At 39.2% G+C, this 124,610-nt stretch overlaps 8 protein-coding genes across 18 annotated transcripts; 4 read left to right on the top strand and 4 right to left on the bottom strand.

Annotated features, from left to right (window-relative positions):
* The first annotated feature begins 8,588 nt into the window (after positions 1 to 8,588).
* LOC120570505 (rho GTPase-activating protein 6-like) lies at positions 8,589 to 30,951 on the top strand. 2 transcript variants are annotated; one of them, XM_039818893.1, is made up of 13 exons: positions 8,589 to 8,879; positions 20,859 to 21,018; positions 21,635 to 21,706; positions 22,570 to 22,832; positions 23,040 to 23,235; positions 23,455 to 23,510; positions 23,622 to 23,772; positions 23,915 to 24,063; positions 25,571 to 25,750; positions 28,858 to 28,955; positions 29,064 to 29,335; positions 29,604 to 29,678; positions 29,762 to 30,951. In XM_039818893.1, exons 1-13 carry the CDS (start codon positions 8,733 to 8,735, stop codon positions 30,325 to 30,327), a joined length of 2,385 nt encoding a protein of 794 aa, XP_039674827.1. In that variant the 5' UTR covers positions 8,589 to 8,732; the 3' UTR covers positions 30,328 to 30,951. The 2 variants fall into 2 exon arrangements, with proteins under 2 accessions (XP_039674827.1, XP_039674828.1); XM_039818894.1 differs by lacking the exon at positions 8,589 to 8,879 and adding an exon at positions 17,771 to 18,024.
* Positions 30,952 to 37,750: 6,799 nt separating this feature from the next.
* mid1 (midline 1) lies at positions 37,751 to 64,566 on the top strand. 6 transcript variants are annotated; one of them, XM_039818241.1, is made up of 11 exons: positions 37,751 to 37,889; positions 52,379 to 53,100; positions 55,635 to 55,697; positions 58,887 to 58,982; positions 59,476 to 59,583; positions 60,668 to 60,816; positions 60,908 to 61,035; positions 61,661 to 61,804; positions 62,415 to 62,576; positions 62,667 to 62,874; positions 63,479 to 64,566. In XM_039818241.1, exons 2-11 carry the CDS (start codon positions 52,435 to 52,437, stop codon positions 63,825 to 63,827), a joined length of 2,073 nt encoding a protein of 690 aa, XP_039674175.1. In that variant the 5' UTR covers positions 37,751 to 37,889; positions 52,379 to 52,434; the 3' UTR covers positions 63,828 to 64,566. The 6 variants fall into 6 exon arrangements, with proteins under 6 accessions (XP_039674175.1, XP_039674176.1, XP_039674177.1 ...); XM_039818242.1 differs by lacking the exon at positions 37,751 to 37,889 and adding an exon at positions 42,105 to 42,185; XM_039818243.1 differs by lacking the exon at positions 37,751 to 37,889 and adding an exon at positions 44,794 to 44,813.
* A 2,204-nt stretch (positions 64,567 to 66,770) lies between these two features.
* cog3 (component of oligomeric golgi complex 3) lies at positions 66,771 to 79,489 on the top strand. The gene is made up of 23 exons (XM_039818436.1): positions 66,771 to 66,971; positions 67,245 to 67,391; positions 67,492 to 67,553; positions 68,341 to 68,506; positions 69,101 to 69,175; positions 69,630 to 69,722; positions 69,998 to 70,123; positions 70,240 to 70,320; positions 70,410 to 70,453; positions 70,827 to 70,953; positions 71,535 to 71,626; positions 71,982 to 72,121; positions 72,628 to 72,788; positions 74,215 to 74,323; positions 74,417 to 74,535; positions 75,077 to 75,166; positions 75,817 to 75,937; positions 76,225 to 76,313; positions 76,448 to 76,582; positions 77,091 to 77,166; positions 77,294 to 77,421; positions 78,117 to 78,215; positions 78,357 to 79,489. Exons 1-23 carry the CDS (start codon positions 66,804 to 66,806, stop codon positions 78,384 to 78,386), a joined length of 2,478 nt encoding a protein of 825 aa, XP_039674370.1. The 5' UTR covers positions 66,771 to 66,803; the 3' UTR covers positions 78,387 to 79,489.
* Positions 79,490 to 79,603: 114 nt separating this feature from the next.
* LOC120570209 (glutamate-rich protein 6B-like) lies at positions 79,604 to 85,085 on the bottom strand. 5 transcript variants are annotated; one of them, XM_039818439.1, is made up of 12 exons: positions 84,934 to 85,085; positions 84,449 to 84,579; positions 84,279 to 84,346; positions 83,664 to 83,801; positions 83,274 to 83,411; positions 81,150 to 81,262; positions 81,042 to 81,049; positions 80,794 to 80,936; positions 80,630 to 80,709; positions 80,382 to 80,540; positions 79,955 to 80,183; positions 79,604 to 79,824 (listed from the first exon to the last, which is right to left on the bottom strand). In XM_039818439.1, the coding sequence occupies exons 1-12, from the start codon at positions 84,972 to 84,974 to the stop codon at positions 79,612 to 79,614; spliced, it is 1,461 nt and encodes a 486-aa protein (XP_039674373.1). In that variant the 5' UTR covers positions 84,975 to 85,085; the 3' UTR covers positions 79,604 to 79,611. The 5 variants fall into 5 exon arrangements, with proteins under 5 accessions (XP_039674373.1, XP_039674372.1, XP_039674371.1 ...); XM_039818438.1 differs by having other exon boundaries at positions 80,382 to 80,525; positions 80,618 to 80,709; positions 80,794 to 81,049; XM_039818437.1 differs by having other exon boundaries at positions 80,794 to 81,049.
* A 3,011-nt stretch (positions 85,086 to 88,096) lies between these two features.
* On the bottom strand, positions 88,097 to 93,859 carry LOC120570212 (glutamate-rich protein 6-like). The gene is made up of 13 exons (XM_039818442.1): positions 93,598 to 93,859; positions 93,439 to 93,490; positions 92,275 to 92,396; positions 92,087 to 92,163; positions 91,002 to 91,112; positions 90,730 to 90,846; positions 90,400 to 90,560; positions 90,083 to 90,141; positions 89,812 to 89,957; positions 89,627 to 89,691; positions 89,359 to 89,514; positions 88,539 to 88,767; positions 88,097 to 88,344 (listed from the first exon to the last, which is right to left on the bottom strand). Exons 1-13 carry the CDS (start codon positions 93,857 to 93,859, stop codon positions 88,111 to 88,113), a joined length of 1,791 nt encoding a protein of 596 aa, XP_039674376.1. The 3' UTR covers positions 88,097 to 88,110.
* An 843-nt stretch (positions 93,860 to 94,702) lies between these two features.
* On the top strand, positions 94,703 to 98,427 carry ednrbb (endothelin receptor type Bb). The gene is made up of 7 exons (XM_039818435.1): positions 94,703 to 95,148; positions 95,300 to 95,412; positions 95,594 to 95,798; positions 96,089 to 96,229; positions 96,326 to 96,459; positions 96,555 to 96,663; positions 97,498 to 98,427. Exons 1-7 carry the CDS (start codon positions 94,732 to 94,734, stop codon positions 97,591 to 97,593), a joined length of 1,215 nt encoding a protein of 404 aa, XP_039674369.1. The 5' UTR covers positions 94,703 to 94,731; the 3' UTR covers positions 97,594 to 98,427.
* Positions 98,428 to 105,829: 7,402 nt separating this feature from the next.
* cnmd (chondromodulin) lies at positions 105,830 to 110,358 on the bottom strand. Its single transcript, XM_039818300.1, has 8 exons — positions 110,350 to 110,358; positions 109,096 to 109,209; positions 108,793 to 108,930; positions 108,076 to 108,216; positions 107,845 to 107,958; positions 107,560 to 107,713; positions 106,934 to 107,124; positions 105,830 to 106,456 (listed from the first exon to the last, which is right to left on the bottom strand). The coding sequence occupies exons 1-8, from the start codon at positions 110,356 to 110,358 to the stop codon at positions 106,229 to 106,231; spliced, it is 1,089 nt and encodes a 362-aa protein (XP_039674234.1). The 3' UTR covers positions 105,830 to 106,228.
* On the bottom strand, positions 110,304 to 114,235 carry si:ch211-199f5.1 (protocadherin-8). Its single transcript, XM_039817056.1, has 3 exons — positions 111,636 to 114,235; positions 111,337 to 111,535; positions 110,304 to 110,989 (listed from the first exon to the last, which is right to left on the bottom strand). Exons 1-3 carry the CDS (start codon positions 114,099 to 114,101, stop codon positions 110,676 to 110,678), a joined length of 2,979 nt encoding a protein of 992 aa, XP_039672990.1. The 5' UTR covers positions 114,102 to 114,235; the 3' UTR covers positions 110,304 to 110,675.
* Between the last annotated feature and the right edge of the window lie 10,375 nt (positions 114,236 to 124,610).

The raw sequence follows: 124,610 nt of genomic DNA, 5'->3' as shown, positions 1-124,610 counted from the left end.
TAAAATTAAGCTTCAACCATAAGCCACACTCTATCACTATCTGCCTGCCAACTGTCATCCTTAACAGAGCCAAACCTAAATCCTATATAAACCACAGAATTAGACCTTAACCTAAATGTTATACAGTAGCATCAGGTAATTTTATCATTCATATTTTCAATGTATTTTGCACACATCTATTGTCATATAATGCAGCTTGTCATACTGTGATGTTTAATCTAATAAATACAGTACATTTCATATTTATTAATTCTTTGTTTTTTAGGGCATTCTCCCATAAAGCCATGGAATCTGAACATCATGATAGTTCATGCTAGATTATACCATGCAGACTCTGTGATGCATGAATGGCATACACAGTCTTCCATTAGTTATGAACCGAGGCACGTGTCTTTGCCTCTGCAAGCAAATAGAACTGCTTGCATAACACATCCCATGCCATGTACACACAGCAGCCTATGAGAAATGAAAGTTCAGCTTCCTATATAACAACAAAGACAGTGTTTTTCATCACAGCATTTCTTGCTATATATGTACTGAAACATGCTATTGTTGCAGTCATTTGTACACTGTGCAAATTGCGCACACTGTTTCTCTGTATGCATATACAGTAGCTGTGCATGGCCATATGGCCACAATAGAGCGCTGTGTGAGGTTTAAGCAGACAAAAGCAGACCTTTCTACGAGATAAGTACTGTGCATCCATCCAATCATGTGGCCTATCATTCGCCCCTGGGTCACAGTGCGCTGCATCAGTGGCCTGTTTTTTCCGTGACACACAGGTCGCACCACTTGGCGTGGGGACAGGGGATGTTCACAGTGCAAAACCCCTGCACAGTGTACACTACTGAGAATCACATTTAGCATGTTGTCTTGGTGTCAAGACAGCGATGATTTAAGATGATTATGATTGGCAGTGTTTTTTCTAAGACTCATGTGATATAATTTGCTGTTCACTGTGCGTGGGTGGATGGCTCATTTGTTTCCTTAGAACAATGTGACGCTGCATGCTTCTTTGCAAAATTGCTTTGACAGCTTATACGATGCAACATTCAGTTCTGAATTTCTAGAAAAAATAGGGAATTTTGATACTTTTCAAACTGGACCCTATTTCCACATGCATTTTTGCCTATGTAACTAATGTGAACAAAAATATTTGAAATTGGTCCAGTATTGAGTGAGAACGCTATTAGCGGCAGCTGCGAACCGGGCTGCAATGGAATTCTATGGGGTCATTGCGCACTTTCAATTTCCATCCACTCAAAGTGCTGTTTTTTTCCACTGACAGACTAAGATTATTATAAGTGTCTGACTACATTATGGGAATATGGTGAAGTCTTCTTCTGAAATCTTGTGAGGTGACTTGTTGCCGGAAGACAGTGGTGTGAAACAGGAGTGGGGAGACAGGAGTTCCTGGGAGTTTGTTGTTTTAGAGTACAGACAGCGTAGCTTTGCGATGTCTTTACGCAGCTAGACAGTACTTTTGGATATGAACGGCTGAAGTTGTGGCTAGTTGTGCTATACAGCTACAAATGGATCCTAACACTCAGGTCCATACACTGCACCTTTTAGAACATTGGGTCTGCAGAGAGCAATTTGAACGGGAGGTCACTGCCAGCCAAAGAGGAAAAGAAATCTTATACCAAAGCACATTTTCCTAGAAAAATGCTGTTCCATGAGTGGAGCGCTGCAGACAGAGCTGAGGTAAGCTAATGCTATAAGCTAAAGTTACTGTGTTGACCTGACATCAGTTACACACAAGCATTGCAGGATAACAGCAACTTCTCCATCTTTCCATAACATAGTCAGACACTTATGATAACAATCTGAGCCTGTCAGTAGTAAAAACCAACCACTGTTAGTGGATGGAAATTGACAGCGAACATTTGCCCTATAGGGTTACATTGCACCCTGGTTCGTGGCTGCCGGTTACAGCGTTCTCACTTAATACTAGACCAATTTCAAAGATTTTTGATCACACAAATATATGGGAAAGTACTGAAATCCCTTTTAGGGGCAAATGTAACAAAAACATCCCAATGCTCTGAAATAACTAATAAATAATGGCTGAAACAAAGAAGCAAAAGCAAAATATGCAGTTATTTCCACATGCAAAAGGTACAAGTTAATTTTTTGTCCATCAAAGCAAATATGTGCATTACATAATAACAGGAAGGAAGTGACTTTTTCATTACTTTATGGAGCAGAACAAACACTAGATGCAGTCATTTGCATAAAATGAGGAGAGTCGCTCCATGCAGAACAGGAAAACTCATATTAATATAATAAGAGCTACTGCTTGGCCCTCAGTAAAGGTTACGGAAGTATTTGTAATGCTGTCGACTGCATTCATTCCAATAATGTGATTTAAACTATTTGGCTACAAATCTGAATAGGGATAATTATCTTTTTTTCTATCACAGAAGAATGCCAAATAGGTCATTAATCATAATTAATTAAGGAAGTTGAAAAGCCATTAAAGGACTTGGACAAAGCCATTGCTCTCATTGAAGTCTGAAATGTGTTCTTGCTGTTTGAATCAAACATTAAGATGAAAGTCCACTATTTAATTCAACTTTTTTTTCAGAATATCATTAATCATTATATTTTCTGGGTCACAATTAACTGTCAGGAGAACAGAACACTAACAACCCCAACAGGCATGAAAAAAACTCTTCTTCAGGATTTTTTTGCCTTTATAGTACCTTTTATCAAATGTCTTAAATGTTATACTGTTATGTATATGCGTAATTTTATATTCTTTTAGGGTGACTTTTTACCATCTGTCTAGAGACTGCAGATGAAAAATAGTCTTCTGGCTAACTCTGGCATATTGACAGAAATGTTTATTAATATGCACTGTCTCTGTAATAAACTAAATAAATAAAAAAAATGATAAGCTGTTAAATCTACTCATACCATAGACAGGAAGTACACAGAAGTCAATCACAGTCAATGAGATTGCAGGATATCACATTCCTCAAATCAGATAGCTACTCTCGTGTCATCACACTGCAGAAGCTCCTCCCTGCTGGCCAGGGAGGATAGATTTCACAGCATCTAGCAATTATCTGTAATGTGGGAGAAAAATCAATGTGCCCATGGAAAGCTGCTAAGGTCACCAAGCCGATGTTGTCACTTGAATCAGAAGCACTGTGTTCCCGCAGGCTGGGCTCCAAGCCTATCAGCCAGCATCTGTGAGAACACGCATCATTGTAATGCCATGGATTACGATAATTATTAGCCTGACGATATGGAAGATAATTTGGTTTTTGCATGTGACCATGGTAGAATGGAAAATCACTACAGATTTCAGTCAATTATTTTTTTTTAGAGAAGTTAGTTCATTTTATTAGTTTTTATACCCCTGTCCTAAAAAACCCAACAGTATTTCTTTTTAACTGTATTATATTTGATATAGTTATAGTTTAGTTTTAGTTACATTGTTATACCTAAACAGACTAAATATATTTTCAAATGAACTTAAAGGAAAAACTTTCAGTTCACAATCTATACTAGTGCCGTCATAGATTAGATATGTTACACCAATTCCTGTAAAATATAATACAAATGTTTTAATCCAAATTTCGTAAATTGCCCCATACTGAACATCTCTGTTGTCAATCAGTTTGACATTCGTGGGAAAATAAAGAAGTGAAACAGCCTCAGACTCACCTGTGCTGCTCTTGGTTTTTGTCCAAACTGCTGCTAACGCAAATTATATTGTTGCCTGTATTGTCGATTTCCATGTCTTCTCTCTCAGGTAGATACTCAAAACTGGAGGTAATGGAGGGCAAGCATCGAGTGTGCCCTCTTTGTGGGTTAGAAGATCCTGGCAGTACTGTAAGGGGAGAGGAGGCCTCCTTGATACATTGATAGTCTGGGGTAAATTCTATTAACGGCAAGGGGATATTGAGAAGAATGAAAAATCAATACCTCGTGGCCAGTAATGTTTGAAGGATCAGGCTGAGTGGAAATGTGAGATGGCATGGCCTTGCCCTGACGCAGAGACTGTTTCTGTAAGTGGTTAATCAAGTGCTTGTCTGACACCTAGATTGCATTTTCCTCTCACCATTACTCCCATTTTTCCCCTTCAGTCTAGAGAAGATGTGCTATCAAATGTGAAGATGGTAATCGGAGTAATAATAACAGTGACCAATCTGATATAGTTGCACTCTACTAAAGGAATTGGAAATTGTGTTTTTGTCTTAACATCTCATATTTCAAGAGACAAATGTTTTTCACTTCTGCACCGAATGCATCTACACCAGGGAGGCATAAACATGAGCTCCTCACGTGTTTGAATCTCAGACTATACAATCTCCTGAAAATGATGGGATGTCTGTGATGACTCACTGAGTAAACATTTTGCATCTCTGCTGTGTTAAAGTGAAGCCGACCATTTTGTCGAGATCTTAAATAAAGAAAAGGAACCATACAGCACAATGATGCAATCAAATTGTATCTCCCACCTACGGCCCTTTAAAATAATCCTCCGATAGCTATAGCTTGAGTCAGAACTCAGCCATTAATTTTTTAACTTATCAGGGTTTTTTCTCAATATCTCCACACTAATGGAAAAGAAATAGGTGTCATGAAAAGAATGGAAAATGCAACATTTCCGAAGGCGTCGTTTTGCTCTCTTTTGGTGGCCTACTATATCTTTATACATTAAAGGCTCATAAAACCATGATGCCATGGGCTGCTTGCACTAAACAGTGTCCACATGGTTACAGTGCACTAGCACAGACAAGTGACAGGAAGAATGCACTGCATTGGTTTATGGCTAAGCTACGTTAGGCTAATATTGCAATGTTCCTTCATTTAAAAAGTTTTTTAGCGTAGTTTAAGGATATTATGTAGAGAGGTCATCATACAGGCACTTTCAGCAGAGCTTGCTTATGGCATGTTGTATAGGAGTTTTACCTCAATAGTGTATTTGATTTTAAAATAGTTGCAGACTGACTCGAAACAAAGAAAGATCTTTGAAAGACAAAAAAGTCCAGGGTGCACAGGAAGTTCAGTCAAATGTTTGAAGGTGCTCTTTGGGGTCGAGAATTCAATTAAGTGTAGAAAAAAAGGAAATTCCAAGGCACTTGTCTTCAAAATTATTTAAAAAGCCTTTATTTTACTGGCTATTTCATAATGGAAAATGTAAAAGACATAGGGAGAAGCAACCCACGTGTAACAGCATAGACAGCCTTCTTCAGGGTGTGCTTCCCAGACAATTTCCCCAGTGACTATACATAGTACATATCCACATACAGAGAGAGTCCACTAGGTAACTACATTGCAAGTTAAGCCCAAACAAATATATACAGAGAGATCTTTGTTTGGATGGCATTTCAGCTTTTTAACTTACAGGGTTACCTATACTAAAATCTAATCCAATATAATGCCTGTTAAAAAAAGTACTGTTCAGTTTTTGTTCAGTGTTGATTTAACTACACATTTGCAGCATTATTTATTAATTTGAATACTTTATATTTTAACGGTGCTTTGGATTTATTTATTTTTTTCATGTTATGTTCATGTTTTGCCCACAAAATGCAACAACATCATAAACCAGGGCCTGGAACATGTGTTGACTTGGTGCATCTGTCACAGTAAGTAAGTTGAACACAAGTGAAGATAATATAAGCCTCATAAAGGTAGAATCTGCTGCTATTGTATTGGATTACATTGTATTGTACAGGTATTGCTTTCATTTTGTGTAAATCCTGTATCAGGCCCCCAGATCCTCAGGCGCCCAAAAAGCTGCAGGTTCATAATTGGTTTGTGACAATATGGGACTATCATATGCACCACTAAACTTCAATATTCACTCACATGAGAAGGGCCTTAAGGTGGATCCTGCTATATTAGCTGATTTGGAGGCCACGTCAAAATCTTACATTTTATGACACATTTACTTGCCACATATTAGTTCATTTTTGTAAATCAAATTACCACACAGAAAACCTGGGGCTGTAATATTCTTGCATCCTACACAGTGCACAGGGTTGAACGAGGGATTATTAGTTGCCCAGCAACTCAGTTTTGCTGCAGGGCCCCAAGCAGCTTCATTTGGTCATGGCAACAACCCAAGTGAAGTCTCCAAATCAGTCATTAGTGCTACATATCTGACTCAGTTTATGCTTAAGAAACAATGCATGTGTACTACCGCCATCTGGTGGCCTGTTGTCTCGTTGTCGTTTCAGTATTTTTGTTGTTTTGTTTTTTTTACAAAGGGAGGATACTTTCAATCAATAGTTTCAACAGTCATTTACAGCCTGTCCACTACACATAAAAACTGAGTAAGTGCTTCAAAAACCGCAATTTAAAAATGAAGATTTTAAATATGTAATACATTAATCCTGATGTAAAGCACTTTGGATACCTGCTGGTTGCTGTAAAGTGCTATATAAATACATTTTGATTGAATGATTGATTATGTCTCCAAAAAATACATTTTCACCTGATGGCACTGCTGTTGACACTGTGGTCATTCGCATCAGGTCTTAGCCTCACATAAAGAAGTATTAAAGGTCCCGTGGCATGAAAATTTCACTTTATGAGGTTTTTTAACATTAATATGAGTTCCCCCAGCCTGCCTATGGTCCCCCAGTGGCTAGGAATGGCGATAGGTGTAAACCGAGCCCTGGGTATCCTGCTCTGCCTTTGAGAAAATGAAAGCTCAGATGGGCCAATCTGGAAGGTTACCTCCCCTTTCTCTGCTTTGACCTCCAAGAGAATTTGGCCTGCCCATGAGAAAGAGAGACATCATGGCTTTCAAACGAGCAAAGTGGCAGTTGGTCAAGGCCACACCCCCACCCTCCACCTTGCCCCCCTCCCTCCTCCTCAATAGCTACAGACACAGAAATGGCACATACCTAGGAAAGCTCATTGTGGGACTGGCTCGAGTAGCTGTAATTCTGCACCAAGGCTGAATTATGGGAAAGATACTTCAGATACAGTATTAGGGGACCACTGAGGCCTATATAAAAGCATCCAAAGAGCACCATGTGGGACATGGGACCTTTAAAGAGAATACAAATGCTGCAACAGATGCTGTTTTGTTTTCATGTAAATATCTCCCTCAAACTCTAATGGCCCAGAGTATTGAGCTAATAAATCACTAGCAAAAATGACCTCCCACATATATCCCCAGAAACCTATATGGTTCCAGGTAGACAGCATCTTAACAGGATCCCTCCTAGCAGGCTGCACATTGTACTGCTCATTATGTTCCTACCGCAAAACTCTGCACAGTGGAGTGCCTCTTAAAAAGCTGTTCAGGTGATCAAGGGGGCGATGATCATTTACGTTCAGAAATATGAATTACATTCATCAAAAGTTCATTATATTAACTTTACATTAGAAGTATGAATGCAAGTATCTGAAACCAAACCAACCACTGCGTTGTGAGGTATTCCAAAAGCCCACATACATGACCTTTGTGGGCCAAATGTTTATTCTGACATCTGTTACATGGTTAGTGGATGTAAGCTCCCAAGGCTGCACTAATACCACTGAGAAATGACATAACCGTAAGTCTGATGAGAATCTGCTTGTCTTTCTCAAAACCTCGCCACCACCAAATAAGTGGATCAAACGCACAGCCGCCCTCTTATCACCACTTCCCCTGTCTGTTTGGTAGACTCTGGTATCTGATGAATCCTTATCGTGGTCATACAGTGCTGGTTCACATGTCATGTTATCTCAAAGGTCCCTTCCCCAGGGCTCCCACAGGAAGAGTCTGTTCCCAGGGCAATACATGCCAAGCATCTCAACTGCCTTACGGTGAGGAAAAAATGTGGTGTGGTCAAAAGATGACTGTGAATTTGGGCAGGGTCTGTTCAATGTTTCTGTCACTATGAGGGTCTCGTTAGACTCAACACAAGTGAGAACCAAATTAGAAGAATTGAAAGGTTAATTTTAATAGTTCTAGTTTAAGTTTGTTTGATGTATTCTGGTTCTGAAAGTGTTCCTTTAGAAATTCAAATGCTGTCAATCCTTGCAAATCAAGATTACAAAAGCAGCCACATTATACGGTGTCCTAGAAACAGTGCATCTTTGTCAAAATATGAATTTTTCAGTTTGTTTAATTCTTATTTTTTATGAAAAACATTTATGAAATTGTTTGTTCATGACTGGAATATACAGTAGCCTATACTGGCTAAATATGGAAAATGATATGTAATATTCTGGCATAAATTCTAGTTTGTTATGTCCTGTTTTGAGTAGCCTATGAAACATTTTTGAGTGGCTAGATTTCAATTAATAAATAAATAAATACGAGCCTAATGCTGTGAAAGTGTTTTTTTTAAGTGGGTCATTAACTACATGAGTCATATTTTGAAGCTTAATTATCTTTTCGTTTCTACTGCCATGGTGTGCATAAAGATTCGCCTTTTAAATGTAATAGCAGGACTAAACACGCGCACACTGTGCCACACCCACAGATATGCTTTGCTGTTTGTTTTGATGTTTTGGCGGAATTAACATATATTTTGTCGCTATTAAAATCATGAAAGGAGGAGGTACGGAGTCAGAGTACGTGGGAGGTGGATGGGGGGGGGGGACCAGGGACTCCAGGCGCGGATTTCATAATCTCCAGCATGGTGACGCGCTGGGGACCTGCTGCCGCTGATGTGAAACGGTGCTGCTCCTTCGTTTCACTTGGACTTGTAGCAGAGATGTGACTGTTTCTTTACTTTTCTTTAATCACAAGTTGACCGGCTAAAGGAGATATGTCCGCTCAAGGATTGTTAAGCAGTGTTTTCTCGTGCTCGCTAAGCCCCAGAACTATTTCCAAGGGGAGACTGAGGCAGACCAAGAGCTTGGACCCGGCGTTGATGAGACATTATGGTAGCGAATCTGAGGAAACATCGTATAAGGTCAGTGACCCGATAGCTTCACGGTGCAGGTGATTGTAGCTGTCCTTATATTTGATTGGCTGAAATGTCAGACAGCATCCATAAACCCAGTGTAAAAGATGTCTGGATTTGTCAACCTCCTGTTTGGTACAAATATAGCCTATTACACCGGGTTGCAGGCAGTAATGATAAGAGTTATAAATGGTATTGGTGTTAAATGATTGATATGACTGTAATGACTGTGTTTCCATAAACTGAAGGGGTCGCGAGTGTCCTATAAAACTTGGCTTAAGATGTGATTCAGAATTTGTACTAGTATCACTTTTTAAAGGGTGCTTATTTTTCAATTGCATACACATGAGGTACTTAGAAGAATAAAAGCTCAAGAGAGAACAGAACTTGAGCTCTGCGTTGTTAGCCTGCTTCCAGATTCCGGAAGGGGCTGGAATTCCCTCAAGGATGATGTTGCCAAGTAATATCGGTATTTCCCTTTGATCTTAAATGAACACATATTTTATATTACATGTTATACATGCAATTGTTATTTTATTTTCTTAAACGGGAAAGAAATCAAAAGGAACTCGTTTTCTCCCACTATTGCAACATCACCCTCACTCAAGTCGGTGACTAGTGTATGACAAACAAATGAACTCTTTTATGTATGTACCGTATGATGCACTATAGTTTTGTGGCTGCGTCAGTGACTGGACACCAGGAATGATTCAACTCATTCCTTTTGTTAAATGATGTCAGCAGCAGAAGCATTTGCTTGTGCCAACTTGCTAATGTCGAAAGAGGTGTGAATGGAAAGTTGTCACATTTGGCAAGTGTCAGACTTAGCTCAAAAAAGATTATTTTCTCAAATACAGACTTTAGGGTGGAGTTCTGGGAAAAGTGTGGGAGAGGCTGTGTCTGTTTCACAATTTCCTGCAGAGAAGCTTCCAGCCTAACAATAGTAGCCTAAAAACATGACAAAGACCAATATGATGAAAGTGTCCCAAATTATCAAATGTGTGCATTTTGAATGGGTGCGCAGCTCTTAGAACAGGACCATTACTCTTATATAACTCCCAATGAGTCTAAACACACATTTTAATGGTCATTATGCCTTGGTAAAAAGTGTTTTCTCTTTAATTCTGTTTCCATTACAATGGCCATTTGTATCTCTTCTTTTGTTAAATATAAATCTATTTTAGATGTATAGTACTTGCAGTATTACATGTTCTTGTTGGGCCAATCTGTATTGCTGTGCTTAAGTTGGTCTTCATGGTAACACTGTTTGTTTAAGGGAAATGTATTACAGACTTGGCATTATAATAGGCTTGTAATGAGTACCAGGTATCTGGTCTGTCTTACAGTCATTAACAAGAACCCAGATCCAACAGCCAGAGCCCTTAACAATGTAATCACAGTAAATCTGAATGAAGCTGATTCATATTGGAGACAGCTCTGTGTCAGAGAGGATATTTAATGTGATTTATGACTTTGGAAAGTGCTTACGTGCCACCATTATGAGCTGCACTATACAGCCTAGTTTTTGCCAAGCATTGTAAAGATGGAATATGTTACCTCCACTGCAGATTACCTTTTGGGGTATTTGTCGACAGTACAGCTCTACTACTGTATTTCTTAAGCTCCAACATGCCAGTGAGAAGAACTCCAGACAGTTTAGCTGAGGCCTAAGGTGTGAGATCCTTCTTGGAGACTCACATCACATGACCACGCTGTCGGCTTAAACTGACAGCAAGTGCCTTACTGTATGCAAACCTCACTCCAAGTCCGTAATGAAAGCCACATTTTCTGGTGTGCAAATTGCCAACCAGCAGTTCATTCAGGGACATTAGTATCTAGGATACCATCACAACAACATTGGTGAAGTCAGTCTGAAAATGTTTCCCCCTTTGCACAAAACACTGCACCTCCACCCAATAACAGCCCCAGCTCTGCAAGACTCTACTTTTTATGAGACATACTATATGTCTTGCAACTCAAACTGTCCTGGCCTCTCTTAAAAAGAAAATAAAATACTGTATTTAGTTTCTCTAATGCCATCCAGTGTATATTTATTGTGGTTAGCAAAGAGTAAATTACAGGTTGTGTACAAGACATACCTGGTGCCAGAGCGTGCGAAAGATGAGTCTATAATCAATGGAAATCCATTATTGCAATGTGTTCGGTCAGGTGCACTCACTCTGGGTCTGAGTAGTCTGAGCTGAGATGGAAAGCAGAGACATCTGGTTTACTTAAAGAAAGCCTCAACTTTTATTTCTCACAGTAGAGTAGCATGACTTGATCCTTGGCTATGGTCCCTGAGGCACATATTTCTTCCCACAAGAGACTGTCCGTTTGCATGGCATAGAACTAAACCTGCTGGCTTGAAACTGCAGCACCATAGCATCCAGTTTGTGTCCGATAAGAGGACAAATAAACAGTGGGTTAGATGTAAACATAGGTGGTGTATCACATCACTTCAATCAAATAATGACATATTTGATCAGCTTCTTGTAAGTCAAAGGGTATTCCCAGCCTCAATGGGTACAGTAGATACATGCACTGAAAAACCACATTCAGTTCACATGAGATTGGACAGGACAATAGTGTCTCTCCACTCCAGTCAGAAAATTTGGCATCATTTAGTTTAAAGTTATTACATAGGCAAAGTGTCTTTACTCATCCCCAGTTCATCAGTGTATCAAACTCAGCAATGTAAGTGGCCATCTAATACGATCAATATGTTTACCTTGTTTTAGGCACAAGATTCAATGGACACACTGAATTGTGGGAGAGGGGACAGACCAACAAGTAGTTTTGTAATATAGATTAAATCATTGTGGATTACTTTGTCAGGACAGTTACAGAAACATGCATACATGCTTCAAACATGCTATTAAGGCAGCATTAACAATATGTATATTAGTTAATTAATTAAGTTAATTTTAGGCATTTACCTAGCAACCAGCAATGCATTTGATCTGCATTGATCTCCTGTGTACATCTGCCCTGCACATTGCACTATAGAACTGATCTGTTGGACACCGTTAAATATCATGACAGTAGGCGTGACTGGTGAATCCCTTCTCTGATCCACATAAGTGCCTGCCATTGGTTACAGTCATGTTAAGGATTCATTTTGAGCTGTTATTAGACAAGATTCTGAATATGAAGACCTTGTAAGATATTGGAAAATATTGCCTTTTGATGAAATCCCTTCTTTAAAAAACCTATTAAATGTCGTTCTTTCCACATTAAATCTTGTCGATGGTAGCATGGTGATATTGAAAGGACCCCAAGCAATGTGTGATGTGATCTTCATTCATTTGATGACATACCCATTATAAGTCACTTTAAACAGACAGATCAGATATGCAACATCAATATCACCATTCGCTCAGGTTTCTCTTGTAAATTGCAGGAACTTATAAAGCCTTTAGAGGGAGACATTTATTATTCTTTTGCAGTAATGTAGTGACCAAATGAGGACATTAATCAAGAAGATTTAGTTTTAAGTGTACATTCTAATTGTGAATGCTAGTAAGCAAAGTTGCAAGTTAAATTTCAAACTGAAAAACCATGATGTGTCCCATTGCTCCTTTAATATATTGGTGGAATAATTTGTTGATGCAGAGGAAGAAAAATGTGAGAGTGTTTAGAATGAATGTCATCTGCATTCCTTTGAGCATCACGGAGGAGAGACGGCCTGCAGGAAAAGAGCTCGGAGGAAACTGACAACTTCTCTCCGTTACAAAGCCAGTTACATCTCACAAAAAGACAATTAACTGAGTAAACATTTCAATTAAAATCCAGCTTCTTTCCAGAAAATTTTAGATTTGGAGACAGTACTGAAAGTAGGTCTCCAATTAAAGTTTTAAAGGCAGATACTAATACAAATATGTTCGACTGAAGTAATTCGCCAAAATCTATTCTGTAAGTGTGCTCTCAAGCATTGTACTTTCAGTACCATAGGGAAGCACTGGAAACCATTTAGACCATACTACACTTAACCACACTAAACCTTTCAATTGAAACCCATGTGAACTCATCAATGCTACTAGGGAAATCTTTTAAAGGAATCCTAGGTGATTTCCCAAAAATTGGACATGTAGAACGTGATTGCTGTTTTGACTACTAATTGTGAAGCAATCGTAGTCAATGATATTTAATCTCTTCTGCAGGCTGATGCAGCTGCTAGTTCGCTCGCCATATTATATTATATGATAATATGATATTAGAACCCAGGCAGCACCTGCCCCAGCTGCTGTGCAAGACAGTTCTGATATGCTCTTGATATTTATTCAAACTAATTTAATAACATTAATGATAGATCATATCTGTTGTATATTGATTTATGTGTCTTGTTCAATCCCTGATCTGTATACCCTGTATTAAGACCATGTAAACTCATTATTTGGCATGTACAGTATGTGAACTAGACTTTAATGTTTCACTGAGAGCATGATGCAATGTGCATACGCTATCTGTGTTTAAATGTCTTAAACACTGAGCTATTAGTATAATAAATTAGGTTGTAGCTTAAATTCTTAACTATAAAACTGTTATTGAGACTTCATTACTGAAATCTCCAGTTTCAAGTATTACAAAAGACATTGTTCAGCCTAAAGAGCTCTTAAAGTGAATGAGGATTTCTCCACCCAACATCACCTTCCAAATGGTTTGTTTCTGTTGGACATGCTGCTTCCTGTTTATCATCTGCCTTCACAGCAACATCAACAACCTCATTCCAGCACTCCAGGGTGCAAAGCTACTCCAGAATAGAAGAGAAATGCCCAACTAGAATTGTACAATTGGCTTAAGTCAATCAATCAATAATAGTCATCTGATTTTTTTTGTTCAAGTAATTCACTACAATGGAAGATAGAAGATTGAGGTCTTTTTTTCCCCAGGCTACAGGTGTTCTAAACATCAACCAAAGGGAGGCAACTGAACCTCCTTGTGGAGAGAGGTGACTGCCATTATAAATTAGTTTCAGCCTCCTATGTGAGCTACATATCAATAACTCTGCTGCCATTGCTCTCTGACTATGAAAGATCTTACACACCCACGGTCCACCTGCACAGGTGTTTGCACTTATTTTGCCTGATTAGACCGCTTTTCAGGAGTGTGTGGGTGGTAGACTGTGCTTAATTGACATCTCCCTCACTGACATGTAGCACCTGTCAATGCATTAACCCATGAAAGTGTTACAGTGAGCCAACATGAACAATGGACCTTTTTCACAGCAGACATTTTGACTCGTCATAGCAGGAAAAACACAGCTGAAATTGATAACCTTAACGATGGCTCAATTCCATCAAGTGTCCCAGTAAGCTGTTTCAGTGAGTCAGCATGCACAATACCAGGGCCTCTCCTAAGTGGAATGCAGCCATCAGTAATGGTTTTGAATACACCTATGCTTTTCCTACTATGACATGTCTGCCGTGAAAAGGGTCTATACCAGGACCCTGAAACTGAAACACCTAAATGGAATTTCAGTCATTAATTTAATTTCTGCACCCGTCACATCCTACTGGGACATGTCAAAATGTCTTCCATGACAAAGGCCTATTGGTACTTTTTGGTAATTGTTTTACATAAAAGACATTTTGACATGTCACAGTAGGAAGAACTCAGTTGTAAATAGGGCTGGGCGATTTGCAGAAAGTCAAATATCACAATTATTTTTGACCAAATACCTCGATATCGATACTGCAACGATATTGTAGTGTTGACTATTGGTGCTTTCACAAAATATTTACACAATGAGATTTTTGATAAATAATCCATCAGTAATGTGGATATAATGACTAAGTGGCTAAAGGCAAATAATAGAACAGTTACAACAGTCTGGTAAGTTCAGAAAATGACATAACTTTATGGAATGCAGCCTTTAAAACCAGGAAAAGACAACACTTATGCCACATTACGATATTACGATATCCAAAATCTAAGACGATATCTAGTCTCATATCACGATATTGATATAATATCGATATATTGCCCAGCTCTGGTTGTAAATAATACAAATTAATGATGGCTAAACTCTATTTAGCTGCTTCAGATTCAGGGTCCTGATATTGCGAATGCTGGCTCATTGTCACACTGTCATGACTTACTTAGACACTTGAATTAAACAGAGCGTAGGAAAAAAAGCGACCGATTCTACTCTGGCTCAGAAGGCCAGAGTCTTTTAAGAACCACCGGTCACTTCTCAAAGTTTCCCCTTTACTTATTGTGTTCGTTGAAAGGCAGACCAGGAAATGAATACTCAGGATTCGTTCAGTTAATCGTTAATGTTATTTCAATCAGGAGAGACTTTGTTGCAGATATGCAAAGATTTATTGTACATAAGCATAATATGAAATGTACAGAGTCTTTGGGGATTAGACTCTATTGTTAAAAATATTTTAAAGGGGTAGAGAATCCAGACATATTACCCCCGATGGAGCCTAGACACTGGTGATGGTGGAGAAGGAACCCAGAGACCGAACGAAGGAGCTGTCTGCCAGAAAGGGACTCAGGTTGCCGTGGTTGACGGTGACCAGAGGTGGAAGGGGAGGAGGAGGGTTGCACGTTTGCCTGAAAAGACAGCTCATAGCAAGGAGAGAAGACATTTAAATCAGGATGTCATGCTGTAATTGGATCATGAATTTCGTGGCCAATTTTGGTTGGTTTACTGAAAAGTGAACGCGTCTTAACAGCTGAATAGTTTTAGGAAGAGATTGTGGTTAATAGAATAGAAGTTATTTCGAAGTCTTCCTGAAAGAATTTGCGCTGAGCTCCATTAGTAATAATGCCACAGATTTTCTTTACAGTCTGGTGGCTTAACTAACGTTATAAAACTTAAACATATATTTGACAGTTATTTACTGACATTCCTTTTTAGTAATTAGGCCTACAGCATATGTAGATAATGTTACAGATATAAAGTTAGGCCTATCTGCAATAAGCAAAACTATCACCAATAGGCATCAGCCTGGTGGATTTAGGTGTCTAGCTAGGGACCGTTCGGTATTTATGGAATGGACCACCGGAGGAAAATAGGGGAGGGTCATGTCTTTTTTTTATAGGGGAGGGTAATTTTTTAGTCTGTGGGGGTCACTCAACTTTGGTATTCATGAAAACAGCAACATTTCAAAGTGGCTTGTTTGGTGCATATTTTTCTCAACAGACTGTAGGTCGAACACTGATTGTTCACTGTTACATGTTAGTTGAATTTAAGTGTCGGGGCATTCCGCCACCGTCTGTCTATTGCGTTCCAAGACAGCCGTGCCGCGATTGGATTTCATAAGGGCGAATTGTTAAATTGTTACAATGTAATTTAAAATCTGCTAAAATAAATAAACATATATGTTTTGGAATATAATGTTCAACTTCGGCAGCTTTACCTATGTGCTAAAATATACAATGACTGAGGAAGCCTAGTGACGAGTCCATAGCAACCAGTGTTGAATTTTATATTTCACAGTGTCCTTTGCTGAATAATCTCAATGTTTTATTGTTTTATTTCATGTGGATACTAGTTTACTAGAGGAGTAACTTAGTATTTGAAGTAATGCAGTAATGCAGGAAGTGTGCATTTAGTTTCCATGCTTATTGTGTTTCCACAACGTTAGTGAGTAAATCTACTGAAATGGCCACCACACCATAACAGAGGAGTGTGATGTGTAAGATGAGAATGCAGAGGTTAACTCATGTATATCATTGCTGTAAAAAATCAAATCACCTCTGCACATCTTTATTAAGTGCAAACTAGCACATAAGGGGAGGGTCATGCCTCTTTTTCAAATCATTTTGGAGGGTCATAGAAAAATTATTACAGGTGAGGGGATGGTCAAGTCTTTTTAGCCTAAAGGTCCCAAAACTCCTCCGGTGGCCCCTTAAATAAATAACGAACAGTCCCCTAACTCTAATTTTTTCCAGCTGTTCTAACTCTGTGAGCTGTGCTTCAAAAACAGCTGGATATTAAAAAAATAACTTTACTCCTTACCAGACATATAAAGAATAATACAGTAGGACATTCATTATTAGATTTAAACAGCAGTGTTCTTTTCTTTTTTAAAATGTTTTAAGTTAACGTTATGCTGCTATCATTTGTTCTTACATCTGTGTTTAAGAGGTTTGACACCTGACCAACTGTTACATTAGCGAGCCAGTTTCCCTAAATCCAGGGCTCAAAATTAGCACCATTCACCATCCACATGCTGGTAAAATAAGCAATTAGTTGGTAGATTTTCTTTACTCACCAGCCCCAAAAAATAATGGTAACGTTAATCTATTGAGTGGCTGGTAAATTTTGAACATTTAGCTAGCATTACTAGCTAGCTATTTGGCTGGTGGACAAAAAAGTTCATTTTGAACCCTGCCTAGAGTTATTGTTATACAGATATCTTTCCTATATATTTCCTGTATCATATGTATAATATAGCCTATTTATATATACACCAATATAATAATATAATAATATTTCCTATATATTTCCTGTGTATGTATATAGGATATTGTTTTTCTGCTACAGCCATGGATGTAGACCCTGCAAAAACGCTTCCAAAGTGAGGTAAGGTCGCCCGCATTGACATATATAAAAGGTCGCCCGCCGATATTGATATTGGCTAACAGCTCAGCTACAGTACCTACCCATAGACTGTATAACAGTCTATGTACCTACCTCTGTAATTCGCGCGTTTGACTTGTTTCCCATGGCAACAGTAGTTCAGGCCAATGGGTATTGTAGTATTTAGAGCGATCTAATGTGTGTTGTTAACCATAGACTCAATATGAATAGTCTATGGTGTTAACAGTTTTCTTAATACATCCATGGTGTTAACTAACTACAGGTAAGAATGTCCTGTTTACCTCCTCAGAGGGGTTTCGTTTGTTAGCTCAGAGCCCTGACCCGTCCCGTCAACCCCTCCCAATCCATTTATGAGCGGTAGTGTTATTCAGTGGGAATGCGTCTGCCACCGTGAGGTAAATCAGTCGCTGGACTTGTTCCACTTCTAACTGCACGTTGTCTGGGTGTGAGCATGTGGACTGTATTAATGTGGGGTGTTTAGTCTGAAGTCCAATGGCGTCGGTTAATTTGGTGTTCTACGAGGGGTGACGAGCTTCTCCGTGGCGACCTGTCTGTGTAATGGGGGATCCCTTTCTCGACCAAAACGTCACCTATCTTGTGAGTAGCTGCTATTTTAGGTCTGTCTCAGTAACTAGCTAGCTAGTGTGAACGATTGATTTGTGGGCTTCCTGAAGGTTTCCCAGTATGACAAATAGTTAACAAAAGCGGATGGAATAGTGAGCTAACTTACAGGTAAGTATAACATTAACACAGGTATGCGAGTTTTCAAAGTATTGAAACGTCCTAAAAAGCGTGGATGAATCAAACGTTAACCCCTTAACTTTACATTTAAGTGTTGTGTTATGAATGAATATTTGTTTTATATTTATAATATTGAAACCCCTTCCTGATCTTTGATCAACTACATTGACAAAGCTTTTCTCCACACTACTCATGCTTCTTCCCACTCCTCATTAGTTCAGTCCTACAAGGACATATTGTTAATACCTTTGTTTGAATTGTTGTATGATATTACCTTTAAAACGCTAAGAAAACATAGTAGACTACCTTTGCATTTGATACAGTCTGGAGAGTACTCTGTACATTAGAGCACATTTATGTATTTTAAGAATAGCAAGATGTGAGTAGGCTAATTGAATGAGTTTCCAAGCTTTCAAGGAGACCACATGGTTATTTTGGTTTTGTCAACACTGTTACACACACAGAAAGAAAAAGAAAGAAAGAGAGAGAAAACAAAAAGAGACTATGGGTCAAATGTCTGCAACGGAGTGCAGTTTCTAAACATGTGATCTAATGCAGAATTGAATGTAGAAATGAAAAGTGTAGGGGCTCTTGTGTGAAACCCTTCCCCCTAGGCCTCCAGTGAATGCTTCCTGAGTACTGAGGAATATTCATCATCTCACTGGATCTAGTTCAAGTGTGGTTATTTAGTGTAATCTGAGTTTTCAATCTTGCTATAAACTAACTTGCACATTTCCTCTAATTGTATTCCAGTGAATGGTAACAAAAGTGTTGTGTTTCTACGAGGCCTTGAATTAAAGTTAGGATACTGCACAGCCACGGAAAATGCATCCTTGCATCCTATATTCACTGACACAGGAGAGGGTTGAGATAAAATATTAGTTGATACATTTCAATATGTATGCTTACTTTATTGCTGGCTTTGTTGTAACAGTATATAAATGATGAATACAAACAAAAGCGGAACATTAGGAACAAAGGAACAAACACCGTTAGGCTTCTTTCTGCGCAGATAGCTCATGACATTGAAAAGAGGCAGCTGGGGAAAGTCTGGTATTTTCTTTTTAAGATTATAAGTAGTCTAGTGGCTTCATCAGTGACCGTTGTAATCGTGAGCTCAGTGCGATACTGTTCTTCCACTGTGACAAATGTGAAAAATGTGGATAAATAGTGGATTAATGAGTTTCAATATTGTACCGAAGTGATGGTGCACTCAAACATCATGTCTGGACATGATACACTTAAACTTATGATTATGGAATAGGTTATTGCATCATGCACAATACTTATGAATACAATGAATTCTACAAAAAAGTAGCCCATATTAGCTTTCGTTTGAGAGTGTCACTTTACTGACCGAGTGAAACTGTGGGAACCCAGCTCACCCATCATCAGATAGGCACAAAGTTTCCACTCCCATATAGTCACCCAAGAGGAATGTCTGAACAAAATGGGCAGATAACTGTAAACATATCTGATTACACTTGCACAACATATTTTGTGGTCTCTTATTTCACAGTATTGCACCACAAAGAGTGGCAGACAGACACTCCTGTTACATCTTTATATTCTTGGGTGTAGATGGTGCTTACTTTTGCTTTTGTGTCCTGATCATCTGTTGCAATGCTTATGCTAAATGATGTACCTGAGGTAAAAAAAAAAAAAAACAGAATACAGTTGTGACAGATGTATGTTGTGTGCCCTGCCATCCAGTGCCCCACCAGGCCTGGGTTGATTTCTGTCACTGTTTCCTTTTTTAAAAGTTGTAATAAGAAGCTGTAGAAACTGAAATAATTTCCTAATGTCAAAAGTAAGGCTATAAATTAGCATGGGAATTATTATGTCTTTAGTATGAAGGGAGTATTTTTTTGAATGATGAACAAACTGTTATGAATATATGATGCACATAAAAAGTTAAAAGTAAGCAGAGAGGATGAAACATTTTGTATACTAATTATGGGAGCTATTATTTGTCCAATAAAGGACATCAGAGGGTATAGTATAGTTTCTACTGCTGAAAAATATGTCATATTATGTTCTCTGTGCATATTTATACTGTACTTTGTCATACTGTATGTATACTTGAAAATAGTATGCTACTGTAACACAGTCCTAATTCTCATTTAATGGGAGTGAGCCACTTTAGTATAAGCCTTATCCTGATAATGAGTTACTAAGCCTCTTTGGAACATGGCTCATATGATTGGCTTGACCGTACTGGATCAAAGCACTGTAATCTCCATCATGGAGATGCTCAAAGGTGGAGGATTTAACTTCAGATTATTTGCTCCGTCATTACCACAGTACTAAATCTTCATTACAGAAGATAGAATTAAGATAAGAGATTTCACTTTTAAGAGCTAATGGTAAAGTGTGTTTGCATTACTTATAAACATGTTTTGCTACTTGTAAAATAAGGTAATCTACATAACAGTACAAACAGTATATCATTTTTCTGCTTTCCCTGATAAGACAACTGGCCCAATTCTGGGACGCAGAAGTCCTGCCAGATAGTTTAACTAATGCCAACAACTCACAATTCTCGATTCTGCAATTAGAAAAACATGTTGGTGTTAGATTACATTAAAAAAAATGTGTGTGTGTGTGTGTGTGTGTGTGTGTGTGTGTGTGTGTGTGTGTGTGTGTGTGTGTGTGTGTGTGTATGTGTGTGTGTGTGTGTGTGTCCTCAGGGTGACTTCACCTGGAACAGCGTGTCTGGACGTACCGTTGGCCTGAAGCCCGTACCTCTGCAAAGCTTGTCAGAGTTAGAGAGGGTTCGTCTCCAGCATGTGGCCTTCAGGAGATTGTTTCGGGATCGCTATCTGGGCTGCCACATCACCATTCCTAAATGTATTAAAACACATACACACACTCACACTAAAAGTCCTCTTCCTTATTCAACAAGTTGCTATTCTGTCCCAGGCAAAAGCGTGTCACAGCGTGTCTTCTGAAATGTAGCAAAATGGCTGAATGTTTTTTTTTTTTTTCTTTCTGTTCACATGCAAGGAATAATTTGCCTTTTTGGGTAAGGGTGTCATGCACATGATTGATTGCAATTAACTCTTCCGGCTTATTTGATTTCATGGTGTGAGATTTTCAACCTTAGACATACTGTAATGGGCTGTATAATCGCAGTTTATTTTAGTATTTTTTTTATTCTGGTTTTGTAGTCTTTTTGTAATATAAAATGTGTTCACATCTAACACAAACTGCATTCTCAAATGAAATAAATATATGAAATATATGATCTCACTGTCTAAGACAATGAAAGAACAGTTGTAAATCTGTATAGGAGTTAGGAATTAAGATTCAAACTCTATGTCTTTGTCATTTATGAGCAGTCTGTTTGCATTTGTTAGCTATTTTGAACTGTAACGTAAGAATAACAAGTGGAGCAGGGACATATTAACCTGGGTTCTAACTTCTTTATTTACCTGTTTATTTTAACACCTCTGCCTCTTTTCAGATGGCCACAAGCACAAAACGTCCCTTATGCGGAAGTTGGATTCATTATCGAAAGAAAAGAGTAAAGACAAAGGTAATGTGGGATGTACTGGATACGCTTCACACTGTAGGGGGGATGTTATTGCTCCACCTTACAAATTGTCTTCCAATAAGAATTTCTAACACACTCAGCTATATTATTGTTAGTCTTTCGAAACCAGTGAAGATAAACAGTTCTTTTTTAGGTCTGTGGGAGAGCCGCTGAGTCCTGTCAGTCAGTATTCCCCTCCAGTTTCTAATCTAGTCAGCCTTTGACACTTGAAAAGATACTCTGTGATCCTTTTGGCTGAAGCTGTATAGACTTACTGAAGCAAACATTCTTAGCTGTTTATACCCGTTAAGAACTGAGTGATCAGAATCTACAGAAAAGAAGTCTCCGAGGGAGCTGTGATCTTCATCCGCCGCGCTGCCCCACCCGCTGCAACAATCTGGCAGCAAAGTGATGTTCACTGTCAGCCACACGGTCGCAGTCGAGGGAAATAACAAAAACAATCTTAAGTGGTGGCTCATTCATTACAGCCCATCCTTTGGCACGACCAGCCCCCTCTTTCCTCTTTTCCCCTTTTGTTTACAAAGCCACTTCAGAAAGTATGTGCTGTCTGACTCTGAATATTGAGTGTGCACTGCAGAACTGTTGTAGGCATTAATCTCGTTGTTCCAGGCATTTTCTTGTCATATTTATTTTGAGCAACATCTTTTTAAAGATCGCATTTGAATGTAAAGAATGAATGCAAACACAAGACAGTTCTAGGCGGTTTGTTCAGCAAATATAAGCTCAACATACTGTATATGATATGCTGACATGACTGACACATCCTAAATCTAATTCTCCCAGTTGACTTGTAGCCAACGAGATGAACTTTAAGATTCCCTGTCTTGCCCTTCCCCCTCACACAGAGACTACGCCCCAGGCGTTTGGCATACCGCTGTCGCAGGTCATATCCAATGACCGCACACACAGGCAGCGGAACGATTCTCCGCGGGAGGAGCACAGTGACCCCACTGAATTGATGCTATCCTTCCTCCACCACAACTCCAGCTTCAAAAGGGGCAACAAGGAGTTCTCCAGCAGCAACTCGTCCCTCAGCTCCACTTCTGAGACCCTGAATGAATCACCTCTGCTCATCACACCAGACGCAGCCCCACGGACACGCAGGAGGGTAGGCTGTTCTGTCAATAAACTTAACACGCTGTTGTAGAGCAACAGGAAATCTGTCTGATTACACTTGCACACTAGATTTCTCTGTGAAGTAATGAGTAGTGAGTAGTGACCTTTTTGGATATTCACTCAGTGGGTAGCCATTTAATAACCGCTCCACATTTGATCACAACAGTCACTGTGTGGTTGTCGCCCATCTCCTCGACAGGGCGGAGTATCTGTGGATTGCATCACTGATCTTGATGATAACCAGTCTCGGCTCTTGGAGGCCCTTCAGCTCTCCCTGCCCGTAGAGGCAGTTGGCAACAGGAAGAAGCACCATGACAAAAAGCTCAGCCTTAACCCTATCTACAGGCAGGTGCCCAGGGTAGTGGATCTCTGCTGCCAGCACCTGGAAAAACACGGTACACAATAAGTTGAAAAGTAACACTATACAGTATAAGAATATTGCAAATAGTGTGTAGTATAGAAATATCCAGCTCATCTCTTTGAAAACTTATGAGTTAGTAACAAAGGTAGTTTGATCATTCATAACCCTGTGAATCATACAATTTGAATGTCTTTGAGGCAGAATATTAGCCACGATATCAGCATTAAGAGAGCATATTCATCTTTGCCCACAGGCCTACAGACGGTTGGAATTTTCCGTGTTGGTAGTTCCAAAAAGAGAGTTCGACAGGTATAATGCCAGCTGGTTAGCTTTATCACACCTCTGCATTTAAATAAATCGCATGAACTACAGGTATGAGCAACATTTTTGCTGTAATAATTGTCACAATATTTCATCCAGCTTCGCATGGAGTTTGACCAGGGATGGGAGGTACAATTGGATGAGGAGCACAGTGTCCACGATGTAGCTGCATTGCTAAAAGAGTTCCTCAGAGACATGCCTGATCCACTGCTAACAAGAGAACTCTACACGGCCTTCATCAACACAATGTGTAAGGAGCACACTCACATACACACAACCAAAAAATAAGTCACCATGCTTTTGGTTAGGGTGGTCGGTAAAACTTGCAGTTGTTAGTGTTGACTTTATTTATTTTTAAATTGACGTCAATGTGGTGGCCTTTTTTTCTGCAGTGCTGGATTATTCAGACCAAGAGAGCGCCATCCAGCTCCTGATATTTCTGCTTCCTCCCTGTAACAGCGACACGCTGCAACGCCTCCTTTGCTTGTTGTCCACAGTGGCTGCACATGCGAAAGATGGCCTGGGCAATGACGGACAGGCGGTAAAGAAACTGTACATTCCCTGTTTTGTTTGTTGACCGTGTAAAAGCTTTTTTCATACACATGAGGTTGCACAAGACAGGGTGTTGAAATCTTGGCAATGCATTGTAGTTAAATACCCATGGACCAGCTTTGTTGACAGTATGTGACACATTTTGACACATGTTGATTCCACTAGCAAGTACAACAAAAATATGTTAAAGTGCTCATATTATGCTTTTTGGCTTTTCCCCCTTTCCTTTATTGTGTTATATATCTTTTTTGTGCATGTAATAGGTTTACAAAATTAAAAAGCCCAAAGTCCAAGCCAAAGTCACTTACCATATCCAACAGAAAACACAGTTCACAAACTGCTCCAAACAGCTCTATTGTAGTCCAGCCTTTACTTGTCACTTTATAACACACATTATAATGCTCGCCTAGCTGCTAACGTGGCACGCCCTCATACTCTGCAACTGACAAGCTAGCAGAGCTAACAGAGAGCTCAACACACAGGGTGAAAAGAGGAGCTGCAGCAATGTGCACTTCAACAAAAATATGGTGTTTTTTGAAAATTAAACCATGTAAACCTATTCTGATACAACCTCTAAATACAATTATGAACCTGAAAATGAGCATAATATGAGCACTTTAAGGAAGTGAGCAGCTATCATTGAAAACCAACTGTTTACAAGTTTAATGTGATTGTGATGAATCCCAGCAGCCATCTGAAGGCAGTAAGACAGCTGTTTGTTACACCTGTAGCCTCTAATTTGAAGAAAACGATGTGCCAAAGCGCAGCACATTATGCATGATCATCCATTGTGGGTATCTTAATTAAATGATGCACAACCAACACTAACCACATTACACTAACGCTATGCCTCCCTATAATCATACTGTTCAGTCATTATTTATTTAGTTTAGTTTATGAGTTGTAAACAACTAGAAGTGTAAGTAAATTGCAACATAGTGAGAAACAACAGTTCATATCAACAGCTACGTATTTGCACCTACAGAAACCAGTATTTCTTTCCTACTCCATAAAGCCAGTCGGGGCACAAAGTCCCTTTTGTTGTAATGATCATCTTTTCATATTACTTTTTGACTACTAATTGTCACAAAAGAGATTAATTGTTTCCCAGGGATATGAAACAAGTTTATTCTTGGCCTTGGTCCGAGTGCATACATACTGTAACAGTGGACAAGTGGTCTGCTTGGTCTCTTTGAACAAATGAAGGATTTCTTGTAATTTCAGGTTTCAAATATGGGTAATCACATATAATAATTTGGCCGTGATGTGAGAGGTTTACTAGCAAAGCTTTTACTTTAACCTGAAGATTATTGGTTAAAAATTGAAGAAATTTGAATGAAAGAATTCTTACTCATATTTTCCCATAAGGGTTGCTAGATTTCTTTACAGTACTGTAGCTGAAGAACTGTTGTCCACCTTATCCAAATATCCAGTGGAAGTGTCTAAACGTGTATTTTCTATCCAGACAAATAAATTCTGTCCTCTGTTTTGTTTAGATCACAGGAAACAAGATGACATCACTCAATTTAGCAACCATCTTTGGACCCAACCTCTTACACAAGCAAAAAAACTCCGACAAAGAGTTTTCAGTCCAGAGTTTTGCCCGTGCAGAGGAGAGCACAGCCATCATCAGCGTCCTCCAAACGATGATCAATATATATGATACACTATTTATGGTAAGCCATCCTTACTGCAAACCAGGCATTTAAACAGTTAGAGACTGTCATGTATTAAGTCCCTGACACACCAAGCCGACGGCCGGGGACTAGTGGCAACGACGGCCACCTGTGGCATCGCCTCTTGTCGGGGCAAAAAATTAGCACTGGAACACAGTGCAGAGACTACAGCCCGGGGCCAAGTTCCATGTACGTTATGCGCCTGCTTGAGAGGAAATAACTCCCCATACCAGCAGGGGGCAGTAATCTAGTTGGTATCGCTAGATGGCTAACCAGACTGCCCCTCTCCCGGTCTGTCATTCGTTCTCTCTGCAAAGAAGTCTCCCTTCAAGAGCATGTGAATTAGTTGCTAGGGGGGTAATTGTAATTGTTTAGCGGTGCAGAGAGAGCGAGAGAGAGGTCTATTTGGTCTTTAGCTGTAATAAATATCACGCTATAGGATGTTAGTTTATTAACGTTAGTTTATTTTGTAATGTGTAGATATATAGATCTTTTAAAGGTGCCCTGCCACACGTATTTCATTACTTTGTGGTAATGTCTGAAGCTCTACCATGGACTCTGTAAATGCCTTGGTTACCTTGTTTCAAGCCATTCTAGTTTGGTATAGAAAGCCTACAGGAAGACTCAGCTCGATTTCTGCCAGTTGTCATTAATATTCAACAAGCTAAGCTGTTTGAATCTGATTGGCTAACAGTTAGCCAATGAGAGCCTGGCTGTCAGAATCCTTTACACAGCGCAACTGGGCAAGCTAATGAATAGTAATGAGCTCAGGCAATATGATGTCAGACTGACCAGCTTTTGTAATTAGCCTGATTTCTCTGCTTATTTCTTTTCAGTGGCTAGAGCTGACAGAGGAGGTAGCAGTTCATTTTCACATTCACTACATAACACAAACACATATGGACCTAACATTTCAAAAAATGCAAGTAAAAACGGTTTTGTATGGCAGGGCACCTTTAAAAGACGTTATTGTTGCAATAAATATAAATACACAAGTAGTTAAGTATATCTTGTTGTACGTTTGCTATCTTATGGACATAATGTGCAAAAATTGTTATTACAATAGTTCGAACCTGTGTTTTTAGAAGGAACATTTGAACGTCATTTTTGACCAGTTTTGACAGCTCTTATGTGTATTGGATTGATCAGATGAGATCACAAATGAAAGGAGCCTTGTGTGTGCCTCTCACAGTAGATGGTTTGCCTCACTCTCGGTCGACGACCGCTGACGCCGATTCAACATATGAAATCGGCGAAAAAAGGGCCAGCAGCAATGATTGACGCTTGGCGACGGTGCGGGACACACTTCACAAACTAGGACCGACGCCCCTCGTTCGGCTTTGTGTGTCAGGGCCTTTAGTCAGATCTTCTTTTGGGGGCAATTCGTAAGCTTAATAGAGTTGAGCCACCTTGTGAAATGTAAACATTAACTTTATAGGTTCTGAGAAGGACTGAACTTTAACAGTCACCTATAAAGCAAAGTAGTGTCACAATAAAACAGAATATCATGCAATTCTTTTTTTCTCTCCTGAACCTTGTGGAATTAAGTTGAGTGAATACTCTTTTTAGTCTATGGCAATTGAGAAGCCTCACTGGAGAAGTTAATAAGTGTCATTGCAGCCACTGTTTTGTAGATGATTGGGAGTGAGGGCAAGATCCTCATCTGCATTATGTTTTCTGCTTTTCACCAGAAACATAAGTGCAGATGCACTTAATTGGGGTATCTGAAAATGATCTGTTAAGGAAGCCAGAGGGCAAAAAAATCCCATCAGACATTTGGTCTGCGTCATTAGTTCTGCTTTTCTAAACTGCTGTTAATTATTTTTGCCTCATACCATACAAACAACATCTTTTATCTGTAGCTTATTGCATCAGAGACACTATGTAAATGCTGGCAACATAAAATAGTTGGTGTAAAAGAGCAATTCCTTGAATAGGGTAAACTTTATATTAAAAAAAACATCTGCTCTGTGGATTATGCTGTTATTTGTATGCAGTACAGAGACATTCAAAGTCATTCAGAGTTTATTAGTCTCCCTAAGGAGAAATTTGTTTTGAACACTGGGCAAAATTGTGGCAATAGTTAGAACAGAGACACACAACAAGCACAAGGTTAAAACAGTTAAGAGACAAATGTACAGTAAACATATGGGCTACTCAAAGAGCTATGCAAATTGCAAATTACCATTTTCTATACTTGTGCAAAAAAGCCATCATTCCTACATTCTTCTGTTCTCCCATACATGCCTTACAAACTACTTCCATAAGCATTCATGCATTCAGTCATAAAAAAATTAATTTATCCATTCAAAAATATCCATACATTCAGTTAAAAAATGTGCATTCATCCCTCCATTCATATCCATGAATACATTGTATACACTTCTCCATGATTAATATGGAAATGTCATTGTATATGTTCATTTCAAGTGTAATTAATTAATAAGGCACAATAAAATGAATGTAACTAGGCAGTGCACGTTTGGAGAGCGTGCCTGTTCGGAATGGGACGATTGCTTGGCTCACAACTTTATCTAACTATAAGCACAGGTTCAATCACGCGCGACTCAGCTGTGGCTCATCTAGAGATTCGGCGCGTCCCCTTTTTTAGTCTAGCCGTCACCTATCCAGGTAGCGATGTGGCACGGGCATGGGAAGCAGGGAGCCCGGCTCAGCCTGCTGGGGAAGCCACTGCAGTGCGCAGAACGGCTGGAGAAATGTGCTCAACCGCGGGCAACAAAACATTGCGCTGGAGAGCCCAAGAAAAGAGCCTGGGTGTTCATCTAACATGTTTGTGTACAATTATTTTCATCATTTGCATGTAGGGTAGATAGCAATCACTTTTTGGCAGATGAGCACTTTATGGCATGACACCGGTAGCCTACTGCAAAGACAGCTTTGGCTCTCCGTTGGTAGCAGAGCCAATGAACCACAATCAATGAGCTGTCCAGGGATGTAGCAACTCCCCGCCCCTGTTGCTGTACTGTGCATGCGGGAGACACACACACACATGCACAGAGGTTCCTCGATTTATAGTTCGATATACTTAAAAAAATGTTTCATCCTTTGTTATGAGCTTGAGTTAAATTGGGTTTTGAATCTTCCAGGTTCCTGCTGACCTGCAGCATGAGGTGCTGATGAGTGTGCAAGAAACTGATCCTGATGTTGTGGATTACTTACTGCGGAGGAAGGCCTCTCAGTACTCGTGAGTCTCGTGTGTGTGTGTTGTCCCTGTGCCCAGGCCTCCAAATGATTATGTACTTCCTGTTCATATTTTTTTTTTATATTTATAATCTATATTGTGTTTTCTTAGTTCCTGCAGCGAGCCAGGCCTTCTTAGAGCAGGAGAGTCCTTCTCTCTGACTAAGAGATGCTTATCCAATGACTCCATCAAAGCCTCTAGTGGAGAGGTGTCTCCCTATGACAACAACTCTCCCGTCCTGTCAGATGGACTGCTGTCTAATTACCCAGAAGACAGCAGTCCCCTCTCAGACAGGGTGCCTAGACTTTCTGGGCAGTACAAACTCAGCAGCCATTGTCAAGACGAATCTGGCAGCACTTCTCCTACACTTTCTACAGATAAAGGTGAAATAAATGCTTGGCAACATATGCTTTAGTATTATAAAGTTTAATTAAAAGGAATAGTTTGACATTTTGGGATGGCTGCTGAGGGGTATTGATTTTCTCATCTCAAAAGTGAGTCAATAATGGTCTTAAAGACAATAAAAATGAAAGGGCAGGGCCTCTTGTATATTGTATAATGGTATTTTAAAAAGATACTAGAGACTTATTATTTTTGTTAGCTTTCAGAAACCAAAGTAAGTAATCCTCTTGACGGTTTTGTTCCTTTTAGAGGCCTCAACTGATAATTTCTGGGACACCTGGCATGAACTGCTCAGCAAGGAGATTACTGGCCATCGTATCACTGGTAATAAATCCTCTGTATGTGTTGCTGCAGATGGTCTTGAGATATATAATGAAAGCTGCATATTAATGATTGGTGTCTCCCAGGCTCCCTCGGAGACGTGTCGGAATGTGAGTCGTATGGATCTTCGGAGGGGCAAAGCAGTCACCAAGGTAACGACAAGCTGCCCGTCAGATCGACACAAACCTCATTGGGCGTGCTGGAAATCAGGCCACACCTCCCGGTAACTCGTAGCAGCAGTGTTCCTCATGCCCAGAAAGGACAGAGACAACCTCAAACATCATTACATCAGGGAGTGAGCAGCCAATCAGGAGACCTCAGCTCGGACAATTTAGCAGAAAGGACAGGACACCCTGCATGTTCATTACTTAAGGTCGGGATGGATGGTTTGTCTCCCCTTCAGTACTCTGGACAGCTGAGGGAGACCCATATTTCTTGCTCCACACCCTCCCTCTTCACGTATCAGCCTGACCCTCAAACCCCACAGCAGGCCCAACAAAGCCCTGCCCCCCAGACTGTAGATACTGCAAATGCCTCTGGGCCTGGACAAGAAAATGTCCCTGGTACACCGAACTGGCAGACAGAGAGGTGGCATATATGGCATATACTGTCAAAAGAAAATGCAGACGCCCTGCCTGAAACCTTGGTTTGATGCACCCTTTGACTATGTTGAACTATACTGAAGATAACTTTATGAGAAAAGGGGGCCATTCTCCTGTCACATTTCTAGTCAAGTCATTTCAAGTTAATGTTTCTCATTGATAGACTGATGGAACTTTACATCAACCACCATCTTAGATGTGTTGTTTTTTTTGTAGGGGTGTTCAATGTATAGATATGAATTGTGTATGTAAACATGATATAACATGTAGTTTTGTACATTCTTTTTTGTAGTTTATTTTAATGTGTTGTAGTTATTAACACATATAGATTATTTGCAACACAACCATCAGAAACCTATAGACCTGAATGATATTAATTCTTAATTTGAAGCCATGAATGTTCTTTTAATGGTGAATATAAAAAATATAGATGTTTGTGCTGTAATATTGCTTCAAATGTGTAGTACCTTGATATGTACTGTAGCTTCAATGTTACAGGCTCCAATTATAATCTACTTACTGGGTAGAAATGCTGCAGACAATGTCCATATTACCACCCATGTTGTGTATGTACTGTCCCATTACATACATATTCATATTTGCACCTTTAGGTGGCCATTGTGTAAATGTTTGAGAAATTGAGATTCATTAAACAGGATTTGTTGTTGCATTTACTTGTAATTTTAGCCCATTTTTTAGCTTTATGTAATGACCTATATTGTAGATTAGTATCCATACTCTATGGCCACAGCTTACAAATTATAGTATATTATCACAAATGTAGAAAATTAACATAAAAGTAAGTAGGGTGCGTATTGGACTCCTATAGGGAGCCATGTTTTCTAGTGCCAGGTAACAATCTAACTTCTCCTCATTTAGGAACCATCATAAAGTTAAAATCAAAGGGTGACTTCATTTTTAGTATGTCTGAACTGTAGTTCAGATGACAATGAAACCATTACCTGAACTCTCCACAAGAGGGAATCATAAGACCATGAATTGGTTTTCTGTTTAATTTCCTCCTCAAACCAGTAATCCTTGTGCATTGTGGGTATACAGTGGGTTTTTAACGACTCATTACGCATTGAACAGCAATTAGTTCAGTTTAATTCCTATTAGACACCTTTTCCCACCATGATGGTGATGGTGATTTTGTGTGTTATGGACGGTGACTATAAATTACACTTTGTTTTTAGGATCTCATTTTACACTATTATCTTGTATTGCTACCATTGAAGAGTACATTTTCTTTTACCAACAGTAATCTTGCTTTCTGTGGATGAAAATAAGAGATCTGAGCTGAGACAATAACAGTAACATTTACCACTAAAAAACTTCCAGAGTACTAGAATTGCAAGAAGTACCCACAATAAGTATGCAATTATGCAGGAAATGGCTACCATTGAAGTCTGGTAAAGATTACGGATCTGGGAATGCATATTTGAAGATACGAAAGTATGTTAAGTTGCCTTAAAGTGATGGAAATTACTGAGATTACTAAAATTGTGTAATTTATTAGATTGTATAAATTTGTGTTTGAAAGTAACTAATCTCATTATGTTTTGACAATAAACGTCCTCGCCCTGATAATAAGTTGTCCTTTGTTAACCAAAACCTGTGGATTTCCTCAACACCAAGATTTGTGGTTAAACTTTCTGGGCCGTATCTGTCTCCACAGCTGTGTGAGCCGAGCTGCATTTGGCCACCACACAATCCCATTCTGACGAGACCAAAGAGACAGAACAGGATGTCTGGATGTGTTTTACAGAGAATCACTGCCGTAAGCATACACTTTTGCATATGCACTGCATTGTACCATCTGCCTTAACGCTATCCAATACAATGTCCTAACCACTAAAAGGCCATGCACTGGAAAAAACAAAAACAAAACAGATATGCTTTTATATATATTTGTGACCTGCCTCCCCAAACTAAACAAGATCAAATATTTAATTTCACATCTTATCTTTGCAGCACTGATGAATATAAGTTGATCCTTTGGCAGAGAGCTGCAACTGTTCCCAACAGGGGGTCCATCCTGTCAGAGTCGGCTCACTGGCATCAGGAACAGCTGCAGGGAGGACAGAGGAAGGTCACAACCAAAATGAGACTGAATGTCCAGAAACAAGAGAGCACTGGCCTGGGTGTTTCAAGGTCGAGATTAATACACACATCTCTACAAAGGAAAAATAGAGCTCAGTGGAGCTCATTAAGGTGTTGAGTATGGCACAAAACCCTTTGAAATCAAATGCTACAAAGCCTCAGTCCATTTTCTTTCATTTTAGATACCAACTGTGGGCTACTTGATATGCTGCTGTATACTGACATCTTGGTGACCTTAAGGATTTACTCCGCGGCCTGATTGTTTATGTGTATTCAACTTTATATCAAAATCGGAGGGTACCTTTGAGCCAAATACAATCCTTATCATCAATAACCGTTGCATTAATGTTGCATTAATGTGATGTATTTACATTTTCAAAAGTTGAAACAAGAAGCTATTTTGTGCTGATTTTTGATTCAACTAGTCCTCCATTATATCCGAAAATGTACTTCCAATGCCTTTTTTAGTGAGGGACAGCACACGACAATGACATTATACGGTAATAATGAGTGAATACAATGCACAGCATTTCACTAATAAAAAAAAAAGTGCAATACAATAGTCAGTCGACCATTAATGAATGCGAGTGAGTGACACAGGGCCCAATTATCAATAGCTGTGGCTTAATAGTCATGGTCATGACTGGGTAATGAAGTTTATTTCAAGAAAAATAAATGTTTAAGATTAAAGGATTAGCAGTGATTGCATTTAGCCTCTCGGCTTAGTCCGGTTCAACACTTTATGAACAAAATGGGAAGTTTTAGATACAAACTGTTTCACTGATAAGACAAGTTTAAGCAAGTTGAATGCTTTTTTGACTGGATTTCGATTCTGAGTAACACTTCCTCTCTCTTCTTTGGATGAATGGTGTTTGAAGTAGTGCTTGATTGTTCGATTTCTTTCATTTTTTATTTAATTTCAAGGCTTTCCAAATCGATTTATTTATATCTGTTTGCAGATTATCCGGCCAGTATACTGAAACATTTGTTCATCTCAGTTGTTTTTTATCTCAGTGAAACAACACCAGAGCTGTGTATATGCAGCCTCCAAAGTCTCATTTCATTCACCCAATCTGCTCTGCTTCGTGCTCCAATTGGGATAAATTTGATAAATATTTGTACCTAAAAAAATTTTAGAAAACATGTTGAATTTGTTCATTGTGTATTTGTGTTCAAATGATCAGATGAAACACAGTATTTTAGTGGGCGCACATGTGGTTGTGCTCTCCCAAATACATCATGGCTTGTATGACTTTTAGAGCGCATATTGCCAGCAATGTTTTCCCCTTATACAGGGGATCAACTTGGGTCAATTTCAAATTGTCAGTTCTTTGGCAGGCTGGGCAATAAATGATTCACTGTTTAAATTGTGTTAGCAGCACACTTTAGGACAGCCATGCAAAGTTTTCAACAGGCAGTTTGGTTCAGCTTTCAAACTTGCGCAACAAACAGAGAATTATGTGGCTGAAGCAATGACTCCCATGGAACATCTGAATTAGACCATCCAGATGTTTTCCTCCAAAGCTCGTTGTTATCAAGCTTGTTTTATAGGACAGCTATGAACACATACCGATTCTATCTGATATTATTATTATTATTATTTTATCTTCTTTATTTAGCAGCCATAAGGTAATGTAATCTATATTACATATGACATATTATGTCAGACAAAAGGGTGGAGGCTAATACTGTAAATATAAATGCTTGTGCAACTCTGTTCTGTTTATATACTGTGTTTTGCAACAAACTTCAAGTGATCATTACCAGAAAATATTCAAGTTGTTCATTTCTTGGAGAGAAACTTGGTATGCTGCAGGCTAGATTTGTTAAATTTCCATGTCATTCCCCTATGCACGCTGATTGAAAGAGAAGCTGCTGCTTAGACACTGTAGAAGACAAGCCTCAAACAGATAATCATGTTTTTTTGTGCTTCAAAGACCTTGTCAGCAGTTAATAATTTAGCAGAGGATCGACCCAGGTAATTATCATAGTGTGACTTAAAAAATGAAACAGTTCTGAGACTTAAAATGCAAACACACAAACACTTTGGCAATCGGGCTGTGTTCCCATGAGAGAAGAAAGGCTTTAATCAATACCTGTACAATTTCACACTATTGTCCCGAGGAAGAAAGTGAGCAGCAGAAGTTCTCCCTGAACATTTATTTCATTTGGTTTACATATTTAGACATGTTTCCAGAATCATGCTGATTTTGCAGATTCCCATAATGTGCTGTGCCATACTTGTCATTCTTCTCCTACTGTAGGTTTTTTGTCCTGCTACTTACCCCACAGTTTCCACACTACAAACACATTTCATACAGACATACAGTGCACTGATATGTAGGTTATTGAGGAGAAATATGTTATTAATTTGGTAGTGATCTGTATACTGTAGCAACCACCCTAAGCACCCTGGCAACCACCAATAATAAGCAAAGCTACCAACCACTTAAACACAATAGAAACCATCCAATCCAAATTTTAACTTTGTAAGCACGTATGTAAGTTTAAAGTACGCTGCTCTATATCCCTCCCTATGTAAGTCTCCGAGAACACATTGAAAACACAAAAAACATGTTGTAGTTGTAGTGTAGTTGTAAAAATAAATAATAAAAAAACAGATAAATAAAATATATGAAGAGCAATCAAACTAGCAGTTACAGGTACTTAAACAGTAGCTTAGCAGTTTAAAATGTAAAACAAAGACAGGAAAAACCAAGCATTTAAAAAGTTCCTGTCTAACAATCAACCATCCATTTTTTTTTTTTATTATCTTTAGAAGTTCATTCCATGTTAAAGGAGCATAGGACTCTCTTTCCTTTGTTGAGTGTAAGCTGTTATTGAGTAGCCATTAATGAAGATTGACTTTCCAGTCTAACATACAGTTTAAGGATGAAGGCAACTTATTAACAGTTTACAGAGAAGTTTTACAGAAAAGGTCAAACCTGAGAGCAAAATATTAAACACTACTGTACAGCATCAACGGGTTTGCATAAATAACCAAGAAGTGTTTGGGTTTATTGATTTCATCGTTATTTGAATTTAAATTAATATCCTCATTGCCTTTTTCGCACCAAAAACATGAAATTAGTTTTAACAGAATTGAGCGCATGCTTCTGGTTTATAACTGACTTGTGAATGGTGCCGTGGCCATCTGGGATCTTTCTGAAGCTTTTCTTTCTGCCTTTTGTTTTCAGAAGGCCAAAGTTCTGACAATCTTCTCTGTAGTCCCAGTAGAACATTTGTTGTTGATCATCAAAGCAAATTATGGGAAAATGTTTCATTGTTTCATCAATGCAGCAGCGACGCCCTCAATTCTGGATAAAATAAAATGTCGTGCGCAAAGTAGAGACACACAATACTTGTTTGTATCAGCCATATCATTCTCATCGGTCTAACATTGTTTTTACTAGGAAGTCATGACACTAATACTAATTCTCTTGAGCACATACCTATTACACTCTTTGCCCTTTATGGCACAGGAATGCTGCAGATTCACAGTAAATCATTTGCAAACCCAAACATTTCAGTCATCTGACTGATCAGATGTCTGCTGAGGTTGATGTTGGGGGTTAGCTTTGCTGGAAATGTGTTGAAGTCATCAAACTGCATATACTGAAATGAATCATACTGTAAAGGTGTAATCATCCCACCATAACAGGTGTGTAAAAAGTCCCTCTAATCCCAAAGTTTTTTTTCCTTCCTGATATGTAGACAGAGCATCTTGAAACTCTCTGAACAGGCTGTATGCTGTGGATGCCACCTTTTCCCTTGAATAATTTAGACTAAGTGAAAAATCCAAATACTGCCCAAACTCCTCCTAAACTAGATGAATGAAACATGTAAATGGGAATGGGAGAAAGGGGTGGTATGACGTGAAAAGTCATTTGGAATTAAAAAGAGGCCATTGTGGTAATGTAGTACACACACTTTAACCATTCAGAACTACTCCAACACTGAGGTAATGTTAAACAAAACTCTTCATAGGTTTGGTTTCTAGATGAACGGTCTTCAGACTGGGATTTAGCTGCCCCTTATAGTGGCAATGGGCACAATTGCTACCAGCATGGTTCACTCTGCTTTGTTATATTCTGGCACAGAAACACAGCAAAACAATAACCACATTTAGAAGGATTCCTGTGCTGCGACTGTGGCGAATAAGGTGAGAAGTACCTGAATCTGTGTCTGAGTCTGTGATATGTTTACCTCATGACGAACTCCTCATGAAGTACCTTTGTATTTGGGGCAAAAGGTTCCTTCAGCTCATAATGTTGGACTCAGCTTACCTGCACACCTTTAGCAGCCTTTTTCCTGGATCCACACACTAGACACACACTCAAGTGATGCTCTGGGACATTACAAAATTAACACATGAGACCACATTGTTTTGAAGTTCAATAAAAGGTTGCTGAGTTCACCTTTGAGGTTCACTAGTTCTGTTACCTGCTCTCACATAATATAAAATCAAGGGTATAGAGGACGTCTGGCATTGTAGAGAAGGTGTTTATTCAGTGTTAGTGGCAACATCATTTGTCGTGAGTTATGCAAAATTCTCTCTATATTTTTATCCATGCAATCTTTCTGATGTGGTGACCATTACACCCTTATAGTAACTTTTTTTGACAGATAGACACAATGGATGTTTATATTCAGTAATTTTGTTTTATTAGGAGTTGAAAAACAAGGGAAATTCCTTACTTTAAGGTTAGACCTCACTGAAATTCTTGGTAACCTTGACTGTTTCTACACTTGAGGGATGTACACCCAATTCCTCAAATATGATCTCATTATTGCAAGTATGGAATTGTGTTTTCAGACTGAGTCATCTATCTCACAGGAAGAATTCTCATTAGGGTGGAGAAAACCAATTCTCTCTTGCTTAATAGCAAGTGTTTTTTTTCTTTGCTGCTTTCTGCCTGCTGGCTTCTGTGGGTCCTTAAGCTTGATCCTTATTTCTCTCCGCTGGAACTCAATGGAGCCGCCTGCGGTGACGAAGAAAATCCCTTTATCCCTGTTATCTGACGCTGACTTACAGTATATCAGTACCAGGCCCAGACACACATTTTCACTCATTTTTCTTTCTCTTAGCTACACGTAATGTGGAAAGTTACAACAGTACCATTGGCAGTGCTAGTGATACTGGTGCAAGTCAAGATTTCACAACTTTCTGTCTGATATTTATGGTAATACATGGAGATAATGAATTGTCTTCCTTTATTATTCCATTCAATGTCAGCCTGCGCAAGGGTTAAGTACTCTTCTCAGGAGATTTCCATGCTCCTGTGTGAACCTGTAGAGCAGACGAGAAGCAAAGTGTGTGTCAGTGAGGTATGTGTGTGTACACACCCCAATGAAGGGGAGTGTATGTGCAGACAGAACACCTTCAACCTCCTGTCTCCTGTCTGTTTTACCTCAGGGGAAGTACCAGCTGCCTAAAAGTCATACTCTGTATTAGCCTAGTATTTATTCACAAGGAGAGACACATACCACCGCAGCCATGGGGAAGCAGGTAAGATCTGATAAAGAAACAGTTAACGGCATTGGGTTAAGGGAGATTCATGAGGGCTAGGTTATATCTTTGTTTCTATTCCCCAGAGTAGCAACGCTAACTGTCTCAGACTGAGCAGTGGGACACTTGAGGGAATACTATCACTTTTGTGTTGAGTCAGAAAAAGAGTAAATGTGACTGTGATGGCCTTAATACTTACCCATAAAGTTTCTGCTAAAGTAGAAGTCTTGAAATAGATTTAAATAATTTTATAGCGTTACACATCAATCACTGCATGCCATCTATAATACTTGAATGCTGATTCCTACATGTGAATCAACAACTGCAGTCTGCACAGTCAGGAATATATTATAGACACACTTGGATGCACATGAGTAAACAACCAGGTTGGTACGAGACGGCTACACTGCACTTTATGTGCTTCTCAGTGAGAAATTATATTTTAGAGGTGAGCCGGATGAACAAGTTCAGTCCTGTGTGCACATGCATCACATCTGCTGACTGTTGAATATACTCATATCAGCTTCCTTATAAAAAAAAACTGCTGGCAAATTATTGAACTGGCAAAAAAGTAACATTTCCTATCCACAGGGAACAATTTATTGTTATGCTTTTGTTGTCCAAGATTTTCGGTTTTATGTATTTTTACAAGAAATCTTATGATTGTCAATGAGCGGCATTATTCTCCCCCTAACTTTTCTTTTGGTGAGAGCTAAAGCAATGCCATGTTGTTCTAAGAGAGAACAGAATGCGTAATTGTGCCAAATAACTGTGGATAGGGAACTCTGGTGAATACATTTTGGCTTTCAGTACTTTCATTTTGCAAGCATCTGGTTCTGCTATTGCTCTGAAACGCCCTCCTTCCCTCTGTTTTAAGGGACTCGAAGTAAAGCATTCGTTCTTGATATTAATCTTTTGTGCCTTTGGAATTGAATTATTTTTTCTTCAACCACCCTTTTTCACATTCTGAACTGGACAGAGAAGACTATTATTACTGTTTTTCAAAACTCACTCAAGCTCTGTTTCTTCAATCTGCATGCCAAATGATAAACAAAACTGTCACCATCAGGTCAGCGGTGCCAGCTCCACCAGCAGCTGTGACTTCTCTAGGTCTGCTTGTTGTGACAGGGAGAGAGCCAATGCTGGTTCAGTCTCATTGTCAGAGCCAATGAGTGTGGATAGAAATGGGGTACTTGTATATTGATGTGTGTGTGGAGTGGACTAACCACACTGTGCGGCTGAAGAATATTATTTTATCAACGATACCTCTGCAGGAAAAGTAAATGTTTAATCCATTTCAAACTCCAGAGAATGTATGTCACAGGCCAAAACTGAGGAATGTGTCCTAGACTTGTCTTGAAGGAATGCTTTGTTGACATGTAGATGAAGTGAGGATATTTTAGTAGGGCCACACTGAGCCAAGGCTCACAGCAAAAGCAGAAAACTGATCAGTTTGACTGCCTCTTAACCTTAATAGCATCTGTAACACAGCAGAGACTGGACTTTTTTTATTTTATTTTTTTAATCTATGTGCTTAAAAGTGATTGCTCCAACTGCAACAGTGACCACACTGTCAAAAGTGTCTTATCCTGAGCAGAGTGTTTCAAACACATTCTTTGGCCCGGATGCTGCCGACCCAGATCCTAACAGCTGGGCTTCTGCCTTTGGCTCTGACAGTCTCCTCGGACACATGAACGCAGCACAACACAGCAGATGTTCAGACCTCCTCCAACATTTCTTGGTATAGGACTGTAGTGTGTAGTGACTCTATGACTGCAGGATGGAGGAACAGCATGGAGTTAAAGTAAAGCTTTATACGTCCTAGATAAGATTAGTAGTGTCTTTAAATGCTAGTGCTACTTAAAAAAAAAAAGACTATATTTGGGATTTGGGGGTTGGGTTTTAGGTGGAGTTAGCAGATGGAAGAGTGATTGAGTGCTTCACTTGCATCATCTCTGATAAGATAAGTTCAGTATTGTCGAGGGGAGATTCTTGATAAAGATGTGACACTTGTTTTCTGCACTAGATCCCTCAGAAGCTGGAAGCAATTACAGACTTCTCCAAGCAGCAAAGAATGTAGCAGGCGTTCACCGCACCCTTTTCAGAAGGATTCATTTTTTCAGGAAAAAATAAAAGCCAAGACTTTCAGGCAACGGAGCTGTGGTGTGGACCAAACATAACACATGACCTTACATTCCCAAAAATCCCTTCACTGTTTGATTTCAATGAGAAAACGCCAGACAGTGCAGCATTTCATTGTGTTGCTTTCAGCCACAAAGTATAACTGTTTTTCTCGGTAAATGATGTTTCCTTTGGACTTCATTTCTTTCTTTTCATATTTTGTCAGAATTTTTATACTGTAACTTTCCATGAAAGCAGATAGTAAACCATAACTACAATTTCAAATGTAAAGTATAATGGTATATCAATTTGAATGTTAATCAAGTGTCTTTAAGGCAGGGCTCTTCAACAGGGGGTCTGGGACCCCTAGGGGGTCCTCAGAGTCAATACAAGGGGGCCTCCAAATTATTAAGTTGTTTTTCAAAAATTAAAAGGTCTTAACATGAAAATAACATATTATTAGCAAATATAAATCTCCACTGATGATAGGCGTACTGGCCTATAGTTAAGGTAGTCACTAAGATAGCCATCCACAGATACAGTTCATCCTGAGTATTCACTGTGCCACATGTATGTTTAACATTAAAACATGATTTATAAAATCAGGCAAGCAATTATTAGGCTAATTTAATAGCTTAGTATTCTATGCAAAAAATGTATCTATAAAGGCTTTAGGCTGCCCTCCATGTTATTTTAGGCCCAGTTTAATATGCAACTTCATTTGATACAATATATGTAGTAGGGGGTCCCTGATCTGTCTCTCTTTCAGTTAAGGTTCCTTGGCTTAAAAAATGTTGAATGCCCCTGCTTTAAGGCATTGCTCCTTAAGAAGACTTAAGTAGCTTTCTTTCATCCCTGAACTATCAAAATGTAAATCTACATTTACATTTTTTTATGGTAAAATATATTTCACACTAAATTCAGTCACACCAGTTACGTTCAGAGCTTTTAATTCTTTGCTACATCATATTACACATTACTACATTGACAAATGATTCGGTTGTTGGCAAAACCATAAACACAGCACCAATAAAACAGCAGCATATATACTCAGAGGAAAAGAATCAATTCCAGGTCAATGCTCACAACAGTCCTATATGTTCTGCCAGCTAATCATAACCCACACTAAATACATGTAGACATCGACTGAAGTGATGTGCACAGCAGATATTATATGAGCTTCAACATGCCTTTGTTATACATAGCTTTATTAATTGAAAGGGGGGACTTTTCTCTTGAATAGCACCTCAATGTTAAAGATAAATTGCAGTAAGTGTTAATTGGCTTGGCACTAACGTGCTCATTTATTTGCTTGATGTTTGGATTGATTGTGTGTTGCTCAGTTATGGGCAGGATGCCTTGGGGATGAAAGCAATTAAAATCTTGAACCTTTGCCATGGTGAGGACAGACTACGTTTCATCTTATTGTTTACTGGCAAAATGAGGAGTAGCTGTTTTGGACTATACTAGGAAAACAATCATTGCTGCTTAGATCTGTGTTCAAAAAGACAATCTTGATGCCAAAGCATGTGCTAAATCAAACTGGCACGTGCTTTAATTGCAGTAATATGTTAGGGCTTAAGAAAACACAACATGATAAAGATATTCTGTTTGTGTTGCCTTGTTTGTGGTCTGTGATCTGATGAGTGCCATTTAGTGAGCAGCAGAATAAAACATTTATTGTGAGGATGTATGGAGCTGTGTATTAAATGCAACCATGCAGCAGGGCCCTGGAGACTGATCCCATCTGTTCAGAGCCTGGTTGTGTAGTCAGAAACTCATCAAAAATGTGCTCCCCAAGGTTCATGCACCCCCCCTTTGTCTCTCCATTTGCTACATCTTTGTCTTTTTGCTGAAAGGGTGGGGAGCCAAGGGCAAGAGCTCAACCCCACAGAGGAGGGGGGGTTGATGGACCCGGACATTAATGGAGACAATATCCATGAAATGACCCAGTGGAAGTGACGCTTCCTGGGCATGTTTTATGCTCGCGTGAGCAAACGGCTGGGGCTGGGGCAGGGATCTCTAGCAATAAGGGAGGGAGAGTGGAAAGAGACTAGCCAGGATGCTACTGCATGTTTTGTTTAGTCTCTCATCCATGTGCTACTGAATGCTGAGCCGTCAGTGGGAGTTGCATCTTCTCGCTGTGTTTTAGAGGATCACACTGGACAATAGCACGTGAGTCAGGCTAGCTGCCTTTTGTTTAGCTGCTGAATTTAATGGAAAAGTTATGATGATTTGCTTTAGTGAACAATTCTGGTGAAGTGGTTTTGACCATATCCACTGTGTCCTCCTGCTGATTAAATATGATTCTTGTCCAATATGAAGATGTCTTCTTATATTTCCATTTCTGTACAAAGTAGATTTGGACATCCTGAGATTACATACAGATTTCAGGATTTCTTTGTTCAGTACAAAATGAGTTTGCACTTGCTTGTGGCTGAGCACCAAGGTGAAGCACAACCTTCTATGATGATGTTAGCCTTCTCCCTGAGAGAAATCCTGTTTCTTTTTCACCCATCAAAGTTTATCTAACATAACATTTCACAGCCTTTTTTTCTTCCAACTTCTTATCTGCTCCTTCTGGAAGGCTTTTCTGGCCCTTTTCAGGTCTTTGTCCAATTAATACAGCTCGATGTGCCAACCGCCACAGAGAGAGCTGCTTTAGGCAGCAAATGGCCTTATTTAGTGGGGATGAATATTCATTTGTTTTGAATAATTATTCTGACAGTGCTGTTACTTATTGATAAGGGAATATATATATATATATATATATATATATATATATATATATATATATATATATATATATATTAACAGTATAATTCGACATGTTTTCTGGAAGTAATTTTAACTTAAAGAACTTTAACATATTGATTGCCACTTTTACAAAAACATAAACAAGAAATATAATTGTTATTGTCTGCTTCCCAACCTCTGGACTGAATTAAATTGTGGCTTAGAGTCCTTGAGCTATGATGGAACAGTCAGTTTCTCTTTTGTCAAAGTTGATACATCATGACTCAGTAGATGTCACATATTTGGATTGGAACAATACATTATATTTCTTTTGATTAGTGGAAGTTAAATTGACAATGAATAAATACACAAAAATAAATGTTTTGGGTCCATTTTCCAGGCTGAAAGCCACAGAAACTGTGTGTGTTAGCCTGGATCAAGGATCAGGTTGCATTTCCAGTGGGTGAAGTAGGAACAGTTGCTTAAACCGCATCCCAGACAAGTTTTCTTTTTTGGAATGGTTAAAACAGAAACAGCCTTTTTTTTCCACTTAATGTTTATTGCAGTTCAGAAAAGAAGGCGTGACTTTGGATTGACCCGTGAGTGGGGAAAACCATTTTCACCTTTAGAAAGCACTGGCCTCAAATGTCAGTTTGACTCCACAATCCATGTAAATGTTATGAGATTTATGGCATTTTATTGCACTGAAATGAATCTTAGTGTGAGAGAGTGAAGAGGCAAAGTCATGATTTCACAGGCAATTTTTGGATATACAGCAATGTGCAGCCTTGAGCGGTAGCAGTAACACTGTCATGTAGATTTTCTTGCTGTTGTAAATTACTGGTGTCGGCATACATCTGAGGAGTGGGAATAATGTAACATTGCTATGTGTGTTTTACATTGGAAATGGATGTGTGTTATTCTGTTTACAAATCCATTAGTGTGTGGGTAATGTGTGCAGAACAAGTGGAAGTCATGCTTAATTTGTCTATTGTCTCTCCTTACTTGTCCGCTTAAGAGTTTAGTCGTGGTCACTGGAAGCAGAGTGACCTGTCTCAGCTATTGTTTCACCGCTTACAGTGTCTTTACACATTTCTTTTCCTTACAAAATGCAACAGACTTCGGACTGGCATGGGATGTTGGAAGGAACTGGAGAGTGACAGACAGCAGTAGGCTTGACTGAGAAAAAAACAAGCTGTGAAGAGAGAGCTGAAAAGTTTGCCAATGAAAAGATTAGAGTGGTATTTGGCTCGAGTGCCAAGATGCATCGTTGCTCTTGCCACACCGCCATGGCAACAGAAGCTTTATGCTTTCCTCCCAGTCCCCCCACTGAGTGTCCAGACTGTACCAAAGAGTCATTTAAAGAGCTTCATGTCAACCCTAACGTTTAGCTATTTAGCTGTGTACATTGTAAATTACATTTTCATGAATTCAGCTGTTTAAAATAGACATTTGCTGTGTCAGCTTTGATTACTCATTTCCAAATAGCTTAATTTTCTTTTTGAATAACATGGTAATGACTGAGCTGCATAAAAGTCTATTATAAATGTGGACGTAACCTCAGCTGAGAGTCTCTCCAAGGCCTATCCATCCCAGTGCTCCCATTTGTCATGCAGGGCACCTCTGTTCCCCGGTGACCAATCAGGAGTGCCTCCTTGGCTGCTAAAAGCGCCCCCCTCACCACCTCATCATCAGTTGTGATTGACAGCCTCCCACAGGAAGGAGGGGGGTTATTTACCTCCTTATGTTCTCATGGGACTAATTTAATGATCCCAGCCAACAAAATAATACAAAGAGGCGAAAAGCCTGAGAAGTCGGCGCCTGGTTGAACCATTCGGAGCAGTTTCAGCTTCCTTTAGAGAGGATTAGAGAAGAAGAGGTTGTGTGAGGAGAATTTCAGAGATAGCGGTGAGGCAGACGAAGCAGAGCCTAGACAGAAAGTAGGAGCTAAAGGGAGGCTTCTGAGGAAAGCCAATGTTTTTAGAAAAATCTTCCTGTGCTTTATTTCTGTAATCATCTGTCACCCGGACTATCGGCTGTCTGGTTGACTGACTAACAGACTGCGAGGTAAGGGATCATCTTTATTTCCAATGGGAGACTTCCAAAGTCCCCTTTAGGTCTCTTTAGTTTTGAAAAAGTTTTTGTGTGCTAAAGTAAACATGCTTTGCAGTATTCCGCATGCTTTGTTTGAAATTTAGCAAATTATTCTTGGATTTATAGAAAATTGAAGATCGCAATGAAAACAAAATATCAATTATAATGCTTCAGCTAGGGTCTGTTATTTATTCTTCAATGAATTTCCTCTGCAACTGAATTAAACTGAATTTGTAGGCTTTATTGCACATTATGTACTGTACATTCTGGCGTAAGCATTGCATTTGCATTGGGTCTCATGCAATAACCAAGATGGTAATAGGTTTATGTTACGTCAAGTCATTATGTGCCTTAACATACCTTCAAATCTGAAGTTGTTTTTGTTGCTGTCACATCGCTTTTCATACTTTATTGAACCCTGCAGGCTAACCTGAAACACAATAGGTCCTGGCAGGGGTTTTGGGTTACTACTAATCCAAATAAATCCATGCCTTATATGCTGGGGTTTTACCACATAACATAAACATTTGCTTTACACAGAGATACCATATCAAACACACTGACTTGATGTCGCTGACAAGGGCGTTTGAGGTAATGGCCTCTAACTAAATACCTTAAACCTCATATTTAAACAGTGAATGTGGGCTGATCAAACTTAATGTGATTTTGGATGCCCATCGTGTCAGCCAGCACATGTTGGTGTTGGAAACGTATTCCACGTAGCCAAAGAGTGGTGAACAGATGCAAGCAATCTGAGACAACTTTCAACACTATAAGTCAACTGTCACAAACCACAATACATTCCTGCGTGTTTTCATTTCAGTAAATGTATTCACATGGAAAAACAAAAGGGGTCGCTTTTAGCAATAGTGTTGCTGAATGTAGGTTCCCAACTAAATGTGGTTTGCTTGATCACCATCTGTGCTAATGAGCATGACAACTGCCAGCAGAATACGGTCGTGTGAGAAAAACAGTGGATTGTCTGTTGTTATATCTGTGTTCATCCAACGTTAGCATGTGCACTGGGACATTGATTCAGACACAAAGCGTCACTGTCCTTCCTGTAGAAAATAATCATCATTGATTTCTGTGTTTACTTATGCACTATTTCATTTTGCTGTATCAAATCTCATATTAAGCATGAAACACATTTACAGATAGCAGATTTTGCACATCACACCGAGCATGCACAAATCAAGAGAGAACTTTTTTTTATTATTTGCACTGAATGTTGTTTTGTTTTGTGTGCAGCTTCAGCTTTTTGGATGATGTTAAGTTGGGGATGACAAAAAAAGCTTTGTTGAGAGTTATGGCAACACTCCATGCACTGGTAGCCTCCAGTGATAGACCAAACCAGCAGAAGTCCTGCCCCTTTCATGTGATTGGCCAGTGCAACAATTTGCAGCCCACTGTGTGTAGATGGGATAGGTACAGTCTCTACAGTAAGAGCAGAGAAGAGGGTGGAAAGTTTCAATCCTCCTACTGGTTTTCAGTGGGCTTGGTGAACAGGGTTAAGGTCAGAAACTTACAGAGAGTAGGAGAGACGAGTCATTCAATTCAAAGTTCAGACCACTGCACTGGATCATCTTTGGCAGAGCCCAAATATCAACACTGACTGATATTAAAGGTGGCTCTTTCCTCGCTTGGATGTAATCATGTGGCGGGTAAGTCAGAGGGTCATTCTTATCTCACTCTGTGTTATATGTTACTGTGCATACCAAAACATAGAGTCATCATATGTTTCCAAGCCTTCGGGCAGAGTTTTCTGAGGATGTTTGGCCTTGTGTTCACAGATTCCTTCATGTTTTGAACTGTGAATAATTGTTGAGGGATAAAATGACTAAGTGAGAAGGCCGAGGGGAATTTTGTTATTCAAAAACATCAAAGAGAGTGGGAGTAACTGGAGTAGTTTTCCAATGTCAAAGCAGCTATTCTGTGTACACTTTGTAGAATTTCTTCAAATATATGCGTCTGTGCAGGCTCTATCTAAAAGGATATAATATAATGTGTTGAGCAATCACTTGAGTGGACCTTGAATATTATTTCTGGGTTTCGTTTTCCTTTTCCCAGTCATCATAAACGTTTTTTATTACCTTTACTCAAACAGAGAGATCTTCTGCAGCACAGGGGAAGATAAACCCAGCCTTTCATTCATAATCTGGTAGCCTCATGACCTACAGAATACCATTTTTTTCCACTGATAAGATAAAAGATACTGACTTTTCTCCCCTCCTACATCCATATATGCTTTGGCAATAAATCTGAACACAGTTTGTGACAGGCCTACATGCATAGGAGTCATTTTACATGAAGCTAATGAAGAGTAAAACTGGGGCATTGCTGTTGGGTCTATGGTTTCGCTTATTAATTAGTAACTTATCTTGTTCCAGTGAGGAGGAATGTTAGACATCTTCCGAGAGTGCGCTGCCTTTGATCACTAGTGTGACAAATAGATATCAAGCTGTCACCATGGCAACACATGTGGAGGTATTTATAAAGAACAGTTGAATTGGTTTTAAGTCTAAGTTAAGATAAGATTTATGAGAGGGCAATTTTTTGTTATTATTATTATTTTTGTTGTAATCAGTTTTCTTGTAGACTTAGCATACATATAAAATGAGTACAATTAGACATAACTGAATTAGCAATTTTTCAATTGTAGTTATTTTTTTAAATATAACTGCAAAAATGTCATCATGTAATTTTGACAGGAGTAAGGACAGATACGTGTTTGCTGTAAATTATAAATCAGCCACACGATGTCGCTCTTTGCATGTCTTCCCTGGCAATAGACCATCATTCTTGTTGTGTGACGTTTACAAATCGCTTATCCACACACGAGGTAAGACAGATAAATATGCTATGAACTGGTTTGTGCGTTTTGATGTTAACGAACTACCTCCGCACGATAGTTTTGGGCTTAGTAAGGCATTTCTTTTATGCGGACTAATGAGCAGCAGGCTGCAGCCGCATGCTTGGAAAGTCACATTCTGTAAAGTTCCTGTGGTTGTGGGAAGGATGTGGTGTTTTCCCGCCGATCCCACCTGCCAAGTCTCGGAGAGGAAATGAGAGTTTGGTGCAGCTTGTGATGCTATAACCAGGATGACCTGTACAGCACGGACAGAGAAACAAAAGAAAGAGGAAGAAACTTGTTCAGCTGACCTTTAAACCTCTATATCAAGTTATCAGTCTGTATGAAACTCATTAGCTACAAACATTGTGCATTATAGATTTTTAGTGGCATGCATTTCCTCATTTGGAGCTTCATTATAAAACATCCTGCTCACTCAAGCTGGAGCCTCTTAATGGGAAGTTGATTTGAGCCATCTTTCACTTTCATAACAATTTTATGTCTTCTAACATCAGTTTGCCATGAGTGCACACATGGCAGTCATACTTCTCATTCCTGTTTGCCAGATGAGTTATAAATACAGTAGCCTAAATGTTTCTGTAATTAACTTGCCCTTCACAAGCCACCTTTAATAATCAGTAATAATGGCTGTTGGTCAGGGCAAGGCTTCATGCAGCTAATCTCGGTAATGTGTGCAGCTGCAGATCAGGTAGATTTGTCAGTCCAATCAGCTGGCTTGTGCTGCCACAGCTGTAAATCACATTAGGCCTGAGTGGGCTGCTGCTGAGCTGGCTGCTTTAGGGAGCAGCAACAGGCTGCACATTGGTCACAGCCATGCTGTGAAGACAGGATTACAGATAAATATGTTAGGTGTCTGCCCCAGGAAAGAAGACAAAGAGCAATCACTCTCTCAGCTGCTGAATACATGGCTCAGAGCCATCATTAAAGGTGATAAAACACCATAACCAAAAGGATTAGAAAGTGCTTGAGCAGGAAATTGTCTTCCTATCTGAGACAATGTAATTGTTTCATCTCTAAATTAGCCATTACTTCCTAATCAAATAAAACTCCAAATGTTAAGTTGGTGCTCAAGTTCATCAAAGAGCCACACAGTTAGGAGCATATGTCTCACACCTGTCATATCTGCTAGTGTTGAACGTTAAGCATCTTGAAGCATAATTCTGCTGTGTAACACAATGGCCTAAGCTGTAAATGCAATTTTTACTCCAAAAGGAAGACATGTACACATTCCACGCATTATTCATCAAACTATAGCAAACTTGGTTGTCATATTGGTATGTGTTTTGTGATTGTTTTTTTTTGAGAAATAGATTTCATATGATATTCTGGGTATTATATACTTTTGTATATTTTGTGATTCTTCTGTCTTAAAGGGTGTATTGCAGTTGTGAGGAAACCTGATTCATGCCTCTGAGTGCAAGGGAAGTCATATTGCAAAAGCATATCAATTCCCTGTCTATCTATATTGAGGTATTCTGAAAGCAGTCTTCCTTATACATTGATCGTGTGAGTGAATTGTGTTTGAACGTTGAAACGGGAGCAATCAGAAGAGAGGAAAAATAAGAAGTTCAGAGTTTTTTTTTTTTTAAACAAACTTCTTTATTTCAGATTCCCCTCAAATGTGAGTGCTCAGTTTCAAGTCCTTTTGCTGAACTCATGGTACAAAAATCCATCCCAGTTGGAGACCGTATAAAGAGAAACCTTGGGAATGCTTGTCACATTCCCATGTGCATATCCCCAGCAATGCAGCTCACACCCACCGCTTTGTCGAAACTTTAGCGTCTCTTTAATATTTACAGTGTGTATCTGTCTGTCAGAGAAGATAGCCACTCTGGGGACTCTCTTTGAATGACAGGAGAATTGAAATGCAGCACAGCGGGGGTGGGGGGGGGAAATAGTGCCACATGGTAAGCAGATGGTACATCGGTGATTCCCACATGAGGGCCAACTGGGACAGAGGTGTACTTAGCAGATGATGTTTCGTGGTGTCTTTCTTCATTTGCAGTCCTATTTGTGAGTATATGCTTAGCGACTTTCAGTTGTTGCTGTCAGCAGGTTGAGAGATAGACATAGTTTTGGATATGTTGTTTTGAATTGTGGCACTACTGAGCCGTATTACACATACTACATACTACAACACAGACTGGAGACAGATGTAATTCGCTTCTTCCACGTCACCTTGTTTTTTTAATACTGAGGGAGTCGCAGTCCTTTGTCCCATGTTATAGAGGAGTCCTGCAGCCTCTCAGGCTGGCCTTCAGCTGTGTTTGTGTCTTCAGTGTTTCTCTTTGAATCCCTGGTGGCATAGCCAAGAAAAGTTCTAATCAACAGCATTGTGCTGCTAGAAGCTAGAGGGGTGGTCACACAAGGAAACCTGAAACTGATCCTGACACTTTGAATTTCTGAATGGGCAGAGCTGAGAGGACACTAACCTGCCTGTGAGGGCAGGGGCTAGGGCTCTGCTTTCCTGATTTTGCCTCTCTCTCTCTCTCTCTCTCTCTCTCTCTCTCTCTCTCTCTCTCTCTCTCTCTCTCTCTCTCACTGTTGTCTCCTCTCTCTCTCTCTCTCTCTTTCAACTTCCAGTACTGGCTAGCGCTCCAGCTGTAGGTGGAGCTGGCTTTCCTGGAATTGTCGGGCAACTTTTCCTGTTGTGCTTTCTACCTCTTGCTCAATCTCTTCCTAATGACAGCTCTGCTGCAGGATTACTGGGGCTGTGGAGACTTGTGCCAACTGGATGCCAATATCTACAGCATGCTGGGGTTTATAGCTGGTGCATTTGTTGACGTTAATATGTATTCATGATTTAGGTCAGAAGTTTTCCTTCAGCAGAAATGTCTCGGCATTGCAAAGTGGGGCGGAATCCATCGGTGGGTATAGTAAACTGTGTATGAATGGAGAGAGCTTTCAGGAGTGCCTAATGTACTTGAGGGCTGTAATCCAGTTTGCAGTGGCTCTTTGCCACAGTGTTGTTTTACAAGCTTTCTGGGTATTTTATACCACAGGCGATGACATCAGAGTATTAGCGTCTTTGCATTGTGTTTGTCATACAAAGCTCTTTATTCATTTTTGTATTGAGGACAGCCTGGTTGAAGCAACAACTTAACCTGTTTGACGAGACCTGTGCTAGTTGAGTAGCCGCTATATTGTAGCTGATAGCTTTGCTGTGATGTTGTCTCGTGTCAAGTAACAACATGTCAAACAAATGGCTAAAAAGTAAGTTATGCAATTTTGTAGTTTCATGTGCCACAGTTTGGTTATTCTGTAGCAATTTGTTTGGTTTAAGGCTAATTATAGATGCATGAATTAATTAATAATCATTCACTGCAAACTATCTGAAATTTAAAAAGAACATGTTAATGATAAAATACCAACTTTCAAACAAAATCTGTGCCAACAAGCATTAAGGGGTTTGCATAGTGAAGAGGTTGTTTTTCTCTCTCTGTAAAAACTTGCATTCGCCGCTTTGTCTTTAAAGAACAAAATAGCAAAGAAACAAAGGCCCACAGATGCATCACAGTCAGATAAGACAAGTGCAACAATCGCCTCCTTTACAGTGCAGTGGGATAGCTGCCTGTCTGTGAAGATTTGAATAGAATGGAAAGAACAAACCCAGGTCTGTAGCTCAGAGGTAATTGCTGTATCCTCACAACTTCAAAAGGCTACTTGTGCCCGACTGTCCTGATAATGAGCTTTTGCCTTCTTCACACATAATGAGTGGAGGTAGAGAGTTCACATAGAGAGACGCTGTGAGCACAGTGTGTCCACTCGCAGCTGGGGTGTCTGACTGGCCCTGAACAAAGGCTTAGTGTCTGTATGATAGCGTGGAGCCCCAGCCATCAGCAAGAAGGCCAATACACTTCTGCTTGGCTGAGCTGTCAGTCCTCACTGGCCTGCTTGCCTACCGACTACAGTGTAGAGAGGAACACATGGGGATAGGCTAGACTATTCCTCTGCCAAATTAAAATGAGCTGCATTCTTGAAGTTGTTAGTTCACACCATCCAGAAGTCTGAAATATGTATAATAATCAGACAGTATCTTTGATTTGCGTATTCTCCTCCTTGCTGGATTAACTTCCCAATTTGCTTTTTTTCCATAATCAGATATCTCTTACAAATATTTACATAGTGTAATATTTATTTTCATGTTTTCATATAATCAGGGGAAATTAAATGAAACTCAAGACAGGGCTGGATAAATTTGGTTTTATTATCATAAGTACTTATGATAATAAAATGAAATATGCATGATCTTTTTTATTTAAAAATGTTTTCAAGTAAATTATTATTTTCATTAATCTTTCTATTTTTTTTCTTGATGAATCATTTGATCTATAGAATCTTAGAAAATAGTAACAATAGTTACAATTTCCTAAAGCCAAAGGTGATGCCTTTGAATACCTTGTTTTGTCTGACCAGCAGTCCAAAATCCAAATATATTCAATTGACTATTATATTAGATAAAGTAAAGCTGAAAATCCTTCCAGTTTACAAGCTGAAACAAAGAAGTGTTTGGTATTTTTGCTTGAAAAATAAGTGATCATGATAATAGTTGCAGATTAAAGGCAACTCATTACCTTCTATTGAAGGAGTCTTTACAAACTCCCACAGTTTAACTGTTTTCATAGCTATCACCAATTTCTAATTAATTGCTCTGTCACCCTTACAGATAGCTGATCAGCTTCCCTGGATTTCGCTGACGACCTCACTTTGTTTTGCCTGAAGATGGAAACGCTGGAGTCGGAACTGACCTGCCCAATCTGTCTGGAGCTCTTTGAGGACCCGCTGCTCTTGCCCTGTGCTCATAGCCTTTGTTTCAACTGTGCCCATCGCATCCTGGTCTCACACTGCACGCCCAGCGAGCCAATTCAGTCCATCAGCGCATTTCAGTGTCCAACCTGTCGCTATGTCATCACCCTCAACCAGAAGGGTCTAGACGGACTCAAACGCAACGTTACATTACAGAACATCATTGACCGCTACCAGAAGGCTTCTCTAAGTGGACCTAATTCTCCTAACGAGACTCGGCGCGAGCGAGCCGCCCCCGACAGCAAAGCCATGACTTCCCCCGGGGACCGGGTGCAGTGTCAGTTTTGTGAGCAGGACCCTCCGCAGGACGCTGTGAAGACCTGCGTCACCTGTGAGGTGTCATACTGCGATGAGTGTCTCAAGGCCACCCACCCCAACAAGAAGCCGTTCACGGGCCACCGTCTAATCGAGCCCTTGCTGGACTCCCATCTGCGAGGGCTTATGTGTCTGGAGCATGAGGATGAGAAGGTCAACATGTACTGTGTGACAGATGAACAGTTGATCTGTGCATTGTGTAAGCTGGTTGGCCGACACCGGGACCACCACGTGGCAGCCCTCGGTGACCGATTTGACAAACTCAAGGTATGAAATGATCTGTAGTTAGAGGAATGCTTGGAGATTTAGAATGCACTACAGAAAAATTTCCCACAGAATTCAAAGCTAATATTATCTGTATATATATATTTTTTAAACCCCTTAACATCTTATACAGTGTCACAGTATGACAGGTACGCAAGCTATTAATAATTCAAACTTTCAAAGTGAGCTTTTGAGAGGTTTGAGTTTAGTGATGTAGAAACGTGCGCAGGCACTATAAACTATAAACCAGTTCATCAGGAAATTATAAAAAGTTGCGATGATAATGTTTTTGTTCTTAACTTTATACATTTTAAAATACATTTTAATACAGACATTTTTATTGGAAACCAGTCTCATGTACTGTAACATTGGTCAGTAGTTGCTTTTCAGTGTGACTTAGCTGAACCATTATTTTTTAGGGTTGGTTTTCAACTGCTGGTTCCATTTTGGATCTGGTTCCTGGTCCAAGTGAATTTGATACTGGATTTGGATTTGATAAAATACTTTCGAACCCCTACCTCTACTATTTTGTTAGAAATGTAATAAATCAGACTCCTCTAAATCAGAAGCAAGCATTATCTTTAAAGGTCCTATGACATGCTGCTTTTTGGATGCTTTTATATAGGCCTCAGTGGTCCCCTAATACTGTATCTGAAGTCTCTTTCCCGAAATTCAGCCATGGTTCAGAATTACAGCCACTAGAGCCAGTCCCACAATGAGCTTTCCTTAGTATGCGCCATTTCTGTGTCTGTAGCTTTAAATGGTATTAAGGAGGAGAGAGGGGGGGCAAGGTGGCGGGTGGGGGTGTGGCCTTGCCACTCTGATTGTTTGCAAACCATGATGTCTCTCTCTTTTTCATGGGCGGGCAAAGCAGAGAAAGGGGAGGTAACCTTTCCCCTTATGACGTCATAAAGGGAAGATTCCAGATCGGCCCATCTGAGCTTTCATTTTCTCAAAGGCAGAGCAGGATACCCAGGGCTTGGTTTACACCTATCGCCATTTCTAGCCACTGGGGGACCATAGGCTGGCTGGGGGAACTCATATTAATGTTAAAAAACCTCATAAAGTGAAACTTTCATGCCATGGGACCTTTAAGGAAATCTACAGTGGCACTTAACACACAGTATACTGTAAACTTCCTATGATAAACAATATGAAATAACTAACGCTATAAAATTACTTCCTAAACTAGATTTTACAATAATGTGTGGTAAAATTCTATATTTTTCTCATTGTCAACAAATACCATGACGAAAAAATAACCATTACTTGATCCTTCTAACGAGTCTTTGCCTGATATAGCTTATTTAGCTGTGCCATATACCTCCATTGTTGTTCAAAAACACATAAATGAGCCACACCATTGCATAGATTGCATTACATGGCCACTGTAGTTTATTTTGAGTCAATCCCACAGTCAAACCCTCCTCCTGCTGTGAATACTCGCTAGTGTAACAGATCCACGGCTGAAAATAGTCCCTGCCAAAGACATTATTTTCTTCTGTTTGAGTAACATTTGCTAAAAATGACAGTGCCCAGTTGTTTAAGGGAGGAATCTTGACTTAAAAAAAAAAAATGAAACTATATATTCATGACTTGTTATTAAAGATAAACATATTTAACATGGGCTTGGGGCTTGATTTTGGGATTTGTTTACAATAAGAAATTGAATATTGCCAGCCTTTTACTTTAAGACCAGATGTATCATAAACCTTAGACAAATAGTATAAATGAAGTGAGTTGGAGTGGTTGTTTTTCTCTTGACAAGTCTCAAGTGTAATAACACCCAATGCGAGAGACTGCTTTCACAGTTTTTAGGTTAAGTGGAAGTGCTCACTTTCAGCAGATGGGCCGATATCAATTAGGCATGAGAAGATGCTGTTAGCTGGAGCATAATAGGTGGCATAGCATAAAGGTGGCTCTTTCATTATAGACATCAATCTGCTTCTATCATAAGATTGAGAATTTGGCTTAACGGGTCAGTGCTTTGTAAACACACAATGTTGGTCTCTATCATGTCTCCAGCAACCTCAGGGGATCATTTTATAGTCCACAACAAGGCAATCGTACAGCAAAGAACTTTATTGTGAACCTTTGACATGGAAATAACAATTTAGCTTTGAGCTACTATATGTAACTGAATGTAAGCAAACTCTCTGAAATAATTAAAAATATTTACTATTTTAGTTCAGGACTATGTCTTTAGCTCAATTGTAGTATTGACCTTTTTAGTTCTGTAAAAGTTCATCCGAAAGTGTATCCTGAGAACTGCATGGCATCCACTGCATGAAATAAAAATGAGGATCTGCTTTGTTTTCACAAACACTCACAGTGTCCATGCATTACTCACAAAAGGGGTGGTTTACTGTTTCAGAAGTAACACTCGAAACCCTTTTGTGTGCCCGTTCCTGTTTTTCACAATGCTTGGTCACAGTGGAACTGGGATGTAAGCTATCTTTTGCAACATGTTTGGCAAGATAGGTCAGAGGACCAGCCTTAACCTGTCTCCTTTGTTTGATCATGCTGTCATTGTGCAGAAATCCCCTGGCCGTTATCTCTATGTGGTGGGGCGTGGTCATTCACACCAGGAGGCAGACCAGGTGATCAGCATCATTTCTTTAATTCCACATTCAGGGACAGATTTGGAAAAACCTAGGCACATATGTTGCTTTTCAAGGGCTCTATCCTTTGAAAACCAACAGAATTGCTGGTCAGACACAGTAATGAGACTTGGTAGTGTAGCCATGCTGGTTATTAATGTGACAATTGTAGTATACTGCTTTGTGTTTTTATTCTTTATTCTTCAGTGTAGTTGTATTGTTCTTTATCTTTCAATATGCAGATTCTTCAAGTGGTTAAAGACAATAGGGTGTTGGATTTAGAGTAGAGTCCTTTATCCTTTATCTTCTTAAAGACTTACTAGCTATGATCTGTTTTCTCTCCTTTATAATCTCAGTTGATTGATGCAATTTTATGATGCGATATATTCTACCACTTCATGCTTTTATTTGTCTGTGTATCCTGTTGACTCATATAACGTGCACTTAGCTGCATTGTTAGAAGCCTCAAGTGACAGAAGAAAAACAGCAATTCCCATCTCAGAGAGAAATTGTTCTTTTCTTGTGGCACGCAGGACAGGACCCAGGAGGTGTGCAGCTGAGCTTGTTCATAGTTGCCGGTTTTTCCAAACACATGTTTACAGCCACAATGCCTCACATTTCTCAGAAATTCCCACAGAAGGGGATGTTATGACATTAGCGTGAGTGTGTGTGTACATGTGTGTGCAAGCAGGCATGTATAATGCAGTAATTCCTTCAGTCTGGATTTGGTCGACATGATCCTGGTCTGGTAGTTTATCTGTTATTGTCTATCTATCATAAATGGTTTATGTCAATTTATTCCTATTTAGGGTCAGAGGAGTGGTTGGAGTATAATCCCAACATGCAATGGGGTAAAGGTAGAAGAACCTTTTGGCCATGTTCAGGAACAAAAAAATGGGGTAAAGGTAGAAGAACCTTTTGGCCATGTTCAGGAACATGCTGAAAGGCAGATTATGTAAAATAAAACGTATATATAATAAATCTAATTATATAATAATAATAATAATAATAATAATAATAATAATAATAATAAAAATAATAAATTATACGTTTCATAGCATTGTGTATTACACTTTATAAAGAGGTATTGAAAAACATACAGTATGAGTTATATATAATACATAACTGACAAGTCTTTTAATAACAGGCCAGACATTTTTACTTGTTATACTGTAGTAGGTAAAGCATAGGTGTTACTTATAACATTAACAATGTCTCTGTTGTATTTAAGTATGTCAGTAAGGCATGTCAGTCTGACACAATACCAGGAGCTTGAAACTAAAGCAGCTAAATGGAATTCAGCTATTGTTAATTTTATTACATGTGGGGTTTTTTTCTACTGTGACATGTGAACATGTTCTACATAGCCTAACAATAGAGAATATACACTAAAAATGATTTTTGATTAGTAATATTTGTAAAACAGACCCATATTTGAAATTACAATCAGAAGAGAAAACGCAGCAGGTCAAACTGTGAATATACCCATAATATACTGTTCATAAAAAATACTAATTGGGCCTGTAATGAAGTGCATATAGAGTGTTGAGTTCACAGATACTAGATAATAGTGTATATTTGTACATTAGAATACCTCACGATGATATGTTTCTGATTCAATGAAAGCTAACAGCCTTCAAACTAAGTTAAAACCACGCATGTGTAACTGGGCTTGTGGTGTTCACAGGATAAAGTGCCAGACTCTGGATACAACTTCTAATGTTGACACAGGATAAAACTCCCAAGTCCTGTCAGTGTTCTCTCAGGACTGTGAAAGGAAGGAAGAGAGACTGGCCAAAGCAAAGGTGTGGGACCAGAAGCATTCACATGCAAAAGGAAGCTGCTATTCTTTCCTCTCATCAGCTTGAAATGACTCTCGGAAAGAGACCTCCATTAGAAAGAGCTGTCTAAACACACAGAGAGTATTAATGTTGCAGGAGGAGCTGTATTTTAGGCGCATCGAGAAATACAGTACACTAAAATGTCTCTCAGGCTTTTCCGCCTTTTCCATTTGCTCTCCCTTTCTCTGTTTGGCTTCATGTGATACTTTTCATATTCAAACAACAAAATTGTCGGGGGAGAATTTAAACCGTATACATTTGGCTATATTCAACATCGGTTTGGTTAATATGTTATGTTTCATGTGTCCAGTTTAAAAGTTTGAACTCACCTCACCTGTACCTTCAACATCGGCATCTGAAAAGGCTTTCATCACCTTCTCTTTCATATAAATAAATCATATTTGTGAGCGGTAAAATAAAGCCTCTGCTATTTTAGTACACAGTGAGGCTCCCACCTTATGAAATCATAATGTGAGACGTCTAAGCTGAAGGTCTACCCACTACAGGCCTCTCTTAACAGATTGTTCTTTTCTTTTGACTCTTTTTGAAGGGAAAAGTTTTGTGTTTGTGCTTCAACATATGGAGATAAATTGAATATTGAACCCATCTTGTATACCATTTACAATGTGAACCTCTCAGACATCATTAATATCAACTTTAATAATAGGTTAAAACAAGCATTCTTTTGTTTTTATCTGATTCAGTTGAAAACCTGGGCTTCTTACAGTGTTCTACAAGACTAATAATTTAGATTTTGCCTTTGACCAGTGTTAGTGTGTGTAATTAAAACACCTGTCTATAAATGTTTGATTTGCAGCATTTTTCCACACCTCTGTTTTTGGTGGGACTACACTTTTGTTGCCATTGAAATCATTTATAGCGCAATGTAATTAATCAATCATTCATCTTCTATTTAAGAACAATAATATTTTACAATCAGAAGATGTTTTGTACTACCACAGCACACAGTCATTATGCTACCCAGTTACAGTAAGAGATTAAGCTTGAAACATAAGCCTTTGATCTGAGTCAGTGATTAACACAGCCGGGGTTTAGTTGTCCAAATCACTGGCAGATGCTCGGCTTAGCTCCGTAGCCTCAGCAGGCAGTATGATGAGATCTCTGGCACACGGGGAGGACTGCGGGCTCCACGCTGATCGAAACCCAAATGTGGCCAGCCATATCCAGTGGCAGCCTTGTGTGTCATCTCCTGTGCCCATTACACTCCAGCCACACAGTCCTTATGTTCCCATTCACCTAACTCTCCTCCAAGATTTATTCAGCTGTTTACAGTTTGATGAGGGTGGCAGCTTGTAATGAAATACTCATTTTCAATTTTGTTTTACAGCAAGCTTTGGATTCCAACCTCAGTAGTCTAATCAAGAGAACCAGTGAGTTGGAAAGTCTGATGGGCAAACTCATCCAAACCTGCCAACATGTGGAGGTGAGGTTTGTTTATCTTTTCTCTTTCAGGTGTGGGCTTCTTGCTACTGTGGCATAGCATGGGCAACTCATTTAATGATTAACACAGTGATGAATTACTGTATCTGAGAGGGGCTTTTCAACACGTCAACAAGATTAAGGGCTCATTAGTCTATAGATCAATAATTTCTGCAATATGCATACAGTTTGCTGCAAATTGAGTATTTTCAGAGCCAGTGTTTTGGCCACATATGTATATATATACGTGTATGTATGTAGATATTATGTTTCCTCAAAAAGCATATCAAATAAAGCAATCGAATATTGTGTACATGTTCATTGCAATGGCTGTGATCATGCATTTGTTTGGGATAAAAAGACACACTGTGCACAAGGTCGACTGTCCTGTTAATAATGTATTTAAAAGAGGATTTAATCAAGTGGACCTGCAGTTGTGCAGCAAAACATTTTGTCAAAGCAAATGATTTACTTATCTATGCATCTGTCCTGTCTAGGTTAACGCATCGCGACAAGAAAACAAGCTGCTGGAGGAGTGTGACCAGCTGATTAATATCATACAGCAGCGGAGACAAATCATAGCTACCAAGATAAAGGAGGGCAAGGTACTGTTTATCACCTTTTGTGTCTTGATAACCTTTGTTGTGTTTATCACCTTGTGCGTGTTGATAACCTTGCTTTCCAACCCAGCTGATAAGCTAGCCTACAACACCCGAGCATGTTGTTCTTTATCGGAATACAGCAGTAACACATTCACTGTTGTTGGATGAAAAAACTCTTCAAAATGTGACTCTTTGAGATGAGACTATGTCACCTTTGAAAACATCAATAAGACAATTTTCTTCTTACAAATAAAACCACAATAAAACAGGCTTTTACTAGTTCAGTAGGCCTAGGTTCAGTAGGTTCAAACATAGGCCTACAATGCATTGATGGTTGGGAGAAAGCTTTCTGACATCTCAGCTGATTTAAAATCACTCATCCTCTTTTTCTGACCTTAAAGGTCAGACTGGGGGCTGGTGACAACATGTCCTCAGATCTGTTTTGATGAATTCTTTTATGTGATTTTGTACACTCGTTAAAGCTACTTGCACTGAAATACTCACCGTACTGCAGAGTTTATTGCTGTGTTTTGTCTTCAGTATCAGGAGAACTTCTGGCACAGAATCCATACAATAAATGTGCGTATTCTGTGCCTCTTGAATCGTTTCCCTTTCTTTTCCCATGTTAGACGCCATTAGAGAGGCGGTGGCATGCTGTGCCCTGCTCAGTGTCAAAGTAAGATCAGCCCTGCTTCCTGTGATGGTGCTCTCTGGAGGAAGACTCTTTCCTTCCTCACCCCGTGCCTCGTGTCAGGTTCTGAGGTTGCTTTCAATCACTAAGCCAATAAGGCACAGATGCGGGACAGGAGGGTCTGGTTACTATGGCAGTGTTATGAGGAGTGTTTCATAAATACACAACTCGTGCCAGGACAGCTTTTAAAACTCACCGTGTTGTGGATATTACACAACTGAAAAATCTAATTGTCAAAGGTGTAAATCTGATTTTCTCCAGTAGGATTTTTGTAATTGGCGAGGTAAAATCAAATCTAGCATCTGGCAGGTTGGTGCCTCATACAGTAAGTAGTACATTGGTTGGTTATTTACCAAGCTTTTCATCCATCAACATCCGTCCTTTTGTTCTGCCCAGTCTGTGCGGCTGAGGAAACTAGCCCAGCAGATAGCCAGCTGCAAGCAGTGCATCGAGAGGTCCTCCTCCCTCATCACTCAGGCCAACCAAACTCTCAAGGAGACGGACCACACTCGCTTCCTCCAAACGGCTAAAAGCACCTGTGAGAGGTGAGGGAACAACAAAAGCCAACACTATCAACAAACAACAGATATGGTGTATAAAACCGTCATCATCGAATAATATACCTCTTAATTACAGAGTTTCTATGGCAACAGCTTCCTCTCAAATCCTGTTACCAGAAATGAACCTGAATGATACCTTTGATACTTTTGCGTTGGACTTCACACGGGAGAAGAAAATGCTTGAAAGCTTGGATTACCTCACAGGTGAGCAGGGTATTGCAATTTAAGCCCAATATTATTTATGTTTTGGCACGAAGCCTATCTGTTAATTAATATAATCTAGTGCTTGCTCAGCGTATACTGCCAGATGAGTTAAGTTACTCTACAGCTTTTGGGCAGTTTTTTACTCGCACTCTATAGTTCTTCAAACTAGATAATTTACGTTCCTTTTATCCAAACAGGGCATTTTAAACTATCCTCAACTTATTCTTCAATTATAGATTCATACAATTTAAAGGCTGTGGCATGGACAGAAGCAGAGACTTTGTATTTCAACGATGTGCCTGTTAGTGACAGAAAACAAAAAAGTGTAAGGATAGCTTTATTTTCGGCTGAATACAGGTTTGATTGTTTATGCTCAGCGCCTATTGTGCAGGGTGAATTTAACTCTGCATGGGGTCTGTAGCTATGATAGCTGGGGGAACTGCAACCAAGCTTAATTACACATAGATACAAAGAATAAAAAGACACAAATGGATGGTGCTATTTACCACTCTATTTACGTCTCTGCAACATATTGTGATTTTTTTTATGTTGTGTGCATATTAGAATCCACTCAGCTTTCATTAACGTCTCAGAAAAACGTTTGTCTTTTGTTTTCTGATTGCAGCACCAAATCCACCAGTAATCCGTGAGGAATTATGTACAGCTTCATACGACACGATCACAGTTCACTGGACATCAGATGACGAATTCTCTGTTGTATCATATGAACTTCAGTATGCCATCTTTACCAGCCAATCTAATGTTGTCAGTAAGTCTATATGCAGGTCTCTGGTGGGAGTGCAGTGTAATGTTTGTGGTGGGAAACATGACAATAATGGAGGGATTTGAAAGGGGTTTCACTCTAGGACTTTAAATTATTTGGGGGCTATGTTACACTATCCAAACATAATATTGTATTGTATTAGCAGGAGTGGAGAGCTCTGTCCTGGCTCTTATAGGTAATGAGATGTTACCAAAATGCACTGCAATTTTTGCAGTCTCTACCAAGGGATGTGGGGACAAAATAACAGCTCAGTCAGACAGGATTTACATCTAGATGAACATCATGAGTTTGATATTATCTCGGGGTTGAAATGAGCAGCTGACTCATTGAATTGATTGCTCTAACAAGGTCACAACATGCTCAATCAAGCAATTTATTCTCATCTGCCTCCATGCTCAAGCACACTCGGATGAATGGTAACGCGACTATATTTGAAGATTCAAAAATTGCAGCTATAGATTTAAATGCTGGATAGAATTATTTATTGTCCCACTTCTTAATTTCCAACATTGAATGAGGGGCTAGTTGAACATAATTTTTCATGATCAATTGGTTTGTACTTTGTCAGTGACTCTCTTGTCTGTCTGGGCTGCAGGTTTGTGCAACTCTGCTGACAGCTGGATGATTGTACCAAACATCAAGCAAAATCACTACACTGTGCACGGGCTTCAGTGTGGCACCAAGTACATTTTCATACTGAAGGCCATAAACCAGGCTGGAAACCGCAGCAGTGAACCAGGGAAACTCAAGACCAACAGTTTGTCAAGAATTTATTCTATAATTCATTTCCAATGAGAATTGTAATGTATCTTATATAAACCAGCATTTATCATGCTCTTTCTTTAAGGTCAACCATTCAAGTTGGACCCAAAGTCAGCTCACCGGAAGCTGAGGTTGTCCCATGACAACCTGACTGTGGAGAGGGACGAGACGTCATCCAAGAAGAGCCACAGTCAGGACCGCTTCTCCAGCCACAGCAGCTACGGTGTCGCAGGAAATGTCTACATCGACAGCGGCCGCCATTACTGGGAAGCTCTGATAGGAGGGAGCACATGGTAAACATTTACTTGTCTCTCTCTTGGGATGGCACTGTGTATCCATGGTTTGGTTCACCACTTTGGTCCAGACTGAAATATGTCAAGGGGTTATTGTATTATTGGAGAATTGGAACAATTGCCGTGAAATTTGCAAACTGTTCTTTGGTCCATTAATGTTTTTTTTTATTTATTTTCTGTTGCCGTGCAACGTTTTGATCAGTCAGATCTAACAGTAGGCAGCGTTTCCCATCAAGTCTCCTGTTTGGTCCAAGAAAGAATTTTTTTTTTTGGATGTGCATGCTTTTTTAAAACTTAATATTCATAGTCCTCAGAGGATGAATCCTAGTAACTTTGGTAACCCCCAGAATTTTACTATAGTGCCATCATGAGTTTGATATTTGTTGTTTTGAGTAAAATATCTTGACAACTATTGGATGTATTTCCATGAAATCTGGTGCACACATTCATGTTCCCCACAGAATGAATTGTAATAACTTAGTTGATCCCTTAACTTCAGGTCAAAAAGTTGTTCATTTATTTAATATTTCAGCTTTAGAATGCTATAAATGTACTTGTATTTATAAAATCTCACCGTTTTTTTTTCTTCCATTTGGGCATGCAGGTTTGCAGTGGGCATTGCATACAAGTCAGCACCGAAACAAGAGTGGGTTGGCAAAAACTCTGCGTCCTGGGTACTGTCTCGATGCAACAACTCGTGGGTGGTGCGTCACAACAGTAAGGAGATGCCCATCGAGCCTTCCCCCCACCTGCGTCGTCTCGGAGTGCTGTTGGACTATGACTCTGGATCTCTGTCTTTCTACGACGCTGTCGGCTCTCAGCACTTGCATACATTTGATGTTGACTTTGCTCAGCCAGTCTGCCCCGTGTTCAACGTCTGGAACAGGTGTTTAACAGTCCTCACTGGACTGCCCATCCCAGATCACTTAGAGGGGACAGACTACAACAACTGACAAAACCTGTCATGCTGGATTTTCTTTGTGTACCCAAAAAGAGACCAGACTGCCTGCACCACATTGACTGTGATGTCCACATACTGTTGACAAAATAAAAACAGTAACCGAACGAGATGCAAATATTGGCCCAGGTGTACATTCCTAATCAAGCCTATGTTGAAATTCATTAGAATTATTTAAGAAATGATTTACAAGCTTCTGTAGATGTATTTCTTTGCTTTGCACATATGGTATATGTACATTACACTGCTGAATGGTTCTAAGGGTTTGCTTACAGTTTGAAATTAATTTTCAAATAGGCACCATATTTTTTTATTATGTCTAAGTCATATTACACATTTTCCCATTCATGTGTGAAGGTGTATGACAGGGTGACGAGCAGACTCTCTGACTCTGATGTTTATCGAAGGTTGTATTATTGTTTATTTTAAATGCAATGTTTTTGAAAGATTTTTTTAAATCATAGCACTTTGAGAAGTATAAGTCACTATAAAATGTATTTCAAAGCCACGTAATTAAAATGTTTCCTTGTCATTGTTTTGTTAGGAAAAAAACACTTAAATAAATCACATAACAAAAATGAACAAGTTTCACATGTGAAATCAGTCAATTCAGCCATTGTGACATATTTATTATCTGTAAATATGAGTGCAGTTCAGCATTATGAGATCATTCATCACAATTTTCACATTTAAGTTTCTCTCTGACATCATTTAATAAAAGTGACTTAATTTGATTACCTGTGAGATTTGTCCTTTTTTAAAGACGTACGGCGTGCTTAAAATGTGTCTCAGTAGGATAATAATTTAATACACTGTACACTTGTTGTTTACACTCATTTATACTTGATCTCTTACTATAACTTGAACGAGCTCTCACAACACAACAGTGAAAAGAAAACGAGGCCAACACCATCATAGAGAAAAGTGGCAGTCTTGCTTTACAGGACTCACTCTGACCCACACAGCCAAAATACAACTGTTGACAAGATTTGCTCTGACATCTCTTTTTGTTCTGGAGTAACGTGGCTTGAATTCTGCAGCATCCCCTTTCAACCAAAGTAGACAAGTGATAAAAAGAAAGAAAAAATCTGAACTCTGTGTGACCTCCCCATGAGACACCCTGCAGACAGAGCTGCGAACACTACCACCTCATGCCACCAGGATTTTGTTGGATTGAGATGTGTAAAGAAATACTGGAAGCCATTTTTGTAATCACAATTGATTGCTTGTTCTGGTTTTGACTACAATGTTAGCTCTTTAAGTGAAAAAAACATTTTAAAAATGAATTATACAACAAAAAAAACTAAAAATGCCAGTAACAAAGTAAATATTTTGCAAAAGACATTTTAATTTTATTGAAGTAATGAAATGTTGGTGTGCATAAGTTAATATTACATCTGTTGATAAAAATTGCCTTAAGGCCACAGCATCATACTGCAAAACTAAATTACATACACTGTTTTCCATCATTGTATCACATAAGAGCATGTTGTAGAAAAGATGTAAAATACAAATGTTTTCTCAAGACAGTGGGTTGTCTTTGCTATGGCTTTATCACTGTCAGTATATTGAAACAAACAGAAAAATACTGTAGCCAATGTATATTGTCCAGTGTCTGCTTTCCATTATGAAAAATCCTTGGGGGTTAAGAACACATCTAAAGAAAGACACTATCTTTTGTTCTTCTGTGCTTTATCTTCTATACATGCCTATAAAGACAGGTATCGTTAAGTTGGAACGCATTAAAGTTAAGGCTATGCTGGGGGAAAAGAAAAATCTTTTTATGTGTGACTGCAATACAATAAGTCTGATCAAGTATTTTACTCTGAATGAGTACTTAGAGAAAAGAAACCAATTTGTAGACATAATGAACAAGAACTGAAAATTTTAATAGAAGTATTAAAAACGTGCCCTGGGGCACCACCTGCTGGATTTGTATTTTCTGTGATAAATGATTGTGCTGGTAGAGGCCATATCTGTCCCACCCAGAAACTACTACATCTATCATGTTGGTGTATTTGTCTTGTGGTGTTAGCTTTGTAAAAATGATTTAGTGGGCTTCAGATAAGATAAGAGACAAGACAGACTTTATTGTCAACCATCTGTATACAGTGTGGTGCAGTACATTGAGAACCGTGATTGTGTTTACCTGGTCCCCATTGCAAATCCAAAAAAATTAATAATGCAATGATGCAATTATATAATAATTATACTGTTTATTGATCCCAAGTGGGGAAATTACAATTTACACTCTGTTTGTTAGAAATCACTACACACAGGCCTGAAATACACACAGACATGCTCAGGACCTATTCATGCACAGATGGAGAGCTGCCAGTGCTGGACCAGCGCCCTGAGCGGTTGGGGGGTACGGTGCCTTGCTCAAATATTGAATAAATAGTGACTAGGTCAGGAACAATCAAATGCGAAGTGAATAACTTATCAAGATATTGCTATATGTCATGATAAATACAAATTATAAAACATTACAATACAATTTTGTTCCAACATGTATCTACTGTTTATTTATTTTATTTAATTTAAACCTGTTCAATGTAATTATGCATGGGCAGTTTATTATAATGTGAATGTGTAACCACCAACCACATAATAACTTTTTATAATAAAAAAAGAAGAAAAGAAAAGACACAACAAAACACAAAAATTCAATCCAACATGAGACTTGGACATATAAAAACAAAAAAATAAAACAAACTATAAATAGCATGAAAAGCAAACACGTTATATATAAACTTAAAGAAAAGACACAAGAAACACTTAACCTTAACCCACATAGAGTTGCTTAGGTTAGCATGATTTGTAATAATGTCAAAATATTAAACTATTTGAGAAGTGATTAAATTCACTGTAGCAGCTATATCTGTCATCTCACCAAGCCCCGCCCACGCTCCCGGAACAGGAAGTGCCTGCGCGTTGGTTGCTGCTGACGTTGGTGCTGTATAAAGTGACGATGGCGTCCACAGATCAGTCGCTCCTGGACATAACAGATAAAGAAACCCGGGAGAAACTGTCGTTATGGGATCGTCGCACCGATGCCATGGCTCCCCTCACGGAGAAACAAATGGACGCTGTCCTGGAGATCCGAGCCGCAACTGAAACGCTCTCTATCCCGTCAGAGGTGAGATGTGACTCCGGAGCCAGCTAGCTTGCTAACAGGGTTGCTAACTTACTTTCTTAACACGTCAGTGAGGTTAACTTTAACTCTGAAGCTGCCTTTGTATGCACTTAGCTCAAATTTCTCCTGCCGTGTAAACATGATATTGAAGTTCCTATAAATGTTAGCTTGTTGGCTATCTAGCGGGTTTGCACTCCGCCACGTCAAGCTGTCCAGCTAGCTTTATACGAAGGCTTGTGGGTGTGTTGAACCAGAGAGCCCTGCTTTGTTTTGCAGTTGCCCATTGAGGACTTGTGCAGTCTTTCGTCGCGGTCCTTGCAGTCCCCCTTCACAGCGACTGTGCCGGCGTCAACGGAGGACGTCCTACTCAAGGGTTTCCAGATGCTTGATATGGAGAATGACAGGATAGAAACTGCACAACAGGTGACTGTCTTTGCCAGCAGTAAGCTTTGCTGTAGCCAGTCAGACATGTTATATCACAATGAGATGCATGATTTTAATACAGTGCAAATTTGTGTTGCAGTTTTTTGCCTGGTTTGCCAAGTTAGAGGCCAACATGGACCAGGATGAGAGCGCAAAATACAGGTGCATACATGCTAAGTGCTGTTAAGTGCTTTACACTACACTGTGCTAAGTGTATTAGCTTGTTTGGAGGAGGGTAAGCTTAGAGTAAAGTTTTTCAATAATAGCAATGTACTTTGTTTGTCCCCTTAGGGAAATTCATGTTTTCATTGTGTTGTTGTCTTTCCTTATTTACACACACATGTACGTGCATCAAATGTGGAGAGATGTCAGAATGATGGGTCGCTGTACCTCTCCAGCAACCAGTCCACACTTCCTACCTGGTCTGTCCAGGACTTGAACTAGCTACCCTCCTGTTCCAAAGCAAAGTCCCTACAGACTGAGCTGCTGCTGCCACCCGCAAATCAGTGTTGTTTATTTACAGTATATAGCAATGTTTCATGACTAGTACACTCAACATGCTTTACATTGAAATGCTTGTTTATCACTCACCCCACATCAGTCATAAAACTAGCCTGGTTTCAGACCTCTGAATCGCTGCTGATATTTCAGATTTGTTCTGCGATTCAAATGGATTAAGTTGAAGGAAACAGCAATTCAGTCTGATTATCAGCCTACCTAGACATAACTCACAGACAAACAGTAACTAATCATAAGCCAACAAAGAAGTTTGAAGTTTGCTTTTAAAGTGGCCACAGTTGTGACGGTTGAAAGTTTCAACCCATAAAGGACAGTGCATCAACTTTTCTGCTAAAACATTGTCAAACTGCTGTGCAAACCAGTAGGTAGCTTCACTGCATCATCTTGTCTTTGGGTAAGCATGCAGATAATCTGTCTGCTTTCCCTATAGGAAAACCAGAGATGATCTAAACTGCTACCAGGAGCAATGCGATGCTATCCTGAAAGATGTCAGTGCTGCCCTGGAGCACTTGAACTCCCTTCAGAAACAGTATCTGTTTGTGTCCAATAAGACTGGAACCCTACACGAGGCCTGTGAACAGCTCCTAAAAGAGCAGGTAAGCTGCATGCTGTTCAATCCATCTATTAACCTAAGCCACATATTAATCCAAGCCACATAATAGACTTGATCAATAGAATATGTTTAAATTGTAAAGTCACCTAATTATTTTTTTTTATAGTCCAGGACAAGCTGAGTATTTAGTATTTGCAACCATGAACATCACTCCCAAACATAGAAACTACGGAATTAGCTTTCTGTATGGTGTAACCTCCCGTGTTGTTCTGAATTGTAATTGTAAAACAATTTTAAAATTGTAGGAGTCCCTGGAGATGACTGGAAATACTGTGCAGTATCTAGTTCAGAACAGTGTGACATAGATAAAAGATTGTCTGAATATAATATTGCTAGCAAGCATTCTGCAGGTCCAAAAAATCTGTGTTCTGCTCATTCTTTCCCTGGAATATTTAATATTGTAGCACTGCAGTTTTCATTCTTTTTTTTTTTTTATTTCTTTTTTTTTTTTTCATGCAGATAGAAGCTTATGTTAACAAATATACGTAGATTGGACCATTCGGGGAACTTTAACTGAACTGAAATTAAACTGTCATGTCATATCGTGTCAACTGTGGCTTGTTTTCTTTTTTTGCAGTCAGAGCTTGTTGACCTGGCAGAGAGCATACAACAGAAGCTGTCATATTTTAACGAGTTAGAAAACATAAACACGGTAGGCTGTTTTTTTTTTTTTGTTTGGTCTTCATTTTGAAACGTTTGGTAAATGCACTGCATAAAATGCATTTTAAATGATGTGTGTGTGTTAATTTCTGATTTAGATATTAACCTAATCATCATTATTAAAGATCAGCAGTTATGTCCCAGATTAAGAAAACCTATTCTGAAGAACTTGGATGTCAGCTACATTTCCTACATAACTATTTCTAAAAGGTTTCATAAATGTACTCATCAAATTTAGTTTCATCTCCGAAACCTTTCAAACATCAAAGGAAAATCTGTAAGACTGGTTTTATAGATTTTACCTTTTGGCTTGGTTTCAGTAAGAAGTAAAAACAACACATTTCTGTCAGTGGTAACTGCCAAATGAAATTGAGTATAAAGCTGGAAGATTATAATTGTTGTTGATTGGAATTACTTTGAAACTAGCTTTTTCTTTCCCTTTGCAGAAACTGAACTCTTCAACCTTGTCTGTAAATAGTGAAGGCTTTATACCAATGCTGTCAAAATTGGATGACTGCATTGAATATGTTTCCTCCCATGTAAGTAGCTCGCATTCTCAACATCTCAATTCTGTATTTGCAAATCTCATTTTACTTCCAGCGATAGAATAAATAAACACTAGATCATGTTTTTGAGCAGTACAGTAAATATATTTAAATGCCTTCGGTGTAGTAAATGCATATTTATACTACTGGAAAATTTAACAAAGACCCTGACAACCTACTGTTGACTTGTTATGATTTATGCATTGCAATAGATGATATGTGATCACAATAAAAGCTGTCTAACACCTGCTTATCTCTACTGATTACAGCCCAATTTCAAGGACTATCCAGTTTATTTGGCCAAGTTTAAACAATGTCTTTCTAAAGCTATGCACTTCATGAAGGTCCACATTGTAAACACTATGCAGCATCTCACAGGCCAGTTAACAAAAAGGGTAAGGGAAAGCCACATTTCCTTCTCCTACACAGTCAACAATGGTGTATAGAGGCATTCATATTGCGTGTGCCTAGTCCAATATCAATACTTGATTTAAATCTTTTGTCTCCCCAGGATCCAATGGGCTTGACCAATGCAGACAATGCCTTTACACTTTATTATGTTAAATATAGAGCAGCTGCACCTAAAGTTAGAGTGAGTATTATGTTTTTTATTGCTCACTGAAATTATGCATATCTTTTTCTGTAAAAATATTTTTTCATTGATGTGTTTTCTCCTTTCAGTCACTGATTGAACAGATAGAACAGCGAGCAGAGAAGATTCCAGAGTGAGTATCAGCGTTTCTCCAGAATAAAGTAGCAGCATTCCTTATGTATGTATGTATGTATGTATGTGTGTATGTATGTATGTGTGTATATATGTGTGTGTGTGTGTGTGTGTGTGTGTGTGTGTGTGTGTGTGTGTGTGTGTGTGTGTGTGTGTGTGTGTGTGTGTGTGTGTGTGTGTGTGTGTGTGTGTGTGTGTGTGTGTGTGTGTGTGTGTGTGTGTGTGTGTGTGTGTGTGTGTGTGTGTGTGTGTGTGTGTGTGTGTGTGTGTGTGTGTGTGTGTGTGTGTGTGTGTGTGTGTGTGTGTGTGTGTGTGTGTGGGGTATATGTTCTTGTGCTAAATTAACTTATCCCTTCCTATATTGATGTGAGCAGATACTGTCAGCTCCTAGATGAAATTCATCAGTGCTACCTTGACCAGAGAGAGCTGCTCCTCAGCCCTAGCATTACATCCACCATTACTGACCTGACCAACCAAAACAGCAAAGACCACTGCGCATTGGTAAGGCATGACTTGTTCAAAGCAGAACTGCCCTTTAGGTGACATTTGAGCTGGCAAAGAATGCACAGTATGGTCCCTCTGGATTGTTTGTCTGCGCTGTGCACATGATAAATGAGATTGTGCACAGCAGGCATCCAAAGCATACTTTTTGTTTTCTTCACAAGTGAATTACTGTGCAGAGTGTTGTTTCCCATTCCTCTACTGTTAAAGAAAATGTAACTCACCTAAAGGTTGGCACCAAAATATTTTTATTCTAAGTTGATACTTCAGAGATAATTTTGGCACCCTGAAAGACTGTGTTTTGACGCTGTTGTGGCATTTAAAAACACTCCACTAATTGGCTTGATGGGGATGCTATAATTAAAGGTCAGAATTTCATACAACAAACGTCATAACAGCCGGCCCACCTGTCCGAGATTTTTATTTTAATGAAAATTGAAAGGTTATGCATCTTAATGATTGCTGTAATGGGTGCATGCATCATTTATGTGGGAGGAGGGTGTTTTTGCTTGTTTGAAGTGGAGCCCAGGCAAAGTATTGGTAGACTCTGCAGCTGGTGATCATTGTGTGTATTTGTACAGGTTCGCAGTGGCTGTGCTTTTATGGTTCACGTCTGCCAGGATGAACACCAACTCTACAAAGAGTTCTTCTCTAAACCTACACCTAAACTAGAGTGAGTAGCGCCCGCCTCATTGGGAACATGATCAATGAGCACACAGAGAGCCATCGACTTGTAGCACACATGCAGGCAGAATGTGTTTAAGGCGTGACACTTCAAAATGCATGATTGCCATTTCAGGTTTTGCTTGATGTGTGAAGCGCTCGAAATACCAATTTATACAGCATTGGTAGATAATTGTATTACCATTTAAGAACAACACATTTTTAACAGTTTGCATAATTCTTTTTAGTCATTACTTTATTCCTTAACTTGAAAGGAAAAAAGTCAAAGCTGGAATTTAACAAAGTATAATTTTAGACTTCTCTCAGTTGTACAAAGCAATTAAATGGTGTTTAATCTCTGACAGCGAGCTGCTGGAGAACTTATGCTTGTCCCTGTATGATGTCCTCCGGCCTCTAATCATCCACATCATCCACCTGGAAACCCTGTCTGAGCTCTGCAGTATCCTCAAGAACGAGATGCTGGAAGACCATGTTCATAACAATGGTAGCTTTTGTTCTCCTCAAAGTTTCTCACTAGGGTGTGAAATGTTAAGCTACTCGGATACAGCTTTGCTGGAGTTTGGAGACTCATTATATTACCATCTTGTTACCTTGGACAGAGCCAAGCTAGTTGTTTCCTCCCGTTTCCAGTCTCTGTGCTAAGCTAAGTAAGCCTGCGGTAGCTACTAGCGTTAGTTACGTGTTTACCTTGCAGACGTGAGAGTGGTATCGATTTTGTCATCTAACTCTTGGCAAGAAAGCAAATAGGCATATATTCAAAATGTCAAACATTTTCAAAATGTTATCACAACTCAGAGGTTTTGTGAAGTTAACAGTCCAGTTAGTGGATTGTTATTTGAGAACACAAACTCCAGTGAAAGTATACAGGGGATGTGCATTTTTTTTTTCTTTTTTTCTTTAATTAAATTCTGTGTTTGGCTAGAAAGCCAAGTTTGTTGTAATTTTGATAGAGGTTCAACTGTAGATTGACCTCTGGCCTCTTCTGTGTAGCTACTCAGTTGGGGGCCTTTGATGCATTAGTGAAGCAAATGCTGGAGGATGTCCAGGAGAGGCTGGTCTACAGGACTCACATCTACATCAACACTGATATCACAGGTTACAACCCAGCTCCAGGGGATCTGGCCTATCCTGAGAAACTGGAGATGATGGAGGTAAGTCTTGCGTGCTGAAAGTTTTTTATTTTATTTTTTTTAATCCTCCTTGGCTACTAGCAACTGCGTGGGGGAGGGGTGGGGGTGAAGTGCGATCACGGAAGGCTTGTACCATGTGGCTGCACTGACAGAATTGTTGTCATTACTTAGAATTCCTCATGGGGAGACAGAAACTACGCACTATAGCTTTAATGTATCGATTTGTTTTTTTGATTAATCATTTTGTCTTTTGAAATGTCCATCAACAGTTCCCAGAGCCCAAGATAATGGTCTTCCAAATGCTTGTTATGTCTGACATAACATGCAGAACTGTCTTAATGTGTTAAATTGAACTGTACGTAAATTGTAAGGTCTTCTGGCTTGTGAATGTCTGCACATGTAGTTACATATGCCTTTTGAGTCTTGACTAATGTTTTAAAGCTCTTAAATGTGTTTCATGAACACTACTTTCTCATTGTCAAATTGCGCTGACTGTGCAGGCATATGTTCTGATGTTTCTGACTTTGTGTCATAGCTAACATAATGTAATGGTAAGCTTTGAAAAACATGTAGACTAAAGCAAAGTAGAAAAAAGTGACCTGTATCTCTTTCTACCTACAGGTCCTTGAAAAGCACAATCCATTATAATTAATGGCCTTGGAAGGGCTTTGGTCTTGTGGATATCTGCACGTTATTAAACCCATTTTGTGCTTTAACATATATTTAACAACTCTTAAAATGTGCTGCATTAGGGCTGCACAATTAGTCACAATTGTATGAAAATCTCAATATGGACTAGTGTAATATCCAAATTGCAATGGGGCGCAACATTTGTTAAAGTCAAAATTTGTCAAACAATTCTAAATGAAGTATTGTGGTGCTGCAGTGACGTCCCGACCTACAAATCGTATCCAACAAACTAAAGAAAAAAATCTTTGTTTGCTACAGATCCTTGCAAAACTAATTTTAGTGATTTTGTTTTTTAGTTTTATTTTTAGTAATTTTCAATGAAAATTAGATTAATGATAGAAAAGTAATCATTCCCTCCCTATTGTGAATCATATTGCTATCGCAAAATCAGTCAAAATAATCACAATTAAGATATCTTCATCATAACTTGCAGCATAATAATAATAATAATAATAATAATAATAATAATACAACAACATTTGATTTGGCCGACGCCTGTCTAGATACACAAGGACATCTTGCATGTTTAAGAGGGCATAAAAGAAGAAAATACAATAGAATACATTTAGCTGCTTCCACACAATTTACTCGGTCTGATGCCCTTGACGTTTCTTTGTGTATCTGGCTTTCTGTCTAAAGACTTATTTTGCAAGTTGAATATTATTTTCTGTTAATTTTGCCTTTTTTAAAAACCTTTGTTGAAACAAATGGAAAAAGAAGAATCTAACACTTTTTATATTCTAACTCTTGTCAATAGAGAATTGCTCAAAGTTTGAAGGAAGAGCAGATGAAGCAGATGTCACAAGAGTCCGTGTTTTCTGACGTTCAGCTTGAGGATCCTGATGGTAGAAGAAACAGTAATGCTGGTCCGTGTTTCCAGATTGAGATTTTTATTTTTTTTACAACTTTGGTGTTATTGTTGCCTGATGGCTCTTCCTCCTTTTGTACATTTAATATAGGCAATGTAGAAGCATCACGCCAGCAGACATCGATCTCTCCTGCTGATTTGCATGGCATGTGGTACCCTACTGTCAGACGTACGCTGGTTTGTCTGTCAAAGCTCTACAGATGTATAGATGTAAGTCTTCACTTTTTGTCTCAAATTTTTAGTCTCCTATCCTTAAAGGTCCCATGACATGCTGCTTTTTGGATGCTTTTATATAGGCCTTAGTGGTCCCCTAATACTGTATCTGAAATCTCTTTCCCAAAATTCAGCCTTGGTGCAGAATTACAGCCACTAGAGCCAGTCCCACAATGAGCTTTCCTTGGTATGTGCTATTTCTGCCACTTTGCAAGTCTTTCTTTCTTTCTTTCTTTCTTTTTTTTTTTTTTTTTTTTTAATCTCTGGGTGGGCAATGCAGAGAAAGGGGCGGTAACCTTGCTCCTTATGACCTCATAAGGAGCAAGATTCCAGGGCTCAGTTTACACCTATTGCCATTTCTAGCCACTGGGGGGACATAGGCAGGCGAGGGGAACTCATATTAATGTTAAAAAACCTCAAAGTGAAATTGTCATGCCATGGGACCTTTTTTAAATATGGCAGGATGTGTGCTATATAGTTTTCCCACTTTGGCATTTCTTATTTCTGTGTTTCTTACTGTGACTTGGTCTTTTTCCAGAGAGCAGTCTTCCAGGGTTTATCTCAAGAAGCCTTATCTGCCTGCATCCAGTCTCTGCTTAAAGCTTCAGATATCATCCTTAAAAACAAGGTTGGCACACATGGTTAAGAGTATAGTATGGTTTTGTATAATTACTGAACCTTTCAGATTTTTATTCTAATAGACTAAAAATTAAGAAAAAGAAATTAAGCTTTGAAAGAGTAAATAAGGTTAGTTTCCTCATAGATAAAATTATGATATTCAAATTCCTTCCAGCTACAGGAACCTAACTAAAGTAGCTCAGATGTAATTTAAAGTTTTATTGTAATCAATGCTTTATTATGCTCAGCAGACCGTCCTTTATTTATAGGCTTCTGTCACCTTCAAATTTGCTGTCTATCTGTGCTAACTGGCCAGTTTCAACCCATCCCTTAAAATTAAAGCAGCAGCACTTAAAATTAAAGTAGCAGCATCAATCTCAGAGAATGTGTTCCCACCCCATGTTGATGGGGTGGGAATTTCCAATTTCCAATGTTTTAGTTGCTAGCTGAGCAATAAATAGCTTCAGCTGCCCTTTTTTTTATCACAGTTCTATGTCCCTTTCCAACTATGGTTAATCAGCAGTCATCAGTTAGACATATCCCCTTATCATCTCCAAGCTTGTGCTTTTTATGTTCTCTGTAGCTTGGATAGTCCACAGATGCCCTTTTGTTTTGGCAGCCTGCAGTGTGGATTTAACAGTGTGCTATCACTTTCTGTAGACACAAATAGATGGGCAACTTTTCCTGATCAAGCACCTGCTGATAGTGCGTGAACAGATTGCCCCATTTCACACCGATTTTACCATCAAGGAAATCTCAGTGGACCTGAAGAAAACACGAGGTAAGATAATTAAAGGTGGTAGGAACATTGATGTTCAGCTCCATAAAGCCAGTCATTACATTCTCATGCTCATTAAGCAACTTGTGCCTATCACATGCACCGGTGGCAACAATTAATGTGGAAATTACAGTGTAATCCAACACAATAATGTACATTAACTGATGGCTCACAGGGCAGATTGCTCCTCCTGTCACACTCATCTCAGTCAAGGCCATATTAAACTGGTAGCACTAGAGGGCACTCTAATTCTACACAGCCCAGATTTAATCTCTCTGCTTTGTGTGAAGATGCTGCCTTCAAAATCCTGAACCCTAAGGCTGTTCCCAAATTCTTCCGATTGAACAGTCACAACGCAATACTTGAATTCCTGTTGGAGGTAGTGTTTCTATTTTTTTATTTTTTTTAACCTATTTTATTAAACCTACCACACACTTAATGTACTTTGATAGAACCCTGCCTTAGGGAAGCGCCTCTTGATAGTACTAAACCCTTCGTCTCTGTGGCCCCCAGGGAACACCAGAGATAAAGGAGCACTACATTGACTCTAAGAAGGATGTGGACCGAAACCTGAAGTTCAGCTGTGAGCAGTTCATCCAGCAGCAGACTCAGATCTTTGTGGGGAACCTTGAGGAGTTTCTCACCAAGGTAACCGTCAGAGCAGTTAGAAGGCAGACTTTGCCTCAGGCAGCGACGCCTCATCCTGACCTTCATTTTTTTCAGCTTTCACTTTTAAAAACCTTTTTTTTAAAAAACTGGGGTGGGTGGGTGGTGTGTGTGGTGTGTTGTGTGTGTGTGTGTGTGTGTGTGTGTGTGTGTGTGTGTGTGTGTGTGTGTGTGTGTGTGTGTGTGTGTGTGTGTGTGTGTGTGTGTGTGTGTGTGTGTGTGTGTGTGTGTGTGTGTGTGTGTGTGTGTGTGTGTGTGTGTGTGTGTGTGTGTGTGTGTGTGTGTGTGTGTGTGTGTGTGTGTGTGTGTGTGTGTGTGTGTGTGTGTGTGTGATAGTAATCTATTAAATAACTACTCTTTATCAAATTCGAGACTCAGTAAAATTAGCATGACCGATTCTTGTACTTGTTTACACGGCTTATAGTAACACCAGTGCCATTTAAGATTTTTCCAGATTGTAATGGTTTGTTTTGACTGTCACACCACTCAGGTTGCAGCTCTTAAAACTATGGCTATCGAAGGTGGTCCCACGTACAGTCTGTCTCAGCAACCTTGGGCACAGCCAGGTAAGATTTGTCTCAGAACTGCCACTGGCATCACACTGTAATTCATCAAAACTTGTATAGCAAATGCTAGAGGGCATGGCAATGATTTTTTTCCTGCTTTTCCTCCGTATTTTTTTTATCTTTTCAGCAAAGATCAACGATATAGTGATGGCTACCTACCGGGTGATGAAGAGCAAGCTGCCAAGCACGTTACAGAGCATGTCCTTGTACTTAGCCAATAGAGACACGGAGTTCATCCTTTTCAAGCCTGTCCGGGTGGGTGGCAGAAACGCTATAGCATGTGCTGCATTTGTCCGTTTTTTTTTTTGCAAGTCCTTAAGGCGCAAATAATTGTTTCATACAGTATTTACAAAATAGGAGTACCATACACTTGCAAATTTTCTGAAAGGGGGTAAATTAGAAGTTATTCACATGTATCACTGAGGTGTGTGTGTGTGTGTGTGTGTGTGTGTGTGTGTGTGTGTGTGTGTGTGTGTGTGTGTGTGTGTGTGTGTGTGTGTGTGTGTGTGTGTGTGTGTGTGTGTGTGTGTGTGTGTGTGTGTGTGTCTCTTATTGTGCAGACATAACCATGTAAACAAACCTCACAGCATCAGAAGTCATTAATGACTTACATTTATTCATTAGCAAGGCTTAGTCACTGTAGTAAAATCAATTTGAGAGCGATAAAGATAACAAAATCCTGTTTGAATTTAGTCTTGGGCTGACCTTTTTGTTTAAATTTGGCTTTGAGATTGTGCCTTTAGCTATAAATTACAGTGTGATTGAACTCTAATAGAGAAATCTTTGCACTGCCTGTGTACTGGTTATCAAGGTGCCAGGTGAAGCTGAATGAGAGGGAAACAAAATTCTGCGGTTGACATGGAAACAAGATGGTGAGGGGACCTGGGCTAGATGGAAATGTAGTATTAATTTCCCTCCAGCACTCAGTAATAGGATGGCTTTTCCCACAGAATAACATCCAGCAGGTATTCCAAAGACTGCATGCCTTGCTTCAGGAGGAATACAGCGGAGAAGACCTTCAAATCATTGCATGTCCATCGATGGAGCAGGTTAGTACGGTTGTGTTAGCACAGCCCAAGGGCACATGACATAGTTTTAATAATACCGCTGCAACATCTAAAACTGCTGAGAGCAACTTTAGTGGAGAAAAGTTAGATAACGAATGGGAGCTTTTTACGTTTCTCTTTCAGATTAACCTACTGCTGTCTGTGAATAAGTAATGTCCAAGTTTGGTCTGGCAGTGCTGGTGAAACCCTCTCTGGATAGCAATGGGATGTTGCAACTCCAACCGTGACCAGGAGCTGTGAGGATTCCAGGTGACCAGAGAAGCTGCACCTGAGCTCCAAGCTTGACTGGGAGCTCTGAACTGACGGCGAAAAAAAAGCCAAAGCCAAAGATTCTTGAGTCAAGTATATTGAGGTTCAAGTATTCATCTTGAAGTCCATAACAAACTGGGAAGTGGAGGGTATTATTTGGGGTATTGAGTTAATTTTGTTTGACTTACATTGAAGGTGGTGGTGTTGTGGTAAGGGTTGCTTTCATGTAGGAGAAATTTTTGATAAGGGTGGATTTGTGGTCACAGTTGCATCTCTCTCTTAACACCAAATTGTTTTGAATGAAAAACAATTTGAACACTATGTGAGGATGAGCGGGGTGGTGAATTGTATTAGGAGTCTTCATACAAGGACACTTTGGGTGTGCAAATAGAGGCACCAAAGCGTCGTTCATCAATCAGGTAGCTAATGGCCAGTAAGGGGGCTCGCATTCAGATGCCTAGTTTCTCTCTATGGGTTTGGAAGGATAGTAAGAGGAAAAATGCTGCAAAATATTTTATTCCTCTATTTTAAAATGTAACAGCCTTTGTAAAATTTAGGTTGAACTCAATGATGGCCTGATGTGCTATAGGATGCTCAGGTCGGGCAGGGTTTCCCCTCTGATCATAGCAAAATCCAGTCAGCTGTTCTTTACTTGTCGGATGTTTCTTCCACGTTCCCTCTTGTGAATGTTTCTGTTATTCTGTTGCAAATATGTAAACAAAATACAATGATATCTTATGTTTTATATATATTTTTCTTTTATACATAGGTTGATTACAACTAATATGCTTTTACTCTGGCAAAAATAATGGACCTTAGCAGTTTTGCACTGTATGATTTATGGGTATGTTTCCTAGTGGTCTTCGCAGAGTTAACAACAGTAACAGGACACTGGCAATGTGATATTTGCTTTGGTGTGTGTCCCATGTAAAATGATGTGTACAGTCATACTATTTATGAACATTCTGATTTAAAAAAAAAAAAATAAATAAAATAAAAAAAAAGTTGATCTTTGGTTTTATTGCTAGGAAGTACTTCGTCATTGAATTCAAATTCTCTGCACACTACAGTACGAGTCACTTTACACAAATGAGATTCTTCAAACTGCCATTCAAGGACATCATCGGCTTTAGGGGGTCTTCTTGGCAGACTGTTGCTGTTTCGTTGGCAGCTGCTGTCTTTCCATCTGTGAGATGAGGCTTTGCTGGGGCTTGACCTTCTTTTGAAAGGTGATGAGGGACTGGATGTTCTGGAGCAGGACATTGATCTCTGCACTCTTCTGCTGCAGATACCTCTGAAGCATGTCAGGCCCCGGCAGCATTAGACCTTTGCCTTGATTCGGCTGTGACAACAAGGAATTCTAAATTAATGCAGAATCAATGATTTGGCCTAAAATTGGGTCTCCTTTTCTCATCCCTTGTATTTCTACTATTGCTACAAATGAATATTAAATTAATACCACAATAACTTACTTTCAATTTTGTCCCTACATTAAGCCGTACACTGCGTTCGCTGGAGGTGAAAGTGATGCAGATGTCCTCTTGGGATTGGATGCGGATGTTGAGGTTAGGGCTCATTGTCAGGCCAAGGGGCTGGTACGGCGGAGCATGAACATGATCCTTATCGTCCAGCCATCCCCAATGTTTCTTCAAATCTCCTGTGTCACTGCAGTAGGTGCCTCCCCATGGAGTCAGATTCACCCTAATAAAGAGAAGCAGCTTGTGAACAATAAGACCCTCGGGGGTCTTAGTTTCTACCAAGACAGTCATATCTGTATGCTTCTACAGAGCTGGTGATAATGAAATCGATTTCATTTAGAACAAAATATGCTGATTTTTATTTCAGTTATACTGAATATATGAAATAAGATCTTAGGAATGATTAAATAACCAATCATACCAAATGCTGCCATTGTTGTGATAACAGGTAGCCTCTCCTCTGGTGGTGAAAACTGCCTGAATGCAAGGCTGCAGATGTTTGTCCTCCAGGACCAGCACACAACACCAGTCAGCAGACTGTGAAGCGGACAGAAGAATAGCCAGCCTTCCTGACGGATAGCTTTTAAATATGATTAAGGTGAAAAATCAAACAAAGTCTTTATGATATCATGTCAGTAAATTGTCAGTTTGATTCACCTTAAAGGATACCACACCTGCCCAGTTCCATCTGGGAAAATCACAATAAATGTTTGACCATTATTGTAGTGTTTGACAAGTGGTGTCGTCCTCTGTTGAACCAAACAGATGTATTAATGTTGGCTTCTATACTCTCAGCTGTAGTCATGATAGGGTGTTTTAACCGATGACAATACCTTCTGTCTAGCATTTAGTCCATTGAAAGAAAAAGTGTTTTCAATATCCACAATTTCTATTTCAGGGAATGAAACTTCCTTCATGGCAGTTGAAGCATCTTCAGTGAGTTCATTATGTAGAGTGACGGACACTAGTTTGTGTGCTGTAATATAGGTAAAGGTGGCATGGATGAACAATAGGAAGTGTGTGTGTGAGAGAGTGTGACCTGCTTTAGGGGTCTGATAGAAGCTCCTTTCAAATTCCAAACCTTTGAACCTGCAGTGTAAAATGTAGCATCCGAGATTCAATGGCATATCAATTTAATTTGAAAACCATTTAATGGTGGAAGCCAAAAATGGACAAGGGTGATCCTGACCTTTCATCTTTCTGCATCGCTGGGTCCCAATCAGTCACGGTTTCTTTACTGATAACCGCTGCACCCTTCAGCAAAATCTGTGATATCTTCCATGCCTTCTCACAGCAGAAAAACTGGCACAAAGAGAGAAAGTTAGAGAAAAAAGACTAGTGTAAATGTAAAAATGCTATAAAGTGCTAACATCATATTTATTATTATTATTACTCATCTCCTATAGTAGCAAATCATAGCCTAATTGTAAAATGGGACTTAATAGGAAGTATGTCATTCTTAAGTGATTCTTGAAAAATAATTGATTTTTAAAAAGAGTTTTCAAATTCAGAAAAATTCAAGTAAAAAAATATTCAATATTCGTTGCTCAAGAAGTCAAATTCGGATGTAAATTAAGTCCATAATCAGGTTGCTTAAATTGACATTTCGACACTAAAATTCAATATAAAATCTGATCAACCAGGAATACTTTTTCCTCATGTATTTTAGGCAGGTCAGATGTTCGGATCACAGAGTATGGCTGAAAGAACATCTCATCCATCCAGGCATGATTGCTTATTCTGTAACATGAACCACTGATTGGACGTCTGCATTTGTAAACTCTAAAAACTACTTAGAGACTAAGAGTCTACAGCCATGCTAGCGGATCTGAGGCTATACTTAGGCACAGCTGTGTTTTAAGCTAAATGCTAACATCCACATGCTAAAATGCTCACAATGACAACGCTAACATAGTCACGTTCAGCAGGTATGAGCATGTTAGCATGCCAACATTTCATAATTAGCACAAAGCACAACATAGAGCTGAGGCTGATGGCAATGTCATAAACCAAAAATATTGGACACATTTCAATTTTGACCTGCTGGTACACATTCTCACTCCCATCGTGTAAAATACGGAGGCTTGGTCAGGTGCCTTTGGCATTGTTATTGACGCTAAAAGTCTCCTTTAAAGCGTAACGCGCGAGACACGAACCCCGGTCTCCTGGATGAAAGTCCTGTGGATTTTTGAGCTTTCATACTACTCGCTACCGTTGTCGCTCTTAATGCTATGTACGCTTGTGGTTGACCAACATTGCTAAACATAATTCAAGCCACCTAAATTCAGATTGTTGTTAAATGCCACGAAGTTAGTGTAATTTCAATTTCCACATTAAAGATGCAGTAGGTAAGTCTTATAAAACTAACTTTCTGTCATATTTGCTGAAACTGACCCTATGTTCCAGTAGAACTACATGAATTATGTAAAAAAAAAAAAAAAAAAAGACAGCTCCTCTGGCACCTCCTACAGCCTGTAGTGCCATTGGCAAAATTCCACCGCTCCCGGTCGATTTTCTCCAATCAGGGCCACAGGGGTGGTCTATCTGCCTGTCAATCACTGCGAGGGGGGAGCGTTCTCCCCTCCCCCCTCCCCGGGCACGAGCTGCAGAAAAGTTTTCCAAAACTCCGTGAATAATGGAGTGGCTTTTCAGAGGTGGCGTGGCTGCAGGATTTTAAAGATCTGAAGAACGATGCAGACGTATCCACATTTCCTCTCAACAGGTAACATAATTACCATGAATGATTTATCTTTCACTTGGTTATTAGTAGTCAAAAGTCCACAAAGTTACGTTGGTGAGGATTATAGTAACGTTAGCACAGTGGTCGGTCTGATATGATGCTGAAATGGCTAACGGTAGCCTGCTAGTTAGCATCGTTTTACTGTTGGTGAGTAAAGTTAACGTTGTGTTAGTGTTTAGTTATTGAACATGTTGTCTGACATGCCGGCAGTTCTGTCAAACTCCGTTGTGTGGGAGGGGCTTAGGAGACGGTTTGGGCTGCAGCAGAAAGGGGGGAGGGACTGAGAAGTCGATGTTCAAATTTGTTGGCAAAGTCCTGGCTCTTCACAATCTTACCTACTGCAGCTTTAAGTATTCAGAAGGATTAAATGTCAGTTATGTGATTCAATTCATCATGGCTATTATTTGCTTCCATATTAATCTTAAATCCAAGCTGCACACTTGACACTGAATGTAACTTTTCATTCAGCAAAATGAGCAAAATCACAGTTTTTTTTTCCAGTTCCGTCAGTTTTTATTTAACATGAGCATGTCACCATATCAACAGTAGTATTAGCTGCAAACCCACTCTCACCTCTTTTGTGTCAACACTGTTTGCTATCTGATCGCTGGTCACTGGGGGTTTCTTCAGCTGCTGGCAGTGCAAACAGCAAATGTTCAACACAGTCTGCAGCGACTCCTCTGATGGGTCTGATCCACTTGAGGATGTGATCTGAAAATGTAAAGGAAAAAAGAAATCCTACTTTCTTTCTTAAAAATCACGAATACATAGTATCCAAATATTCCAGTTAATGAGCTATTCAAAAAGTGTGTTACAGTCTGGCATGTTTTGCAACAAGCTGCAGCATTGACAGTCAAGTTTTGACACGAGACAAACGCAGACTAATTGCATGTTCCATAAATGAATTCATATTTATACGAGAAGAGGAAGAGGAGCAGTTTAAAAATGGCATTTTCTTCATACCTTGTCCAGATTAGTTAGAGACTCCTCAGTTTCTCCTTGGCAGGCTGCAGGAGTTTGGGGACTTTCCTTGCTGAGCGAATCCAACAATTCATTATCTGGGGATATCTCCAGTTCAGACTTCATGTTTTTAGAAACGCTCTAAGGAGAAAAAACAAAGACACTTCATAATTTATTAACTTCTTTGAGGTCTTTAACTTGTGCTTCATGAATAAATCAAAACCATGTCTCTGGATACCATGTCATATCATCTCTCACAAGATAAAACTTACACTGTGACAAGGATAGAGAAGGCTATGAAAACTTCAGTATTTCTTTGGCAATAGTAAAATTATCTCTAAAACATACAAAAAATACTTTATCTATGATAATTGCATATTCACCCCATCTCTAAGGTCTCTCTACAAAGTATGTTTCAAATGTTATTTTAATGACAAAGATGGTCAAGGTCAGATAAACTTCTCCTACTCTTGAGTGTCCTCGCAAAGCTTTTACTTTGTCAGGGACATCATCACTAAAGTTGAGAGAGAAGGGGACTTTACAAGCAAGAATACCTCATTGCAAGTTTGTCGTTGTGAACCGTCTTCTGGGTATTTACTACATCTACAACACACTGACCTGCTCAGATAGTAACCCCAGATTATTGTGAGGAGCTGTTGATGTTTCTTGCTTTGGGTATTTATAGTCTGTAAATGCAAATGCAAAAAAAAAAATATATATATATATATATAGAATGATCTCAGATATTGCCAGCCATTTACCAACCAAGGTCAGAGATTCATAATTACCATGAAATTTGAAGAAAGTACCTTGACTGCACTCTTCCTCATGTCTCCAGTCAGTTTGTGTACCAACGCTGATTCTGGTGACAACTCTCCCATCAAATGCATGGATTGTCAGATATTCAGGTGAGCTTAAACTGGAACCAGTTCTTTATTATCAGATTAATTAAGACAAAATATGTACAGAGGGTGGATGCAATAGCTCAAGCACCTGCACAATATAATACAACTGCCCTGCAATAAGTACTAGCTACTGTATGGGAAGCAAGATGTTTTTTAAATTGACTCAAATAGATGCTGATTCAACTTCATGTTTGAAGAAGGCCTACAGTGGACACGTGCAGCTTTTCTGTTTTCATCATCCTTTAAAAGGTAAGACAATATCACATAAAATCAAGATTTCTGTCTTGGATCTCCATTGACTGCACTGCTTAGTATCTACTGGTTAAGATGCTGTTACTAAAGTAAATTTGTGGCATTATTTTTCAAACCTCTGTTTGTTTACAAGTCCAGGATTTGTAGTCAAAGCCATCTCAGTTGATTTGCCTGGCGAATGTTTCAAGTGTGTCAGTCTTCTCCTTGGTATCCTTGACTCATTGTGAAACAGCGGTGTGCAGAGAAACCACAAATGAATGAATTAATAAACAAAACATTTTGAATCAGATACAGAATGTTTTGCTCCTATTGTACCATAGCAACCACAGAAAAATAAGAAACTGTTTCTATGGCAGCATAATTAACAGAAATAGGAGAATAAGCGAGATAACTGAACTCATGTTCTTTGTTGTTTGATCACTTTTCTTCTATGGTTTTCACACCTGCCATTACCTTCAGTTGTTGAAGATAAGATTAGGACCCTTTTAATGATCCCCAGAGGGAAAATTGTGCAGCAGCACAAGGACAGAAATTAGTACAGATAAATAGTGAATAGTAAAATAAAATAATTACAAGTAATAATCAAATAAAAATTGGAATATAAATGAAAATAAGAACTATAGCCTATGGGAGCAATTCAACTCGTAATTACAAAGCAAGCAATACACATACAGTACCCACGACCAGTGTACTTAAACTTAAACTAATAGTGCGCATTGTTTGTGTTGATTGAAATGACATAGTGGTGTAATAAATATTTGGTTATAACATTACATCGCTTATCAGTAAGTGTTTTTTGTTTTTTAATGTTAGCAATGTTTCAGTTTACTTTTTTATTATACTGGGTAGTGATGTGCCTATACCTTTTCTTCATTTTCCTTTAAAATGTCTAAATTATCATACAGACATTGCAAACTTTGTGCTTAGTCAATACTGTATGTAATTATGCTCATGCTAAAGCAAATGTAAATCTGACTGTTGGAAAAAGAGAAAGCAAGAGAAAAAGGATGAGAACTGTTTTTGATATCTCTGAGGTGTGTTTTTACCATCTGCAATACATGTAAAAATCTAAAGTGTAAAGCCCACTTTAGACAAAAGAATCACGAATCAGCCACATACCCACATCCAAGTGCTGTATGAGCTCAATAATTAAGTCTGGTAATGACACTAATTCAAACCCTTCCAGTGGACCATATAAAGTAATGGACATAAATAATTACAGTAGTCTGCAAATGACTAATAGACTAGTTATAATAGATTAAATGAATGTTACCATAAGCTACAATTAAACTAAAAATGCATCGGAATGAAGATCTGACTGATCTTTCTAAACCTAGATCTGCTTGTTTTCATTGTACATTCACTGTGCCTTTTGACACATATTACTATGTTGATTGAAAAGCCTATGTGATGCTTACACCATGATGTATTCTGTTTTGATAAGGGATGATACTAACATTGTTTGTTAATCACAAGAATCTTGGGATTATTACTTTCTGTCTCTTCTTCTCAAATGCCTACTAAATAACGACATAAAAGCCCCCAACCTTTGGTAGAGAAAAAGGATATAAATTCATTAAAAAATTATTATTTTAATTAAAAGTTGTGCCTGCAATGTGATATGAAGTTGCAATAGATGGAAAGAATAGCACCCCTTCAAATCTGTATATCCAGACTGATCTCATGAAGTGGCGTATGTATGACATGCCAATTCGTATGTCATTATTGGCATGTTATCAAGACGCATCCTCGCTTTTTAGCGTGTTTATCAGCGCCGTTTGGCCTCCATTGACTTACATTACCTTGCGATTGCGTGCAAATTTACGCCGTAGCGAGTAGAAAGGGCGAAAATCCGCGCAGGGAGGTTGGTTCGGGGTGGTGGATGGGTAAAACACAGGACTTTCACCCAGGAGACCGGGGCTCGTGTCCCACGTGTCATGTTTCCTTTGTTTCCCGCGTGTCACGTTTCCTAAACTCAAGCGTCGCTTTCTTCTTTTCCTAAACCCAACCGGTAATTCTTTTCCTAAACCCAACCTGCGTGTCACACTTCCTAAACTCAACCATTGGTTTCTCGCGATAACACGCCAAGTGCCGTGTATGTTTTCGTCCGCTGTATACAGCATAGACATACACGCAGAATAGCTCTAAATGCGTACAGATAACACACCACGTGGCTTAAGAGAGTGGGCGTGTATGTTTTCGCAAAGTCATCATGTCATGTTGGTATATTGGTAAGATTTGCACCACAAAGCATTGTTCACTAATGTATGCAATTTAGCATTTGCAAATACATTATGTTGTGTTTACATCATGAATAGATTTAAAAACAGTATACAGACTCAGAAAATCCAATCAAAAAACAATCTTGATCCCATGCCTTTTTACTCAAGGAACCCAAAGGAAGCCTATCTTTTTAGTAATGCAGTATGAAGATCGCATTAGATTTGGTATTGGAGACACATCTGACTGAATGGTTATTTATGTTGCAATACAGTAACATTACATGCATGTTGGCAGATGGACAGTTATTAATACTACTGTTTGGTGTTTGTCAGTAGCTGGATTTCATATAAATGTCAAGGAACCACTAGTTAGGTATGATGAGAAAAGTGGTGTTTCATCTGGGAAAATGCATGTGATGATTTTGGGAGATGAGAAGGGGGATTAGATTGATGATGTAGAAAGGGATAAGGGGGTCAGTGTTAAAATCTGTGTGTTCAGAATCATCAGTTTTATTGGACAAGTAAGTGTGAACAAATACAGGGAATTTGACTCCGGCTTTTTGTTGCTTTCAAAGTACATACAGAGAAATACACGGCTAAAAACAAGGACAACAAAGTTCTATTCAACTATGTTGATGGTTTAGTGTCTGTAGCTGCTGGCCTTTTTTGTGCTCTTACAAAGTACAAAGAATGTATGTGCAACTTTTGCGACAAGTCAGGTCGTGGAAATATTACTTTGGTTTCTTGAAATGTTGAAGCTCATCACTCAATTATGTGGTGTAGCTATTATTTATTAAGCATTGAATCTTACATACCAGAATTAATTTGTTCCCCGTCTTCTTTTAAATACTGCATTTAAGGTAGAAACACGCACAAACTGGGCTTCTTCCCTGAGAGTTTTTATTTTCTCCAAACCAAGTTACCCAATCTTCCATAAATCGTTTTCTATAAAACTCAAGCTTTACATGCTGATTGTAACCATGAATGACTATAAGCACCAGATACTAAAGATGTTTTAAATAATATAAGGCTATAAATTGTAACACAGCCATACATGATATCAGCTTTTGCCTAGTCTGTATTTATCTCTTTATTTACATTGGCCTTTATCGTTTCGGGTGACTTCTCCTTTTGCGTCTGGGCAATGAAACGGTAATGTGGCTTAATGTTGCTCAGGCTTGAAGAGTGGTGGGACATGCAGGTCTGCATCTGGCCAAGCAGAGAGTAAATCTCTGAGCTCTTCTTTTTGGTATAGCTCTGCAGAGTGTCTTGCCCCGGCTTGTCATGGCTCTCTGGATAAATGAGCTGTTTTAAAAAAACAAAACAAGTTGTCCCTTTTTAGAATATCTTTTGTGCATGTATTGTAACTCATTAATTACTGTTATTTTCTGCAGGCAGTTTGGCATGGAGGCTCCCATATTTTTCATGTGTAAGACAAACGCATACACTAAATCACTGTATATTACATATTCATTTAAAGTGCATTTATCATTACCTACCTCAAGCTTTGACCCCACATTGAAGTGCACGCTGTTCTGCTGACATGAAAAGGTAATGTACATGCGTTGTTTTGAGTGTATGCGCACACTGATGTGTTGGCCCAGGGTAAAGGTTAGCGGCTTGAAGGGAAGATTACGTACATGCGGGGCACGATACAACCAATTCCAGCGCCTCCTCAAAGCTCCTGTCTCACTGAAGCAGATACCTCCAACATGGGTCAGATTCAACCTTCAGACACACCACAGAGATTAGCAAAATACACATCCTGACCTGTAGTATGAGGACAGCAGATTCATCAAAAAAGTATCTCTGGTGAAAAAGTAATTTAGGAAAACTAAGAGGTCTTAATCATTTTGGTGTCCAAGATACAAAGCACCTCTAAATATTATTAATTAACATGTTATATCTTGTTTGATTAATCCGTACAAAAAAAAGAATCTAAAATGGGGAGTTATGTATCAGCTTTGTCTGAGATCAGTAACTTCCTGTAATCTCTATTTGTAATCTGGAAACTGCTCCCAGTCAAGAAATAGTCTGGCACATAATACAAACAAGATATAACAGTTAAGGTGCTTGTAGGCAAGATTTGCTACCTTCAGACACAGCTTGGCTAGCTGTTTCCCCTTGTTTCCAAGCTAAGCTAAACTAACTAGCTGCTGGCTGTGGCTTCATATTACTGTGCAAATATGAGAGTGGTATTGATCTTCTCATCAAACAAAAAGCATATCCCAAAATGTGAAGCTATTCCTTTAAGGCCTTACTTTAGTAAGAACTTAGGTTAAATGATTATGATATCAGTTATTATGGTGTAACAATTACCACATCCTTCCATTGGGATGATAGCATATGGCGTCGCCTTTATTTGTGAAAATGCCTTTGATGCTGGGTGCTTCGTCCTTGTCCTCCAAGATAATGTAAGTGAAGTCAGCATCTTCTGCAGATGATATTATAATGGCTGCTTTCCCAGAAGGATAACTTTGTCTATTAAGGATCATTAACACTGCAAACCTTTTATCAAAGGGAACAAATGTGTACCCACTCATTAAGTACTTTGATCTTCCACTTTGTGCACTTCTTAAAAGGATACAAAACATTCCCTGTTCCATCTGGAAACAAGATGAGAAAACTTTTCCCACTTTTGTAGAACTTGAGCTGTGACGCAAAATAGTTATTTATTACATTTCTGGTAAATACATTGATGAATAAACCTTTTGGTTTAAGAGAGGCTACGGTAACAGCAATGTCATTATGAAAGCATACGTTCAAACATACCTTTGGCTCACCATGTGTCTCTTTGTGTAGTTCAAACAAGTCAGTAATCTTGTTCATATTTATCTGAAGAATGTGAGGCCCATTATTGACACAGGGAATCTTTTTTGACAGCCTGTGGCAGGTGTTATGTTTGGCATCTATATGGCCTGAGCAGAAAAAGGAGAATATCCATTTATTGATTTAAAAAAAAATGAGAAGCATGAAAGACTGCACACTTCATATCTTCGTCATTTGTACTAATTTGTCTAGACGCCCCGGGTTGCATACTTACTCATGTCTATATTCAAGTTGTCTTTTTTAGGTTTTCTCTGGAGTTGAAAAAGTCTCAACCTACATTAGAAATTGAAATAATTGTTCGCAGAAGTGGGAAAAATTTACAATACAATGACAAAACCTGAAGGGCATGATAATGAAATTCAGATGTAGCCTCATATTTCATGCTACTGTAAACACAAAGAGAGATAGAGCTCTTTTTTGCCATGCAATATAGTACAATCACAATATGCAATACGGTACAGTTCTTGGCTGCCTTCCACTTAATGCTACCAACATGAATGCGTAAGGGAACAGTGCATGCATGTTACTCACCTCTCCTTCGCCCGCTCTTTAGCAGCTGTCCTCTCCTCCTCACTCATGACAGGGACATGCGGGTTCACATCAATCTTCCTGTCTGACTCCTCCTCTGCCAATTTCTCTCTCTCTCCAATTATAAGCTCTCTCATTTGTTTAGCTAGCTCACAACAAAAGAGCTAAATAAAAGAAAATGTACAGCAATACACATTTTTTTCTTTTGTACTTGTAGTGCTTCTCCACTATGAACCTTTTCCCAACTCAAATGAAGACAGTTTTGTCAAGGTTAGCTGAACAGTAATTATTTTGAATTAATGTATTTGTTGCAGGTAAACAAGCTACACTCACCCTCTCAAAGTCTGTTTCATTTTCCAACAGTTCACTTTGTATAAAGGGCTGACAGAGCTGCTGGCAATAGTCACACTGAGCATGAAGCACATCCTGTTTAGATTCAACCTCTGGAACCTACAGTGCAGCAAAAAACAGACTCACAATCACCTCTTGCCTCTGATATTATAGCCTCCACTCACAGCTATTACTGTGGAAAAATGAAAAAGGCCATCACTGTCATTTCCAGGCACTATGTGCAACACAGAGAAACAGATCTAAGTTAACAGTACCTTTTCAACATAAGAAGTTTGTTTTGGCTCTGGCTTGTATGCTATGAGACGAGGCGAACCCACACAAGATATATCATGCTCCGTCTTTGGAATCTTTTCATTCTCTGGCTCCTGATGTGAATACAAAAAACCAAGACTTGTACAGATGAATGTAAGCTACATACCTATACAGTATGTATAAAATATCCTTGCACATTTGCCTTAGAGGTCTTTACAATCTGTATGTTGAACATAATGCCTTTGTAGACAAATTTGTGATTTTGGCGGTCGTGGTAGAAATACTCCGATCTTAAAAACGGGTGTAATTACATTTACTTTTGTTACAGTAACAAAGTCGTTTTTTGTGTACTTTGACCAGGGCTGCTAACTTTTCAATATAGGAGTAAGATAATAAAACTACTACTACTACAGTCTATAGAAATGGAAGTTATTGTTGGTTTGTAGAGTGGTGTTGTTCCACTAGCGTCTACAGTAACATTTAATACTATTAATTTTGTAGCTGAAAGGTATATCATCAGTTAAATGAATGAAGAATTGTAACAGTACCAAAACTAAAAGTACTCCTTATGCAGAATAGCCCATTTCAGAATTATATACATCTTTGGATTGTGATTATTGATACATTAATTTATAAGCATCACTTTACTGTTGCAGTTGGTAATGGTGATTCACTTTAGCTAACTATCTAGGTAATTGTATATAGCCTACTGATAGGTGATATGTCATTTATTTCTTGATTTCGTATTAATAATTCAAATCTGCAAAGTAACTAGTAAACTAAAGCTATTAAATAAATGTAGAGGAATACTGTAAAACGACAATATTTGCATCTGAAATGTAGTGGAGTAGAAATATAAAGTAGCCTAATATACAATTGAATTACTCAAGTGAAGTACCTCAAAATTGCACTTAAATACAGTACTTGAGTAAATGTTAATAAATAAATTTCAGTGAAATTGTACCTCTTATGATGTTTCATGTGAGCGAAATGTACTTATTTTCTACCACCACATTTTGCATTGTATAAACAAAATTGACTTTACTTGACCATGCATAAAACACACGTTTTGCCATGAGCAGGTTACCTCAGAAGAATCAGCGACAGTGTCCATGCTCACCACCTCTGCCTGCAACAACTGGGGATCTTCAATTTCCTTTTGAACTGCACAAGAGAAAAATAATTGGGAACTTGACAGATGTCTAAGGCATGAGAGGCAGGATGGGGCAGAAATGCAGGAGACCCCTTTGCACCCAAACTGATGACATGGCTTACCTTGACAGCTGAAAGAGAGACTCTGCTCCACCCATTCCCAATCTGTCTGGCACTGAGCGCTCACCAAAGTAATCAATCTTCCATCCAACGCAAGCACCTCCATGAACTCTGGTGAGACCGGACTGCACAGAAGAACAGAGACAGGAGACAAAGAATTACAGCAATGCTTTAACCAGAACGACTCAATTCATCTTAGAGCTACAGTGATAGATTTTTGTCCTCATCGGGGCAGAGGAACCCCTCAACAAGCTACAAAAAGATACATCTGACATATTATCATTTTATAAAGTTGTTTTGGCAGTCACCTCTTTACACATTCTGCAGACATGGAGCAACATCAGCAAGTAATGTTTCTGGTCACCTGACAAATTTAAGTCCAATACTAACTCTCCTTTCCGCTCTGTTTTGCTCTTCGTCAACTCTTAAGAAAATAGCTTGGTGTTTAGCTAATATTTGTTGACTTTCTTCACCAGCTAGTTAGTCATTTGCTGTTGGCTAGGTAGTATACAGTGGTTTTATCAGAGCTTTTTGGTGAAAACAACTCCTGCTGAGCTAAAAGTAGCTAACTAGGTAAGAGAGGCAAAGAGGGATATCACTCACCCAATGCATGCTGGGATAAAAATTACAGAGTTTTTTGTTCTCCTCAAGCCAATGTCATAACCCAATTTAAGACTAGTGTTTTGAGACTGAATAACATTCACATCTTAGACCACCTTTATCCATTGGAGGGGGTGATTTACAGCTGTAATACACCCAACCATCCATGTATTCAAAAGCAACTGCATTCACTTCGACAATGCCACTGCAGTAATGGTGGCTTTAGGGAGCACTATATACATAATTCAGATAGCAGTGGCAGTGCTTTATTTATTTATTTTTTGACTGAAAAGCTTTTTACTTTGCCCAGCAAAATGTCATATGACCATCAAAGAACAGCGTAGACCAAAGGTCAAGCATCACAAACTGGTTTCTGATCAATTTTACAGCATATCAAATCAAAAAGTAACCAAAATACTGCAGGATATTAAATGTAACAATAAAGGTCAATTATATGGTTACTAAAAAAGACACGGTAAATGCTTAAGGGAATGTTATATTAATGTTATTGTCATGTTTATAGGACTTTCCATCATTGGCACACTATAAATAAAAAAATATCCTTACGGCTTCTTTTTTATAGGCGATGTACTGAAGCATCTCAGTTCTCTGCAATTACCTATATGGGAGAAAAAAGTTGCAAAAGTGTAGAGTACATACAGTAGATAGCCTGGCTAGGAACAGTTGTCACACAGTACTTTTTCACATCCAACTCAACCAACTCACTTTTCTTAATCGCTTGTTCTTGTAGAACAATGCCAGCACGTAGCTTCCCAAGGTCATTTGCCGCTAGCGGAGTGTTTAAACGAGAGCTGGAGTAGTTGTCAGTTATGATGTTGGCAATGGGATCTTTCTGGTCGTCACATGTCTCATGCTCCTCCAGGCTCTTCAGGTTGTCATAAAGCTGTAGAGGGGAGATGTCACCTTCTTTAGGACTCTCAGGAGATGCAGAGGAAGAATCTCTCTGGTAGGATGGAGACTGACTCATGTTTTAAAAAACGTGATATGTCATCTGAAGCAATATCTCTAGAGGACACTCTGTATCTGAATATTGCACAGTTCCATTTGTATCATTTTTGTTATTGTTCAAGTGCAGTTGCCTGGCAGTAGTTTTGCATCTAACTCATGTACTTCCAAAATGTCATGTAGTTGCAGAAGACAATTTTCCTGTTCCCATTACATTCACTAATGATGACTTCTAAGTTTAGTGATAGAGACTCTGTGGCTTCAAGCAAAAAAAGAAATGTCTTTGCTTTCGCTCCATTTAGATTTTCTGTGAAAGTTTTATGTCACACAAGTTAGCGGCCAACATTTTAGAGCGAGAGTGGAAAACAACTGCAACATAATATCCCTACTGAAGCCTATAAAATGATCTCACTCTGTGATAACAGACAATACTCTTCAACGCCATCCTTTTTATTGAGGATGATGCGTCAAATAATTACAGTCACTGCTGACAGATCGATGACTAACTCTGACAACAATACCTTAGTCTATAAAACACTGATTTCCCTCTGCTGTGTTCGAACATTTATAGCAGGCGCTGCAACAAAGTAGTAGTATAGCAGTCCTTTGTGTTGAACATACAGCCTATTTTGTAGGTATTACAGAGACTCATTTCATACAGAGTCTGTGTGTGCACATCTAAAGGTAAGCTGGAACAATTCAGTGTATCATATTGTATCAGTGCTGTTTATTTATTGTTACCTTTTGATCAGTGAATTAAATAAATCCTTTACCACACCCAAATGCTTTGATGCAAATCTCAAGGCTGAGATGCTGTGCTAATTATTTTCACTCTCATTTTCACTCCAGTGCTGGCGAAAAACATTTCGGGGCCTTTTGAGGAAATCATCAACAATGTGGACCGTTGCTCTCGTTCTTTGTTTGGGAAATATTCTCATCACAGGAGAGGCCAGTGATCAGCATTCAGAACCTTTCTCTGTAATTGAACTCTCTGAAACCGCCTCCCCTGGTCTTTTAATACTGGATAAACAGAAATCCAACAGCTCAATTCATCCACCTCATGTAGCAGGACCGAAAACCCAACACCCTCCTATGTGCTTGGAGTCAGCTGGAATCAGAGACACCTTCAAATATATCCATACTGTGGTGTCTGTTGCAGTTTTTGTTGTTGGAATAGTGGGCAATTCAACCTTACTGAAAATCATATATGTAAACAAATGCATGAGAAGTGGACCAAACATTCTCATTGCGAGTCTTGCGCTGGGGGATCTAATCCACATTGTGATAGACATTCCAATCAACGCATACAGGGTGAGTTATACACCTCGCGCTGTTACAATTACAGTGAGAAAATAATGTTGCACCTTATTCTGTTCTCTGCTCTTTTTAAAACTTCAATCTCACCATGAATTGATTGTAGGTGGTTTGTTACCACTGAAAATGTTCTTTGTTTTTTTTTCAGCTCATGGCAGAAGATTGGCCATTTGGCTTGGTGCTGTGCAAACTTGTCCCCTTCATACAGAAAACCACAGTTGGAATTACTGTGTTGAGCTTATGTGCTTTAAGTGTTGACAGGTACGGAGATAAGCAGCACTGTCCTGTGCCCTACAAGAAAATAGTGTTCGCTGGCTACTATCTGTATTTCATCAAGCAGACACATTTGTTTAGCATTAGCCCTTGAAATGCTCTTACAGAATAAATAATGTTACAGACAAAAAGTCCCCTAAGCCATAACATTTTTCCATTGATTTTGCAGATACCGAGCTGTAGTATCCTGGAATCGAATCAAAGGCATCGGGGTTCCATTTTGGACAGCAATCGAAATAACTCTGATTTGGGTTATTTCTATCCTGTTGGCTGTCCCTGAAGTTGTCGGCTTTGATATGATAACAATGGACTATAAAGACAAGCATCTGAGAATTTGTCTGCTTCATCCCATGCAAACCACACCGTTCATGCAGGTAATACCCAATGCAACATTTGTTTGATTTGTCTTTCCATATCCAACATACAGCAATATTTAGTTAGGTTAAGTGTTGACAGGAAATGAAACGAATAATGGCTCTAATATTATTTCTCATAACTTAATCCAACAGATGCCTACACATTCTTGTACATGTCCATGTAAACCTATAGGCCTATATGTGTATCTCGTATATTGTTTTATGTATGCTGTAACGTAGCAACCAGGGAATATCATGTCATCTGCGGCACCGACTGACTCTGGGCTTCTGTCATGTTTAATCAACAGTTTTATAAATCAGTAAAGGACTGGTGGCTCTTTGGCTTCTACTTTTGCATGCCACTGGCTTGGACTGCTGTCTTCTACGCACTCATGACCAGGAAAATGCTAAGGAATACCGATAATACAATAAGTGACCACACCAAGCAGGTTATTAGTTTTAAGCACATTTTGCAACTTCATTTTTTCACATTTCTCATATTTTGACTTTCAACTTTAATATCGATCATGTTTTTCCTTTTTAAGAGACGGGAAGTTGCGAAAACCGTATTCTGCCTGGTGATTGTGTTTGCACTTTGCTGGTTGCCTCTATACCTAAGTAGAATCTTGAAATTAACCATATACGATGAGACAGATCCTAATAGGTGTCAACTACTGAGGTGAGCATGAAGAATTCAGTACCTTTTAGGTCATTGTTCAGTACCTGTTCTGTGCTCTTATGTCTAATCCATACTTAATGTTTACCCTTTTTCAGTGTCTTTCTTGTCATGGACTATTTTGGCATTAATATGGCATCACTCAACTCGTGCATCAACCCTATTGCATTGTACACAGTCAGCAAGAGATTTAAAGGATGTTTCAAGGTAAGATACACTGTCATGGACTTTTTATTTTTTCCAGTTGTTCCTGTGTATGGCACTATTCACTTTTAGACAAGTCTGGTGGGGGTGAAAGGATTGTGATCCACATTGGATGAGATATAATATGTGTCATCAAGGACATATGGAGTCATGTCTGTAAAATGGCCGGACTGCAGCAAGCAACGACCCGAGGGGGGAATAAGTGAGAATGGTCTGGAAAAACATTGTCAGAAAAAAAGAAAACAGACACTTGGCAATCTACCAGACAGTTTGTCACTGAATCAGAATGATTTGTTACGAGGAAGAAGAAAACATGGCTTCAAGGCAATTTTCAAGGGAGAATTTCTTTAAACGCCTTTATTGTATTACAAGCTCAGAAGGACATATCTTAAACATACTTTGGTTTGTTTTGGCTGTCATCGGGCTTGTGCGCACCACGGTGCATGAATAACTACTCTCCCTTTGCAGTAATGGTTTTTATATCCCTTTTATTCGTTACATTTTATGCGTTTTTTTTCCTTTAAATATATCCCATTTTCTTTGATTAAAAGACAATCCAACTTGAGATTGCTTTCAACAAATGTCTACACAGAGAAATAAAAGACAACTGCTTTCTGTTATGCCCCTATTCTGTACTAAAGCAACACGGCTTTTACTGTCTTACATTTTTCAAAGACATACAAATAGGCAAATTGCATTCCATTGTGTGTGAATATTCCACACACAAACAAACTCCATAATGTGCCATTTTCTGCATGTGAAACTGATGATAAATGTTTGTTGTTCTCTGATCAAATGTTTGTGTGTGTGTGTGTGTGTGTGTGTGGGGTCCTTCAGGCATGTCTGTGCAGTCGGTGTCTACCTCTTCCAGCTGTTCCCCATGATGAGGCACAGTCTGTTTTAAAGTCCAGAACGCAGGATCAAGCCTCATAGCAGAGCTGCAACTTCAAAGCTCACAAGCAGACTTCCACACCTCTATCTGAGCAGGAGAACACCTTACTTACTGTGTTAACAAAACTCAGTGAAAATACATTGTGAGTGCTTTGGTATATCTTTATTAAATATATATATATATATATGGCTATCAAAGCAGCTACCAAAACATCGATAGCTCAGTAACCTTGACATGCCACCTAATACTATAAAATACTTGTAAATGTGAATTACATGCAGCACTATCTTTTGTACTGTTGTTGTCAGTTGAACATCTGCTTTAGTATGAGCAACCTGGAGTCAGACTGTTCTGACTATTTGCCTCCAGGGCTTGACTCACTCCCAACCATTACATCAGATTTTACCTAGTACCTATCCTGTATCATGCATGCAGTTCTCAAATCACTGTTTTGGGCACGATGTTAACCTGGCACCCATCAACAGAAATCTTGTCACAGCTTACCGCCTGCATATGTATTATTTTGATTCGGTTTCTGGATTCTGGAAAGACACTGTGCCATACGAAATCAAGCAAATTGGAATTCAAAATTACGACGGTGTGTTTTATGGGCTACGGTGTATTATTAGCACATACATGTGTTTTTTTTTTTTTTATCTATGTTGAGTTTCCCCATACACAAAGAGTTTATAGTGTTCCTTTTCGTTCTTGAATCTTGAGAAACTTATAAAATTGGTGCCACAAGTAGATTCTGTCTCCGCCACTGAATGACTGATTGATGGTGGCCTATTTTTAATGCATTGTTAAATGTGTAATGCATGGAGACACTTTATAAAAGACCTGAGAGTGGGGAAGAAGGAAAACGAAGATGACAGAATGAGGTCAGGAGGAGAGAGGGATGGGAGGAGGGGGTGGTAAAGATGAGCACCTGATAGGTCTTCCTGTCACAGGACAAGGCAAGCACAAATAGAGCGCTGTTCTTCCAGCTAATGCTGTATCAGTCGGCAAAACTGTCTTGATGCTGTGCGCGGAATGCCTATTAAAAGTTTAACTTGTCTTAGTAAAGAGCACAACCCTCAGCTGTTTGAAGAGTCAGTTGTTTGTTTGAATAAAAGTGTATGAATACTTGTGATGCTTGTTTTGCTTATATAGAAGAGATGTGTAATAAGGACATGAGCCTGTCATATTTTTCTAAATTTCAAATCTAATCTTTTAAATCTAAATGTATTCTAAAGCTAATTCAACTTTTCAGTAAAGTACTGAATACAGCTCAAATCAAACATCCATCTCGTAGTAATTTACATGTTGCGTAAACGTATGCATAAAAGATACTTTATTTAAACCTTAGATAATTGAAGTCCTGCACTGCTTTCTTTAGTTTTCAATTAAGGATTTTGCTAAATACAGTTCAACTACATAATTTCAAATGAAACCATGTATATAATAAAAATACTAGCTTTGTTTTATATCATGGCTTTTTTCATGCGAGTGTCATTGTGCAAAGTGTTTGTTTCTCTAATAGCTCTTGGCACATCAAATAGAGAGCACAAGGAAATGCTGGTTCCACATCACATCTCATCAAACCAGCAAGCTGCCATCTTTATGTACCTAATCGATTATCCTTGCTTTCCTCGGCGAACAAACACTAGATTGAGCAAACAGCAGTTGGAGTCAGGTTTATGTTTGTTATTATGACAGATTAGCAAGAATCTATGTAATCCTTTCAAATTTTTGTGTTGACATATGTAGTACATGACAATTTTTATATTTAGCCACAAATCAAATTAGTTTAAAGTTGTAGTGTAAAGACAAAAAAGCCATCTGACTTAATGTGTTTGTGATTAGAGATGCCAAAAATATGTTCCAAGAGAACAGAGAGAGTAACATGCGTGCTTTCCAGCCCACACAGTCATATTGCCTGCTGTGCTACACACTAATGCACCTCTCTCTGTTCTGACATAAGAGAGACAGTGTCTCTGTGTCTCTAAGGCTTTGACTGTTGGATACAACAGTGTTGGACAGGATATGGGAGTTGAATATGCTCATTTGCGCTGAAGCCAAAGTTTTTGATCTAGCACAACATAGTCCATGTATTTTATGTGTTCATGTATATTTGTATGTACATATTTTGCAATCTGTCCTGTTTGGTTCTCCTATTTTTTCATATTTTGTGTTTTTTTTTAGACTTTTTATGGCACGACAGTATGGCTTTTTCTATGTACAGTTAACTGACTGAATCCAAGGTTTACACTACTGGTCAAAAGTTTTAAAACACCCCAATTCTTTTAGTTTTTTATTGAAATTTTAGCAGTTCAAGTCCAATGAATAGCTTGAAATGGTACAAAGGTAAGTGGTGAACTGCCTGAGGTTAAAAAAAAGTAAGGTTACCCAAAACTGAAAAATAATGTACATTTCAGAATTTTACAAAAAGGCTTTTTTCAAGGAACAAGAAATGGGTTAACAACGTAATGCTGTTCTGCAGCAATGGAGTTTGATCAAGCTTTGAAAGTTGATGCTACCAATTCCCACAGGTGTTCCAACTTGTCTGGATTACTTACAACCCCCTCTGTTTGTATAAAAGTATTGTTGGAACACACTGTGGTACCATACTCTCGTGAGCATTATTTGAACAGTATTGTACTGCAGAAAGTAGTGTGTTGCCATAAAAATGGCGGGAAAAAGGCAATTAACAATGGAAGAGAGACAGACCATCATAACACTTAAGAATGTTGGTCTTTCCTACAGAGAAATTGCGAAGAAAGTCAAGGTGTCAGTGGGTACAGTATTCTTCACCATCAAAAGGCACTCAGAAACTGGGGGAAACTCTGACAGGAAGAGGTCTGGCAGCCCCAAAGCCACAACAGAATCAGAAGACAAGTTTCTGAGAGTCAACAGCTTGCGTGATAAGCGGCTCACAGGACAACAGCTTCAAGCACAGCTTAATAGTGGTCGTAATAAGCAAGTCTCAGTTTCAACTGTAAAGAGAAGACTTTGAGCTGCAGGTTTGATAGGTCGCGTTGCAGCAAGAAAGCCATTGCTAAGACGTCAGAATAACAAGAAACAAGAAACGCCAAGAAACACTGCCAATGGACTACTGAAGACTGGAAGAAGGTGCTATGGACTGATGAATCAAAATTTGAAATCTTCGGTTCATCACGCAGGATTTTTGTACGTCGTCGAGTAGGTGAAAGGATGGTTCCTCAGTGTGTGACATCAACTGTCAAACATGGAGGAGGAAGCATGATGGTCTGGGGCTGTTCTGCTGGATCCACGGTCGATGATTTGTACAGAGTGAAAGGCATCCTGAACCAAAACGGCTACCAGAGCTTTTTGCGGCGCCATGCAGTACCCTCTGGTATGCGCCTAGTTGGTCAGGGGTTCATCCTACAGCAAGATAATGACCCAAAACATAAGTCCAAGCTATGCCAGAACTACCTTAGCAAAAAAGAACAAGATGGTAAGCTTTAAAACATGTAGCCAGCACAGTCACCAGACTTAAACCCCATTGAGCTGGTTTGGAATGAACTGGACAGAAAAGTGAAAGCAAAGCAACCTACAAGCGGCACACATTTATGGGAACTTCTGCAACAGAGTTGGGAAGAACTTTCTGAAGAATATTTGATTTCCATTGTAGAAAGAATGCCATGAGTGTTCAGCTATTTTATATCTGCCAAAGGGGGCTACTTTGATGAGTCAAAATTTTAGAATACATTTTGGTTTATAAATTGATTCCATGATTTATTTTTTAACTTAAATTGTTCATTTGTTCTATTCTTTCATTTCAGAGTACAATAAGACATTGAACTGCATGAATTTAAATAAAAACCTGGAAAAATGAGGGTGTTCTAAAACTTTTGACCAGTAGTGTACATACTGCAGCAGCACACTTCATCAGACTCTTCTGTCAGGTACTAATTTGTGTCAAATGCTGTCAAATGCTCCAGCCTCCTCAGTTAATGTAAATACTGACAGATTTTTGACAAATGGTGCAATGCTATCATGTCCCCAGCAGTAAAGGCTAACAACTGCCAGATGACACTGACACAATCATGCGGTATCCAGAGAAGAGTGACGTCAGTGTCAACATTAGCGAAAGAGCGGGTGTCTGAGACCTTCTTTGGTAATCTCTGTACACACAAGGCTTAGATAGGGCTCCCCACGGTGCTGCCCAGACTCCCAGACTGTGGATTTAATTAAACAGTGTGAAATTAATTAATCAGTTGGGTGGCAGGTAAACGGACTTCTCACTAGAACTACTCACACAACCAAGACAAGCATTTCATGTGTGCTGACAGTTATTAATTTGCTGTATGTTTTATTATAGTGTTTCTATATAGAGATGCTGAATTTCTGGGAGATTAAAGAGCTTGGCATGGGAAAAAAAAGCCATGCAAATTATCAAAATAACAGCTCCCGAAAATCAAAGTGTAAACCTGTGTTTGATCTGTTCTATCAATTAATTAAAAAATTCAGTTCTGTATAATAATGTGGTGCAAATTAGATGGAAATGAGATAAAATATTCATTTAGTTATCTGGGGAATCTGCCTGGAGGGCTTTTTAGTCTTCAGTCTGGCTCAAAATGCTGTCCATATGGCAATTATGTACAGTAGTGTTGCAGGAGGATTGGTCTGATGCCTACTGGCAGAGAGGAGCCTGCCTGTGACAAACTGCTGCTAGGATCTGATGTGAGTTGAGGGAGATAATGAGGCTGTTGTAAGCCTTAAGTATAGAGCCTGCCCCCGGGGTGGCATATCTAAGGGCTCAGGCTCCCTCATTGTTGCACGTGCTGCTGAGGATTAAAAACACATTTACTTTTTTCCCATAAACTTTGTCAGTACTACCCACAACTCTTTGGACAACTTTTGCTTTCATGTGACAAGCCTCTCGACATTGCTTTGTGGAGGTTACAGTTACAGTGTGTAGATGTGAAGTCTTGATTTGAATCTGCTTTGAGCTATCAATAGCTCTTTTTAAGCACCCCTCTAGAGGATGTGTACATTCTGGGGTACATCCTACGGTGACTAAAGTTTTGACAAATGCCATATTTAAAAAAAAAAAAAAAAAAGGATTCCTTTAATATTGATGCCCTTCAGGTATAGTATGGGTTTTCAAATTATAGTTCACGGGTAGGGTAAAAAGAAATGATATGGGTGAGGAAGTATTGTATTTGCATTGGTTATACAGAGAACCATGCCTGCTGTGTTGTAAAGATAACTGTCCACCTCTTGTGAGGAACTCTTGACATCCACTGCAAGTTGGATACCTCCAGCCCACTAATGTCACATACAGTGTGTCACTAAGAAAACAATGGTGCAGATTCCAGCACTGTGTCCAAGTTAGAACTACACCACACTACAGGTTTTTTATTTGAATGTAACAAGGACACCATGCAACCAAGTGCAATACACAGGGAAAAAAAAATCTCTGCAGTGTGTGCAAAGTAAAGTCACTTGGGAGAATTGCTATAATGTCTCATGGCATAGAACGTGTTATCTATGTGCAGGTAGGTCTATAGACAATATTTACAGTTTTAACTCGGTGAAATAAACAAGACAAACTTCCTTAAACAATACCAGCAGGGATTTAATTAATGGCCATTAAGGGCTTGCATACTAAATAGGTGAGACAAAGAGAAGGATAGATAGACAGAGAGAGAGTGAGTAACAAGTTGTTTGTTCATAACAATAAAACACATTGAGAGAGAGAGAGTGACACGTTTTTTGTTTATGCCAATAAAACACATCGAGAGAGAGAGAGAGAGAGAGAGAGAGAGAGAGAGAGAGAGAGAGACTCCAGCCAATAGCAAGGAAACTTCAAATGGCAGGCAGAGTCAGACTACTGGGCAGAACTGCAAGTGGTCACTCAACCATGGGATTAAAAAGCATTTAAGCCTTGTACCAGCCCCCTTTCGTTCAGCCATGTTATTTCTGGCCATTCAGGAGAAAAGAAAAGACAAATCTTCGGTGCCTGGGTGGTTATTGGCGGTGCAAAACTGTGGGTTACAGGTTCTTCACGACGCCAGCATCTATAAACGTATTGCAGTGCTTTCTTGCAGAAAAACATAATGAGCTAGCCTAAAAGGGTTTCTGTGTTCTGGTTAAGGTGCAAAATGGACTGTCACTACTGTTTATTTCATTCATGTCTGGATGTAATGGAAAACATGCAATCAAATGTAGGACACGTTTACCAGAGTGGTTCACTTCACACTTCTATTCACACTTCTAATGCCTCTTGGGCAACAACAGGCAAATTTATAACAGGCTATTGACGTATTTATAGGAAGCTCCAGTGAGTGCATGGCCTTGATTAGCACAAATCCATGCCACAAAATAAATCACCAGCTAAGGTATCCCACATGTATTCTGGTGAGTGTTGGTGCCAAGAGGATGTTGGTGAAAAAGCTTTTGATTCAGTGGTCACCAGAGTACCACAGACCCCTGCCTGACTGTGCTTGTTTTGATGGGCAATGATGAAAGCACAGGTGGATGCGAGATAGCTTCCCCTCCCTTGGCTGCTGCAGACTCCTCTTCTGTGGTTTCCTATTAGCACAGGAGTGGAGGTTTGCAGTCTGGCTGCTGGGCACAGTGGGTCAGTGCTCACAAAGCTCTGTTTGTTCCCTGGCCTGCAGGGCTCCCAGGGTAAGCTTGGCCCTAGGGGGGAGACAAACAAAAAGGCCCCACTGTCTCACACACTGAAGCTGCTCTCCAACATATTCATCTTCTCCACTCAATGGGAATACATTTCTCTTCTTAGGAGAGGAATGGCAAAAGGAAACAAGTTTTTATTTAGAAACAGGCCCTCAGGATAACAAAACTACTGTTGTTCTGAGTGATGTATTTTTTCTCAGTTTAATGCCATTTTGAGTTGTTGCTTGTGGTGATATGTTTTTTTGCTTTTTGCTTTGTTTTTACTTCTCCTTTTTTCTAGCTTAGACTCAGAGCGCTTTGTCTTCTACTGCTGTATCAACATATTCTGAAACCCAAAGAAACCGCAGAGAGCAACAGGCACACATCATATTTACATTTTAGCTGCAGTTACTAACTTTAGAGATCATATAAATATTCCTGTTAAACAACAGCTGGAGCTAATATATACAAAGGTCTCTCAATTAATTCATACTTTCAAGTGATCTCTTACATCCATACACACTGTCTGCCTGTGATTTCTAAAGATGAAATAATGTGCACAGTACTCTTCCAGCTGCTGTCAGGTCAGACATTCCACTGTTGTGCTGCAATCTGCAGTCCAAGTATAACTCCATTATTGAGGGGACTTTAAAATGGGAGCTGTGTGACACACAGTGGGATGATTTAGTTTAATGACCATGGCAGTGACAGTGCTGCGATGGAAATTGGACTCCCCCTGCAAATTTACATCACTTGAGGGTACTTGGGGCTCTTTTAGCGGCTGCACTCCAGAGCACGAGCCATCAGGAGGTCCTGGATATGTCATGCTTGTCACCTTCCTTTAAGTGCATCTGCAGACGTGGGAGAGGGATTAATATTATATAGCCTACGGAAGCACAGAGGCCGTCTTATCAGCACTGCAGATGTGATAAGCACCTCTACCCCCATGAAAACCAGGAAAGATCTCCAAGCAAAGCGACAAGCATCTCTTTGTGTTGTTCGCTCACACTGCTTCAGAGTTTCAATGCGGCTTTAGTGGCAGATATGGTGCAATATCACATCTGTTGTAATTTGATGTCCCTAGATCACCCTCTGTGAAATCGTCTTGATCGCAACATGGCTCCTTTCAATTATTTAGAAAGTTGGCATATGGCTTTAGAGATTGTAATCTGATTTCTTTTGATTTTGAGGTATTCAGAATAGCCTACACCACATGTCAAAATAACAGCTGTGCAAAAAAAGGCCTGTCTCTGTGTATCATGTTATTTGGTAGCTTAGCATCCACACTCCTCTCTTTTTTATTATAGAAAAAATATATAGATTTATTTATTTAATAAAAATGTCACTTTTATGGAAATATTTTCCATCAGTGCCATGACACTCATCTCACATTAGTTCACATCAATGCAGATGTCAGTGTGCACAAATTGCATTGCCCTCAGACTGATTCTCAGCTGTGAATGGAAGTTATGGCACCCATTGCTGTCACTTCAGTTTTATCAGAAAAGCACCCAGTGGAACCATGGAAACAAGATGTGACACAAAAAAAATATTGACATCAAAGCCAGCATATATTGTAATTAGAATTTATTAAAGCCTACTCAGTCAGGAAAGGTACATGATCTGCTGAGCCTTTGGACTCAGTCCCATACCTTCCATTGAACATAGCACAGCACATTAAGCTTTAGTATTACATGATGCAAAAATGAATGTGCTCATTTGTAAGTCTGTTGCTGTAAATAGGAATATGGCATTTATATATTCCAGTTTTGCTATATGAAAATAAGTAGCCAAAGAGAAAGCACCTGTTTATATGTAAAATATTTTGTATGGAGGACAATTATCAGTATATGTATCATAGTACAGATAATCATACATCATGATCTTCATTTCATGCTAACATGCATAGCTTTCTAAACAGTATTTACAGTCAAACTCAGAAAATACCTATATGCATGCATAACTGCATAGGAACTGAAAGTTTAGGAACCCTTGGGGTCTTACTAACAAAAAAAAAGATATATTCTCTCACAAGTGCAGCGTGTTTTCTTACACAACACCTAAAATACGTGCCACCCACCAGCGGCAGGGCATAATGACTCGGCAAGCTACCTGGCATCCTCTGTAGTTGTAAGGCCACGGCCAGTAGCCATGCAAAGGCTCGCATATTCTCTGACAGTGAGTGTAGCTGCGTTGGCATTCCGAGCAGCAGATCCCCTGGTGGTCTAACATGGTGTCAAAGGTCATGGCACCTTCCTCTCCAGCACCTCCACTGCGCTGGAGTTTTAAAGCAATGTTAATTGTTTTTTTTATACTCATTTGCAATTCAAATGTTTTCAAAAACTTCTCATCCTCTCAAACAAACATCTTTGGCAACATGAATTTTTATAAGCAAAGGGAATTTTCACTTCAGTTCACAAGTTCATCAACTTTGAATTGCAGCTGTTAATCCGGTGACCTATAATCATAGCTACTAACATGGCACCTACTCAACAGCAGCAGCAGCAGTAGTATATCAGCTGGCAGAGGTTCTATTTCTTTGACAATACATTTTTAACAAGGGTGGCATTTTACGCATGGTGTAATGCAGTCATTTGAAAAAAGTGTTGACAAAACAGAGAAACTTTAATTCCTAGTGTTACTTTAAGGGTTGCTTCAGGGCTCAGTATATGCCTCTTGATAGTTAATCAAATATTCACCAGCTCTGGAGCCTTGTTTATCATAAACTGTGTTGTTGATGAAGTTGGTACTCACATGATAGGGGTTTTCGGGATTGTATGCTGACCCTGCAGCAGACTGTGCCCCCTCCTCCTCTTCTTCCCTGACTCTGGAGGTGTCATCTTCTGCGTGACTCACCGGGTTCCTCTCTTCAGCAGCTGCCTCAAACTCCTCTATGTTAAACTGCCGTTTGGCTCGCTGTGTGTCTCTTTTTCTCCTCTCCCCATCTGTTACATCAGCCACAAGAGGCAAGAGTATTGGGTCAACATCCACAAGATGCCATACATGTCCTCAGAGCTCAATCCTACATAGCTGGGGCTGTCTCAGATGTCCTGAATAATTAAATTAGCAGCCGTGATTTCAAGCACTTGCATATTTCAAGATCATTCTTTTTTAATACAAGACCGGAGCCTTTTTTGGTGTACTCTAAATGTAGAGTATGTTCAAGACATCAAGTGTTTCACCAACTTCTCAGACACGACTGTACAGTTTACAAGTGTGTCAGCAGATAAGCAGGGCAATCACAACCAAGCTCTGAATTAACTATGATAGAATGGACAATACTTTAAATAGAATAGGCCATGTTAGCATGCCAGTTTTATAGACTCATGGGTGGAGTGATTCAATACATAATTATATAGAAAGAAGAGAAGAAGGCAAACCTTTAGGATAGATAGGTTGGAGCCAGTAAATGGGAAGTTCCCCGCAAAGACCCCGAATTTTGTTGCTCAGAAAGCTGGTGTCCTTGAGCGGCTGCTCGGCAGAAATCCATATGAGGAACTTCTCGTCAAAACTCACTGGAATAGCTTCATCTGTCTGGCAAGAAGAAAAAGATAATGTCCTTGAATTAGACAAATAAATGAGCGGAGGATGTGTTTGCTTTTAACAACATTGTCATTTCTTTTTTTTCAATTTGCAACATTCTGTATCAAGTAGTATGCACATACCAGGTCAAACATCAGCGACTCTTTGTTGTGAGCTCCCATGTGTGGAAGGTTGGCTTTGATTTGGGATTTTATATAGCACTTGTCTCCTCCAAAGAAGCGGATTCCGGTTATTCCCTGCACCAAATCACAGAGTTGCCATGTTTACACTCATAGCTTTGCTACTTCGCTAAGCACACAGAAAGTCTCAGCTGAACTACCCCAGGAAGAGAGAACAAGGACAAATTCACTCACAATTTGAAAGTCATGAATCTCCACAGCTTCCTCAGCTCCACTCCCAGTTTTAAATCTCTCCACGTTGTTGTCTGAATCAATTTCCACGGAGCCCTGTCTCACCTCCCCATTGATGCTCATACTGTAACGGACATTATAAACCTGGCAGCATTCAAGGTGGAACGTTAAAATGACTGATTAGTCAAGTTATGTAAATCACACTGTGGCAAACACAATAGAAATGAGATACAGAAAAACAAGCTTTACAATGTTCATGCTGCATCCTGCACAGTAATTATTGGTGTTGCTTCTCTTACAGAAATCCCTTGTATTTTAAGCATACAATAATTGAGCAAAGCACTACAGGAGATGCAGTTGCAGACCTTAGTGGAAATGTTTGCCCTACAGGTGAGCTCAATAGGACACATAAACATAACACTATTTTATATAAAATTAAGCAATTTATGATGTTTGCATGGATTGTAACAGAATTAAAGATGCAGTTTCACAGTCTGAAATGTGATGATGAATAAGATAACGTATAGGTTATCTCTGCCATTTACATAAATACATTTTACATTAATACATTTTACAATAATGCCTACATTCAAACGTTTTTATTATCAGAGGATCTACTTTGAATCCATTTCCCACCTTACTTCCACTTCAGATATCAGTTATTGAAGGGATACTGCAATAACTTGAATAACTACAGCATAATCCTCAGTTGACACTTACATTTTTATCACTGCCTTTCCACAGGTAGAGAGCAGCCATGGAAGCACACAACATCAACACTGCACCAACAATAAGAGCCACGGCTCCGAATCTCAGGAGGCGACTGACCGCAGCAGATGTCGGTGTGCTGTTTTGTTCCTTCACAAAGTTCAGAAATGCAAAGTAAGAAATTATGCACACTGAACAAAAAACAACTGATAACATTCTTGAAAAATGTATCAGTTTTGCAGAGTTTACAGTTAAATTTACATGTCATTGGTGTTGATTATATTTCTGACCAAAAACGTATTAAGCCTGTCTTACCGGAGGTGTACAGTGTTCAAAACAGCCAGAAGATCCATGAGTGGTATTTGGGACTTTTTCCATTGTCTCTATCGTGATGCCCTCTATAATTCCTCCACTAATACTGTTGCTTCTCTTTGGAGAATCAGGTTATCCACCAGGAGGCTTTTTGACATTTCAGTGTGAATGACTCACAGTTGATATAAAATGTTTGAGCTAAATTCTTCATCTGAATGTTACCTGTAGGTCCAGGTCATCTAAAGCAAGGTGGCCATCCTGTGGTACCAAACTAAAACAAGTTCTGAGCTCAGATTGGCTAGTGCCATGTGGTACAGGCAGTAATATAATGGGTGGTAGAAAGGTTGTTAACTAATCTTTCAGTCAGTGTGGAAGGAGGAGGAAAACATATAAGAACTTACATATAAGTCAGTTATGTTTCATGCCTTTCATTAAATCAACCCACCTCTTATAGTTGCATGTCAATCATGATATAAGTGTTTATGAATACTAAGAGATTTCCTTCAGGTTTTTTGTGGTTACAGGTGTGAAATGAACAGACTCCCTGTAGTCAAACTTGCATGCAGAAGTGAGTCTTCTTAGGTCTTTATATTCCTACAATATGCCACAAGAATGGAATGCCTTGCAATACCATCAATAAGAGAAACACACAGTCATAACCTTTGGTTAATTACAATTTTTTCTGATTTGACAATGGTGGTCAAGGTTACTCGGTCCTTATCATGACTTAAAAAGAAGACACATATAAAGAAAAAAGATTCAAATGCAGTGCTGCTGTTGCTTGGAAACAGATTGAACCAATTATTATTTTTTGGATTATTGGTAAGCTGGGAGGCAATCAGAAAGGGTGCAGAGATTCTTTGACCTTGGAAAAAAATATGTAATTGTATGAGCATTTGATCAAAATTGCAATATTTGCATGCAAATTGAAGCAGCCCAGTAACTACATTGTGTACCACGAAAAGAATATGACATTACCGTATGCTTGCTATCAATTTAACTATGATCGTTGGAGGACCACATTTTATTCATTGCGGCTTATAAGCCTTTAAGGCAAATAAAATGCATTCAGTTGGCTAATTGAGGTTATTCTGTGTGCTTTTATGAATATTTCCTCAGGACAATAGGTTGTATTCTTCCTAAAAGATTACATTTGCATCCTGTAAGCCCAGATAGCTCACCTATTAAATTGGGGTTGAACAGCAAAACAATTTAACTTTTAACTGTTTATTTGTGCAACAATGTGACAAAACCTACCACAAACATGGTAATCTTTCATATTGATTGTTTTTCACAGCGGAAAGGCCCCTTTTGGCCTAAATGTCCATAGCTCATGCCCCTTAAATAGTAACACATGCTCTTGAAAATTCATAATAAAATCTTCTTTACATTACATCATTATGAAAAATATATTATTAATGTACAAAATCTTGCATATTACACATAATATAATGAACAGTCTTATATGAGCCAAAAGACACACAACATACTACAAAACACTGCAACAATCCAACATAGAGTCAATTAAGATAAAAGTACTGTACAGTATAAAGACAGGATCACTTTGGATGTATTTTTGATCTTTAAGAGTTTGTGTACTCTGGAATGGACATCTCATCTGTTTCCTGTATTCTGGCCGGTGTCGATGGACCAACTAGAATATAATCAAATTCCTGGTGTTGGACTTTTTCATACACACTTTGCAGACCGTTGGTTTTGGGTATGTGTGCTGGATAGTAGTTTTCCCTTCCGGTGTTCCTGGGAAGGGAAGCAGTCTTGTTGAAAGTTGACAGATGTGCTCCACAGGCCATGCTCGTGTTGGGCCTTGTAGCTGAAGGGCTCCAGCATCGGTCCGAGTGTCCCAACACTTTGCACTCGCTTGTACATGCCCAGAGACCTGTGGAAAACAACAGTGCTGTCAGGGTGTAATACAAATACATTTGCTGGCTCACCTGGTTGAGGGTGTTTGGTGTTGAAAGACCCCAGTGAGCCCAGGTAAGATCAATCCTAATGTGTCCAGTGTATTAGAAAATGCATTGTTGTAGCTGGGGTTGTAACAACAGGGTGATGGAGGGTAAATCTGGTGCATGGCTTAGATTAAAACATAAAACCCACTACAAGAAACAAAAATGAATGCATGTCACATCATTGTGTGGATTTCACATTTACATCCGGTCTCATTTAACTAATTTCTCTGAATTTCTATTTTATTATTATTTCTTATAAGGTTTTCGTGACACTCACTGTTTGTTGGCGGCGACTCTTTTTTGTGCACATCTCCACTTATGTCAGAATCACTGTCATTGAAGTCACTGTCCCCTTTTCCACTGTCCTTGCCACTGATGTGTGGATCTCTTGCGGAGATTGTTGTGAATGAATTCCCCTTCCATATCGTTATTGGTCTGACTGTTTCTTTCCCATATCCCGGAAGAGTAGAGTAACCCTGTGAAAACAAAACATTCAACACAAATCTTAAATGAAGATTCAAAAGACGACAAACTTGGTGATAAAAAAAAAAAAATCTGAAAAAAATAATGACTTACCTTTAATTTACCCTCCATCACCCTGTTGTTTGACTCAAAGATGCCTGCTGTCTGCCTGCCATCCTCACAGCCTGTCTCGGTTGTGTTGCTGCTGGCCAATGGAGGATTCTCTGGAAATGGATGGGCATCAAACACTTTGCCTTTGTGGTTGGCAATCAATGAATCAACATGACCACTTTCCACTTTTTCCACATTTGGTACGTCTTCTTTTTCATCATACCCCCCCTCCCTTGTCTCTTTTTTCCGACTGCTGCAAATGGTTGTGATGAGAATGATAGCCAGCAAGAGGAGAGAGCAGCTCCCCGCCAGGACAATGATTATGGCTATGGACATGTCCCATTCAAAGAGCTCATCGCTGCCATTTTGAGGCAAGGAAGGCATACTGGGTAGAGTTCCTTCTATAAAGCTGAAGTGTATAATGACTGTAGAGGTAAGTGCCGGGGATCCATTGTCACTGACCGATACTGTGACTTTGACATTGTCTGTGAGATCATACATCAGCTGTTGGCTCACATGCACCTTCCCTGTGTCTTTGTTGATAGAGAAACCCAGGTGTCCCCCCTCTGTGATTTTATAGGACAGCTGTGCATTTATACCTTCATCAGCATCTGTGGCCTTTATCTGGGTTACCACATAACCTGAAGGTGCATCTTTGGGCAGGAAAACCTCAGCAGATCCTTTGTAAAGGGGTGGATTTATGATAGAAGGTTGGTTGTCATTCTGATCGACTATTTTTAGTCTGATGACAGCTGTGCTCTGCAGTTGTGGTGACCCCCCATCACTTGCCTGGATGTGTATGTCTAGCTGTTTCATCACTTCATAATTAAAACTTCTCAGTGCATATATAGAGCCAGACACTGAATTAAGAGACACAAATGTGTTCACTGGGGACCCCATGATAACACTGTCCACAAGTCTGTAAGTAATTTTGCCATTATTGCCCAGATCCGCGTCGCTGGCCTCGACTGTGGTGATATAAGCGCCCGGGGCGTTGTTTTCCACCACTGAAACTTCATAGACAGCTTTAGTAAAGTGAGGGGCGTTGTCATTCTCGTCGCTGAGTCTAATGGTATACTGAAGGATTTTTCTCAGCGGAGGTGACCCAAAATCCTCAGCCATGACCGTCAAGTTATACTCACTAATTATCTCCCTGTCTAGGACTGCTGCTGTAACTATCATGTAGCTGTCCTCGTAAGCCTGCCGGAGTTTGAAATGGTCGTGGCCGTATAATGTGCAGTGGACCTGGCTGTTAACACCTGAGTCTCTGTCCAGGGTGCTGATCAGCGCCACCAGACTGTCCTTGTCTGCCGCCTCGCTGATGTATGCAATGCCTGTCGTGATGGAGGTCATCGGGGTGATGCTGATTTCTGGGACATTGTCATTAACGTCTGTGACATAAATTATGACTTTGCATACGGAGGGGGTCGGGTTAGGTCCTAGATCAGTCGCCTGGATGTCTAGCTCATATGTGCTTTTGTCCTCAAAATCCACTGGGCTCCTGAGCGTCAGGCGACCTGATTTATTATCCACTTGGAAAAGTCCTCGGATCTCATGAGAAACCTGTTTTCCGAACCCATAGACGACCTCTCCGTTCAAACCCTCATCAGCATCAACTGCGTTTAAGTCCAGTATAACAGCGCCAACCGGTGCGTCCTCTGGCAAACTAACTGAGAAACTATTCTGGTCAAAAACGGGACTATTGTCATTAAAGTCAGTCACTTTGATAGTTATCTTTGTTGACCCCGATCTGTAAGGGTTTCCTCCGTCTGTGGCGACCAGCTCCACAGTGAATGACGACTGAGTCTCCCTGTCTAGCTCTTTCATTAGCACCAATTCCGCATATTTAACCCCATCCGCTCTCAGGAGCACATCAATGGTAAAATGACTGTTGACAGAAATCTGATAGCTTTGGATGTAGTTTGACCCGACATCAGCGTCCGCAGCTGGGTCTAAAGGGATACGGGACCCCAATGCTGCGTTCTCTGAGATCTCCACTACAGATTCCTTGTTTGGAAACTCCGGAGAGTTATCATTGATGTCCTTTATTTCCACCTCAACGTGAATCAATCTGTAGCGGTCTTTGGAGAAATTCACCACGTCAAAAGTGATGAGACACTGTAGAGTGTGTCTGCAGATTCTTTCCCTGTCAATTCGTTCCCCGACTGTGAGTTCCCCGTCGCTTTCTCTTACCCTGATGAATGAATCATTGAATTGTTTCATCATCCTGAAATTGGTCTTGGAGGAATGAGACGGACTCAAGGACATGCCCTTGGCAAGGTTTCCGATGACTGTACCTGGCGCGTCCTCCTCATTGGTCTGGTATCGAATAGTATTTCCCTCGGACTGAGCCGGTGAGGCAAATAAAAATGGATAGATTGAGAATATAAAAATCCACCGGTGCCAATAAGTTATACATTTGCCCCGTATCATCTTCCTAGTAATCTTTCCCTCGGTAAGCAGCCTCATTGTGTGCTGAACAGATGAGAGCAGTTCACCTCTGGAGTGAGCTCTCCATGCAGCTCCCGCTTGTATGAACTGAACTGTGCTGGAAGTGAAAGTTACTCGCTCTTTGCGCGCAGCCAGTCAGATACGCTTGTTGCCTCGCCTTCAACACAGCTCAAAATTCTGCAGTGGCGGGGTTTATACGGCTCCTCATGCTAATGAGACGAAGTGTGACCAATCCCTCGCTTTAGAATTAAAAATACCCCCTTATGAAAAAAAAACTGTAAGCCTGTTTTTGAGAGTGTACACTTAAGAAAGTTGCAAAATAGAAGAAACGGGGAGAACGATACGCCATTGCTTGGAGATAGTCCCTGCTCTGTTTATCGTCTTTTCACAGCCATTACAGAGTGATGGTTTTATTTAGCAAAAGCCTATTTCTTCTTCTTTTGATGTTTGGTTTATTGTCTAGTGAGCGTGCCTGAGCGTGGGTAGGTGTGTGTAAGTGTGGGCGCGTGCGTGCGAACGTGTGCGTGCACTCACAAGGCAAGCTCAATTGTTTTTTTGTTTGGTGAGATGGGCAAGGTTTTGTTCAGAGTGCAGCTTATTTGTAAAAAAAAGAAACATAGCTTAATTATTTAAAACATCCACAACACTTCTGAGGGAGGAATGATGCTTGATCATGTCTTGATTTGGCAATAGTTGATTTTTTTCTGGTTATCTGTTATTAACACACACAAAAGAAAGATGATCAGTAATATATCATCTCACTTTGTAACCTGTATGTAAAAACAGCAAATGAATAAAGGGACGTTTTCAAGAGTCTCACTGAGAAAATGTTCTCATATATGAGATCAAGAGGTTGTTTATCTTTCCAATCATTAGATTAGACTACATCCTGCCTCTCTCCTGGTTTATGGGAAACATGTATATATATATATATATATGTAGACCTAGGAATTGGACATGACTGCATGTCTTATCGCTCTTCTATGCTCTTACAGCTGAATAGGAGCAAAAATTCCAAAGTTTTGTAGAAATTTTTCCCAGAAGGGCAGATAGTTTTATAACAGAATATTAATGCCCATGGTTTTGGAATTACATGTTCAACAATCACTTGTGTAATGATGTAACGCTTGGTTGTTGCATGCTTTGTTCAGGTGTCCACATAGCTTTGGCCATGTAGTGGACTCTACATCTTCTTAAGTTGGTTACAATACAACACCACCATAATCTCTTCAAAATCCAACCACAGAATTGTAGTGATACTTCTCTGGCACTTTGGACTACTGTAATGGAATGCAAAACATGCCCCCTCTTTGTAATATTTGTGAGGTTTCCCAATTTTAACCATAATAACTGAAAGTAGCTACTACATTTAAGCAGTAATATTAAAAATAAAGCTCTAAATCTTCACCAAGGACTTGATTTAGTTTCCACCAAACACATGTCCATGCCCATTCCTTCTGTTTAGTTGTTCTGTCCAACCTCTAGTGGAGCTTATTAGATTTGATAGTGATTTTTTTCTCTCCAGTATAATTATGTGTTGTTGTTCATCTGCTGTGGAGACTACATAGGATAGAAACCCAGAGAATAATTGTTCCACTACCCAGCATTTGGATACTGAAGTCACATGTTTGGGGCCTCTGCTCACAATTTATCTCTATTTACTTCCAACTTCTCCATCTACCATATATCTTAATAGGGCGTGGAGGAGAGTTATTGACAGCTTGTGTGTATTTTGCTCAGAACACTCCGTTAGTCAGCCATACAGTTCACAGCGAGCTGTGGTTAAAGCCCTAACAATAATCTGAAACACAACACTAACAATAAAGCAATAATGATCTGAAACATTGTGAAAAGCCCACAGAGACACATTGAAAGGGAAAAGGCTGCAGTTAACAAAAAAGGTAGGTGGGCAATATTACAGTATAAGCTTTCCAGCTAATGGAGAGAATAACTGTGACAGATTGTATTTGTTTCTTCAAGCAGAGGTTATCACATTTACGATACACTCTGTTTAGATCATCTTTTGGAATAAGGTAATATATTAAAAATGCTCCAAATACCGATATTTGATATTTAGAATCATCTAATCAGATTCACACCAATGTGTGTAATTAGCGTGCAGAGGTTTGGATATATTGACCAAGAATGTTAAGATTCCTACAAGCGTGAGTCCAACAACTTAATATTTGATAAAAAAAAAAAATTAGGAATGTATTCATCCAGGCTTCCCACTAAAATACGTGACATTTGCTGTCACCTTATTTTGTCTTATTCTAAAATCATTTTATTCCCATGCTGAATAATGCTAGCTATATTTTTAAGCGTCCAGTGTATAAAACATGTCTAAGTTAGAAATATTCTTCTTTATCTGTTACTGGGTTTCTGTACTATTTTTTTTTAACTTGTGCTGTTATTAAGTGGCTAAATTTGGAGGCACTCAGGGTGAAATTGAAAAAAACAAAACACAAAATAGTGTTTTATGCTAACTCGCCATGTCAACTTTATAAGGTATTAGAACAAAAAAATCTAAACTTAACTCTGCTATGATAGTTGAAATACATCTAAAATTGATTGGTAGAGTTTATATGAATATTTATTTATTTTGATTAGGACAATGCACATTAATCAACATATCTGTAAATGCGCCAGTGTTAGCCAGACAGCTAATTTTCAACTGTAGTCCTAGTTACATAGCATGCATGTCTTGTATATCACAGCAGAACCTTTATCCTAATCAAAATAATAAATAAAGAAGAATCTGCATTGTTGTGATAATATTCTACAAGGTCTTCTCATGCCCAGGCACATTTGTACAACTGACATCATCATATTTTCAATGCTCAAGTGGCAAAACACAACAGCATAATGTTCTTTTAATGCAGCAAAGAAATGAGTGGAAACCATTGAGGACAGTTCAGTTTGATAAACACTTTTTTTTTTCTTTCTTTCAGCTCAATATGGAACCAAATGTTATGTAACCTAATTTTTACTTTAATGAGAACAGAGGTGATCATAGATTCCGTGTGGGCGATTCTCTTTGGATTACATCAAACCAGGTCAAACGGCTGTGCTGATAGCTGGATTATTATACTACAATGCAGCATTAGTTTGAACTGGGACGCAAAGGATTTTATTTGAATTTATGATACGTAAATGGTTGTTTATGGTTTAGAAGGTTATTCAGCAGATGGTTGTTTTCACTGTGGTGTGCAAATTCCACAGTTGGTTGTACAGCTTTATTTACATATTACATATTTAAATTGAATTGTGCCATGATCAAAAACATAAAATAAATTGAATGTTTTTGCAGCGATGGATTTTCTGCTCATTATTACCTGTCAGAAATTCAAGCTGCTTGCATGTCTGACTTTCAGATAAGCAGTTAAAAATGAAAATAACACAGAGAGCAGAATGTGATACTTAAAAAAAAAAAATATATATATATATATATATATATATATATATATATATATATATATATATTCTAATACATGAGCTAAAGGTCCTTTCCACAGGGAGACTTAATACTGCATCCCATCCTTTAAATTCAAGTTGTATTATATTACTATTTGATTTTATACCTTTGTAGAATTTTCTATAACTGTTTTTTATTCATGGTGAAAGCAACCAACTGTCAAAATCATCGGTCATAAAAATGTCTGCATGATGGTGATTGTAAATCATGATAGCATTTCCATGATTAATGCTATATAATTGTGTAGAGTGTAGCTATTTCCATGAAAGTTACTGGCAAATTATTCACAGCCTCAAACAGATTGAACAACAGAGTGAAGGAAGCAAGCAGCAAACGGAAAATGTATGAGAGAAAGAAAAAAACTGTTAAGGGGAAAGATATTTCAAATTTACTGTTGGCCCACAGACACAATTCCATATTTAATGGGATTGTAAATGCATTCAGTTTCAAGGGATGCCTTTGCATTTTAAAGTCTCTAATCACTCTGGTCCATAATGTGCCTGAAGAAATGCCATGATAGTCTGCATTTGTGAAAGGCACTTAGTCTCGCATTCTTTTACAAAGATTAGAAATCAGAGGCAAATTATATTGTGGTGGAGCTCAGCTCAACTGAATGTTGCTGTAGTGGGAGATCACTTGCCTCAAAGAACTCAAAAGTCTATTCCATGTCTCAGAGAATCCAGACTCTCTTCTTTCTCTCTGTATGTATGTTTGTCTCTCCCTCAAACCTCTTTTGTTTCTACCCATGTTCAACTTCACATTAAAAAACATTCAAATTTGAGTTACAATTAAGTTTAAGTGGGCCTTTTTAAACATTAGCAAAAGCTATTAGCACATACTTATAAGCAAAATGTGTAGGGGAGAGCTGGTACGACAGTAAGGTGGTATGAAAAGGGAAATTTTCGGTAACACTTTACTTGAAGTTTTCTACATAAGAGTGACATGACACTGTCATGAACACATGACACTCACATGATACTGTCATGACACAGTCATGACACATGAACCCTAACCCTAACTCTAACCCTAACCCTAACCATAACCATAACTTGTCATGACAAAACCGAATGACACTTACTAAAAAAGCGTTATGTCATAAACGTTTATGACTTGTTTATAATGTTTTATGACACATTCATGACAGTGTCATGTCACTCTTATGTAGAAAACTTCAAGTAAAGTGTAACCCAATTTTCTCTGAGCCTATACGAGTCTGACATGCCCTCCACACACAACATGCAACACTTAACAGAACTGCAAAAAAACGTGTGAATGTGTCATACTTTCGTAGTGTTTTACCCGGAATGTTGTTTTGGATCAGATTCACAATTTTTTTTTTTTGGAAGTTGTGTTCTTTGTTTCATGATCATTTGACAGATTATTTAGTATATTCCCACATCCTGAAGTTTGCCATGTCAGAGTTTTTCAATATAGAAACAAGTCAGGTGTAACTGTCAGGAGTCATTGTCAGGGTGATAGTACACAATGTTTCTTTCGTCCATAGTTTGTCTGCACTGGTCCCATGAGGCATGTACTGAGGGTGCAGAAAACTACATCTCTCACGACTGAATAAAAAAGATAAAATTAATCCAAATAATAGAGCATATGAAATGTGTTATTATTTAGAAAGTATCAATGTGCAACATTCATTCAAAGTCAAATAAGTCATTCCACATGTGTACAAAATAGCACTTGGCATTGAAAGAACACAAATGTGAGTTGTTGATCACAATGAAAATTAGTTTCTGTTTGTAACATCTTTTACAATGATATTTATCTGAAAAGTGTTACTTAACTTGTTATATAACGGTTCAATCAAGTGTACTTTCTGCTTAGGAGGAATTGGCATAGTTTGACATTTTGGGAAATGTGTTTATTTGCTTTCTTGCCAAGAGTTAGATGAAAAAATGAATACCATTATCATATACAGTATGTACAGTAAATATGAAGCTACCACCAGCAACTGCTTAGCTTTACTTAGCACAAAGACTAGAAACAGAAGGAAACAGCTAGCCTGGCGTTGTTTGTTTTTTGTACAGATTAAACAAACAAGATGAAACATGTTAATTAATGAGCTTAAGTGGGCTGATAGGTGGATTATGTACCTTCAAACAGAGCGAGGTTAGATGTTTCCTCCTTTTTTCCAGTCTTTTTGCTAAGATAAGCTAACTGGCTGCTGGCTGTAGCTTCATATTTAGCTTCAGATATGAGACTGGTATTGATATTTTCATCTAACTCATAACAATTGAGTGAGTATGTGGTTGTATGTACAAACATATTTTTCCCATGAATGTATTCACATTAACGGGTTCATATGATATTGTACGGAAAAATATACACAACAATTCATATGATATTTTACAAAATTATAGCGACCTTTCACGATTACACCGGCCATTGTACCTAAGTTTAGCCACCAATATGACAAGTTAAGATTAGAAAACACAGACATCCTAGGTGGAAGTCTTGTGTTTACCCCTTAACTTCTTCTGGGACATGAACACCGCTCCCCTGCTTGAAAGTCCTGTGTTTTGGGACCAATCCAGCCTCCTGCCAATGTGGATTTTCAATGTCTTGTACCAGATGCTCCGGCCTTAATTATTACAGACAATAGAGGGCGCTACCTTACAGAAAACATCAATGTTGGGCTTACAGTAATAAATACGTGGAATACATACGAATAACAATGCATTAACTTGTGTGGCTATATGTGCATATGGTTCATGAGAACAGCCGGAAGCAATAGAGACATTTCACAGTAAAAGTAGCTATTTCTGCTTTTTGGCTTTTTGGCTTTTTGGCTTTTCCCTTTTCCTTTATTGTGTTATATATCTTTTTGTGCACATTATAGGTTTACAAAGACAAAAAGCCAGCCTGCTACTGACAAGCTAGCCGTACTTTACTGCGCATGTGCAACTCCCAACAAAGATGGTACAGAAGTGAGATGTCTCACTCTGTAGCTAAAACAGAGAGCTCAACACACAGGGTTGAAAAAGTACAACAAAAATATGGTGTTTTCTGAAAATTAAACCACATAAACCTATTCTGGTACAACCTCTTAATACAAATATGTACCTGAAAATCAGCATAATATGAGCACTTTAATGCATATGTTAACAAATCCTGAGTATTGTTGTCTTCTGTCTTTGTTAAACTGTTATTTATAGAGTTGGGACTGAAAGGATTTCTTTAACCTCTAAAGGCCCGAGACACACTAAGCCGATAATCGGCCGTTGGACAGTCTGGCTAGGTCAGTGAATCGAGTCTGTTCGGTGTGTGAGATATGAGATCGTATTCTGAACAAGCTGCCATGACAGTCTGTCTTTGAATTTCCGGAGAAACAAGACCCACGTGACACGTTCGTCCAATGAGCTGTCAATAAATTTTTGGGCGACAATACAGATTTGCGCCGCCTGCTGTTATGTAGACCTATTACGTCTCGTCGCTTTGGTGTGTTCTGAGGCACTTTTTTGACCAATTTGGGGAGACTGATCAGCCCAACTGCCTTTTCTGCCGACGTTTGGCCGTCGGCTCTGTGTCTGGGCCTTAAGATAACATGGTAATGGGGTCACAGTCACCTCCTATTTAGCTTTGTCCTTTGTGTTCCTTTGGTACATATGTTGACCTGGTCCGCATAATTGCCCCATTGTATTGCTGCAAGCGACACACTTCACAGGGGCTTAACCTTCACATGAAAGATGTGTTTACACATACAACACAGTGAGGTTATTGAGTCAACACTCATTTTCAACACTATAGTCTAGTCAGTTTTCCTCACTGTGGTGATAGATTTGGACATTCAAAATCTGTGGTAGCCTATATAAGGTAAAAAGACTGAGTTTTGTAGACCAGATATGAGGGGCACTATGGATCTTAGCTCATTATGGGCTGTTAAAGTGCATTCTTCAAAACATGCTTTTAAATACAGGCTGTGAAATCTCAGATGGCTACAGATCCCATAGGCAACATCAGATCTTTTTGTTCAGAAGATGCTCTCTGCTGATTAATTCAAACATCAAAATAAAACTCTGGTGTTTTGATATGCGAGAGTAAAGCCTCCGACGTCACATGGGGATTTCAAACCCCATCGGAAGTCTTAAACTCAGAAAGAAGCCAATGCTATGTTTTATTGATTCTTCTCCTGGAGTTTGGAGACAATCAAGCGGATGAATATTTCATTCCTCTCTTTATGTTTGGACGGAGAGCTGTATCCCAGTGTTCAAGGTGTCTCTCCAGACATTTACCATAGCAGACATAAACAAAGTTAATAGATGAGCAAGACAAGATTCAGAGGGAAAGTCAATGCTGAGAGCTTTGGAGGAGCCCTCTGACAGTACAATCTGGCAATTCAAACTGTCATGCTTCATTGTTCTTTGGGGGAGATGGGTATTGTTTGACTTTGAATGTTACCTTAGAGCTTATAGACTCACTGGTGGTGAGTCTTGTTTTGCAATATTGTGAATGTAAATTAGAATTTATGTTTTGGAATGAGGTGGTACACTATGGGTTTTGCATATTGGAGGCAGATCAACTTAAATATGTACAGTAAGTGAAAAGCATTGTTGAAATGTAGGTCATCTTTCTCAGGCAGTGAGATTTTCTCTCTTTGTGTGTATGTTTTAAGAGGAGGCGGTGTCATGTGTGTGTCTGTGTGTGCACATATGGGGGGGATTGTGGGTCATATCTTTCATGCAGCGAGACCATCATGTCTCATACAATGCAGATGGAGGAGGCACATCAACATTTAGTGTTTTCTTGCCACAAGCATTAATATGGCTGTTTCTCCTCATGCTGTTTTGCTGCGAGCAACGTGGTGTTTGAGGCATGTGCTCTACAGGACTGGATGAGGTATAATTATGTAAATTGCATTCAAAGGAATCAGCAATAGCTCATGTGGAATGGATGTGTCAACAAGGTGTCCACATTCACTGTGAGAATTTGCTAATTAAACATGACACCGTTTCTCTCTTAACACATGGGCTCAGTGAAACACTGGGATTTAAAAAATATTCTGGTGTATATTGTGTTGCTGGCTGAAAAATAATCTTCTTGGAAAAATAGTCTTTTATTTTGCCACTGGAAGTGTAAAAAAATTGCCACATAGTTCACTACAGGATCATTAAACTGTGTACATGTTGTTGACATGTGTGTAATGAAAGCGCCTAAACTTCAAACAGCCTGTCCGCACAGCAGCCTCTCTGATGCCCTACTGCATGGAAAAGGGATGATTTATTACACTGGTTATTTGTCTGGCCCACTAAATGCTTGAATTCGATTTGACAGCAAGCATAGATAAACTACTTTGCCTGAATGTCTGAAAAGCACTGTACCTGAGAAGCAAAGATTAATCCAGTCCATCAAGAAAAATAAACACATTTCCCCCTTTTTTGTGATATCTTTCCCCCAATGTAAGTCTGTGCAGACTGTCCCTTATCTTTTGTGAATTTATCAACATGGAAAACAAGACAGAGGGGAATGGCCCAGTTCCAATCTCCTAAACTTCGGTTGTAGTCAAGGCACGTGACGTAGGTGAAGCAGCTGGGACAACTAATGAATGAGAGACAAGAGCTTAGAGAGCTTGTGAATGACACTTGAGTGCTGGCAAGGAGTGAAAAAATGACTTTTGAAGTTTTTCGTTTACTCCCTCCTCCTCTTGCATTTGCCCAAGATGAATTGGCTTTTCAGATTTAAGAAAGTGCATGGCTGAAATACAAAGAGAGGCTCATCTATCAGCCGCTGAATAGTGAGAGAAAATCCTGTGGCTGTGTGGGGGGAGGGTGGCTGGGGAAGGGTGTGTTGTTGGTCTCTGATTAGACCTTGGGCCAGTTCTACTCAGGGGCTTGCAGTGCAAACATCAATCCTCTCTTCTTCTACTTAAATCCTTTGAACCACTTGAGACAATTTCTTCACTGTAAGCCCCCTTTTAAAGATTTTCTTTATCAAATGTGCCAGCATATGTGTCAATGAACACGTATTGCAGCATGGTTGTTTATTATGTAAAATTCTAACTTGACAAAGGCAAACTCTGGGCATTGGTAATGGGAGTAAAAACAACAACATCCAGTCTGAACTTCCATCACTCTAGTGCAAACTGTCCAGTGTGTGAGTGAAGCTGCAGATGAGACAGTAGGAAAAAAAAGAATTGCATTTGAAACATATCTACAGTATGTGGGGATATCTCAGTCTTAACACTAAATAGAGAAAACACAAACATCTGCCATCCTCTTAACACACACACAAAAAGAGCACAAAACAATTACACACAGAGGGGCATTATAGAAAGCTTTTATAATGTTTCAAGGGCGTCAAGATCTTAATTTTTTATGCCGCTTTATGTGCATCCAGAGTATAAATTGGCCTCCCCAGTTTTCTGAAGTGATAAGAGGTAAACACCAAAAACCAATAACTGTCAGCCGAACATTAAATCAAACTGACAAGTCTCTTAAAAGGTACGGCTATGAAAAATTAACTGCAGGTTTTTTGAGGAGAACTAAAATGTGGAGTATTTTTTTTCTCCATCTATCTCAGCTGCTGTGATCAACATGTTTTTACACTGAGGCTGGCTTCAGTCTAAACAATACAAACACTTTGGATGACAAAGCTTCATTCAATGGCATCTCTAACAAAGTGAATTTAAAAACACTTTATTTCCGACAAGATATTAAGGTAATTTCTTTTCTATCATTTACTATGTGACAGTTGAATATTACCTCATGTGTTATTCTCATATTCCACAGAAACAAGTCAAAGGAGGCTAACTTGACATGGCTATACTGACTCAGGGCAAAATGGTCACCTTGACTTCTTTTTATTCAGCATCTGAACATCCCGTCTCTGCAAGGCTGATTCTGTGACACCTGAGTGGAGACTTTAAAGATTTCATGGGCTCAGTCAGTCTCAGCTGTGTCCTGGGTTCAGGAAAACTGAGAGAGAATCAAGTCAAACCCCGACAGAGTAGGAGTGACATTAAATCCTTAATAGTTATTGGTAAGATATTAAGGGATTAAAGCACCCTGGGATACTGAGATGGAATGGAAAACTATCTGTCAAAT

Source organism: Perca fluviatilis, chromosome 12, assembly GCF_010015445.1.
Source record: "Perca fluviatilis chromosome 12, GENO_Pfluv_1.0, whole genome shotgun sequence".
Classification (NCBI taxonomy): domain Eukaryota; kingdom Metazoa; phylum Chordata; class Actinopteri; order Perciformes; family Percidae; genus Perca; species Perca fluviatilis.
Note: the sequence above shows the minus strand (reverse complement) of the source record. Positions and strands in the feature narration are given on the sequence as shown.

Excerpts from the sequence above, each read along its gene's own strand:
- LOC120570505 (XM_039818893.1), top strand. The coding sequence starts at position 8,733 with ATGTCCGCTCAAGGATTGTTAAGCAGTGTTTTCTCGTGCTCGCTAAGC. Across the intron at positions 23,773-23,914 it reads GGCCTTCATCAACACAATGT|TGCTGGATTATTCAGACCAA; the intron begins GTAAGGAGCACA and ends TTTTTTCTGCAG. Across the intron at positions 29,679-29,761 it reads TACTGGCCATCGTATCACTG|GCTCCCTCGGAGACGTGTCG; the intron begins GTAATAAATCCT and ends GGTGTCTCCCAG.
- mid1 (XM_039818241.1), top strand. The coding sequence starts at position 52,435 with ATGGAAACGCTGGAGTCGGAACTGACCTGCCCAATCTGTCTGGAGCTC. Across the intron at positions 60,817-60,907 it reads GCTAAAAGCACCTGTGAGAG|AGTTTCTATGGCAACAGCTT; the intron begins GTGAGGGAACAA and ends TCTTAATTACAG. Across the intron at positions 62,875-63,478 it reads CTGATAGGAGGGAGCACATG|GTTTGCAGTGGGCATTGCAT; the intron begins GTAAACATTTAC and ends TTGGGCATGCAG.
- cog3 (XM_039818436.1), top strand. The coding sequence starts at position 66,804 with ATGGCGTCCACAGATCAGTCGCTCCTGGACATAACAGATAAAGAAACC. Across the intron at positions 69,723-69,997 it reads TTGAATATGTTTCCTCCCAT|CCCAATTTCAAGGACTATCC; the intron begins GTAAGTAGCTCG and ends TACTGATTACAG. Across the intron at positions 72,789-74,214 it reads AGAAACTGGAGATGATGGAG|AGAATTGCTCAAAGTTTGAA; the intron begins GTAAGTCTTGCG and ends TCTTGTCAATAG.
- LOC120570209 (XM_039818437.1), bottom strand. The coding sequence starts at position 84,974 with ATGGCTTTGACTACAAATCCTGGACTTGTAAACAAACAGAG. Across the intron at positions 83,412-83,663 it reads CTCTAACTAATCTGGACAAG|ATCACATCCTCAAGTGGATC; the intron begins GTATGAAGAAAA and ends TTACATTTTCAG. Across the intron at positions 79,825-79,954 it reads ATGTAGGGACAAAATTGAAA|CCGAATCAAGGCAAAGGTCT; the intron begins GTAAGTTATTGT and ends TTGTTGTCACAG.
- LOC120570212 (XM_039818442.1), bottom strand. The coding sequence starts at position 93,859 with ATGAGTCAGTCTCCATCCTACCAGAGAGATTCTTCCTCTGCATCTCCT. Across the intron at positions 92,164-92,274 it reads TCTCTCTTTCAGCTGTCAAG|TTCAAAAGGAAATTGAAGAT; the intron begins GTAAGCCATGTC and ends TCTCTTGTGCAG. Across the intron at positions 89,692-89,811 it reads AGACACATGGTGAGCCAAAG|CTCAAGTTCTACAAAAGTGG; the intron begins GTATGTTTGAAC and ends TTTGCGTCACAG.
- ednrbb (XM_039818435.1), top strand. The coding sequence starts at position 94,732 with ATGTGGACCGTTGCTCTCGTTCTTTGTTTGGGAAATATTCTCATCACA. Across the intron at positions 95,799-96,088 it reads AAACCACACCGTTCATGCAG|TTTTATAAATCAGTAAAGGA; the intron begins GTAATACCCAAT and ends TTTAATCAACAG. Across the intron at positions 96,230-96,325 it reads TAAGTGACCACACCAAGCAG|AGACGGGAAGTTGCGAAAAC; the intron begins GTTATTAGTTTT and ends TTCCTTTTTAAG.
- cnmd (XM_039818300.1), bottom strand. Across the intron at positions 107,959-108,075 it reads AGATTCATGACTTTCAAATT|GGAATAACCGGAATCCGCTT; the intron begins GTGAGTGAATTT and ends GATTTGGTGCAG. Across the intron at positions 107,125-107,559 it reads CCAACCTATCTATCCTAAAG|ATGGGGAGAGGAGAAAAAGA; the intron begins GTTTGCCTTCTT and ends CTGATGTAACAG.
- si:ch211-199f5.1 (XM_039817056.1), bottom strand. The coding sequence starts at position 114,101 with ATGAGGCTGCTTACCGAGGGAAAGATTACTAGGAAGATGATACGGGGC. Across the intron at positions 111,536-111,635 it reads TGATGGAGGGTAAATTAAAG|GGTTACTCTACTCTTCCGGG; the intron begins GTAAGTCATTAT and ends TTGTTTTCACAG. Across the intron at positions 110,990-111,336 it reads AGAGTCGCCGCCAACAAACA|GTCTCTGGGCATGTACAAGC; the intron begins GTGAGTGTCACG and ends TGTTTTCCACAG.